Here is a 143,768-nt window from a genome sequence, read left to right as displayed (position 1 = left end):
CCGGGGGCTCTCTCGTCTGCAGAGCCCGATCCTAGGCTTTCGGCCTGTGAAATTCTGTGTTCGCGACTAGCAAAGTGCACTACCAAGAAGAAAGAAGATGAATCTAAGCTGTTCCTTGCGAATGTTCAGTCACTAAAGTCGAAGGGTGAGGTAGTGAGGGAACTTTTGCGGAGCAATAAGCCGGACCTGCTGTATATGACTGAATCGTGGCTCACTCCTGCGAATGCCGATAGTTTTATTGCATCTGTGTGTCCTCCTGGATACTCGGAGCTTCATGAGTCGCGAAGCGGACGGAGGGGGTGGGGTGGTGTCGCCTTGATCTATAAGTCGTCTCTCAACGTCCAGCGAGTTTCTGACTTACCGTTGTGCGAGTCGTTTGAGTTTCTGAATCTGTCTGTGGCCTATCGCTCTCGCCGGGTGCGAGTTTTGGTGGTCTATTGCCCTCCTGCGTCGTCTATGACTATGACTGAGTTCCACACTGTTTTGGAAACTATATCTGCTCTCCCCGGTGAGGTGATCATTGCCGGTGACTTTAATATCCACGTTGACGTCTCAACCGACAAATCTGCAACCGATTTATCGGGTTGGTAGAGATGTTTGGTTTTTCGCAACTAGTGGCGACGTCGACCCACAGCAAGAAGAAACGAGTGACGGATCAGGTACACATTCTTGATTTGGTCCTCACTAGACAACCGGGTGATTTCATCCGTCATGTGTCAGTTGGTGATTTCATCAGTGTCCATCGTCTTGTCACTTGCTCCCTGCGTGCCCGATCGCCCGGCTGGCCTACATCTACGGTACAAATTCGGCCACTAAAGTCTATCGACGCGGACGCCTTTTCTGCTGATATCCGTGAATTGCCATTACTGGTTACTCCGTCTGACTCACTTGAGGGTCTCGTACAGCCGTACAACGAAGGCCTATGCTCATTGGTGGACAAACATGCGCCTCTTCGCCCCAGAACTATCGTCCTTAGGCCGACTGTACCCTGGTGGAGCAGTGAGATCAGAAATGCAAAAAAGGCACTCAGAAAAGCTGAGCAGAGATAGAGGAAGAAAAGACTAGCCGTCTTTTACGAAACCTACATTACTCTCCTGACTGATTTCTCTTCTCTCCTCTCGCGGTTCAAGACCGACTTTTATCGTGACAAAGTTGCTGAGCTGAGGGGCAATCCGAGGAGGCTCCATCAACTAATAGATGGATCCCTGGACAACAAGAGTAGCCCTGCGATGCCCAGTTTCTCCGATTCTAAGCGACTATGCGCTGAGTTCAGCAACTTCTATGCGACTAAAGTGTCTAATATCTGAACTACTCTTGATTCTGCTGTGGGACTGCAGCCTGAGTCCGGTCCTCCCTCCACGCCATCGTCACGATACCAGTCTTTTCGTCGTTCATCTTCCTGTGCGTCTTTGAGTACGGCTGCACGCTGCCGACGCCTCTTGGCGTGGCGAGTTTCGATGGGAGCACCTACAACACCGGTACAGTGCTGCAAGATTTTACCTCACTAGTCCCTGAAGATGTGATTCGACTCGTCAAAATCTCTCCAGCTAGTTCGTGTGAACTGGACCCGCTGCCCACTCGCCTCTTGAGGAAATGCATAGCGCCACTTGCAGCGTCCATCTCCACTATTATTAACCGATCACTGTCTTCCGGATATGTATCACCTGGACTGAAGCATGCCCTGGTTAATTCCCTCCTAAAGAAGCCAGGCCTCGACAAAGAAGACATCGCTAACTACCGCCCGGTCAGTAATACACCCTTTCTCTCGAAATTAATTGAGAGAGCTGTGGCTTGGCAGCTCCTAGAGCAGACGAACAACTTTCTGCCTGAGCGTCAATTTGCATATAGGGCTAATTACTCAACCGAGACGTCTCTAATGTGCTTATTTGACGATCTTCTGCGGACGGTGGATGACGGCAATGCGACGGCGCTTCTTTTTCTTGATTTAAGCACCGCTTTCGATACGATTGGTCATCGTGTACTACTTGAGAGACTATCTGGCGGAGGAGTCCATGGTATTGCCCTAAAGTGGTTCGAGTCATATCTCTACGAGCGGACCCAGTCCGTTACCATTGGTGGTGTGCTGTCTGAACCAGTGGCGCTGGAGTGCGGAGTACCTCAAGGATCGGTGCTTGGCCCTCTTCTCTTCTTAGTCTTCACTGCTTCCCTGTCAGATGAGACACACACGGATGGCGTGACTGTTGATTAGTTTTCAGATGATACTCAAGCCAGAGCGGCGTTCTCTTTTAAGAGATCGTCTGTTAAAGCACGAGAGACACTCGCTACACCAACTCACAGTCATCGTCATTCCCCGGGATCGAATAGGTCGAACTGCCGTGGCTCATCTCTCGGTCGTCAAAATTGTAATCGACGACGTAGGAGGCAAGAGGCTTCTCAAAACGGGTTCTCATCCCAAGCTGACGCGACGGCTGCGCTCTCGACATGGGCCTCTGCGGCCGACAAATGGTTCACGACAAATCGTGTAAAGTGCAACATCGAGAAAACGGTTGTGATGTATGCGACCCCAAATGAGCAAAAGCTTGAGAGGACTAACCTTCAGGTTGGAGCATCGTCCCTCCCTCCCTCAGCGGAATGTCGGCACCTGGGCGTGACCATTGATTCCCGACTCACCCTAGCTTCACATGTTCGTGCGGTATGCAGGAGCGAGCGGTACCATCTATGGAGAATCTCAAGATTTCGTCGATCTCTTGACTTAGCGTGGACGAAGTGCCTGGTGAATTCTCTCGTTATCTCCCGCCTGGACTACGCTAACTCCCTTTTTTCCGGGTTACCTGAAAAACTGTTGGATTGTTTGCAATTGGTCCAAAACGCTGCCGCTCGTCTGATTTGTGCTGCTGGCAGGCGAGACGATCCTCGTGCTCTCCTCAAGCAGCTCTACTGGCTACCCATCCGTGAGAAAATCGTTGCTAAGATCTCTACCAAGGTGTTTCAAACCCTTAATGGATTAGCCCCTTCATACTTGGTCGATCGATTAAGTAAACGAATTCAGAGCCGCCCGGGTTTACGTCGGCGTCCAGAAGATGCCCTTGCTCTAGAAATCGCTCGTCGTGCTCGTTACGGTGATCGAGCTTTCTCGGTAGCAGGACCTAAAATTTGGAATTCTTCAACCAACATCGTGAAGTGTTCATCCTGTCTGGGTGATTTCAAGTCGCGACTCAAGACCTATCTGTTCTCGCGTGTGTACTCTGTGAATAATGCCAAATAACTGTAAATGATTTCTTTTGTTGTCTGACTGAACATCCTGCCTTGAGATTTATCTCGTCTGGCGCGACACTTGATCTAATTTGAAAGTGCGCGTAACAAATACAAAATAATAAATAATAATAAAATAAATGTTTGTCGAGATCGGTTCATTTTGTAGGTACGAAAGAACATTTATCACAACCTGGTAATTTTTTATCTCGATCTTCAATTGACTGGGGTGTAGTGGCATCAAAGTAAAAGGGTTGTGGAGTATTTGAACCAGAGCGATGTGGAAGAGTGGCATCAGAGCGGTTTGTAGGTTAACTTGTGAGTTCATATATTTTTCTTTCTGTCTCCATTAGATCATAAATTTACTATCATGTGAAAAATTGCAATGTTTAAAAAATATCTGTTCTTAGGAGTTTCTTACGAAAACGTTTTACAGGACTACATGGAGAGTTTTGTCTTTCGTTTCTAGAGCTGTTTTAAGATGTTGAACTTCACGAGATAGTTGGGAACTGTTCATTCTTTTTCAGCTAAAAGGTATTCTAAATTTTTCTGTTTTACACTCGCTTTTCCCAGCTCCGCCATCAACGCACGATTTAACTAATAAAATAAAAAAAAGAAGCAATATTACAGCCAACATGATCCGACATAAAAAAACTTAAATTATATAATACATTGATTGTGGAATCAATCTGGTTTCTCAAATCCCTCATCTGCTTTTGATCTTTAGCTAAAACATACTTTAAACATTATCTAACATATTTATTCAAACTGGCCAACTTAGCGTAGCCATGGGTTCCAGCATCTTCCGAATTGGATCAGGTGTGTGTCGAAATAAGCTCTGCATCCGATTAGACGGAGATTGCTCAGATTCGGTTTCCTTCCGTACAAGATTTCAAATAGAGTCTTGGTAGAAGTAGATGGTATGGTGCGATTCAGAACATAAAAAGCATCCAGAAATAAAACACTCCATATTTCCATGACTTAAGTAGGAGCGTTTTATTGGTTATAGCTGGTTTGTGCGTGTGTATATGGGTTCTTCGGAAAGATTCCATTCATGTTCTGTTGCCTCTCTCTACCACACTGTTTTGTTGCGGTGTGTAGCGACAACTTGTTTAATGTAAAATTCCATGTTTTTTTTAGTCTTCTTTCGGTAAGGGAAATAAAGTTAAATAGATAGCCTTCAATTTCGGACTTGCGTTTCATATGGTTGTACATTCAGAGAAATCTTGAAAGGTTGTGCAGCACTTATCTTCATTATTTGTAGGAACAGCAACAAATAATATACATCAATAATTCCACCGATTCCTGTATTTCTGATTCTTTTTTCTGGAAACAGAGATGGATCACTTTATTTTTCTAAGAATACAGCCTTCACACATAAAGTCGATCTTGCACTTTCTGTCGATTAGTTTTAGACCAATTACAGCTTGAATTTGATCTTGTCTTGCTATAGTTAAGTAGTCAAGATGAGCAAGACGACGATGAGCGAGGGAAATAAGTGAAGTGAAAGAAGATGATTGGAATCACTGCATGTGGTACGGCCATATTTGCTGTTTTGAGCTGTACGATTTCTGCTCTGGAATTCTTGGGTACTACCTTGGTAAAGTGACTTGCCAACTTTTTGACCAACAATTATCCAGTTATCTTGGGACAAGAAATCAGCTTCGTCTTCATGAAAGTCAACGTTAATGCCAAGTTCTGTGGCCACTTTAATTGAATAAAGATTTGCACCAAGACCAGGCACATACAATGCATCCCTCAGTTCGACAACTAGTTCTTCTCTATTCACGTATAAGATGATTGGTACACTGACAATTCCTACAGCATCCAATTCAGTTTTTTCAACTTCTTTTACCTTCCACGTTCCAGCAGGTATTTTCCATATAAAGTTGAGAAGATCGGTCGATTTTCAAAAAAATTATGAGTAGCTTCAGAATCAGCATACATGTTCTCAGATGGTCTGGCCAGATTACAAAGTGAAGAGAGAGTAAGAAAATGTGCCTTTCTTGTCTGAGTCTGGGTTGAAGTCTAGTGTTTGATTTTACGTGTTTCTGTGGTGTTCTTTGCATTCCTGCTTCTTCTTATCAGTGCAGTTGTACTCTTTGTGTCTCAAAGTGTCCCCAGGTCCAAGAACCAGCATCACGTCTTCAATCTGACGCTCCACTTCTGTGTTTCCCTAAAAAATTTGGTCAAACATTAAAAGCCTTCCCATGGCAGTTTGAGTGTTTATACTCATTAGGCGAATTGTGGCCGTTAAAACATGAGTTGAATAATAGAATAGTGACGATAAACAATTATGTTCAATTTTACCTTTTTCTTTTTTTAATATCCTCGTCCTCATACGTTGCAAAAGGTAGCTCTATCATTTTTAATGAGAGATTTTTTCACCCTGGACGGATAACTAGCATAAAAAGCGACATCTTTAGGATTTGGAACACCGTTACTCCTCTCGTTCAGTTTTCGCTCCTTTTCAGACAATCTAGCCAACAAGTTGACCATTGTCTTCTCAGCGTGTGGAATTCCATGCCACATTGTGTCAAAGACACCAAAACTGGATGAGAGTGTTGCAATTATGTTTGAGATGATCATGTCCAAAGGCTTTGTTTCACTGACACTTCTTAACTCTTCCGCCTTTTGACGAAATGCATTCACAAAACCTACTACTTTGTGATCTGCATAAAAGTTTATCTCAGCTTGGTCACTTATATGAACTAATTAAGGACTTGTTTTTCTGTTTTACCTGGATTCATTTTGTAGTTGTGGAACGCTCCAAGTAAAGATCTGACATTTGACGTAAAAACTTTAGAATACTCGACCAGTAGTTTTTCCCAAATCTCATGTAAGGTAGCAGATTCTTCTATTGATGTTTGGTATACTTGCTCAAAGTTGAAGTAGACCGTTTGTTGAGCATGAAGGTCTCTCTTATCCTAAGCTTCTCTTGCCACCAAGTTGTGACAACACGTGGTACAGCCAATCATAGATTCCAAAATCAAGCATCAATACAGCCTGCAGATGGAGACCACATTATTAAAACGAGGCGAAAAATTTGGCCATGAGCTTACGCTCCATGTTCACCACATGAGTTTAGTATGGTTTCATGCAATTGGGCAACTTATTCATTTCTTTTTCTTTTCTGTAGATTTTCAAGTATCTGTGATTCATCACTGTAAAAAACAGCTAAAACTTTAGCATACATGAAAATGTATGCTAGGCTATTTGCTGCCCGAAAAGTTCCCTATTCCATTTCCAAAAACAATCGGAAAGGAACATTACTGGAATACAATTCCCGGTATGTTACATGAATGTCGGGAACAACATGACTGATCATAATTTACAATTCATCATCATCAGTTGACCGTTACATCCATAGTAACAGCAATGGACAATTTTTGGTAACAATCACAAATTGTCGCCGTGAAATAAAAAAAAACTGGTGAGTCTTGATTTGCTTACTCAAAATCAATCAGTATTTAATACTTTGTTTGCTTTTGTTCCTACCAAACTTCAAGCAGTTCCTGACGCTAAATATCTCAACTTTACTTCCAGTGATTTTCGGTACAAGGGAAAAAATTGAAGGCTACTTGGTGCTGCCCGATGCTGCACAAGCTGTTAAATTTGATAGTGCTAAAGCTGCAATTCCTTTCGCTTCTGCGGCTAAAGTAGAAAATGGAATTTCAGAATACACAGGAACTCCTGGCAAGGACGGCCTTTCTGTTGCTCGAAAATAGATCTCAAGCGTCAAAAGGTGAACCGGATATTTGGCCAACAAGGTCTCCCTGGCCTTATCGAAGAAGTATGCCTTGTTGTGCCAGAAGGAGATATTGGACGTCCAACAGCAGTCAACCGTAAACATAACGAGTTTGGAGATACGGCCATCGTCGACTACGCCAGGAATGAATATTTGAGCTCTCTACTGTCTCCTTCAATTTCAGTTTTCAAGTACCTTGGTGTTCGCCCCAAAGAAATAACTACTAAGAAGGCTCCTCTTCATCCAAGTACAAAATCATTATGATGTTATCAATTAATAAACCTCATTAATTGTTTTCCATTGACAGAATAAGCATTCAACATCGCTGGTTTGAATGTTCCGTCTCAGGTATCTGCCCAGGCTGTGTCACAGGCTAACGAAGATTCCAGCTATCCACCACCTGCTTCCGTTTCGGCTTCCCAGTTCCTTGGTGCTCCTTCCAAGTAACCAACTGCTAAACAAGCTCCTTTTCATCCAGGTATGTAATCGTTCTTATTTATTTGAAAAAGTTCTTTGTTCATTAATGGGTTGATTAGCAATTGACAGATCCTTCTATCTCTACTGCTCTGAAGACTATGCTGGACATGGGATTTATCAACGAAGGTGATTGGCTAGCTAAGTTGTTGGAAGTGAAAGGAGGGGACATTGGGAAATTCGTGGAAGTCATACATTCCCCTTTCCAGCGCTAGCAACGTGAGTAAAAAAGCTGCAAAAACAAGAATCATTCAGTCAATTCTAAAGAAATCGTTGACCATTATCCTATTCACCACGTTTTATTGTAGTTTAATAACATTTCGTTCTTCGAAAGTGTGCTTAAGCAAGTCGTTGTGACAACCACTTCCGGTTGGCCTAAAGCTTTCTTCTCATCCTCGTTTGTGGTATTGGGTATCGATTTTTTGTACCCACCACTCCTTGTTCCAACAACTCACGTGTGACCTTTCTACACACCTCTGTTCTCCGTACCAGGTGAGACTCAATCAAAAAGTCACACTTGTCCTGATTATCAGTTCACTATCCTGCTTGAAGGGGTCACATGTGCCAAGATCGAATACATCATCAGGCCATAGTCACATGGGTTTTGAACAAGGTACTTACATCACTATAAACAAAAATAATTTCTTACTACTGGTTCACATTTAAATTTTACAGACATAAGTTACCTTATCTGGTTTTGTTCCAGTTTCTAGCACAATTCCTACCAGTCCTTAAACAACTTCAGCATAAGTGCATAGCGATTATTTTTAAAATTAAGGAATCTTTCAAACTCTCGTCCCTTTGGTTGATTCTTGTTGGTCATGTTTGATTCAATAAAGCGTAAAAGGCAGAGGAGGGGGAAACCGATGCAATTCATCCAATGCTCTCTTACCGCTCGATAAGAACCAATCTTTACTTGATATTGTCTTTGATATTGTATATGTGGCTCAATTTCGTATATGTATATGTGAATTGTTACTTTGCATCATAAAGTGTTCCATGTAAAAATTTTACCATCTGCTTACCTCTATCCAACCATCCAACTGAAATAAATCTAGCTTCAGCTTAGGTATGTCCACTTCTGCTAAGCAATATTAAACTATTATATGCAAGCTTATTGATTTAAACTAGGGTAAAACAGCGAACTGGGACACGGCCGGCGAAAAGGCGAATTGGGACATAAATCGACTTTTTTTTCTTAAAGTAAAATACAAAAAAATTTGAGGTTTATTGCAAAATCTAATTGATTGAATTTAAAATATAGGGGGGATACGCAGTTAAGCAAAAGGGTGTCTTATAATATTCAGAATTAAACGAGATATCGTTAATTGAAATCTCAGAATTTTGCTTACGACCAAGAAATTTGGGCTCTGTGTTGGCTGTTAGCAAAAAAAATTACGGCATAAGGAATATCTAGAGTGTAAGTGAAGAAATCACTTAAAAAATTATATCAAAAGATAGAGAATGAAAAGTTCTACAATATTGTAAAAGGTTTTGTCAGTATTTTGAATATTTATCGAAATATTTCATTACCAGGAAATACAGAAAAATGCCAATTTGGGACAGCAGACGCGAATAGGGACAACAAATTTTGAAAACAATTTTTTTTACGTTATTTTGCTAGTCTGTCGACGCAGAATTTGAAGGCGAATCGATTGATGTATAAGGTTTAGGATTTTATTTAGTCATTAAAGCATTTAATCTAATATCATAATAATGTTTCAGGGACTCAGGATCGATTCTTTCCAGGTTCAAGAAAATTGTCATTTCTACTTGTTTATTTTTTATTCCTTTAATAAAATGGCATTGAAAGCGAATAGGGTTTCAGGAATTTTCGCGAAAATTTTTGAATTTTATGTCAATATTTGAATTAGATAATGGCTTCTCTTTCTCATAGTGCCATAAATAACTTATGTCCCAAACTATAGCCCCTTATTATTTGATTGGCAATATTATTAAAGTCTTAACTTTTTTCATTACGTACACTTTCATAAAATGTTTGGGATTCACTTTAAAAAATGCAAACAGAACGAAAAACCGATAACTTTTTGAAAAAATAGTTGCAGTTTTGCTGCCATAAGGTGCTATGATGCTAATTGGGACAGTTTAAATTGAATAATGATTGAAAATCTATTTGGTTTTATGTAGAAGAAAGCACCTAAATCTATGAATACGACGGTAAATGCTTTTGCAGTTGGTTAGCTCACTATAGCATGTGGATCATTACCCAAGATTCTATATAATTTCGTGAATGGGACTATGATCCAAAATTTATTGATATTCAATGGTTTACTTTTGATGTGTCTCCTAACTCAAGTTTTGTCTTCATTCCTTGTTTTCTGAATTGACATCGATCCAGAAAAAATACCTGATAATTCTTTGAAGTTCAGAATATTATCGCTATTTATTGCTATGCTTGCACTAATGTCAACTTCTTCACTGTGAATATTGAACTTATGCAAATTGAATGTTTTTTCTATAAATCAGATAAGTGGTGTTATTTACTTTCTAGTTAACAAATTTTTTACAAAGAAATTAAATTTTTCAACATTTCAATTCAAATTATCGAAAAATTTTGATTTAAATATTATCAGCCCACATTTAAACGACAGGGTAACGAAACATATTTTCAAGCTTGTCTGTGTATAACATTCCCCCTCCAGGATACCAAAATTAACGGGACGCATTTAGCCCATAACAGCAACACGTTTTTCATTAAAAACATTGAAAAAAATACTCTTCATCGGCAAGGTAGATGTAAGGCTTGCGGTTCCTTTCCCTTAGGATACCACTGCGATCGTAATACCGAAATATTTACAGTGGTTTTGTGATTAACCAAAATTGTATAAATCAATATAATCCACATAAGTATTAGACTTCTGTTTTGTACTTTCCCCAACAGGTCAACATATTGAACGGAATTTAGTTTATATGACTCCTTGTAAAATCTCTGTCATTGGCAGTATGATTAACATGAAATATAGAATCACACTCGTAGCTTTATTTCAACAAATCAATATTTTTCATTTACCATTTTCATTATGGACTCTTATACTAAAAAAAACTACAAGCAAGTTGAATAGAACTTTTAAAAAATAAATTTTAAATATTTACAATTCTTTATTGTTTTTGGACCGAAGTACTTCCGCCTCTCAAACTTGCAACACCGCGTGTTCCACTGTTTTAGTAAATTAAAAAATTAATTATATTTTTATCGTAAAATTTTTCTTTCATTTAAGTCATAGAACATACCAGCTGAAAATACATAACCTTTTAAAATGCTGTAAAACACACACCACAAACTGTGTTGACTTTTACTTCTTTTGGAAAGGCATGTGTATGAGGCCATGGTGTATGTATTTATGAACTTCACCCGGGGACTGACAGCATGGGGCTATGTTATCAGCTTCTTCCATTTTTCGTTTCTGGTGAGCCAGATTGTTTTTCTGGATTAACACATTTTGCAACGTCAATGAAGAAGCCCACCACTGGAATTTTCTGCCCCTCTCCATTGCCCTGGCATTTTTAACATTTAATGATCTTTTCCTGAATCACTAGATTACCTTGTGTATAGGCATGAAATGTGGTCAAAAGATGAAGATGATAAAAAAGTGTACGATGCTTCCTCCACTTTTTCTACTTGCAGTGGGCATCGTATAAGTGTATCTGCCTATGCTGGCCAGTATTTCAGTGGTTTTTATTTACTTGTGTGTCGCCCAACCTGGTAAATGGGACCCAGCAATGAATTTACTGCATACACACACTACTAATTTACCAAAGCAATGCAGTTTCACAAAGATTTATAGGTATGGTATGGTATGGTAACAAATGGGTGCATAGTTGTTTACCAATTGTTTACCTGGTAACAATTGGTAGAACTGACCAGAACATTAAATTATTGTTGAAACTCAATGAATACAAGAAAATTATCGATAAATGAACCCCTACAAATGCGCGTTTTTTTAATATAAATGGACGATCGAAAAATCAAACTGCGTGTAATGAAGCCAATGTTTACTGTTTCATTCACAGTGTTTTCTGAATAAAAGTTTTTCTTTAAAAAAAAATTTTTCGAATTAAATAAAAAATTAATTCAAAATTGATTTAATTTAGCAAATTAAGTAAAACACAGAAATTTGATGATGATTTATGATTTGAATCAATCGAAACCAGTTAATCAGAGCAAAATCAGGAAATAAAATAAAAAAATGTAATGCAAATTTTTTTAACTAGTGTCAAGAGTCGCAATTTTTTGTCCGATCATTATTGAAAGTCATTCCATAATCTTGAATCCAAACAATTGACAAACTTTTAATTATTGTATGATCTCCATTCAGTACATGAAAATTTTAAACAAAAAAAAATGAAAGAAGAGCAATTAAGGGAGGCAGGAATTCGCAAAACTGAAACCAAAAAATGAAACCGGAGTGGTGAAAATAATGATTAGCCAATCAAGAAAACAAAAAAAAAATTATTATTTTGCCGTGATAAAGACCGTTATCATTCGTGAAACCGTTTTTTTTTCAGACAGGGCATTACCTGAAAAAATTATTTTAAAGGAATACTTAAAAGTTCATTTAAAACCACTTCTACATAAAGCCTACCTGAGGATGCAATTTTTCAATTAATTTAGTCAATGCCTTCTCTCCCGTATTTTGTAATTGAAATCTTAGCGACTGTGTTTCTTTTCGAGCTTTCTGAAATATAACATGGTAAACTAAATGAAGCGGTTTCCACAATATTTTGTTAGCTATAAATGACCATCAATGCTGCATCACGACGGCCTTTAGTTTTTTATTTAAAAAGTTGACATTTGGAAGATTTTTAAGAGTTTTTTTTCTTTCGGCCAAACGCTCCATCTTGGTTAAATTTTTCTTTAAGGCATCGGAAATCTTGAAACAGTTGGTCCACATGCCTTTTTTTTGTCAAACAAAGGCAGCCATTTGACCGCCAGTATTTTTTTCTTAATTCCACATTTTGCTGTTCCAACAATATTTAGAGAGATTAACAACCCCAGGGCATAATTTTTTTCAATTTCTGAATTTTTTTAAGTGGTCGTGTTAATAAATGCTCTATTTAAACCAATCAGATATTTTTGAAAGTGAAGTTTTTTTTTATGATTGCGGGGATTAGATAAGGTTTGGATCCATTCATATTTTTTTTGTTATTATAGATAGCAAACATTTGGTTTTTATTGAGGTTCTCCACTTTGAGTGTACTTTTTTTATCCCCCGTATGATGAAGAATGTTAAAAATTTCAGAATGGTGTGCTTCGAGCAGGCTTGTGAGTATCGCTAGCGCTTCCGATAGCGAATAATAATTTTTCGTGAAGAAATCGAACTATTTTCAAAAATATCCAGATCAATTAATGCCTTTCGTATTGAGTAATTTCAATTTAAAAATATGGATTTCAAAATAAGAGAAATTATTATTTTTTAAACATCGCTAGTGTTTTGAAGGAAAACAATTGGTTTTCCGTGCGAATGTGCTAGATAACACTAGGACTACATTGAAAATGCGATGTAAAAAAATTCTAAATATAAATTTCCATTTCTATTTACAACCGATTTGCCCGGAGGGTAACGCAAGTTTTTGGAGAAAATGCAAAAGCATTTTTGCCTTTACATATGAGAAGGAAAAAAGGGTGATATTTGAAATGAGAAAAAATAGAATTGAATGGCAAGGCAGTTTTAACTTTTAGTTTGTAATTTTTTCCTTATTCCATACCGAAAAAGTGAAAAACTTATTTTCTATAATAATAATAACATGATTTACATTCGCGTTCACATTTGTAAACGCTGTAAATACAGAAAAAAAATTTAAATGATGAAAATATTTGTTCTACGCTGACCTGAGCAAGAATAGAAAGAAAAATTTGGGACAAATAAAAAAGTAATGGATTTGAATTCATACTTCTTAACCAATATTTTAATAAATAAGTGTATTTATACCAGCACGATTTGCTTTGCAAAAGGAATCAATAATTTGGCAATTCCTTCGTACTGGCGTAACCGTCACCGAGACATCGTCATCGATCCTTTGATATCAGAAGGCATTCGAAGGTATGTGGTTTGGTTTTTGGTTGATTAGCGTAATCTTTATTCTCACAAACCTTGCATTTTTGTTAATAAAAATCGCCAACAATTAATTTCTCTGACTGCAACATTTGTGTGGTAATTTTTGCGGTAGTTAAAGATTCGGCTAATTGTGAAATATATCCGACCTCTTTCGTCCGTCACTTTAAGTTTGAGCATAGCCAATGGTCACAGAAATCTTTCAGTTTTAAATCAAGAAAACAAGAAGATTTTCAACAGTTTTTCATTGAATTGTGAGATTGTGCGTTTTTTTTTATTTATCGCGTATGAGTTATACAGGCTTTTCAGGGCTCACCGCGTTACAACTAATGCGATTGTTTTCTTATTCGTTCGATCGACTATTACAAAGTGAAAGGAATTAAAAACCTAAAAATGTCGAGAATTATCTCATCCCTTTTACCTTTTGTGAGGAGAGACGTAAGACCTTTTAAATCCTATACCATGTAAGGACAGATTTTCGATCCGAGTCCAAAGACTAGTTCTTATTGTTTGTTCCCGCCAAAGTTCTCTTGGGGCAGTTTCTTGGGAGCACATCAAGGAGATCCGTCGACAGTTTATCCAGCAAACATTCACCATAACTGCAACTTGGTAGACAAAGACACTTGGTGAAAATAAAATGTACCACGAGGGGAAAAAGAGAAAAACAACTGGGTCGGATGTGACTTACTCGAGATACTCCTTGATGAAATAGCGACTGCAATAAGGTCAGGACCGACGGAATTCAAAAAAATAATGACTTCTACTAACATAAAGAGAAAAAAAAGTTTCGATCACGTGATTTACCTCAAAAACGGAGAAGGGGGCTTAAAAGTCATGTGATCTTCCGGCATTAGCGGTGGTTCATCAACAACCATTGGAAATAGATCACGTGATCCGTGGAACCAATAGAGTGCATCAGCCTCAAAACTTTTTTAGTCCGCATTACTATTTCTTTTCAAACGACTTAGAGAATACAAGTCAAATTACATTGACTCGAATGGGAAAATAGGGAAAATAGCCGAAAAATTGAAATCCTAAATACAACTGCAAATGGCTTTTACTGGTAGAGAAATAGGCTTTTGTGTGTAGCTGATCCAGATTTTGAAAAAAAACAAAAATGTTGAAATCGTCCTAACAGTATTCTACGATAAAGAATATGTCGATCTCTTCTTCAAAAGAGTTTGCAATTTTGGATAGATTCCATATGGCCTGTTCTCATTTCCATTTAATGTTTCTACTGCAATACATTGATGATTAAATCAGACGATAAACTTTCACTTACTTTATTAAAGGATTTTGCAAATTGACAAGGCAACAAACAATTTTTATTACATCATCAACATGCTTAAGTTGCTGGTTTGTTATGCATGCATGAGAGGAAACAAAACTAAACTCACGTATTCACCTAATAGCTCTTTCCACATGAATGCGTAAACCTGAAATCTTTCTACTATCAATAACATCTCTCTTGCTTGAATTTACACCTGATAACACCGATGATGGACCAACTGTGCTTGACAGGGGAAGCTTTAGAATCAGTAACCGTAACCTTCCAAGGTGAACCAAAAGGTGAGCATGCTTCATTGGCTAATAAGCCATGCTTGGCGAAGTCCCATTTTAGTTTGAACTGCCTTGCTTCGAACTGGTACACACGTTTTAAAGTGTTTGTCAGTTTGCACACCATTATCTTTCAACTGAATGGATGTTGGCTGATGGCTGATGTCATTGACATTTGAGTTGGAAAAGTCTGTAAAAAAACTTCTTACAATAAAATAAATACAATAATATACAATGATAACTTACTGAAATGTTCTCTTTCATTGAGTTCTTCTAAAAAAACCGCTGGATGTTGGAGTAAGACTTATTGGTTTTTCGACTAAATTGTCTTGGCTGATGTCATCAGTGACATTTGAGTTGCAGAAGTCTATAAAAAAATTATTATTACAATAAAATAAATACAATAATACACAATAATAACTTACTGAGGTGTTCTCTTTCATTAACATCCCCTTCAATAAAAAAATGCTGGATGTTGGAATAACACTTGTTGCTTCTTCGACTAAATTGGATGTGCTGGTTGTTGCTGAAATACATGTACAACAAAATCATTATAATGACTGAATAAACCACAAATTAGATACGATAAATAATACCAAAAGATTTTAGCAATGGAAATCTGTGGGGAATGACATTTTTGTTCATCACAATTTTTTTGTGGCGTCCACTTTTGTATTCCGCCAGGTTTTTGCAATCAACTTCCATCTAATATTTTAGAAAATAATAATATAGTTATTACGTTTTACAATGATAACTTTTGTAAAAACTTACATTGAAATGGTCTTCACAAACGTATACATGACTGTTCTTAATATCAGCTGGATTACGTCCACAGGCATTAAGCGAAACACTTTTATTTTTTTCTGCAGGGGCAGGCACACTAATGAAAATCTTGTTAATTTAATCATCACTTTCGTTGGGGCACAACTTTGCTACAAATAGCTTGTTTCGTGGAAATTTCTTCGACATTTTATAATTCAGATTTCACAGACACAGCCTGACAGTGACAGTGCAATAGGAAAACCAAGCCAGAAAAAGCTGTCATAGGAAAGACAAGAGAAAAGCCAAGCTGTCAATCACGTGATCCTTTCCTATTGGTTTTAAATCGGACCACCGCTCATGCTCTAAAACCACGTGACTTTAGGCCCCTTCGAGTTTTTTGAGGAAAGTCACGTGATCGAAACTTTAAAGTTAAATAACTTCTAAAATAAATTTTTCCGAGACACACATTAAATTCGAATTTTTTTTTTCTTAATTTTAGTATAAGTCATTATTTTTTTGAATTTCATCGGTCCTAACCCTATTGGACCAGGCCCACGGGAAAGTGTTGTGATCCTCGACATGATTTTGTGAACGCCGTCCGTCGACTCAACAAATTGCTGACACTTGAAATTGTTGTCGTGTGGCATTTTCAGCCTTTTTTTTACCTAGGAATGAAACAAAAAATAACAAAAGAAAATGTGCTGAATGGATGACAGAATAGCCGAAATTTTATGCGACGTGAGACAAGTTCCGGCGAAGCAAAAAAAGACAACAAATGAAGGTGGAATGCGGAATGACTTATCTTCAATATCAAATTTTCCGATGTGACACACTAAACAAAAAAAAGAAAAAGAAAAAGGAAAACCAAAAACTTACACCTGGCCCTGCTGTGAGCCATGGTGAAGGCGGCGCTGTGCCATTGTCTTAGACGATAGAACATGAGTTGGAGCTGCCACACATTGTGCCCAGCTTGGCTAGTCTCTACGTGTAACATTTCTGAAATTGAGGATTCCGGAAAATGTTTTCCCTATAGTAATAAAAAAAAGGTTGTTGTTTATTTCTCTCTCGGTCAGCGGGATATTATTATTCAAATACCTTGTCAGCAGGAGGGCGGAGGGCCGTGTCGTGATGGTAAGGACTGGAGCCGTCCATGTCGTTGAAAACTCATTGCCACTTGCAGACATTTCGTAACATCTCCGACGCCGATTTACCTGGGTGGCTGTCCAGAATTTTGTGCTATTCTTTGCTGCTGCTGGCCGAGTCGTCACCGGTGGCCGTCGTCAATACAAACTCCTGATCCTTGAGCAGGAGCATTTGGACGACGGCGATCTGGACAGGATTACCGAGACTGGCGTCCTTGTAACTCAGCGACACCTGTGGTTCGTTGTTTACAATTTTTGGGGGATAAAAAAAGGGATGGAAGACGTTTTTTTTAGTTAGTTTTAGTTTGGTTAAGTACGTTATGGTGCTCATAACATGGGCCAGCAGCTGCGGTTTTTTGGAAGACAAATAAAAAGGATGGAAGCCCTTTCCTTCCCTTCCCTTTCCTTTACAACTAACTTCTGTCAAATGTTAACTTCGATCCTGGCCATCCGGCGAACCGATAGGCGGCATTTTTTTAATAAGGGTAGTTGGATTTTTATGGAAGATACTGTAAAGTATCATAAAAAATCCAAATGCGATTTTATATTTTAAAGCCTTTCCATATTGCAGGAAACTGTGTTTGGTTTTTGAGCCAAATTTGGCGGCTAGAAACAAAGCAAAGTTTGGGAAGAAAGAACCCCCCCCCCTCCTCAATAATAAAAAAAATATGAACGTTGTAGTAACGTAGTAACCTAATTTTTTTTTGCATTGACGCAAGTTTGTGGGTTTCAATGTAAAAGGAATTAGTTCATCAAACACAATTTTCAAAGCTTTAGAAAAATGAATTCACTAGACAATAATAATTATGGAATCAGATAAATACTTTTCTTTAATGAGCCTTTCGTCATTGATAGCTAACTCACTTTTCCATTTTTAAGGAAAGAACAGTTATTTATCGTAACGTAATACTTAAATTTGGTAATGTGATGGCGTCGTACAGGCTTTCCACATTTTCCACAATCCTTGTCGTTTGCTGGGTATTCTGATCGCGGATGGCGGGTTCTTACGCAGAATCAACAACCTTGGACAGAAGTGTGAAATTTTACTGACTTGTTGGTCTGTTCGAGTCCGGATTCTGTTGACGTTTTGCTTGTGTGTTGCTAGGGTGTCAATTTCTTGACGTGTTTTGTTTGACTGGATTCTGCCGACAGCCACCTTTCAAACAATAAGTGCCAATTGCTGAAAATCCTGTAAGGGCTTAAACAAGCATCAAGAGCTTGGAACCTGAAATTTGACAACTTTATCCTGCAATCTGGTTTCATCCGCAGCAACGCCGCTCTTTGTGTTTATTTTAAAAATAATCAAAAGGAAAGGTATGCTGATTTGGACTGTATAGGCCGACGACGGCCTGTTGTGTGGACAAACCAAGAAAGTATGACATCAGTTATCATTTTTCTTCATGAATTCTTCGTGAACAAGAAAACAAATTTACTGTAAAAGCACTGAAAAGCTTATGTGTCCTATGCGTATCGAAAATTTTTTCTGTCATTCACCGATAGACAAGGTAATTAAACTTGCTTTAACATTTAATAAACGTATATTTTATTGTTTCCTATTTCCACCATGTTTTCAATATAGATCCATTTTCAATTTCTCCAGTGCATATTTCTCGATTAACTTCAAAATCAACTTAAGTTCCTTCCAAGAATTAAAGAAACATATTTTGCTGTGCCTACACATTTTTATTGTTACATTGTGTATAAGTCTCAAGGAATGAAAAAAAACTTCGAATTTCGATTAAACCCACTCAAGTAAAGCTCATTCAATTTTTTTGAAGGCAATCAGTTTTGCCAGTTCATCTTCATTTCCAGATGCAGCTGCATCAAAATCAACAACATTTTCTTGCAATTTGTGTTCTAAAAAGTGAAAACAATATTGCTTATTATTACTCATTAATTTTAGATTTAACAGTGCATACCTGATACCTCTTAAAATGTTTATGGTTTGATGCCAAGGATAAGTATCATCTGTTGGGCTGCTTTCAAAAAAGTTCAGAATGTGGAAAAAAACAATCCATCAGCTAAATTTTTTATTCTCACAATGGTTGTGCTGGCATCTGAACAACAGTTTACCCATCTTAGCAATGTGTCCTTCTTTAGTCCCATTCCTTAACACACAAAAACAGCTTGTTGAAATTGAATGTATCAAAAGTAAACATTTCACTTATTAGCCTACTTGTTAAAATAGTGATGAATCAAATACGAAAACACGAAACGTCGCCTGGTTGATTTAAAATGAACTAATGGACTCGTTCGTGATTCGATTATCCGAATCCGACATACTTTATTACAGCTCTTTTTAAGGATCCATCAATCCGGATAGGTATATTGCCTATGATGTTCTTCTATTGACCACGTCTGATCTTAACGGATTCTGCTGCATTAACGGCTGAGTCGGACGGGTAAGTGTGGCTCAGTCTTGTGTCCGGTCTCCCCTTATCATGTCATCATTGTCGCAGGTAGAAAAATCTAAAAAAAAGCGCCAGTTCCTATCTAGGAATGAAATTTTTTGTTCTTTTGTGCTTGGAAATTTCTTCATTTGTGCTTTGATTAAATAAGTAATCCCATACTGATGTTGTGTAAATATGGATGATGAACTTCTGCTCTTTGCTTTTGACATTCACGATTGGATTGCAGACGTGGGTGACAGAAAATATGATACAAGCATTTAACTTTATCTTGTTTTTTTTTATTAACCACCTTTGAAGTTTGGACTGCCATTTGAACACATTCAACTAACGAATGATGGCTAACGAGCTGCAAGAAGAATTGATCAATAAAATGTTCCTTAGTGTAGGTAGGAACTTGACCTTCGTGCTATCATCAGTCCTTCAAAAGAACTTCATGAAGTTCTTGCATAGCAATACACTTGTTAATATATGAAATCTTTTTTCATCGTACCAGAACTTGATAAATAGCAATCTGCTACTGCAGAAAATGTTGAATGGGAAAGTACACTCACGGGCCTGCACAATGCACTGGATACTAATGTGTACGCACTTCATTTATGATTTCATTTCTGCTTTGTGCATAAATTAACCATATTCTAATATTGTTTTGTTGTTGTTTGGGTATGGGTTTGTTATAATGGTGAGGCCTCAAATACTGTGGATAGTCCGTTTCCTCATTTTTTGGAATTGATGGCTACAGAACATGGGTTGGACTCCAAGAACGCCAAGTAAGTCCCGGAGAGAAACTGGCGACGCAAGACGTGTGGCACAATTCATTCAGTGTTTACCGTTTCATTTTCAAATTCAAATTTTAACATTTGCTACCTTAAGCTTGGACTCTCTTCGTGATTAGATTGTTTTTTACTTCATCCTTTGCTGTAAGTGCCATTTCTCAATATGGAGCAATTCGTTAAAAGACGATGTAAGTGTTGTACATTACCTTGTTTTTTTTTTTTTTTTTTTTTTTTTAAATTTGTCCCTATAGTTTCCAGGTAACATTTGGTTTTTATGTGGTAGTTATAGATCGTACCCACCATAGGAATTCTATGTAAACCTGAAGCCGATGAAATAATATATTTTTTTGTGAGTAAAGGTAGCCTTAATTATCCTTAGAGACTTTTGGTAGTGAGTAAAAGATGTGATATGCCGTTTTCTAGAACAATGAAAAGGGATTTTGAAATAAAGGGGGAGGGGGGTTGCGAAAATTAGGGAATGCAACATTGCAACATTGAAATAATTGGGGAGCGAGGGAATGTCTCCTTCAAAACCATAGTAATAGACTAATTGAGCAAACCAATGACGTGCACCCAAGCCATGGCAACCTCGCGTCGGCCGAATTAGGTGAAAATTCACTTTGGACGATGTGGAGTTCTTATGGGTGACTGACTGAGATTGAGACTACTGGAATAGTCAGAATTCCTCGCGAAACCGTAACAGAGATTGAACCGTAAAATTTGGAAAAACAACCTTACGAAACGCGACGTAACGGGTAAGATGACAATGACGGGCAGGGTCAGAAAAAATTAATCAGAAACAGAAAAATTAAATCGCTGAAAGTAAAAAAAAAATTGGCAGCACCAACGACAACTTAACTAAAAGGTCGCCTAAAAGCTCCAACAAAGGAGATCGCTCGCGGGCAAATGATTCACGGGCAAGGGAAACAGAACGGGCAAGCGAATTTGCATAACGGGCCTAATTTACACAAGGCCCACTGATGACCGGCCCTGGACGGGCTAAAATTTACTAAGTTTGTCTAATAAAATAGCTAAGATACCAATGAATCAGACTGTAAAATTCGTTTGCCCATATGTTTCATTGTTATTAAGTTATTTAGCTTTAAATATGGCCGATTCCATAATAGTTCATCCAGCCGCCATCACATACACAACCAAACGCAATTTGCATGCGGTGGCGGCTGGGTGAACTATAGTGGAATCGGCTTTATTTATGTCAGCTTACGGAGTGGAGCAGTTCAACCAGAGATAAGGAGATGGCTTACTCTGTGTAAAGTCCAGCAGTCGACATTTTGCCCCCTCCCTCTCTTGAGAAGATGAATTTGACTGCGCTGCACCCTTTCGGCGAGCTCCGGAAGCATTTCCAGTAGTTCTCCCATTTCAGTATTTGAACCATACCGCCCATACCGCCAAGTAAGGCAAAGTTCCTTTTTCGGTTTTTTGAGGTGCTTGCAAGTGCATTGCAAGTCGCATGTTTGTGAAGGTTTTTCGGATTTTTGGCGGGATGTTTTATTTTGGGGGGGGGGAATTTGTAATTTACGATATTTATTGTTAATCGTATTGATTTCGCAGTTCATAATCTCTGACACAGCCACACAGCCACACAGCCCGTTATTTGTCGTTTATACGTCGTCGCTACAGTTGAAAGATGCCGACCTCGAGATCGATTTCGTCTGCTCTACTCAATCTAAATGCTCATTGCTCATGGTCGTTTCCCACCTTCTTATAGATCTCTATTGTTATAAGAAACAGCATGAACTACTCTATCTAGAGAACTGGACTCTTCCCTATCTCGCTGCGTTAAAGCCTGTCGAGTGGGTTTATTTCACGGGGAAATTTTTAAAATACATCAATCAATAGAGCTTTCAAAGGCGGATAAAATTGTGTAAATGGTTTTTAGAGAAACTTTGGAATGAAATAGATATTTAAGTTTCAATATTAGGAGAACGGGAAGAAACTAGTTTCACCAGTGCCCCCTAGCGACAAAATTAAGTGTTTCTAACAAGTCTTAAGCTAACCAAAACAAAACAAAGTGTCTACTGCTATTCTAGAAACGTTTTGAGTTCATTTAACCTGTTGCAGACGTTCAGTACAGTTATTCAAAGTACACCTATCCACATTCCACATACAGTTAAATTTGTCAATTGTTATGAATCATCATGACAAGTAAATAAATTACGCACAATTTTGAACCACACTATCGTAGATCAAAAACAAAATTACTGTGAAAATTTGATTTAAATGTATTTTGAAAGAAATGACGAATACAGTGGTTCCAAACAGCAATATTTATGTACTATTCCTGTACTTTTTTTATACGCTCATATTCAACTTTCTTTCTTCTCGACAGCTTTTGGCTCTCAGTTTAGAGTGTTTCAAATAGAGAATGGGGATAACACTGCTTCAATGAATAGTATAAGGCAGAAAATGTAACCGAAAAAAACGATATTGCAAGAGTCGCTGAAGTGCCTTTGGTTGTTTGAAATCGATCGACTCAATCTCGAATAGAACAATAAAAATGCCGCAGCCAATCAACAGCGAATCAACGACGACTCGGCTGCCTGTTTGTAACCAATAGAATAGAAATGAAGCAAAGAAGTAGGAGTAGATTCCAACTCAATTGACTCACATAATAAGAGGAGCGCATTGTAATATTCCCAGCCTTGACAACTATCCACTGGCAGTGGGTACGAATTGATGCTCCACGAATACAATCCGATTAAAATCGCGCCGCCGACCGGCATAGCTTTGATGGTCCCCGATCCGATTCTGTATAAAATTTCAAATAATTGTTTTTTTAAAAGATAAACTTTCCTCATTGAAAAATGGACAAAGTTACTTATGAGTTTTTCAGTAAGGCACCAAACAAGATGAGATAGACTCAATTCCTAATTTCCGTAAATGCCAAATCTTGCGAGTAAGTGTGAAAATCATCTGAAACGAACAGCGCCATTATCTGTCATTTTTGAAAAATTAAAAATTGAATTAGTGCAAGCGACTTTTTTTTAAATTAATTGAAATGAATCGAATACCTGAAAGATGAAAGCGAGACATCCCAGAATGACATTGATGATGGCGATTCCACACATTTCAACATAACTTTTAAAACATCAACTAATAGGGTATGTAATCACGAGTGACGGTGTCTGTCCCTATCCCATTAGTGTTTGGTAATGGGTTTGGCCGGTTTAGGGCTTCCTTGAAAGATGGAAAGTTAAAAAAAAAGGACCGAACATTTCCACCAGGAGGACCGTTTTCGGGTTTTTTTTAGACTACGTGAGTGGCATCAATTTTCATATTCGTTTGGTGATTAAGAATTGCGTAAAGGATTATGCATGTAAATGAAATTACAATTCCTGAACATCCTTGCTGTCAAATATATCTTAGGCTCTCCCGTTTGGAGTCCCGTGAATAATTTCCAAGAAGAATGTTGCAAGCTAAAACGAGAATTGTAGTCACAATCATTTCTTATTTGTTTCACGTGTGTGGGGTGGGGATAACAAATTAAAATGATGAAATGAAAAGTAATTTCGACACATTTTATTCCAATTCAAAGCAGACAGTTTATATACATACATACAGTAAGACGATTTCAGATACGGATGGAATTTTAACTCAGTTGTTTAGCTTTAATCTTTCGTGTTTCTAGATTCGTTGTTCTTGCACCACCTAGTTGTGAGGGGCGTCGTAGCTGGCGTGGCTGACGGACTTGTGGCGCTGCTCTTGAGGTTATGAACGATTTTCACTTCATTCGCTTCTGTTTCGGGAGGTGGAGACTCATCCTGGCATTTCCTTACCACCTTCACTTGTTCTGGTTGTAAAGCAGCGGTTGCGACGTCTTTTTCGGAATTGGACACTGAGGGCCCTGCTACCGGCTGTTCGAGCGGCTTGTCATTTTCTTGTTTCAACCGAGAGGCGAGCTGGCTGCCGTCACCGCAATTCTCAACTTGTATGGATTGTTATGGCGGTGGTGTTCGGGATACCTTGTCGAATTTAAGACTTTGAAAGATCGTATTAAAGTCTATATTGAGAGAATCGTACCAATTGGTCCCCAAAACTGCCTGGCAGTTGTTGGTGTCGGCAATGAGCAGTGGCAGTTTAGCGGTGACACCGTTGTACTTGGTTACTCTCGTGCGTTTGACCGTAGTCAGTTTGGGTTCACCCAATTCTTTCCACTTCGCTAATCCAGCCATGGAGCAAGTTGCTCCCGTATCCAATTTCATTCTGAAATCTTTGCCGTCCACCAAGACATTCATATAGAACGGCAGTCTTTTCCACTTGACGGCATCAGCCATCATTTCTTGCTTTTTGTTGTCATCAGTCAGAGTTAATTCAGAGGATACCATCGCAATTGTTGCCTCACTGATAAAGTTATTCCAATCGAAATCAACCAGGAATGGCAACGCTCGCCGCCCAATCAAATTCCGTGTCGTCTGACACGATCTGATTTCGTGTCCATCGTCTGACACATGGACTGGACAACGGAAATTGATTCCAGCGAAGATCATCTTGGCTAAGAATACGCCCTTTAGCGGAACAACCCCAATCGCCGATCTTCTGCCAATACCATAGACAGGCAACAACTTTGGCTTTCCTATTTCGGACCACACGGCTTTGTTGATGATTGGTTTATCACAGCCAGAATCCAGCTTTAAACTTACGTCATGGTCGTTCATTTTCATTTCGAGATAACACCTTTTTGGTTCTGTCATTTTGGAATTGCTATATTTGAGGAACTGTAGAGAATAGTAGAGAATTAATAATGTAATATGAGTAATTTTAGAGAGTTAAGGAAATTGAATCAATGCTTACCACGGGATTCGAACTCACGTCTCGATCACTATGAAAGTGTCTCGATTTATAATTAACGCTTTGTCCAACTCACCCACTCGATCACTTCTCGTTTTATATTAACAGACTATTAAATTTAAGCCCGTCCAGGGCCGGTCATCAGTGGGTCTAGTGTAAATGAGGCTTTTTATGCAAATTTCCTTTCCCGTGCGGTTTTCCCTTGCCCGTGAACCATTTCCCCACGAGCGATGTAATTGTTGGAGCTTTTAGGCGGCCTTTTGGTTAAGCCATTTTGATTCTTCTATCAGAGAGCGCTCTCCTCTCTCTCTCTCTCTCTCTCTCTCTCTCTCTCTCTCTGAAGAGAGAACAAATTGAAAAAAAGGAGAGAACAAATTAAAGAAAAAAACAAAGCGTAGCCACAGAAATGAATAATCGTACATGGAAGAAGAACTTAAATAAAAAATGGGGGGGGGGGAGGAGCAGAATAAAAGAAAATCCTTGAAAGGGGTTGACCTTGCAAGAGCGCAAAGGGGAAAGCCAACACGCAGGAGCATTTAAAAAGCTCGCGGCTAGCTGATATCCATAAGGCTTCGAAAACTGGAGTAGGAGAAGGGATGACAGTGGGGCTTCAGATATTTTGGTCAATTTTCCAAATCAACTACTTCTTTAATTTTACGGCATGTCTTCTTTTCATTTTTGCTACACCATGATTTTCGAGTTCGTCATATTTTTCCATCGTGAAAAATAAGATTCCAGAAATCTAGAAGATTCCTTGTAAATGGGCATTTTTGCCCATAACGCGTCTAATAGTTCTCTTCCAGAAATTTCACGGCTATCTTGAATTGTTCCAGAATCCAAAACAAGTCCGTAATAAAGAAAAAAATAATTGTGAAAAATTGACTCCATACGAAGCAACTCTTCCAAAAAATTGCCTTGAAAACAAAATGTTTTGGATAAGTCTGGGAGAGTGGAATCATGTGTAAGTTGGCACCGACCATTTTTCACCCTGTCCCAACCACCCATAATTTTAACTGCGTATTTAGTATTATATAACGAAATGTGTCGTAAACAACTAACTAATGCAAATGGATGTAGTAGAAAGTTGCTGGGATGGTTCATCGCCAAGTAAATATATTTCTTCTCGCGATACACATACACAATTCGGTGCAGGAGGGAAGCTATCAGTTCGTAGACACCTTGGGTGGAGCCAGTAAGAACCAAACTCTGCTTTACGTAACATCGCATCATTGCATAGTGTTGGGTCCTGCCCATCCCGTTTCCAGCATTATTGGACATTTTGAAATATGTTTTTGGGATTTGGCCCTGGCTACAAATATCACGTTACAAAAATTGTTGGGGGAATACTAGTGATGTTTCGTTATTGTGTTTTCCAAACGTTAGCGTTATCAGTTATTTAATTAGAAAATTTGACACTATAAAATCACGTGATTTGATATTAATTTTTTGAAAAACTTTTAGAAAAAAAAACTCGAATTAAAAAAGAAAAGGAAAACTAAAAAGGGTACAGTAAAATGTTGGAAGCGGGATTTTTTTAAAATATACAAACAAATTTGATATTTAGCAGCGCTGCGCTGCTTTAACAAAAAATAACGTCCAAAATAACGTCTGAAAAAGGCCAAATGTTAGCGTTATCCGTTAACTTAACGAACACTCAAAAAGGTCCTTAAACCGATTTTTCACGTTATACGTTATCGTTAACGAAACATCACTAGGGAATACTAACGAAAACTGTGTTGCAGAAGTTTTGTAACATTTCTAAACTATTAAATCACAATGTTACGATAACGACTGAGTTTAGCAACGAAGTGCATGACTGTTTCAAAGTTATCAACGGGAATAGATTTTCTATCCGCAATTCTTGTGACGGGAAAAACGTATGCTTCAACATCAGGAATGTTGTGGTATCGAATGGGTAACGCCTTCAGCTTGTAAGCCAATGTCGGTAACCCGTGTTGGTCACATAGATCGCAGGTACGGTCCTCGGCCTTTTGAAATTGGATGATCAGTTCAAAACAGCCGGTACAGACATGTTCGAAAGGCTATTTGTACGAAGCGTGAACCTCGAACGGAATGTACTCTTTTGACGAAGCGATTTCCTATATTCCTATCATGTAGTCATCTCCGACATGCAAACGGATTTTTTTTTTAAATTTCAAACAATGAGATTGACAAAAAAGAAATCAAATATCAATTGGTAGAATTGATGAGTGTTTGGAGTGGAATATGCGTGACCGAGTGATCTTTCCGTTCCTGCCACTTAAGTGACAGCAGCAATCTGAATGTCTTCCACAACTTCTGGCTGGCATAGCAAAACGTGTCATTTGGGTTCTTCAAATGGTATGGGTCACGGTAAGGACACGCATAAGCTATAGATCCCGGACAAAGGTGTAGACCTGAGGCCTTATCCTTGTTCTTTCCCACTTCTTCCACTGTTTCATTTGAGATTTGACTTTATGTCTCATCTAGTATTTCCTTCTTTATATTTTCCAGGCGAGGATCATCAAACATTTTGAGAAATAAATTTGAATCACATTCCATCCTGTAAAATTAAAAGCCGCTGTTTCTTAATTACATGTCGAAGCTACGTAGGGTCGTTAGAGGTTGCAAAAAGAAAAAAATCATTTTTCGACTGGTGGATCACCATTCGGCTGAATTTCGATGGGCCGAATTGAAAAAAGTTTGTATTTTAAAAAGGCCCCGAGAAACCGCAAATATTTTTTACAGAAAATGTTTGCGGTGACGAGGGGTCCTTTGCCGTTTCAAAAAAGAAGAATTCAATTTTTCGTCTGGTAGATGGATCAAAGTGTTTCTCCAAAGCAACACTGTGTTCGCAAAAAACGTTGAAGTTTGATTTCTTGCTAATGCGTTTCAGTCTTTTAGGTCGACGGTTTTCATGTTTACTTGTTGAAAAGCGTTTGTTTAACTCAGTAAAATAGTGCTTAAAGGCTTAATAGCCTCATAGGGAAGATTTTGTCTTTAATTTTGTGTCACTTCCTTTTTTGTTCTGTTGTCTGTGTGATAAAGAACTTTCTTGATTGCTTGCTTTCCAGGCTAATGTTTATGTTATTCATGCCATCTATGATTTTGTTTTCAACTAAGCTGTCAAATGAAGCTCTGAAATTATTGCCAGACTCTAGCTTACTTGCTTGCTTTTCATGCTATTGTTTATGTTATCAACGCCATATGTGAACGATCTGTGAGCTGTCGAATAATAATAAAAGGTCAAGACAGTATATTGGAAATTGGTTTGAATTGTATGAGTCGCACCAAGTATCGCCACTAATGTGTCAATAGTGGAAAATGGTGTTATTGACAAGAAAACTTATAGTGTCAATAGGTTCCACGCTATTTTGCTATGGTGGTATGGTGTCCTGCCAATAGAACGACGCAGGCCCTCCGACTTCTTTTTCTGATGGGGGCTGCTGTCGCCGGTAGTAAAGTATTGTAAACCCCACTCAAAATAGTTGGGGGTCTGGTATCATGGTGGGCTGGTTGGGAGTATGGCCTGGGGACTGGTGTCCGGTGGTCGCATGACCGCATTCCATTGGACTGAGAACTAATAATTAATAAAAGCTTTGGCGAAATGATAAGGTCAGTTTTCAAAATGTTTTTGGATTTTCTTTGATTGCAAAGTTAGATGCGTTTATTTGTACAAACATTATCAAACGTTCGAACCACTCATCCAGTAATCAATGGCCAACGACATAAAGCGTCAAGGTTTGCTATGCAATTCAAACAAAGAGAAGAATGGCCTATGTATAGTCTTGGCAAGTCTTCCTAGATAGAGGTAGGCTTTTGGAAAATCAATCAAAAGGATGCCTCTTGTAGAAAAATTAAGACAAAGAGAAAATATTGCATCCGTCATGACTTGAACACAAAAGAGTTTACGTAACAGTTATTTAAAATGACATTCGGAGCATTTCTCCTGTCTTGACTGCCAAAGTATAAAATCCAAGCTTTAGAAATGGTTGGGTTTACAGAATTGTTAGAATCTTCACCATGTCTCGTTCAGTAATAATTAAGAGCCTGACTTTTATACACAGTCCTTAATTTAAAAAGAAAAGAAATTTGAATTATACCTCAATTTATGTAATAATATTGTCTATTGACAGTTTGTCTCCTAGAATCTGTATTTGCCGTTTTCAGCCAGCAAGTCTATTCGCAGCAGAGACCCGACCAGAGGACCCAGAAACAGCCTCCAGAGCAAAGCTTGGAAAAATCAAAATCAACTAATCAAGTTAACTTATCCAATAACTGCGTTTATTATTATTCTGCAACCAAAGAAATTTCTTCGAACCTTTATTTTGAATTTTGACGAGATATTTCATATTCATTCACATTTCCCAGTGACCTTGACGACAATCAGTAATGTGTCGACTTCGAAATTGATGACATCCTTTTTGGTTGGATGAAACACGATGTCTATGGTTTTTTTCGTCTCCAGCTTTTAGTTCACAAAACATTTGACGTGCGCTGAATGGTTATCGCTTACAAGCAACTCGAACCTGAGACATTAAAATATTAAATATTTGAAGTTCTGTTATCAGTAACAAGCCTATAATTATACGGTTTTTGTGACTGAAGTCCAATTGGTGAATGTCAAGCATCGAAATGCATATCCATTGACGCCGGTTAAAGAAAAATTAACTTTTTGTTGGTCGACAGTGACACTGATCAAGATGGCAAAGATATTATGTAAAACAAATTTATCTAAGTCATCATACAGTCAAGTAAATACAAATACTACAATACAAACATTTTTTGAGGTACAAGGGTTTTTTGAGGCGCCCCTTCCGGTATATCCTGAGCGGCCTGAAGTAAGTCATCCTCCAACTGACTGAACTGAGGGGTCGGTATGATAGATTGTTCAGATTGTTCAAGCGGCTGAGAATAAAAACTAGAAAACTGTGTTTTAACTCTACATTTTTACACTTTACCCGTGGTACGGGCTGCTTGAGATTGCTGCATGAGCAGCTGATCCATGTTGATTCTTGTGTCCGCTTGAGCTGCTGCAGCTGCTGAAAAAAAACAGCCCAAAATGGTAAACATTGTTTTTTTTTGTTTTTTTTTGTTTTTTTTTTATTTAAGAAATAGGGGACTTAGTATCTGGGCGACGAGGGCAGTTGCAATATTTTCTAAGATACTTATTCTTGATAATAGAACAGCCGTAGTATTTTACAAAACTGACGACTAGATCCTTTAACATAATATTTATAATATTAATGTAATATTTATAATATTAATGTAATATTTAACATAATATTTAACATAATAGGGAATGCATGGAAAATACCAATCCTGTTACCTCTGCGGCAAAGGCATCCACGTTGGCGATATCAATCGTTCTTGCCTCATCTCAACAAAAATCCCAAAAACAAATTTATTTTTTCCCTGAAAAATGGAAGAAAAAGACATGACCTTACCGTTGGTGATGGATGTTGGGATTTGATGCGGGAGCAAAACGGGTAGTGATGTCGAGTACTACATGTCTTCTCTACTCGATACCCGGATTACCCGAGTGAAATCTATTACTACCCGTATAGCCGGGCGCAACTCAAGTGGATCGAGTAGATGCAAAATAATTTTAGAGTTTATTTTTGCACTATTGGTGTAAACTATTAATATTCAATTATTTTCATGTATTTTAATTTTTCATCTGTTCAGTTAAAATCCTCTTGGGTGATTTTTTTCCAATGTTCTGACGTTATTCTCCTGTGCGTACCTCCTATTCCCTTGTCATCCCTGGTTAAAGTTGTCATGTTACTCTTGAATGTTCCTTCATTACTGTCGTCTGCACTTCAAGTACTTTTCTCATTTTCTGATTTTCTCTTCAAAATTAAATGTATACCTCTATAATTAAATATATCAACGAATAGTGTGACCTAATTTTTTATATAATAGTGGGCTTTGATGAAATTTCCTGATGAAGTGTAAGTGCGTGTGATAAGGCACAGAGTAGATGATAAAGGTAAAAACAATTTTTTTTACATAACTGAAATGAATATTAATTCCATTTTTTATAGAGCACTACTCATGTGGTGTCAACTAATGGAAGCTCATTGCCAGGACTGACGCTATTACTGACGTTATTGTTCAAAAAATTATTTCATGACAAAAAAAATGCCACAAAAAAATGCCTCTAGACAGGCCATCGTGCACGGTAATCATTTGACGGAAGGCCGTTCTATGGGGCGTATTTTTTAGTGTGACTCGTTTAGATGTTCATAAGAGATTTATTTTATTTTTTTGATTTTATTCGATTTCTATAGCGCACTTTACAACTACATGATCAAATGACGCTTTAGGTAGAGTCACTCAAGAAAAGATGTTTAATTTGGGTCATTTATAACATTTACTGAACAAATAGGATTTCAATAGAGTTTTAAAATTCTTCAGCTCCGTCATTTTCTTGATGTTATCCGGCAGGTCGTTCCACAGCCTCGGACCCATTCTTGAGAATGTGCGCGAGCCATAGAGCCCAGGTTTTCTTGGTGGGACAGCTAGATCACTAGAAAACGACGATCTGAGGGTTCGTGGTGGGTTGTAACGCTTAATCAGGGATGACAAATATGGAGGGGCATATCCATGCAGACACTTAAAGGCCAAACCTAAACACTTAAAGCTGATGCGCTCGTTGACTGGCAGCCAACGCAGGGTTTTGAGATGGTTGGAAACAGGACCAAACCATTAATGACAGGATTAGACACCTTTAATGAGTAACAGAAGTAGGTTTTATTTAAACGCAATTTTCTTTATTTTATTTATTTTCTTTAATTGTTGTTTCTTCTAGTTGCCCTGGAAAGACATGTCTGTCGTAGGGGATGAACCTTTTTCAGTCATGGCGAAGGGCGTAGGAAATGGACCTGTTCAGCCAAGTTTTCCTCTGGCAGAAGACACTGGTGTAGGGAATAAACCACTCCAGTGAACTGTTTCTCAGGCAGAAGGGTCGCTAGCCTTGGAGATGATCCGTTTCAACCCAGTTCTCATCAGGAAAAAGGTTCTGGTGGAGTTGATGGATAACCCGCTCTTCAGCCTAACTCTCCCATTCCCCAGGAAGAAGGCGCTAATCGATAAGACGGATCAACTCCCTTCCGCCTAGCCCTCCGGGAGAGTAGGTCGTCACCAACCGCTAGTCACACCAAGGCAAGCTGAACTGTTGCTTTCTTGAATGTCTTCTCTTGTTTACCTTCTGGACGAAGACAAAAAATTAATTTGCCCTCGGACATTGGCAGCCAGTACCAGCCGTCTCTCCAATGATGCAGCCAACTATCTCATTCTCCTTCCTCTTATTTGTTCTCTGGGTTTTCTTTTTATTTAAATTTTTCATCTGTTCAGTTTAAATCCTTCACGGTGATTTTATTCCAGTGTTCTGACGTTATTTTCCTGTGCTTTCTCCCACCTCCCATTCCCTTGTCATTCCTGGTAAAAGTTGTCTTTGTATTTACATAGAAAATTGTCCCTCATGGATCTTTCAGTTTAGGAGCTATATGGGCATGACCAAGCTCTCTGCCTTTTTCAGGACGAAAAAAGTTTTTTATGGCAAAAATAATGTTTTGAAACTATGCGAAACTCCGTGTAAACTTGACTTCCGGGATTACTGTCATTTTCGATCAACCGTTACCCCATAGACCCAGACCTACATATATTTGATGACTCGTGAATGTTTTTTACTACTTTAACCTTTTTTTATTCCACTTCTATTTATTTTTTCCCTCGTTTCCTCGTTTCTATGGTTCTCCAATTCCACCAAACGGTTATTAGGACATTTTTAAAAGTTAAGGGAGGGATATCTTGAAATAGCAGTTCAGAAACATTGACATAATTTTTATATGAAAGGGGCAGATGGCGAAATGAAACAAATGGTGCAGTTATAAATCTGCCTTCTTTGATCATCTTAATGTGAAGATGTTTTATGTTACGATCGAAATTAGGTCTCCCCTCATTCTTTATCTATTCCATAATATGTGAATCATGTGATAATACCCTATAAAATGTGCTTTTTTGATTTGATAAAGAATATACTCAATTCTTGAGTTGCAAACAATGGTTTCGCATATTAACACATGCATATTGCTATGTAACAGACGACTAGACAGGGGGGGGACTAGACTGGACAATTTCGATACCAGAAAGAGAAGTGAGAATCTTAGATAAGTCAGCCCTTTTTTCCTCTATAACTCATGTAATTTCATGATGATTTTTTTGTCACTTATAATATTGACATTGAAAACATCCCAGTATTTTTCCCCCCAGTTCATCATCACCAAGACCCGTAACTGCTACAGACCTGTTTGGTACGTGTCCTCTTTTACCCCACTCTTCCCTACCATGGGTATGGAGAGATGGTTCCCACTCTTAATAAAGCCTTTTTCAGTGTTTTACATATTAAGTATAACGAATTTTTGGTTTAAGCAACCGTTTCTTCACAATGTGGGGTTTAAAGGCCTTGTCGCTCTTTTCTAATTATTTAGCTCTGTATTTAATTTTCAAAATTTAGCTTTTAATTATGTGTGCATCATTATCATGCGCACTAATATTGGAAATTTGAAGAATATGTGACTAGCCGTTCTGAAGATAAAAAGTAAAAACATTTTTTGACTTTTCTGATGTAAGATTTTTCAAAAAGCTTTTTGAGATAATTTCTTTTGAAATAATAATAAAAATATTAAAAAATACTAGTGAAACAGAGAATTTTATCCTCTGTCAACTGTATTTAAAGGCGTAAACAGAAAAATAAATTATAGTTGCTTTAAATATATTTTGTGTAGACTTCCTTGTTGGGGCTATTTCTGCCTTTCACCGTAGGGCTAGTTGGCTTATGGAAAATTCCATTGCTCAGAATAACTGAATTTTTGAATTGTCTCAAATTACTTATGGATATGAAAAACTAACCAAGGCAATTATATAAAAACCAACCTGAAAAAATAAATTGTTATTATTATGATTCATTTTATCAAAATCGAGGTTTCAAATCAACGATAAAGTACTTCCATTTCATTCTTTTGTCAAAACCTCAGCCAGCTATTGTTTCAAATTCACTTCTGACTTTCGGTTTTTCAGGTCATGAACTAAAATGATACCTTGAAATGAAATGAATACAAAAAATAAGTAAAAAATGTACTTAGTTCACTTGTGAATTTTAATCAGCTTACCATGAGCAACTGTGAAATACAACGATTGTGTGTGTCAAAACTTCATCTAACATCCTAGATCCTATAATTCCACAAAAAACTCCTTTTGGCCGAAGTTCCTTCCCGGTATTTAAGTAGTTTAACATATACTGAGCAGTCGATAGTCCATGCTAGATTGATAATCGGTTCATCGTGATAGAGAGTGGGATCAATAATGTTTTACCCACTTCAGAATCTGAAATCAATATCTATAGAAGCGATCAAGTATTTTTTTTTGTAATTTTTAAATTATGATTCTAATAAGTTCTATTTTCATTATTTTTATGGGAGCAAAAAGACTTGGAGCAAGATTAAAAAACAAGCGACTGTTGACGACAGCTCTTGTTTGTCAACAGATTTCGCCACCTAGTAATAATAACTCGCAAATTAAAAAAGCTTTAAAATAGCCGAAAATTTAAAAAGGAACAGAAAACTAAAAAGTAATAGTGAATGTATTCTTTAAACTAAAAGTGTTATTCTACAATTTTCTTTTTATGAACTGTTATCAGTTGAATTGTAAGTTGTTAAAAAGAAAAGATATTCATTTGATTAACGAATTTTATTGATTTAGGAAAAACATATATGTTGTATCGATTACAATACTCGAATTAACGCTTTTCAGCTTTTGCGTGTGAAACGTAGACGCTATTGATACAGTTTAAATTTTTCGGCTGTTGTTCTGCTCCATCTCAATGTTTTTTCTTGAATTTCTTTTTGCCAGTAGATCAATTTCTTGTCTGGTTTTAGCTTTTTCAAGTGTTGTTAAGTGAGACTGGGAGGGATGGGAATAATTTTCAAGTCACAACTTCTACGCACTCTCGAGATACCCGTATAGAAGGCGTCGTAGTGAATAGGTCTCGTCGGTGCTGAATTTAAATCAAGAATTATTTTTTTCATCGTTTTTCCTTGAATTTTTTCATATGTGATTGCGAAAGCTTGTTCAACTGCATGCGGGCGTGTATTGACTTTTCCGGTCAACTGATGCAGATTGCAAGGTCTTACTTTCAATTGTTTTCTCCTGTTTGCATCAGTATCGGCAGGGCTACTCTACCTAAAATAAGTGTTTCATTGTCCGCCCAAGTATTCTGATTTGCAGAAGGAACGAGAACGTTGATGGTGTATGGATTTATCTGTAGTACTACCACTTCTTCTGGTTTCGAAGTTACTATTTGCAATGTAGCTATTCGTATTTCTTCCTCATCTTCTTCTTCATCGAAGGAAATGGACTTGTACGTTACGGATGTCCCGTTGGCCAATCCTTTAGTTGGGTTGATGTTTTGAGTCAAGAATCCTGGTGCACCAGCCACAAATATCCCCCATAGTCCACGTTCTTGTTTGAATAGTAGATCAATTTCTTCTATACTCATATTGGTTGCTCTTTCTCCCGAAATGGGTAAGCGCCAAACAAGGATAGGAACACGACGCACTTTAGCAAATATGACAGCCATGTCATAGTTGAGAGAGCTTCTTAACAGTTCAGAACCCACCGTTGATGGACGTATTTCAGGTGACGTGTAGTGCATTAGGTTTCGTTGATCTACCACAGCGCAAAATAAAGATTTTGCTCCTATGGGCTGCATTTGATAGGCGTCAAAAGGATAGGCTTGATAGGCACGACAAAATTACTGTCAGTCCTCCAAACGGAAGATCCAAACAACCTAGTTATCGTTTTTTGTAAAAATGAGTAATGAATAGTTTAATTTGTGACGTTATACATTACAAAATTGTAATTGTACTAACCAGTTATTTCTTTCAGACGTTGATCATTGTGTGCTAAACCAATAGGTCCCAGCATCGAAGCCTCGTTGATAAAAAAAAAATTGCTTTCCATGAAATGTGATTCGCGCAGCAGCCAGCTTTATTCGTGACATTGGTGTCAACTTTGCGTCGGTGGTCATATCAGAAGGATTCACCCTAAATCCGAACAAAGAATGGATTGTTTGCCGTGGAGGTATATTAGCAGCTGCGGATCCAGTTGGAGCGCATACGACTATTCCGTCACCGAAAGATTCCGCCAGTTTTTGTAGGGCAATGATGGTGTGTGTTTTTCCGACTCCGTGGCCACCATACAGAAGCACTAGTTTTGGCTGCGGTTTAAGATCGCTTTTTAGTTCTTTCAAGTAATTCTCCATTTTATCCAACAGTCGTTGTTGTTGATAGTTGTAAGGGCATTTTTTTGTAATGGGATCGCGAATATGGAATGCCTTTTGACTGAATTTTTCTGCCCCTGTCGAAGATTCAGCTATATTATTTTTTTTTCAATTCCGATTGAATTTTTTTGTTAGTTTGGTAGTTTTGATCCCATGTAGAAACTTGAAGCAGGAAATTATTCTCATTATTTATGAGTTGTCTATGAAATCGGCCATAGTTTTATCATGTCGAGCCTGATCAATTAAACTGTCCTCGTCGATGACACCACATGCAGTACGGAAAGAGTCGATATCTTTCGTCGCTTGATCTTGTGCATTTCGGTCCATGAATTGAGGTGCTTCTTCTTTACTGATGCGTTGCTGAAAATCACCTGACCAGTCAGGTTCTCCGTTCATGTGTGTGCTGCTTTTGTTTCGCCAAACCGTCATAATCCTTTTATTTTTTGGGTTGATCAACAAATTCCGTGTCACATTTTGAATGAGTTTGTCTCGAGAACGTTCGAGAAATGTGGGTGCTCGTTTTCCTCCGTCACCATTGAGTTGCTTCATGAATTCCACGAGTCCTATCCAGGTAGGATCAAAGTTCGGTAGTAGGGTCTGAATATTCCACGGGAAAAATGCGGTTATAATATAGCAAGCATACTTGTCTGCTTCTTTTAACCAATTTTTAGTTTGATTGGCCGGACGTGGTCCGGGATAGCGAGGAGGTGGTCCTCCTGCAAGCACGGGCGTTTGTTGAAGCGATCGCGATCGTTGTGTGTGGGTAGTGTGAAGTGGATGTCTTTGATCTAAATCAAACGTTTCATTTCTTTTCCGACCTTTCTTATCTGACGGTGAACTGTTCTCGTAAGAAACGTTAGAAATCTTTTCATCTACTGATGATGAGTTACTTTTTCCCGATGTAGAAACTCGTTGTAAGACTACGGTGATGATTCCTGTATACTCATAGTAAGACAGGTGTTGTAGATCTCCATTCCGGAAGGCGTAGTGAGTGTGGTGAGCAATTGAAGTTGGTTTGCCATTGATCATGTAAATTGGTGCACTACTGTATCGAGGTGTTGCTGACGAATCACGGACGCTTCGTGGAATAATGGAATCTTCACAGTCTTCTAATGCAGTTCTTTTATCCTCGTTGTTATCTTCTTCAGGCAGTGTATTACTCTTTTTATCAAAATCAATTTCATTTGAATCCTCATTACTTTCCTCATCGGACGACGATTCTTTCAGTTTTTCTCCCAAGTCATTTTTTTGTTTCACATGGTTGGGGTGGGGCGATCGCTGCGCGAATGAAGCAAAAGCAATGAGTCGTCGAACTGAGAAAAGATGGCATATTGAGCAGATGAGCAGCGGCTTGAGTAGCCGATAGCTCAATTTTTCCTGAAGATTGTTGATGACTCGTTGGGGAAAATGTGTCGCAGTTCGTTGAGAAAATCCAGAATTCTCAGCTATTTACCGATGAGTCTTAACGTGTTTAGAGCATCGTTGATAACTGTCACTGAGTTGGTTAAGGCAACTGAATCTTTCGTCATATATTTCAATAAATAAAATAGTATGGATTTCGCTTGTTCAGCACCTCCTAACAAATACGCTGCCGTATTACTCGCTAGCACGGATGTGATGACATCATTAACTTCTACGATGGATCCATTTCTTGCGACGAGGGCACGTTTGATGTCTAGTTATTTCGATTCCGGCAAGCGTCGTAAACGTTCAATTAAATCTGCCGGCCAGGTTCCGTCATCGACGTCTTTACAATTGTTTGGTAATTCCCGAACAGCTGGTCGTTTAAGTTCAAAAATAATACAGCGCGTGTCCTTCGGTGGTATTGGATGCATACCGAAATCACGTTCTGCTGCTGAAAGATATGGTGGAAAATCAATTATATTGCATGCACACACGTTTCCATCAATTTCTTGCAATTGTGTGCAGCCTGTGCTTGATATTAAATTGGACGGTTTTGACAGGCGACAGCTACCAACGTCCGCGATATTTTCCGGTCGTGCCACTCCTACTCGAGGTTTTTTTTTTGGCAAGTCTTTCGATGAGAATGAACTTGAACGATATCCATTATCTGATATAATCGTTTAGATATTGCTGGTGCGAGGTAGGTTGAGTTGCGAAATAAATTTGGCGTGGAATTTTGATTTTTTCTACGCGTCCATGAGATACTCTAAGTGAGCCTCATCGGGCATCACGGCAACATGCATGCTATCTAGAACTTTAGCAACTTCATCCACTAAAAGGGATTAGGACTCACTTTCTGTAAGAGATCAGGGGTCAAAGCTGTTCCCCATATGGCGCAATGCGCATGCAGAGTTCCTCTACCTTTTACCTCGGTCACCGAAAAGGCGGCGGTGACTTTTCCAAACACTCCGTCATTTCTACTTGATAATGGTGTTGTTTCTTGTTGTTGACGATAATGGTATCCCGAGTAATTCGCTGAACAAATTTTCCATCATCAACTTGAAAATAGTCACGCTGGCGTGCGGACTTTCAGTGACCAACTTATGTATCGCCAAATGAGAGATGTAAAATAATACGTAACAATAATACGCATTTAAATTGCGTAATATGCATTTGGTTTTGCAGGGGATTTAACGTTGCTTATAGATGGGAAGGCTATTCGCAAAGTCATCGGATGATGGGTGTAATCAGGAGACACTGTTAAAAACACAGAGGGTGTGCCATAACGTTGCGTTATTTCACAAAGACTTGTCATTGCGTCATTTCTCTCCATTGGACTGAACGCGACATGTTTTCCTCTCATTTGAATATAAGAAGCGGTAGACTTTAGAATATGTAGAGCATCCTTTCCAAGAGGATTTTTCACAGCTCGTTCTGAAGTCTGATGAAATTCTGCGTTATTCACCAAGTTTTCAAATTTTTCAAAAGCCTTTGGGGTGTTTTTTACTCGCAAGCTGACTGAACACGTAGCTTCATCTCGTCAACGCTAATTCGATAAGAAAAAAAATTGACTTTCTCTTGCCATTGCACCAGTGAACTGATTCATGTAATGGCTGTACAAATCGTGAGTCAACGAATGGTTTCCTGGAACACCGAGAAGAAACAAGTGTGGAAATGCTCCAAGAATCAGTCTGTCGTTCTCAGTAAACTCGTTCAAATGAATCGTGGAGGTTTTCATTGCTGGTATTGGATTAATGACGTCGTGTATTTGCTGAAAAATTTCTGCCCGTTCGTCGTTCACTTTAGGAAGCCAATAGATTACCGCACTGTCTGTAACTAGAATGGGAGTCAAGATTGCCACTTTTGATGACGGTAATAAAGTTGTGCACTCGAGGTTTTTCACTTCGTCTGGAGAATTCTCATCAGCGCCGTTCGAAGGATGCATTCTCACACCGGCAATATCAGATCCAAGCGTTCTTTCAACATTGATGGATTGATTATCCGTTTTCCCGACCGAGGGAAGAAAAGGGAGGAAAGGAAAGTCTGGTCCCCTATTTTTTTCATTCTTTCCTTTCCTCCCTTTTTCTTCCCTCGGGCACGATTTCTTCGAAAAGCCTATTCGCATGCCACATGGGGCGAGCAAATTAAAAATCTCCTGTTCACGACACCCCTTCACACTGCAACGTGCCGCTAAGGGGTCGGCTTGACCCATACCTTTGGATCTTAATAAGGTCTATATAATCAATTTGTTGAATGGCTTAAGGAAAAAGAGGTTATATTTATATGGCATTAAAAACAGCATATGCAGGGTATTTGACTAGCCGGTTGGATATAGTGGGTTTTTGTTAAAGGGAGCACATAGTTTATCACCAATTGGTGGGTATTTATTGCAAGATAAAAAGGTCCATTTATCGGACCAAAAATATAATTTTCAGACGAACACCCTATGCCAAATTCATCACAATTTGGATGACGACCTTTAAATAAAAAGGGGAAAAAACGTACCACATACAGCATCATCTTCATCGTGGGAGTGGGACAATGAAAAATCAGCAATGGATTCAGAAATGGATACTTCTTCAATTTCATTTTCACGGTGTTTATGTGTCAAATCATGAGGTGTTTCCACTAAATAACAGAATTAATCATTTGTATTGTAGCAGTGGAGAACAAAATTTTATTATCAGATTTTACTTGACAGAGTTTCAAGTTTTTTCTAATGTTGTGGAGAACAAAGGTGTTCATAATTGTTATTAGTTTTAGCAATTTGATGCTCTTCAGCAGTTTGGTTTTCTCTACGTAATCTCTGTTTTTCTTTTAAAGAAATACGCCTTGATTTCTTTGGATGAGGAACAACAGTTTGACTATCGTATAATCCTTCCCTCAACTTCTTCTTCAAGCCTGTATGTGTATGAAAAACCAACAACAAAAATTAATTAACTTAATTTCTCCAATTAATTTGTAAGCTAACTAGAACTATTAAGCAAAAATATTAAAAAAGCATCAATTTTACCGTCGGTAACAGTATCCTGGTTACTTTCAAAACTGACTGAATCAATAATTTTCCGTTTCGCCTCTAATCTTAAACTTCTCATTTTTTATTCTCAAAGCTCAAACCCACTGATAATAACAAACTAATAAACAATGTAAGCAGACGACAGTACGTAGTACGACACACATAGGGGGGTGGGTGGAGGGCGGGTAGGCCCCCCAGTCGAAAAAAACGACACCTCCCCGTCATATCCCCCCTCCAAAAAAACCAACCCCCTTCCCAACCAACCCCCCGCAAAAAAAGAGCCCATTCCCAACCACCACCCTAAAAGAAAATCAACCCTCTTCCCACTCAACCCCCGCCACAAAAATCGACCCCTTACCCCAATCTGAACCGCAAAAACGAAAAAAAGTGGTTTAATCGACAACGCACACGATCCGCTGAACGGATCGGGATAATTTTATTGTCAAATTGTTCTTTTTATCAAGCACTTCACCTGCCCACCACGGACAGGATCCAAGGGACAATTTGCACGAAACCCGCAAATTGTTCGAAAACCCACCCTAATAACACCTAAAGGACCCTCTTGGAAGCCAAGAGGGAATAAAGAAAATTTAAATGTTTCACAGGTTAAGATTTGTGATTCACGGATGTGAAGATGACTATTTGCGTCTTGCAACGTTTCTCAACATTTCTAACAACAATTGTCCACCAAAGTTTTGGATTCCTTCCAAGATAATGTAATAAAATGGGAGATACCAGTCAAAGTTAGGTATGTATTGTTAAAAATAACATGTTTTATTCACACGATATTTACACTAAGGCAATGAGAATTTTTGGGTCGGATAAAAGAGTTGAAAATGTTTGAGATTGTAATAACATGCCAGCTGGTAGAGGCCTTGACGGATTTATGACTGGACGATCAGGAGAAAGACGAAACTGTCCAAGATGGGTCCAGTCTCCCCTATTTAAATTGGAATGTCCACTTGAAATCTACATATTTTTTAATGGGAAAAATGGAGGATGCCATCCCATTCATTAATGCTCAGAAAAATCTTGAGTTATTGAATTGGCCACAACGTCCACTACTGGGTGGATTATTCTTACATAATTTATTCATATGAAAGGCTTGGGAGAAGCATAACCTTAGATCAGTTGCCTCCTGGTTTTGAGGTTTTCATAACAAAAAGGATTGACGATAATGGAGGCCTTTTTGGTTGCTTCACCAATTTTATGCAGCAGAACTAAATCTCAACAAGATAAAATTCCCGGTCAATTAATGTATGGACACCGCACCCAATATTTTATATCTGCTGGTAAAATTATGTCGAGTTGATTAGTAACCCACCAAATACCACGTGGATTTCCCAGCCTTTTTACTTCCCTCTCACTTTAAGCCATTGAAATTTGAGTGGCAGAAAAGGGCGAATTATTGGGCAAGATAGAAACCCAACAATCAAAGTCAATGTAAAAAATGTTGCTCATCAAATGTGTAATGGTTGACGGAAAATACCTTTGAAGTATAGTCAAAATAGTTTTAAGTTTTTTATTTTGTGCCCTTCGAACCCTCAGGCTATAAGTTATCTTTACTTTGTATGAATTTAAAGATTTGTTTTAAAAGAAGATTATCAGAAGAATTACTAAGTGTGTCACGGACTTTCAAGAGGTTGAGAGCATTAATACATCAACAGTATATTGAAACGGACAAAAATTATAAAGTCTGATAAAATTACTGAGTTTTCTGGGTCTTTTTGCGTTCATGCAGAATCAAATTTAGAAAATGATCCCATTAAACGTAAAATTATTTAGCTTATCTTTTTTCACATCATTAAAATTATTTTTGAAATGAAAAATTGGACATCATGGAAATTCTAGCAGAATTTGAAAGATCACTTTCGGCAGATGAAGTTGGCATATTCGTTTCGATTTTAAACAATGAGGAAAATTTTGGGGATATCACAGGATTATATGTCAAAGGACTATCAAAGAGTATTACCAATTGTGATTGTTACTGATTTTTCCGTTGCAACGTCGGTGTTTTGCTATGTCCCCATTGTCTTGGGCTAAGGCTGTGAAGATAAAATTGTTTGTTTATGTCCAGATAGGTCCAGATAAGTTCCGAGCATTGCACCCTATTAATCCATGTCATTTAAACATGGTTCACTGATATTCAAAATATTGGTTACAATTGATAAGAAACGATAAGTTTTGCGTCACATCGCCCATAAGAGTTGCAATAATTGTTTGCTGATTTCAGAAACGTTTCAGACTTTTCGCTTCTGTGTTTAAAGGATAATTTTTTAAATCCTTTTCTTCAAATCTTTTCAAAAAAAAACCTTGACAGACATGGCCCGTAGTGTGAGTGACATAGAATACCAAGCATTGGTAGAGCTTTCGGTATGAGAGGAGGTGGATAACATCATCTGTCCGACCCAACCCACACAGTCAGACTCTGAAGAACAAGAAACATTTGGCAGCCAGGACCATTGTTATCGTTGATTCACAAGCGGAATTGTTTGAAAACTGCCTATAAATTAGTTCAGCGGACTGTTCTGGGATGGCTGAGGCCTAATGAAAAGAAAATCCAAACAGTGTTGGATATCCACTACAGGTGACGAAAGAAAAAGAAGATGTAGAGGCTAACCAGCAGACTGGATAACTTGTCCTCCCAACGATTTTAAGGTAATTTTATCACTACCTTCAATGCACCAGGGATGTTAACATTCTAAAATTTTCTGATTCCTATAGGGGCAATTGTTGAAATTTTCCTTACATGTGTATGAGGATACACTTATTCCCGTGTTTGAGAAGTTTAGTACGATCTCGGAATTCTCTCTTATGATGAATCCAAGGACCAACCTTAGCCAAGGGCATGGTTTTATAACCTTCGCGACAGTCAAAGCAGCTCAAGAAGCCGTCAAAAACGTAATGTTGCAATGATTTGGCTTTATTTTCGTCACAATTTATCAGTTAGACTTTAATGTTAGGTTTAGTGTTTGTTTCTTCGTGTTTTTTTTTGTTTTTGTTTTTTTATTTTGTTTTTTGAAGACTACTGACTGGATCGTTCTAGACTGGTTTTTTTACCTTAGTCGGACAATCTTGTTTTATAGTCAAGATTCTTTTAAATTCTTCTTTTTTTTTCTTTGAAGTCAGAAGAGAGGAAACGAGATTTAACTATTTAGTTAGTTCAGAAATTTGATTTAATGAAAAAATTAACCGTGATTGTGTAACACAGGTGAACAATTTTGAAATAAAAGACGAGCATATCTTGAATTTTAAAAAAAGTGTCCCTAATAACCTCCAGACTGTTCTTGGGCAACATTCATACGTCAAAGAAAAACATCAAAATAATAAAAGTATGCAAAAAGAATACAGGTAATACAACGCGACATAACTCCCCATTTTATCTTTCCTTCAGAAACCGTGTTTTAGTCCGCTTCTTACTTTTATACTCTTGATTTATTTATCGAAAATTTTCATCTTACCCTGATCTTACTCGATTTTTCTAGTTTTCCCGAGACTTGAATAGAGTGACCCCATTCCCTTCCCTTCAACACATGTACCTCTAGTTCGTTGTATAACCTTATATTTATTTATTTTTATTAGCTGACCTAATGGAAGTAATAATCTAATGTTCTTCGGGCGATCGGGGGTGTGAAAACAGTGGGTTTTGTTTCCTGGAATATAATTCGGCAGAGTCAGCTTGTTTAGCCAAGCGACAACTAAACACAATTTTTGGCTCCAATGCCGTCGTCAAGCGGGATCCGCAAAAGGAAGGCCCACAACAGGGAAACGCACAAACGGGAAACACACAGGAAGAAGACCCACAACAGCAAGACCCTCAAGAGGGAAACGCACAAGACGGAAACCCACAAGATTTAGTTTCACAGACGGACTTTTTGCGTGAAGTAAGTTAATATCGTTTGCAAGAAATGGATTCAGATGGTTTAACTTCTTCCTTTCGGCTGAACTGATATGAAATTTGCAAAACACCTTTTTCATCTCATGTAACGCTAAGTTTCGTTGACATATCTGTTATGCTTCTTTTATCCCCTTTAGGCTGACTTTGTGTGAGATGCGTGTGAGTTATTAGCCACAGTACCAACTTCTCTTGCATTGATTTCATTTGAGACAGCACTAGAAGTAGGCGAGGTTCCAGTGCCCCCTTTTCCTTTCGGTGTTCAAGCATGATTTCTCCCTTACCCTGCAATATTTTCGTCTTTTCAGCGGCAAGTTCAGATTTTATTTGAACTCAAACGAGTTGGTTTTCAAACCTGGAATTCAAAAATTCCAGCATTGTCTGAAGTAGACAGATCAGCCATTAACTTATTTAAATTCTGTTGGTAAACTTCTTCGGGAATGCTGAGTATCATATTGTAAGACTCCTCCCGTCTCCCGATCTGTTGCCCGAAAGGATTGACCGTGTGATCAATACTTTTAGTCGACAGGTACCAGGCCCGAGTACGAAGTCTACATACGATGCTAGCTATTACGGGTGATACAAAAATTTTTGAACTTACGGTTTGTACATGCTACAAAGAGGGGGTAATGGCGTTGAGGAGGGAGAGGTGGCGATCTAGTAGGCGGCGGCGGCTGGTACTAGACGAGGGCGAAATGGTCGGTCGTGATCCGGCGGGACGCAGCCGTGACTGGGCGAGATGGCGGTGGCGTGGCTCGACGATCCGGCGACGCGGTGTGAGACGGGATGAGACGGTGGGCGTGGCTCGAAGATCCAGGCGACGTGGTGTGAGACGGGGTGTTACGGCGCTATGTTGACGGACACGAAATACACTACACAAAACAAGTCATGTTGATGGAACTAAAAGTTTATTATCTCACTACGGGGACAATCACAAATACAGAAATAAAGGGCGACACAACCACCCGCACAGCGCGAGTATCAGAAATGGACTGGCGCATCGGCCAAAACGACCAGCTATTTATTTCAAGTTACAAGGTCGGATGTTTTTAATCACCGCCGAGAGAATAATGTTCTACGTGCTGCACAAATTTTTATCAAAGTTCATAGAAGGTCAAAATGTTGGTGTACAATGGGCTAGGTTAGCGATAAGAAAGTTCAACGGAGGGTAAGTCATAAAAAAGAGGGTGAGAAAAATTAGAGTTTGAGCGAAGCAAATAATGATACATTTTTATTCATTTAGAAATACAACTTAAATTTAATTGCAGTAGTATTGATGTTCGATCTCACGGCGTTCGTGGTCGATGGATCCTTACATAGCTTACCCCCTTGGAAGATTGCGTCCCGCAATCCTCATTCTAAGTCAGACTCGGAGATGTATTCGGCAAACGGTTCGATTCGTTTCGTTGGGTACACGAAATGGCCCTCGACGTGGTAATACTCCTCGGCGTCGGAGTCAAACTTGACGACGCTGTCGACCCAGTCCACATTCGGACCGGCATCTCCTTTTACTCGGCTTATACTGTCTTCATGGCTGCTCGGTATACGCGTCGGTCGTCTAAGATGGGGGTTTCAACGGGCGTGGAGGTATGTTCAACATCCTGCGAGACATCGTAACTGAAATGAAAAATGTCTCCGAAATCGGAAGAAATATCGGAAGCAATGGATTCCCATTCTTTTTCTTCCGGGAGGGAATCATCCGAGTTAACAGTGTCCTGGTCCTCGTCGTCCTTCTCCTGGTCGAGTTCTATGGTGGTGTCGTCTCCTCTATCTTCCATTAGCAGGGTTGGGGGCTCAAGTTCTACGGTGGTGTCATGTCCTCCGTCTTCCATCATCATCGAGGGTTGTTTGTTTTCGATCTAAATGTTTTAACAGGACATACTCGGACATGCTTCCCTATATTTAATAGGCTTTAGTTTTCAAAACAATGTCTATTGAGGTAATATCAGCTCCTTTTTTGTTTGATTCACTTTTGATGACAGAAGCCCATGCACTCTTTCGTGGGACTATGTTTCTAGGCCACATTTTAGATCGTTGTATTCAGCAAAATAATACTTTTCAAGCAAGAAAGCCAAAACTTCTCCTTGTTCAGCACATGATCTATGGATGGTTTGAACCCCAACACTTCATTTGTAAGATTAATGAAATCTTAAAATTTAATATTCCTGAAACGGAAAACAATTTTAACAACTTGAAAGTAATAATTTGAAGACCTTGCAAAAGTATATGCATTAAACTGGAATTCAACTTTTTTTTTCCAAAAATAGGGTGCTTTTGACTTCATTGGACATGGGTTGTGATCTGGGAAAGTAAAGAATATTATTTACAGACTGAATTTTCATGTCCATCTCAATGAATCCGATTTTCTTTGTGTTGATAGTGATGAGGGAGTTGGTGGCGTGGTAAAACGGACGTGGTAAAACGGTCTCCATAAGTGGTGGAGAGCTTGCAAAAAATTTAACAAAAGGGTATTTTTGTCAAACCGAGATTTGAAATAAAAAGTTGCAATCCATTTTTCAAAAGTGTACTCCAAAGTTTCTCAATTCTCTGATTATGCACTGATCTTCCAGTCAGAAATTCGTTAATGCTTCAGCCAGCTAGCATGTAATCACAAACTCATACATTTTCTCATTTTTTTATCCGGACCAAAAATTGCTCATTGCCTTAGTGTAAATATTGTGTGAATAAAACATGTTATTTTAAATAATACATTCCTAACTTAGACTTGCATTCCCAATTTTGTTTTATATCTTGGAAGGGATCCAGAACTTTGGTGACACGATTGCTGTTAGAAATGTTGAGAAACGTTTCAAGACGCAAATACCGATCCTCACATCCGTGAATCACAAAACTACACCTTACAACCACCGCCGAGTGAATTTATTTTACTATCGGGCTCGGATCCACGTGCCGAGGGATTCGAACTTGACGCTGATCGAGAAAGAGTCCGTGAGCGTAATTTTCGTATCCATGCGAAGCGTCAACATCCTAGATTCCACGGTAGAGATAGTTCGACGATTGGTTTTCCACGTTATCTGCTGAAGTGTTCCATTAGAGATCGTTGGTATTTTGAGCACGATCGTTTTGCTTCAGTATTTAACGTAGAAATCCACAATTAATGTTCTTACGGCCAGTGTGGCTATTTTTATGGACGTGATGGCCGCCTTGTTTTTTGGAAAATACAGTAAGATGAAGTAAACGATCACAGGCAGCCCTGGCAGGAGATGTGTGACAAAAAAGGCGAACCAAGTGAGTTCCGTTGCGGTGAAGTCGGTTTCTATCTGTATAATGATGATAGGCTCTGCTACGACGACGATGGTTTCTGTTACCATTTCGATGAAGACGGTTTCTACTACGATACCAAAAAAGGCCTTCGCTACGATTCTGGCGGGTTTTGTTGCGACGAAAACGGTGTGCGATTTGATTATGCCGAAGGGCCCTAAACGTACAATGATGTTCATTTAGGTGCTCTCCCACTCGAAACTGAAACGCCTCGTGTCACAAGGGCCAAGAAAACTCGAAAACGCGTGAACGTCGTAGATTTAGCGAAAGTCAAAATAGATGACACATGGCGCCTATGGCGTCATCACCCAACAGTTTGTTCAAGAAAGGAGGAAGGCGAATTAGTAGAAGCTGCGGTATCGGCTGATGAGACGATACCGACACCGTTAGTAGAAATTTAACGTTTGCCAGTTCGGAAGCTTAGCCATTGCAGACATCGAAAGCCATCTCCGATGAGATTTCAGGCCTGATCACAAACGAGATTTTGATAGAGGCCTCCAAGGCAATATCGAAAGAATTTCCGATCAATTTTATTATAGAAACGGACTTTGCGATCAAGCCACCTAAAATTGACGAATGGATCGACTAGCATGCGCAGTCTAGACCAGACAAAAGTCTCGTTAAATCAATTAATGCGACTTTACCTTTCATGATCGCTTCCTGATCATTCCGGTAAAAAGTTTTTATGTTTGTTTTTTGTAATGGTAATATGTTGGGTTTATTTTTATGTAAAAATTCGTAAACAAAGTCGCCTCCAATCTTAGTTTAGATCCCGTTTGTGTTTAATGTTATCATTTTTATTAGATTAATTAAAAATAAAGAAAAATCTAATTGATAGCACAATTTGTAAAAGAAGTTTTAATCCATATCCTCATCTCCACCAAGTCATTGAGGTGTGTTCCATAAACTTTCAAAGTAATTTCCTTTTTTTCTTCTTCGGTAATTCTTCATTGATCGCAATTCTAGCTCCATATAATTGGAATTCCCTCGATTTGGGGAATTTGTTGTGATATTTTTAATATTCTTAATTTTTCAATATTTTTCAAGTACTGTTGTATTTCTCTGATGTCACTTAGTCCCACTCTCTCACAACTCATCGGATCCTCAACAATTCCAAGTTTCATGAACTATATATGTTATTCTTTTTTCATTGGTTTAAAATCCAGATCATTAAAAATTAAGAACCATTTTCTTTCCCTTTTGACTTTAATGACGAGTGTAATATTTTTTATGATTAAAGTGAAAGTGTCTCTTTTGTTTTGTTTTTTTTTTTTTTTTTTGCATAAAGAATATTAAAGTGCAATGTCATAAAATACAGTGCAGTTAATTTGAAAAAGAAAAAAACATTGTGGAACTATTTTAACTTGAAGTTAAATATAGTATAACAGTTATGTGTGGTGAATGAAAATGATTTGATTAGATTTAATTTTGGAATTGATTTCGAGTGATTGCTGGCAATAGAAAAATATGTTCAACGTATCATCATTAAAATGAGTCGTAACTGTCAGGTTCTGTATACAGTCATGGGTGAAAGTGTCTTTAGCAGGAAAATGAATCTGTATGTTTTAGTTTTAGTTTTAAAATTGATGGAGGCTACGGTGTTTAACGTTCCCCAATGCCTTTTTCTCTTTTTCTTTCCATTCTGTTTTCCCTTCACCTAGGAAGATGATTTTCCCCTATATCTACCTAACAATCTCGACTGCCGCTGATCGCAGCGCTATCTACATTTCTGGGAAACGAACCCTCCTTTAGAGATAGGAGTCCCCCTACCTCTAAGCTATTTTACCATGGTCTCATCTTCATTTCCAGAGGCAGCTGGCTCAAACACGGAGGAAGAGATGACGGAGAGACAACGCAATGTTAAAAAACGACTCACAGCGTCACCCCTTCTAAAAAGTTGTCAGATTGAGGGAATTGTACTCCATGACCAGGGTTGCCAGTTTCATTTTCAATTCGGATGGAGTCTACATTCCAGAACAAGATTTTTCTCTGTGGATTCTGTATCACCATCAGTTATTTCATTTTTCAGATATTTTTAAGCTGGGGGATGAACAAGAATGAGGGAGGATAAAAAGGAACGATACAAACACGAGGGTGATGGAGGGTAGTATTGGATTTACAGAAAAAAGTCAGATATATTTCCCAGGAAACATTTCATATTTGTCCGAAAGGCTAGAAAAAGATACGGCAGAGAATTTGTCATCCTCAAAACACAACACGGCCGTGGATTTGAATATTTTAAGTTGGAAAAATGGTACATATTTAATGAACTCTTCCTTTAACGTATCATTTGTCACAACATCTTCGTTCAGATTTTTGACATAATAGCACTTCACGTTATCTCCCAAGTCTTTCTTCTCCTTGCCAGTCCTGAAATAAAATTCAAAATTTGATCTTTTCTTTTACACTTTACCAAAAAAGAAAAGCTCTTTTTTTAGTGTATATTCTCCGTTTTTTGGAGTAACGACATAGAGGATATAAAAATACACAATGAGATAAAATAAAATACGGTGAGTCGAAGTATTATACAAATAAAGGGAAACTATTTGAAAGTGTAAAAATGTGGGGGAACACCGAGATACAAAGTGAAACATGGGTTAGGCGGATGAAGTGTGCTCTGAATCGTCCGGACGTGCCTCGGAGAGACTCAGGGACGGAGCCGGTTCTTCCAGTGTCGGAGCTGCAGGATTGAGGGTCTGGCCACGCGTGTGAAGTCTGGCAATGCAGAGCGAACCTTTGACGGCAAGGAGGCGGGTGTCTTTCCTGGTTGAGTTCCACGTCCGTGGGCTAATGCCACTAATGCAAACTCTTTATCGGCTCAAAAAGCTTCCCCCATTGAGATTGTAAACATCTCGACGGCCACATTTTCATTTTTACGTGTTTTAATATGCCCGGCAAATGTTAGAAGAAGCTGTAAAAGATTGAAGAAAATCAAAGAAGAAGCAGAGGACTCAAAATAATTAATTTTGTTTTTCTATTTGTAGAAGAAATTTTCATCATAATCGAATTTTGTCCTTTTGGCAATTTAAAATCCTTTTTAATTAAATACCGGGAAAATTCATCAACGAGCTGAACGCATTAGGGTTGAAGCAACTTGTAGCGAAGCTTTTTCTTGGTGTCAAAGATAGCGCATATCATAGCATAGTTGTGCTGAGGGACCCAAGCCCCAACCAACCTCTTTTCTTTTCGGAAAACAAATGGACGACGATTTAGTAGCATTGAATAATCATTTCAGGCTCGTTCATATTACCACCATAAACAGACAAAGGTCCAACGAAGACATTCAAAGGTGGCCAGACAAGCGAGTTGAATTAAACAAAACCTTGGAACGCAATGGCAATGCCCCCCGTATGCGCCTTGGTCTCTTTATAATAAAACTGGATTTTTTGCACAGCACACAGTATAGAGCAGATGAGAAGAAACTCTCTAGACAGAGCTTCCCCTCATCAAACCTTGTGAATCTGATGTCAATTAAAATTTCCATACTCATAGCTCATAGCTAGGTGAATGGCTGTTGAATTAGCTGTTGAATTGGCTATTGAAGGCTTCCCTCAAAGCAGGAGTTGACACGGGTCGAGTGCCCAGCTTTGGTGAGGGCTTTGTTAAGACGATCGAGCACCGTGTCGTGTCCTGTGGTCATGCTCGGTTTTTTGTTTGGGCTGGTAACATGAAAAGCAAGGTCCATGAAAAGGAAGAAGACCAAGTCTGGACTGGTGGATTAGTTCGCATTCGTCAAAGTTGAGTGGCGTCCTGCATGAGATAAGGTGGACCATATCGGGAGACTTGGTCTCGAGAAGGAGACCATGGGCGACAGCACCTTAGTGTGGTACTGAGCAGAGATTGACGGTTTTTTGGCTTCGGATGACTGTGCGGAGGCCTCTTACTGCTTTTACAGAGCTGACGGAGACGTCATCAGCGACCAATAAGATTTTGGTGTTGTCACTGGATACGTTGATCCTTACCCTGAGTCTAGCTGAGGCACGTCTCGCCCTTGACCAGGTGTTCCTGTGCTGGCGAACATAATGTCGTAGAGACCACCAGTTTGGGAGCCATAGAGGTAGTCTGATAGTAAGGCTGTGAATGGTTCAATCTTCAGTGCATTGGAGATGTTTTTCGAAGCCTTTACCCTGGCCACCAAACGGACGGTGCTATCAAGACTGTCGAGGAGCTGGGCAGCTCTTGCTATGGTCCAAACGTCGGCATCTTCAGAGAGACGAGAGGCTCCTAGGCCGCCAACACATCGGTCGGCGTACAGGAAATCGCTGTGAACGTTGTGTGGGACGTTGGACACTAGACCGAGAAAGTCTACACAATTCTTGTCAAGGTCGTGTAGAAAAGATTTTTTGACGCGTCCAGTTGCAAGGTGATGTGAGATGGAGGGAAGAAGGTGACTGCGGAAAACTTCGAGCTTTTGCCATGGCGCAAGGTCTGAGTCAGCAACATTCACAAGGCTGTCGGGTAAAGATGAAGCATGACCGAAAAGGAGGCGAGATCCAATTGGTACCTCAAGGTACGTTTCATTGTCGCCTTTTTCATCTAGTGTCCTGATTGGCTTTCCCGAGATCCGAATGGGGGCTGACGTGTCCACTTTGCCTTTGGTGAAGGTTACAGGGGAGCAGCTAGCTGCTTCGGAATGGTCGGCCGGTGGCAGGATAAGAGCCTCAGCTGAGTGGTCGTTGTATCTTAACCAAGTAACTAGTACATGTCAATTCCACATCCAGATATTCAATTTCGTCTTTGAGTTCTCTCACCAACCTTTCGCTGTCTCTTTCAGCTAAGGAAGAAATAATTAGTCAACTGTGATAGACACAAAATACTAAAAGTTTTACAATCGAAGAATTCCTTGGTTTTTCTCTTTGGCTGTCAATTGCTGGTTGAGGTGAGATGAAGATGAGAGGCAAGATTTTTACGCATTTTTTAAAGACGATTTGCGCTTTGTTCGGCAGATGTTTTGCTTCAACTGTAAAAGTTAAATCGATCACAGTAAATCATTGTTGAAGACACAGAAAATTAAAATTACTTACTTTGGCCTGCTCGGCCACTTCTTGGGCCATCATGTTGCCCGATGTTCATTTGAACAAGTTGACACTTAGCCTCACCGTCTTTATCCGGTTAAGGTGGATATTTATTTAAAAAAATTAGCATCGCTGATCGGAATTCGGTCTTCACGGAAGTTGAAGTTACGTTGTTATTGTTCACGACAGCATACAAGATTGTGATGAATTATGAGTGGAAAAGAGAAAAAAGTAGAGATATACTAAAGATTAAAAATAAGTATATTGACACATTTTACGAATATCTTTCTTTCGATCACAAATTAAAAACACCTGGAGAACAAAAAAACTTGAAAATATTTACGAATCAATATTAGTAACTTGGTTGGCTGGCAAGCCCAAAGCCAAAACAAATTTGTAAACAGCCCCAGTTTCCTTGGATTGAACTTCAAAATAAGCAAGTTTAAATTGCCTAAAATCCAATAGTTTCACAGTATGCAAACTTGAGCTTTATTCGGTGAAATCGCTTGGAAAGCAGTGTTGCCCTAAAGTCTGGCGTGATCAAATTTTCTGTTCTCAGTGGGAAAAACTACATCAGTTTAGCGTCGTAAAACAGTTATGGCATTGTAAATAGTCAATTTTTAATGCTTAAACTGTAAAGATAAATACATTATTATAGTTGCCTTATGCTTTGAGAAACCTAATATATTTTTTTACAAAATCATGCGTGCGACTTCAAGCAGGAAAACCGTGTCCAATTAAAGTTTCGAATAGACGTTAGCAAGTGTTTAAATTACCCGGATTCAAAATTGAACCCAACGTACTATGATCAGAACATCGAAAGGAGGATCAGATGCTTAAGCAAAGTAGAAAATGGAAATAATGACTGAAAATTCACAAACTTTTAAATACTGCCATGTTGAAGATATGTTCACCGAAATTAAGAATTATTTTCTAGGGGCAACTATTGTTCAAATTTTAATTGCGTTTTTTATTTGCATTTCAATAGATTCACTGAATTTGGGCAATCTTTGAAATAGGCAATATTTTCTACTCCTCGTTGTATTCAACTGATGAGTTAACTTATCCCTGGGTGTTCACCGTTTTCACATACCCTAAATCTAGTAAAATACAACCATGATTGCAATAATTTGAAACAGTTATTGTCAGATGTATGATGAACAGGCTTACTCAAGAGATGCTATCCTTCTTTTGATCACGGAAAGTCAGTTGCCATATGGGTCCTTGACTTTAAAGTTCCACAGCACGATAGATGAACTGCCGTTCTTGATATTTCATTAGGAATCAGAGGATACAAAGTACATTTTCTACAAAATGCCTGAAAAGTGTCCGCAAAAAAATATATATTCGTAATCATGAATGAAGATCTATAGAAATTTTATTGTATATTACATGCAAAAAACCGGATTTGGGAAGCGTAAGTGACGTCTTCTTTGCGTATGAACTTCTAAGAGGAGAACACCCTTTTCCCAAAGAATAACTCCAATAGTTCCTTTGACAAGTCATATAGGGTTTGACCAAGAAGAAACTTCTGTGAACAGTGAACGTGACTGGTGGATGGAGCCATGAACTTTCATAATGATCTTAAAGGCTTACAAAGAAATGCGGATTTGGCTTTATTTCTAAAAAAACACAAATTTAGTTGAATATCAGAACCGAATCAGCCAAATAAATATCAAAATACTGATTACTGCAGTCCAGCTGAACTATATTTCTGATAAAAACATCATTTACAAGACATTGGCTGCCGGTAATGGGATTGGAGCAGGTCCTTCCTTAGAAAAGAGGAAAGTGACTAATAGCCAGAGGAAAAGTTCCAGACGAAACAAACGGTCAAGGATTTCAGATGAATTGAAAGAAGTTTTGTAAAAAACTGCCGAGAAAGTAAACCTCTAAACAAGAAAACCCCTGTTGGTTTACGTAAAATCAAAACGGGGAAAAATACCAGTGGCTTTCAGACAAGGTGGAATGAAGAACAATGACCCTCACGAGGAAATATTTTGATGGCCCTATATCTTCTTGAAAAATCTTGTTGCCTGGTGCGCACAGAAAAAAACGGAAAGTACCAGCAAATTAAATACAGGTTTTAAAACCAGGTCATTTGCTAACGTAGTGAAAATTTGCGGCCCAACCACACACTCAATTTTTTTTTTCAAAAGGTAATGACGAAAGCACAATGTTACTAGGCTAACATAGATGGACAATTCAACCTAAAGACAGAAAAGAAGAATAACATCAATATGTAACAGTATTCAAGACGTCGTTGGCTTTTGATGGTTTCGCAGACCCCAGTACCAATCCAGTTCTCAACCGGGATTAAGTAGATCATCGCGAGGATGCAGACCAAGAGTCCAAGACCCGATCGTGACATCGCTGAAAAAATCACTCTTTTGTTCAGGTAGTATAATTTAGAGATTAATAATTTGATATGTACTATCATACTTATCATTTGCTTATTCTTATACTTTGTATTTCTTGTACGGGACGGAAAATAGGGTTAGGTGGGTCAATTAGAGCTTCAAAAAAGAGCATTGCTTGCTATATAACATGTATGGTACAACATGTATGGTTTACATTGCAAACCATATGAAAAACATTGTTAATTACATCTTGAAACTACTTTGCTTTATCAGATGTTTGTTATTGTCTTGAATTCTGAGTGTGTGACTTGACGGCAATTTAATTACTAATATGCCTTCTTTTATCTCAATTCTCGGCCCCGAAAACAAGTTAGAATGAAAAAAGTTTGCTTTGAAAAAGCTAGATCTTTCTACAGGATAATTTTGAACCCATGCTGGTTTTGGTGACGAACAACTTTCAGCGTTGGTTGATTACTAGTTTACGAACTTCACATTTGACTTATTCGTGTCCCAATTTATTTTTATAGTTTCAACAGCAAGGGGCATAGAACTTTACCATGGACTTCATGTTCACAACACAGTTGCTGTGCACAGTTGCAGTTGCGGGGCTGTGCAAATGCTGATAGACTACAACCGTTAGAAAAACTCCATGCAGATAAGATACAGTACACAGTACATCAATTTTTTGAAATTCAACTTATTGCCACACCTTGCTGGAGAGAAACTCTACATACATTATTTTTTTCACGTCCACACTTCCAATTTCTGAGCGTGACTTCATTGATTCCAAAAACATAAATGTCATGGTTAAGTGGCCAAAAAAATCAGGAGACCTTATGCCTCTAGATAATTAAGGTGTGGTGTGAGATATTAGAGAGACTCCATCAGGGTAAAAATTTGTGTTCAACTGTGAGGATTTATGGTCTGCTGTTTGTAAATGCGGGTGATGTGGTTGAAGAAGGGTTCCTTTTCAACATCATTCAGTCACTCCCTAAACGATTGAATTCAATTGTGGAAACTGATGGAGAATGGGTCATAGTTCGACCCTGTACTTTCATTGTGGACAATAAACTGAATGTAGGTAAAAATTAAAAAATATCTTCTAAGTACTTTTATTTCCATGATTTAGTTAAAACAATACAGCGTGTATTTTAATAGCGGGTGTGACTGCCTTTGGCTATTAGAACTGCTTGACATATTTTATTAATCGAAAATTTTTTTCCTGGGAATATTTTGAGGAATGTCATTTCAGGTTTTACAACGTTCCTCTAAATGCAATCTAACCTTGGGTGCATGTATTTATATGCACCAAGATTGAAGTGTAACGAAAATATGTGAAATCAAGATGATCGGTGACATGGAATTATATGCATTGGTCAGGTTGCATAAATCCGACTTAAAAGACTTTCCAGCCAACTCCACTATGGAACCCCACCGAATTTAACGGTAGGCGTTAAGAACTCTTTATGGAATTTTTCACCGGGTCCTCTATACGAACGAACATTCTTCTTTTTGTCCCAAAGTGTTCAAACTTTGATTCGTCCGTAAACAATACTTTTCTTCACTTTTCCTTTGACCATCTGACATATTTCTTTGCAAAGGTAATTTTGTTTATGTTTGTCTTCGTAATAACGGTTTGGTTTACGGTCAAACACCCTCCCGAAAAGGTGTCAGGAATGTAAAGCTCTATTTACCACCGAAGACACAGGAAATTTTCTTCCCATATTAAACTCCTCTGTGATAACTTTTAGAGGTTTTCGCCTATCACGAAGGACGCATAACTTCATATAGCAGTGGAGGGTGTCAGTTCCTACGCAAACTTTCACATTTATTAGAATTATTGAATCGTTTGATGATGTCCTGCATTGTTGATGCACAGAGAACTTTAACTTTCGTAAGATATAATTTGAGATCTTTCTACGACAGAAGGATCCTTTGGTTTTCCGCGAGTAATTTCAAAGTTTTGACGACAAAAAAGAATACTGTTTACTGAATATAGTAATCGTCCAACTGTTATTATCACCAACAACGTTTGCGCGTCAATAATTACGGCTTGAGTTTTGCAAGAGAATCAGTCAGTTGCCATGACATCAGAGTTTCTCTAAGCAGCAAGAAAATTTTCCTATTTTTAAAGATGTTACCATCGCCAAAAGGTCTTCAATGTGCGTAAATCGTTTGCATTATTGAAAGCTCAGCAACATGCGTCACCCGACTTATATGTTCTTCATGCACGATCTTTGCTGCTATGCAAACAACAGTGTCGAAAAAAAAGTCTGGTTTGGCGAGGAAAAAATCCCATCTGGGTCGATTCCCTCGTATTTCACTGACGAATAATGACCTGCATAATCAAAACGACATAAGGATAAGAGCGTTATTTGGTACTACGAAGATCAACGAGTCAGATTAGACGGATCGTTGGATGAATATCATACAATCCGCTTGTGCGGTTATTTTCTCCCGACACCCTCTTTATATCTACTATCAGAAGCGCACGCATCAGCATGTTTCCACACCAAAAAGCCACAAAAAAAGGGCGTGCAGATACCATATGCCATTTCCGGGTTTCACCCAGCGATTCCGCAAAAACTAAATTCGTACATTAAGAATTTATTGGCCTGTTTGCTGTTCACATTGTCTCTTAACAACTCGGGAAGGGGACTTTATGCACATTCCACTTAAAACGAAACTAAAAATAGCAACGTCATTAGTTTACATCAAATTTTTCCAGCTGTTACCCCACTACATTGTCGCTTTTTCTTTTTTTACCGACCAATTTCGTCCCTAGACGAGTGTTCTCGACGGAATTCACAAATTGGGTAATCGGAGATAACAACAGAAGGAAAAAACATCAAGCGTCGATAACATAAACGTACATATAACATAACAATATTATAATAACATTAAGGAGAACGGGATGTCCGGATTCCTAGCAGTTTTTTTAATGTACCACCTCTTAGAGGTTTCTTAATGTATCGATAAAATCATCCTTCAGATGACGATGTTGAAGTAATTGCCACAACTATGTAATTTGGTCTAGTGACTTCGGTGTCATTTTCTTCTCAGGATTCGCTGTCTAATACATTCAATGTACGGAGAGCATTTACTGCAGGTTCTGTTGTATAGAAAAGGGTTGGTTTATTTATTGTAAAAAAAAACTTTTGAAAGTGCTTTTGCAACTGCTATGTTAACGTTATCTACTTAATGTGGATGGGCGTGACAGTTCAGTATTCAGCTAGATATCTTTTTTTCTAAATAGTCGTTCAATACACTGAAAAATTCAATCTGTTGTACGTGCACTGCCATATGGTCAATAAGATTGGATGATTCAACATCAATTAGACATTTTTCGCACTACACAAAATATCTTGACAATTGAATTAACGTTTCAATACCTACCACTTGAAGTAGGGGTTTCTTTTGGATTGCATTTCCATGTAAGGTTTTAATTGCTTTAAAACTACAAACCAACCATTAAACTGCGTCAAAGTAAGAAAGGGAAATAATATCTTTGTCCGTACTGCCTTGAGTTGTAACTCTCACGTATCAAGTCAAGCTAATGAAGCTGTCGGCTTGAGCTTCACATCTCCAAATTTCTTAGCAAGAACTGTGAACACTTCAGCCAGTAAACAGTTCAGCCTCAAATTCACCAACTGTTGAAAATGGAAGAAAATGAATTAAAAAATATTTGATGACTTCTTACTGAGATTATCTCACCTTTCGGCATCAGTAATTGGTCACCTGGGACTCTAAGTGGATGAAGCAGCGTTCCTGAAACGTTGGAAACAGAAGTCGGAAAGTCGAAGGACGAGATAAGAGAAAAAGGTGAGTCGGAGGACGATAAGTGAAGAGAGCAGTCAAGTTTAGGTGAGCGGACAAAGAAAGAGGTCAAATTAATTCAATCAAAGACCATTTTTTACTTCCCATTTTTCATTCCCATTCATTCTATGCCAGTATTCACCAGGCTTGATGTATGTTTTTCGCGGGACTACCAATCTTAAGTGTTTTCCGTCCCAGTAGGGAGTATTCTCGCTTAGGCCTGGTTTTCCATCCATATGACTTGGTCCATTCATACGTTATGTCCCTTGACGACTCATCTACATTACTGAATAGGTTAAAACCTCAACTTTCAAAAGCATCAGTTCTTTTTAATTGGATTTTAAGTGATTCAAATTTTTTTATTGGTCCATTTAAGTTGGTGGATGACAGTGAAGATGGCTTTACAACATTCGTCATTCGAGTGATTAGAAAAACTGGATAGCAACATAAAAATTCAAGAAATCAAATGGCCATACAATCCAGCCATCTTTTTTAGTTTCTGTCTGTATAGAAACATAGAGCAACGATTGGATTTCCACGCATCCAGTGACGAGATCTGCAGAGTTGTTGGACATGATTGAGATGGTGTAAAAATTGTGGGTTACCGTAGCGAAAAATTGGAAGTCGAAGAAATGGACAAAGTACTAGAATCAGGATCTAAACTAATTTTTAAAAGTCAACTGCAATTTTCAATATAATTTCGCTTCAAGGTGAAGTTCATTTCTGAGATTTAATATTTTTGATAAGTAATACAAATCTTTGACAAATTTAGAAATGAAAATTGTAAAGTTGAGTTAAACAACAAACAAATCGACCAAAACAAATTGAAACAAACATTAAAATGAAATGAGAAGAAAAATACGCATAAAGTTTAAATGTAAAATCATTCGTGTCAATTACTGGCGTTTCTACAATTTCTACAAGAAAATGTTGAATTGAAGAGTGTCTTAGTTTGTTACTATTTGCAGAAACAGAGTCATTCCATTGATCCTTCAAATATTTGTGCAACTTCCGATACAACCTACGATCCAAAAAGTACCTCCACCAGAAAGTGGGTATTTCGGTCCGGATGAGTGGGAGATCGCTTGTTAAAATGGTCCTAATCTAGAATCAAATTTTTCCGTTATCATTGTTTCCCCAATTTTCTTTTTCTTTTTTAAAACATGTATTAAGCTGACTGTACCAAATGTTATTCTTAGAAACTCATCGGATAATTGGTGAAATTCGAACCAATACTCCTGTATGCAAAAAAACCTGTAGGCCTACAGAATCCCAACGGTAAAATTTACAACCGTACAAAACCTTTCGGGTTACTCATGCCGTTCCGTAGAAAAGTCGTGGAAACAGATTCAGCCCTTTAGAAGTTGACGAGGAATTTATTCTGTTTCATTAAAAAAATTAAAAACACTAATAACACCAAAAACTGTAATCACAAAATTTTTCCCTACCGCCACACCAACCGATTTGCCTAAGCCACAGGAGCTTTTTAAACTTTCTCTAGTTATTCGTTTCATTCTTTTCTCTAACAATGATATTTCCTTAAATTTCAGAATTAATTGGATATCCTTGAATTTTAGGATTTTTGATACTTCTTATGGTAACATTCAGTTAATCTTAGTTTATTTTTGGAAGAAAGTGATGAAAATAGATGATGATGGAATGGAGATATTTTTATAATTTAATTTCATGTGACTGAATATAAAATAATTGTAGATAAGGTACTTATGCTTTAGGCGTATTTTTTTGAACTGTCCACATTAGCTTGCTGGCTTGATTGCTAGATTAGATTGCTTGCTTGATTGCTTGCTTCCAGAGATCTTGCTTTCAGCTCAGAAGTTTTACAGTAATTTAGTAGATTGATCTTCTTTGAAAGAAGTTTCTTCTTGCTCCAACCTCCAAGTCAGTTCAAACATCGTGTCATTGGTGTGTACTAAAAAACAATGGGGAAGTATCTTCGATTTTGAGGACAAAAATCGAGACTCAAGGGTTTCGGAGCTGTATCAACTTATATCATTAACTTAAATCAAGCTTTATCTCAAACTCATATCAAGCTTATTATCAACCGGTTGCGATGACGTCGTCCAGACGGTAAATGCTCTTGAGGTTTTTTTATCTATTGGAGCTGAAGATTTGGTCGATCTCTTCCAGTGTTTAGCCTTTTGTCTCCGGCAGGAGGAAGTAGACAAAGATGGCGCTCAGCAGGGTGCACCCGGTGTAGAAGAAGAAAGTCCCGTCTTTGCCCATCACCTTCAGCATGTTTGGGAAAAGAAGACGGCCACAAATGTGCAAAACAGCTGGAAGGAGGAGCTAATGGCTCCCAGCAAGACCCGGTATTCCGTTGGGAACATTTCTATTTGGAACATTTCTATCGGTATTGTGAAATCTCTACTGGAAACATCGAAATAATAATCATCGACAAAGAACACCATAGCATGGATCCTAATGGTCAAGTCATAACAAGTGATATTTTCGTTAGTTTTTTTTTCTTGGCCGAATTCAACCATGTGACACAAGTACAGTACCTACCGAAAGTCTTTGGAAGCCCGAGAGGACCTTATGCAAAAACGCTGTTTTTTCAGTCCTCTAAGTGCTACAGTTTTCAACCAAATTCTTTCAAATTTTGTATGTACATAGGTAGAGGTAGTAAAAACACCTCTAATATTTCAGATTTTAATTTTAATTTTCCGAAGTACTTTTGACCCGTTGTAAAAGTCTTTGGAAAGCCTAGGGGACCTTATGCAAATTAGGCCACTTTTGCCTTTTTTTGCAGTTGAACGGCTAGGGCTAGCGAAACGCGACTTTTTTTTAATTGACCTGTGTTAGCTTTATTTAAGGTATGATTTTTAATTTGTTTATTTATTGATTGATATTATCTAAGTTGAATTTTAAGTTGAAAAACGAAAAAGTAGAATTCCCCTTTTTTTCAAAGAAAAAACAAAGGGATGGGTGCGGAAAAAAAGGGAATTCTACTTTTTCGTTTTTTAATTTTTAGTTATTTTGACATAGAACTTATAGCTTTCATCATGTTGAGTGCAATAGTTTTGATTATGTTTCTTATTTAGATTTTGTGTATCACTGAAAGATAATCAGCATTGTGTTTGTCCTTCCAGGAGGAAAATGAATTGATGGTTAATAAAAGGTTGGAGAAAATGACAACAAATTATATTAAGGGTGTTATGGTTATTATTATTTTTTGACGACTTCTAGGTTTGATTTTGCTTCAGACTTTGCATTTAGCCAAAACCATCAACACAGTAAAAGAAGTTCTTTATTTGTTAACCCGTTGGCTGCTACTCCTTCAATCTCCATCCTTGGAATGTGCCCATCTTATTTTAAGGTATTTCTTGTTGACGTTACAATCATGCATGAAATTTTATAATTTTAAGTCACCTTTATTCTCGTTTCAGGGTAATCCTACTGCAATATTCAATGGACTGAATCCATTGGTGGAAACCGACGAGAGATAAGTTACGACTGACTGTCGGGCCATCCTTCCGTCGCCTCGAGACATGGGGGTAGTTGTGCTTGCTCTAGCTACGCGTCTAGCGTAATTCAACTACCCCACCAACGGCTTGTCAACTCTCCCCTAGCTGACTCCTACTACCCTTGCTCTCATCTCAACACAGCACGGGATTTTGACCTTGTAATGGTTTGGCTGTTTGTGATTTGCGACGGCGGTATCTCGAGGACGACGATGATGTGAGTATTGGGCTTTTTTTTAATTATTGTTTGCTATTTCAATTCAGTTGAATGTCGATGAGCTAGATGCAAGAATTTTTTCATTTTAGACATTTCCTCTTTTTTACCCTAGAAGGAACACATAGGGCCTTAGATCGTTTTTATGCTGTCAGAAGCACCAGCTTTAGATACTTTATTTTGCATCTTTTTGTACTCATTTATGGCAGTTACTTCAGTAAAGTGCACTTTACACGTACTTCAGTAAGCCTTAACAGAACTGACCCGGATTTTTAAAGTCCTATAGAATAAAAACTATTAGAATTATCTCATCAGCAACAAAATATTTGAAACGTATCTTTTTTAATATCACTAAATTTTCAATGAAAAAAAAAATTAAAAAAAAAAATTAAAAAATTAAAAAAAATTTGTTTTAGAAAAGCTTTTTGGCAAATAAAAATTGAAACACTAACCTGACATACGGACACTTAGCCCATTTTCCATCAACACGGGTTTGAGGCTGATTGAACAAATTAAAATAATTAGCAGTAATCACTAAAAAAAATCGTCAAATTGAAATTATAGCTTGATTAAGTATGTCAAAAGTTGAATTTGAAGACAAGCTCTTGCTCCTTCGGGCTTTGAAAAACTTCCCTCTAAGCTGATTAGACCTAGAGGGAAGGCTAGGCTTAGACTTAGGGTTACTGGGTCCTTCTGTAATCGTTTCGTGCTTTGTAGTCTCCCTCTTCATTCTCACCGCATCCGCTTAATCGTATTGCTAGCACTGGGAAATGACTCCAACAATTCACAATGTGAATTTTCCACACTTGATACTAAGCGAGGGCTCCTCTTTTTCAGAGGCAGTGATGACATCACCCACTGATTAATTCCACCATATTTTATTGCATTCATAATAACTTTCCAGGCGCGCAAACCACTGCACCATGTGAGTTCAGTATAAAGTACATATTTTAACATAAACTTTTATTGCAACATTCTATGATTAAGTTGTATCTAATAACCATCAAGGAATAATTTGATCATTCAACTTTTAAATTTATAATGTTTTTTATAACTAATAATGTTATATTCAACGGGGGGAAAACTAAGCCTAAGTTCTGAAAACATCCAATAGATGTGTTACACGGCTTTTGCAAAAAGTTATCACTTTTTCTGCTATTCATTATTATTGATGTATGCATAAGGGTTAGACAGCATGTGATATGAGATAAGCGGACATTTCATTCTATAGAAGAGAGTCGGGATAGTTGGCGGTTTTTAAGCTTTTGAGCCCCCGTTTCTTTATTTTTCAATATTTTTTATTCCCGCTGGGCTCAAAAAAAGAGGAAAAATAGCTATCAAAGGCGTGTTACTTTATGAAAAATCTCTTTGTTGAAAACCCAAAGCGCTTTTAAAATTAAGGGGGGTATCACGAGTCGCGGGGCAAATTACTCGTTTAAGCGTGGTAGAATGGCCTATGTTATTCAACGATCGCAATCAACGTCCACGTAGTGACCGGGACGCCTCTCGCTCTCGTTCCCGCTCGTGACGGTCACGAACTCGCTCGTTCAATAACGTAGTTGTTCATCAAACACTGTTGCTGCTGTTGGTAATTCTTTTCATATTTCTCTATCTAAATCTCGTCAGGTTCGTAAATGGTTATTGCAAGGCTTGCCGCCCAACGAAGCCAAGGCTTTACGTGTCTACATCAAACGATACTTTGATGGAACATTTGATTTAATATGCCCTAAACTGCCAAGCTAAACTGCCAAGAAACAAGAATTTGCCAAAATTGAAAGACTATCAGGAAACAATGTTGAAATCCATTCAGTACCCAATGCTAGACTCAATGCACCGAATGCTTCATGCCTGGAACCAGAAGAGGACTGACGACCCGTTGTTGAACAGTTTAGAGTCTTCCCCCCCTGTTTGTTGGACTCTTCTTTTGCCAATGTTTAAAAAAGGTGACGTAAATTTAATTCGCCAAGTGGCCACTTAAAATCGTTATTGAAAGACCCTCTCTTCTCGCAAGTTTGAGCCTTTGTTTTGGCTCTAAACTCATTGACGTCATGGTGAAAGAAATGGATGACGACGCCAAGTTGGCAAAGATCGGACGCAATGGTGGTCCCTCTTCCAGCCGTTCCAGCAGAGTCGTGACAATTTTAATTGGCGCAATGGCGACCGCAATCAAAACTCGTACGACGGCCCTACAAAATGGTGGTTTCAACAACAGAGGAAAAGGCAGAAAGAACAACAAAGGACACCAACAAGGGAAAGAACAACAAGGGACATCAACAAGGGAAAGAACAAAAAAACATCTCCTTTCTTCAAGCAGCCGGTTCAGGGTGCCAAAACAGGTATGTTGATTCTTTTTCCGCTTTCTCTTCCACGGTTTTCCCGTTTGGACTAAGGTTGACGGTCGTTTAAACAATTTTGCAAACGCGTGGCTTTCCCTTTCTGATGATCAATGGATCTTATCTACAGTAATTCATGGCTATGGCATTGAACTTATCGAGCCCCCTGTCCAGCATTCAATTCCATCAGGTTGTATTATGTCTATAGAGATGGAAACCATTTACAATCAGTAAGGTAAAACCTTACTGGCAAATGGGGCAATTAGACCTGTTATCTCTACTTCTAATTATGGTTTCATATCTAATATGTTTCTTATTCCTAAGAAAACGGGCGGATGGCGGCCTATCAATTTAAAACGTTTGAAACCATGAAAAGATACTCGGTTACAAGTCCAGTGATGTGCAACTATTAATTTAATTTATTCAATTCATTTGTTTAAAAAACGACTCACAGCGTCACCCCCTTCTAAAAGGTTACCAGAGTGAGGAAATTGTACTCCATGACCAGGGGTGCCAGTTGGGAGAAAGAAAATAGGCAGGGGGACAAAAGACTTCTGTTTTGAAGTCGGTTGTCATGACATTTTGTTTTTATAGTTGTCTGCTGCTTTTTTCATTTCATCAATTTGAAATGAGGCAGTCTGGAATGCTAAAAAGGGCGATTCCTATTTTCACCAAGTTTTATTGTTCTTGGTCTGGAAAGTAAATATGCTTTTTTTGCCTGCAGCCTTTTTCTAAAAACAAACCCTCAAATTTATCTGATCAGTCACTAGCTGTTGTTTTCAGACAGTTTTTGACAGAAAAATCGCTGTCCTAGTTTCTACGCAGGATTATGTACCAGAAGAGAAAGGGTATTAAAAATAGGGATAAGGTGATTAAAAAATTCTGAAAAAATAGAAAATGTAGTTCCTAATTTAGTAAAACCCCCAAACCAAACTTGGAAATGATAACTTCAATACTGAGAAAGATTTCTTATAGGGAATGAATTTCAACTTTTAGATAGGATCTAAATGTAGTTGGGGCGATCAAGTAATAAAGCATATCACATAGGCCAATTGTTTTGTCCCAAATGGTCCCCATATACCCTCCTCTACTATATTGTAAATTATGTCTAAACTAACATACTTAAAAATAAATATTTGGTGAGTAATTTAGGCGAATTACTGTCTTATGTTTTGGTGTGAGCAGTTTTTTCTACTCGTCAAACTTGGGGCGAAATGGCACAGTTGTGCCCAAAATGGCCGTAATTAGTTTGAAAAAAATTGCGATTGCGATTTTTCCCGTGTTTTCCTATTTCTTGAAAATCTCAGGAAATAACCACGCGATTTTCATGAAATTCAATACAATTAATGAACACACTTTGAAAAATATAAATTAGAAAAATTAAATATTTAAAATCATTTTTAATGTTTTTCTTTCCTCTGTCTAACATAGTTCAGTGTTCAAGATGGGTCCGGTCTCCCCTAAGGCTAAAAATTATCAACTTTGGCCGAGAATCGTTTGGAAAGCCTACTTCGTTAGTTCATAGTTAATTTTTGAATTTTTGAATTAAATGCAATTTTGTAAACAAACAAATTTTAAAGAGGAATAAATTGCAATTGTCTATTTCAGACAAAGAGCACATATTAATTTTAATTCAGTACCATGTTACCTGATTCTTGAGGTCTTAGCTTCGATGCTTCTGAAATTATTTTGAATTTATTTGTTATTTCTTCTCGACATTGGGAGTTTGCCTTAACCATTAATCTTGTATATCTTTCTCGGGGCATTAAAAGATAAAATGCAGACATTAAACAGAAGATCAACATAAATTACACTAATAGTAAACTGACATAGAATTTGGCTCAGCCCCTTCTGATCGATGGCGATCTTGTGATCGCTACTAGTTGTTGCTTTCGTTGCCTTCTTTCGGGAAAGCTCAAGAAAAGAGCGTCTGTATTTGTTCTCCAACAACATCAAGATGTCCTTTTTTTCCGGATAAACTGTCTTAACCTCATTAAAGGTACTATTCGGAACCGGAAACAATCCCTGTAAATAAAAATAGCTGGTTCATGATGAACTGTACATAGTAGAGAAAATTGAAATATTAACATAACTAAATCAATGTAGTTATTGTAGTTATTGATGGCGCACGAAAAGCTTACACTAAAGGGCCGCGTAGTGAAGGCCATTCGAGTGCGGAGTGAAGAGAAAGAAGGTGTTACCGTTTCCGTCTTGTGTATTTGGCGCAGTTGGTCTCCCCCACCTACGATTGCTAATCACTGTGTTCTACTTTTTCGTGAATGTAGTGAACTCTGCGTTTCCCTGTGTTTCCTCCTTCAGTTTTCGCCTTTCGCCCATGCGGCCCGTGCATGCCGCCATCTTGTCTTGACGATCGAATCCCACTCCTGATGGTGCAGGAGGCTACTCTTTCGGAGGCTTCATAAATGTGCCGGTCCTCTTACTGTTAGTTTTGCGGCACTCGAGCGTGCTTTGAATTCTCACGATTTATCGACCTTTTTTTGTGTTGTGAATCCGACCAACGCAATTGGTCCCTGGGCGCCACCATCTTGGTTTTACAGCCACTTGGTGCGACGCGTGTTATCAGTGTCTTATTCAGCAGGGCACTATTGGTTCCGTATTTCCACGGAGTCCTCTTTCGACCCACAGGTGGCGCAACACATGGTGCAAATTCGTCGCTTTGCCTTTCCTATCTTCTACAAGTCGCCAAAACTTTTGTGTGACGCAATTTCACTGAACATTGCGGCCGGCGGGTCATTGTTCATTTCGTTTCTTCACCCATTATCACCCGAGCTCGTCTGCGAGCCACGATCTCAATGGCTTCACCGACTAGGGTATCTTTTTGAAAATACACGGAACCTATCCTATCTGCGATTTAAAAAATACACATTTATCCTATCATTTGCAATTTTTTATAAAGATCAAAGATAAGTAGTTGCTGGGTGTGCACCCAGCAACTACTTATTGCCACGCTTGGTCAGTAGTTACCAAAAGTAGTTTGCAGAGTTTGAGTTTTTGCGAAGCCGTAAACTAAAGATCAAGTACGGCCGTAAATTCTAACATTAATTAGTAACATTAAGTTACAAACCTGCAATGTTCTCCAATAAATTCAAAAATAAAGTATTTTATCTTATCTTTTACTTATCTTTAGAAATTTATCACGAAAAATTATCTTTATCTTATCTGATCTTATCTTTATATATTTTTTAAATTTTGTCAATATATTATCTTTATCTATCTCCGCAGTAGCGAAAAAAGTGTTATATCATCAGATAACCCCAAATCAAAAGGCTGGAACCCAGATTGACACCTTGGAAGCTCAATTACTGGCCATTTTGGGTCAACTTCAAACATTGATCACGGCGGCCGGTGGCGGCGCTGGTGGAGGTGCAGACGGTGGTGGTGGCGCAGGTGGATGCGTTGCTATTCCAGTAAAACCTAAACGACGGCGGCTGCATGTATTTAATAGGGTCTTTCCTTTACTTTGAGATTTGATAAAATACTCTTTTACCGTTTGTACCATCCTTTCCACTAATCCATTGGAGCGAGGGTATTCAGGGCTGGAGGTTGTAGAACGAATATTTAAAGCGTTGCAGAACTGACGAAACTCCGCGGAATCAAATTTTTTCCCGTTATCCGACACAAGTTGCTCCGGGACACCAAAATCAATGAAGAAACGCTTGAGTTCAGTAATCACTGACGCACTAGTGATAGTTTTCTGAGGCACTGCACAAGGCCATTTGCTGAAGTAATCTACGACCAACAAATAATGAACTCCACGAATTTCGTATAAATCAGCGGCAACTTTCTGAAATGGATATTCCGGAATCGTAACCGGATATGATGGCTGTGCTGGATTTTAATGCCTATGTTCCTGACATTTATCACACCCTTCCACCAGATTTTTCACTTGATCCATGTAACGAGGCCAGTATACCGTTAAATTGGCTCTTTCGATGCACATGGAGATGCCTAAATGGCCGTCATGAATTTGTCTAAGAACATCAGACTGTAGGGATGCAGGAACTACAATTTGTTCGCCTTTGAGTATCAAGCCGTTGCACTCACTGAGGTCATGTCTGTGTTGCCAAAACAACTTGGTTGCCGCATTGCAATTCTTTCGATGTTCAGGCCACCCGTTTGGAACAAATGACAGGACCGCTTGCAGTGTTGGATCTGCTAACGTTGCTGCAATAAATTTTTCCTGAGAAGTCGGAGCTAAGACCACTGATAAGGCCAACAAGTTCACACTTTCGTAGCTAAAATGCGAATCTTCCACAAATTGTCGATTATTTTTAGCACGGCTTAGAGCATCAGCAATGTGTAAATCTTTTCCTGGCTTGTAAACGAGCTGAATCTCATATGTTTGCAACAACAATCTCATCCGCTGAATTCGTGGGCTGCATAATGCAATTGCCTTATTAAGGATGCCCAAAAGAGGCTTATGATCCGTTTCCACAACCACTTTTTGTCCTAACACGTACTGATGAAAACGCTGTAGACCGATTAGCACCGAAGTAGCTCTTTCTCAATTTGAGCATATCTTTGTTGTGTGTCTGTCAACGTTCGCAACGCAAACTCAATGGGCTGTCCACCATGTAATAGAACTGTTCCAACTCCCACCGGTGATGCGTCTACCGACACGAGTACTGGAAGTGTTGAATCAAACAAGCGCAAAAGTGGTAATGCTGATGTGGTCTCTTTCACTTTGGTAAAAATTTGGTCCGAGTTTGCATCCCACTGCCACTCAACATCAGATTTCAACAACACTCGCTATGGTGCCACTGTTTCAGAAAAACTACGACAACATTTTGCTAGATAATTCACCATGCCGAGAAATCGTTGAATGTCCTGTTGGCTCTCAGGACGTGGAAACGACACAATTGCTAATATTTTTCCGGATTATGCTTCAGAGTTTGACCACCAATATCGTGTCCAATATATTTCAATTCCGGCTGAAGAAACTTGCACTTGCTCTTATTGAGTCTCAAGTTCACTTTTACACAACGCTGAAACAAAGCTTCTAATCGCGAGTTATATTCCTCGATGGTATCTCCCCACACAAAGAAGTCATCAAAGTAGACTTCAACGCCAGGTAAATCGCCAAACAGATCGACCGTCACCTGCTGATAAGCCTCAAGGCTTGACGATAATCCAAACGGCAACCGTAAGAACTTGTATCGGCCAAACGGTGTAGCCATTGTTGTGAGAGAAGTAGACTGGTCGGCTAAGAGAACTTGCAGAAACCCCGAAGTGGCATCCAAGGTGGAGAAATACTTCGCTTTTCCGATTCTGGAAACTATTTTCTGGGCCGATGGGACTTGATAATGTTGCCGCTTGATTGCTCCATTTAGATCCGCTGGATCAAAACAGATTCTGATGTCACCGTTAGACTTCCGTGCCACTACCATAGGACTTACCCAATCAGTCGGGTCGCTGACTTTCACAATTAAGCCCAATTGTTCCATTTCACTCAACTTCTCTAAGACTGGATCACTAGGCTTGAACGGAATCCTCCGAGCTAGGCGCACCACAGGAACTGCTGACTGTTGAAGTTTAATGCGATGCTCCATTAGAAGTCTGCCGATCCCTTTGAATACCGATTCATATTTGGCCAGTGAAGGAGAAACCGACACTTCTTGATGAGGAACTATTTCACTTTTCACTGTTGGAGTTTGCAATGAGTCAACTAATTTAACTACATTGAGAGCTTTACAGGAGGGCAACCCCAACACGGGAACATCCACGTCTTCAGCCAAACACAACCAATCTTAAATTGGCAACTGTTATAAACCACGTCAAGTTGTTGCTGTCCAACACGCGCACTGGTTGTCTATTGTATGCCGTAACTCTTGGGCCTGGTGTCAACTGTTTAAGTTTAACCACTTTGTCAAAAATGTTCCGAGGCAATACATTACACTGTGCTCCTGTGTCTACCTTAAAGTCTACTGGGACGCCATCTATGGACACAGTTACAAACCATGAGTAATCCTTTTTCGAATTACTAATTGATGATATAATAAATTCTCGAACGGTTACCTCTGATTCAGTTTGTAGCGAATCGCAATTTTTTTACTGAAGAGTCTGCTGCTGCAGACTTTTCTTCGCCGAGTTGTCGAATCGTTTTGCCGTGACGTGATATGACTGCTGCTGGGAAGATTGCTCACAGACTTGGGCAAAATGATTGATTCTTCCGCACTTTACACAAGACTTGCCATATGCAGGGCATTTTCCACGAGAGTGCTGACCTCCACAGAAACGGCAAGAGGTGATATAGCCACCATCCTTGGGGTTTTGGATCTTCTGCGAACTTGATGTAAGCCTATTTGCATTTAACAAATTGACTATTATCTGTGTTTGGCTAGCTTCCGCACCCGACTGCATCTGAACTGCATGTTTCCGCGCTGGTTCACGAGCTCGGCAAATCTTAACAGTCTTCTTCAAATATAGGGTTGACTGAGACAGCAATTGTTCACGAGTGCCGTTATCGATGATGCCAACAACAATCTGATCCCTCAACAACGAGTCACTTTGAGTATCGTAGTTGCACGAACGGCTCATCAACTGCTTGTCTACGCGTAACAAACTTAAATCTTTCGAAAGTTTCACTTTTTTGTGGTCGAAAATGACCGTCAAATTCGCGCAACACTGGCAGTATTTTCAATTTGTCAACTTGATCGGCGAATACAAATGAGTCGTAGATTCTTGCGCCTTCGATCCCCAAACACGTGATCAGCACGCTGACTTGAACCATTTCGTCTTCCTTGTCTTTTTTGGTAGCCTTAAAAACCAATTAAATTGATTCTTCCACAAGTCCCACTGCGATGCTGGATCACTATCTTCAAAATAAAAAGCCGATGGGGGTCGGATTCCAAAGTCTGCCATGATTGCTGTGATATTTGTGGATTTACTTCTGACACCATGTAGTAATGGAGGCTCTACCAATAAGACGCCGGTTTAAGACTACTGTATTGCGCTTCGTCTTTCTCTCTCTAGCTACCAGTGAGCCACCTAGTGAGGCAACGTTACAACAGAAGGTAACCCTTTCCATGGGTTGTCCACGAGCTTGATTAACACCTATGACAATGAAAAAAAAATAATGGTGAGGTAAAAAGGTGAAGAAAAAAACTTAACAGACCTGACAAAGCATCAGCAGGTTGGAAACCTCTTCTCAGAATCAAGTATTTGGCCACTAAAAAATTAGAATGGTTAATGCCATTAGTACAATGTAAATCCACAAGTTTTCCACGTGACTAAGGACTGTGTAGAAATTGTCCATTAGTTTGAAGAATCTGCATTAAATACCAAAAGTCTTACTGAAATAAATTTTAATGTTTGTATAATTAGTCTGTTTCTACTTGTCGACTGAACCCTCATTCGGAATTCCTTGTCCTACGCATAAAACCTTTGTATACTTGACATTTATATCAGCAAAGACTTTGGGATCATAATATCTGCTTGTGGCACTTAGATCAATTACAATGCCAACATTTGGCAACTTATCCAGTAGGCTTTTTGGTGTAAACCATTGCTGAATATCCACATTGTTATTGCAGAATAAAACCCGTAATGAAAAGAGGAATGAGATTTCAAGAAAAATACAAATAATATTTTGTTGTCAAACCTCTTTCAAAGGAGTTTTACACCCGACAATTGGTAATCCCAATATAGGTTCTCCATTAAAAGTATAGTTTAGCCACCTTCATAAAAATGCAATTAGAAATTACGGAATCTAAAAATCAAAAGTAATGCGAAATTGCAATAAACCTGTCCAGGATTAGGATAAATTGGTAAGTAATTTTTGGTCCAATCACTTTGGGTGCGTAGAGCTTTTCCTTTTCCTGAATGTATATATCAAAAACCCTAATTTGCATCCTTCTTAAGATCTCGAAATCTAAAAAAAAAACATACCTCGACCAACAGCCAACTTTGCAGTATCAGAGGTGCCAGATTTAAAGTTTTTTGCCTGTGATGGCTAAATATTAGGTAAGCCTTCAGTGTTTGACAAGTCACAATTAGCCTTATTATAATAACTCATCACGATGTCACGGGAACTAGACGGGATTGCCTGGGCCGAGTTGTTGACTGAATCAAATTCTGCGAAAGTTTTTGCAACATCACGTGGGCTGGAAATTCAAACAGATAAATTGAAATAATGTCGTATTCTAAAAATATAAAGAAACTTAAATATTTCTGCAAATTTAAATTCCTTCAAATTCTGCGGGGCAGAAATGTAAAGACGCCAACTGACCTCGAATCTCTTTGATCTGCGAAAAACCATCTTGCAATGTAGTTTCAAGTCTAGTTGTTGAAGAACAGCGTCCATGTCCCTCTCCTGTTGCTTAGTGGCGTCCATGCGGAGTTCAAAATCCAGAAAAACAAAAAAAAACCACGCATGTTCAAGGCACACGTGTTTTTTATCCGAGAGCAAAACAACGCTAAAAATTTTGGTTCGATCAACGTGGTAGTTCTTAGTCGTTGGAGCGTCACTAGACATAACAACAATATCTGGAACAAAAATTATCATCCCTAAGTACTAGGAAAAATATTCTAAGTTCTAACTTCCAACTAAGGACTTCATTATATAAACTAAAAAATCAAAATCATATAGAAACTATCACTTTTTTTCTACGCAAATCAATAAGATTCAGAACATGTTTTCCAATATAAACCAAAGAAACCAATTTCTATCTGGTGTATTAATGGGAGGTACTATATAGTTACTAAATTAATGGTAGCCTATCGCTAATCGGCTATCGGTGTGTCGCTGTGATTTCTATGAGTTTGATTGAAAAATAGCAAAAAAAAGCAGGCTTTAAGAAATCAGTTTCATCTCGATAGAGTTTGAGTAACCATTCAAGAAGATTATCGTCGGATTTGAAACGACTAATAAGACTCAAAGCTTTGGTTCGGCATTTAAAAAATTCGTTTTCATCGGAAGTGATCGTTTTCAGCGTGGAATCGATTAAGTCCAATTTTCGAAGAACCTCAATCCGCACTTCGCCTAACGGATGATTTAGTAGCTCATACGTCGGTTGAATTTCTGCCAGACATTGCAAGAGCTGTTAGCTTTTGACAGGAAAGTGGATAAAAAGGTTCACTGTGAAATATCGGATTGCGACACTGAAGTTCACTTAGACACGTCTGCAATACAATGTCCTTGATAGAGGAATCCAAAAAAATACCAGAATCCAGAAGAAATTTGAGAATTTCAGAACTTTCGTAACGGATGAGATGGCAACAGCTGCTTAGCAAACCAACAATCTTTTCAGTGCCATCATTTAAAGATTGAAACACATTATGTGCTTCAACCCACTGGTGCACGTCTTTCACAAAATAATGAATCTGCATCAATACAAAAATAAATAAATAAATAAGAGGAATGCAATGTACAAACGTACCCAGCATCCTTTTTCCCAAATTGGGCAGTCTTATGCATGACATTTACCTATAGCAGAGTCCCGTGCAGTGCATTATGATAAGTGCATGTTGGAATCGAATCCAAGAATTCCGACAAAAAAGAAGCTAAGGTGGTGGGCGTCAACAAAGGCGTAAGAGCTTGTGCAGCTAGTTGCCTTGTTTTTAGAACGGGCGAAGATCCACAGGCGTGAACTAGGGAAATGAATGGCTCCAACTGAAATGCTGAATAAGAAAATTCGCAAGTTGAGGGATGGAGTCTTCCCAGTAACTTCAGCATTGGAAACAATGAAGGATGAAGATGAATTCCATCATTTTCTATATCAGTGACACACGAGCCAAGTCGCTCGAGTAAGAATAGAAATAGTGATGGATACAGCTGAAATAAAACGCGACCTGTCAAACTGTTTTTTAGTTTTTAGTTAGTTTTTTTAGTTATTTTTCGGATTTTGGGACTCCAAAAATGCGCGTCATCAGGGCGCTGAACAGCAGTGTAGACTAATTACGTTCCTTTCATGGAAGAATAAATTGTTTGATTTTGAAGAAAAAAAACGCATTAAAAATCTTACCGGCCAATCTGGAGCCTCAAAACCAGTTATTGATAAAATTAATCCTCCCGCAACATAAGGTGCAATCACTTGATTGAGGCAAGAATCTCGGTAGAGGTTGCGTAGAACATTTAGTGCATGAATCCGACATTCGGTTTTTTTCTATTGGAAGCTATCTCCAGCAGAGACTTTATTGTCATTGCGAACAATTTTCCATTTCCTATTTCTACCTCTGGTGAAAGAATGGCCTAAATAGAATAAGAGAATTAAACAGATTAACAGGAAACAATCCATGAACTCGTGTGCTACACACGTACTATCCTGAGTGTTTCGTTTGAAATCGAAACTTTTGCATTGTTACAATAATTTAAATTCTTTGAATAAGGCTTAACTTTTCCTTAAGCCTCACAAAATACTATAGCTAGTTCACGGAATAAGCATTTACCTGAAAAACAAACGGAAGGCAGCCAAACGTCGGGTAGCACACAACTTGGCAGCAGAATCGTTATCTTTGAAATCACGAACAATAATCATTAGCCAGACTGCAGGAAGTATATGAAACTCCGGCCGGGAACTCCTACACAAAACATATATTCAAAATTGAAACGATTCTTATAATTATGTCTAAAATTATTACTTCGAAAGGGGGTAAGAGAGCTTACAAAAATTTTCCTACATTTCTCGTAAACCCCTTTTTTTCTTGTAAAATGTAGTAGCGAAAACATATGTTTTCTGTTCTTGCTTCAATTGAACGTTGAAGTGAATCAAATTGGTGTCATCGTCGATCAGTTATTGATGAGAATGTTATAGCATTCCTTCACCATTGTTTAGAGTTCAACTACATCGTTGTGAGGATTTGTTAGAGGACAGAATGATATACGTTTTCTGTGACACGTCTAAATATGATGAATTGGTCACGTCCGTCTGTTGGTAAAAAAAAGCGTCCTCGACGTCCAAGAAACCAGAGCTCTTAACTACAAGCTGCACGAAGTGGACATTTACAGCGCATCTTGGAGTGAGTTAAACAATTCAAAATTATTTCATTTTCTTTTTATTGAATTATTCTATTTCCAATTCAGGGCCCCCGGATGATGGTAAACACATTGGAGAGCCGGGAAAGTTGTCCGAAGTTCACTTAGATTTAGCGGCACGTTATGTTCTCTTACTGATGGAAACGTTGTCCTCAATAGGGAAACTGCCACTTAGTGACTGCTCTTCTGTGACGTAAAAATACGATTGCCGAGACGGTAATGATAAACAAATTGAGAAATTATGAAATAATTAATTATTTTTTGTTTGTTTTTTTAAATTACTTTTTACAGGCTCTGACGAATTGTGGTTCAACCGCAAAGAAGTGGTTCAGGACTACCTTCCGGCGCCATTAAGTCGCATCCGGGAATCGGTCGTTCAGAGCGTCCTGGTGTCCAAAGCTGTCGTCTACCAATTCGAGCACGTCATGAATTTGACGACGGAAGCACTTAAAATGTGTACCAGCGTAAAGAGCCAGCAAGAGATGAACCTAAGGAAAAATCTGGATCGAGAAAAGATTCTCAACATCAACATTCCGTCGTACCAACAAATGGTAGCCAATCTGAACGAGACCGCGATGAAAGATACGGCGATGATGGATCGGGCCGAAGACGATATGCGTCGCGCTCTGAAGAAATACCAACAGGCTGGCAAATGATTGGCATGGATTTCTTCTAGAGTGTGGCCAACATGGCGACTTCGTTCTCTACAGGATTGGGAAGGATTGCCACTCTCCTTTATAAGTGACATCAAAAAGACCGTTTCTACGCCAAGTGAAGGAACAAACCAGAGTCGTGTTCCAGCAATAAATCTACTTCCGGCGCCCAAGTTTTTTTCTTGTTTTACCTTTATCGCACATGTTCTTCAAACCTATAGTGTGTATCCCAGCGTGAACTTATACATAATAAAATTACTAACGATTGGCATTCAGTTATTTTTATTGAATAGAATTCTTAAGAAAAAGAATGATTGTCTGCTCGTTATTTTAGACAAACTTCGTTCGCTCGTCATATTTTAGATCAGTTATAATGAAGATGTTCTCGTAATTCTCTTCGCCTTGGCTACATCGCTTATGGATCGAAAAACACCATTAACATGGGCGAAATGGAACATGAGGTAAATAGGCCTGCTGGAAAAGCTGATCAGCATTCCTTGTACCAGTAGTGGGGAACTCACGACGACGCCACGCCTCCCGCTCTTGTCGCGGTCGTGAGTTACCAGTTTACCACCTATCTTCCACTTCCATCAACTCTAGAAGCTTTTAAATTTAATTTATCAAAATCCGATATAATTTTCCTAAGCGACTTCGACCGATGACCAAGTTTTGATACTCGGTCCTTTGGCATGGCAGCACGGGTCGCTAACCATAAGGCTACCGTTGACATGAATGTGTTAAGGGAAAGCACGAACTGTATGGTAGCTCCCCACAAACATTAATTTATGTTTGCAACATGTGACCGCATGATATTTCAGTGACTGATGCTATTAAAATTTTAAATTTTCAAAATTTCAATTTATATCGAATTTTTTTTTTACTTGGCTGAGATTCGAACCTCGGTCCTTCGACATATCAGCCCGGGATGCTGACCATTAGACCACCGGTGATATGGAAGCCAAGGGGGAAACATGGGATGGTATAGTATGGCCCAGGTATACCCCCCTTCACTGTACCCTCTCCCATGGGTACGCGCCCCCCCCCCCGCTCGACCCCCTTTCTGGCCGGCTTGGGCTGCGCGTCAGCTCCGTAAAACTCAAAACTTTGAACGCGTTTTACGGGCACTTCCGCTCATTTGCACACCCTAAACCCTATATTAAAAATGATCAGCGTAAAAAGATCTATAACCCTGCGTTAATCGTTTTTCGATATCAGAAAACCTGTCTTGGTAGGGAAGAGCCAAAAGCAAAAGTTACGAGAACGTCCTGAACAAGATCAGTAAAAAACAGAAAGGCAGAATTAAAAAAAATGAAAAGGCAGAATTAATGAAACTGACTGAATGATTTTTTTTCTTTTCATTCTGCGTACGACCCGTTAGCCCTACGGGTTCTCTGGATTATTTCATAAATCACTTTAATTGAAGGAAAATGACTTGATTTGATTTGGGATACTAGTTGTTTTTGCGCCGCGATTTCTTTTCAATGGGACTGAAGTTAATAAAAAAAAATTATGAAACATTATCGTTCTAATAATTTCAGTGTTTTATACCAATTTTCTTTGTGATGTCCGTAACGCCTTATAGGAACGAAGTTGTTGCATGTCTTGCACACAAGTCCTTCTTCTTCCGATGAGGCTGCCTCACTTGCTAGACTCTCTCCAATAGGTACCAGAGCTATGAGCTTCCCTGACATTCTCTACAAAAAAAGCAATTTAGTTCGAAACAGTCGAAATTAGAAAAAAATCATAGTCTAATTGGGTCAGCATATAAGAAATCTCACCCGAATTTCTTGACCGGAGGAAATGGAATAGCCTTTGATTGCCAGTCTGTTGGAGGTCCCCGGTCCCTATTTGAACTGACATAGTAAGCTTGGACTTCACTAAGTCTAGCCCTCGCAAATATTGCGCGCACGTCAGCGCTGGATGCAGAGACAGGGAAGCGGACATCGTACTGATAGCCCAACTCACTGCTTTCAACCGTTTGTTTTCGGTTGAATTGGGCATCTCAAGCACATCTTTAAGTGAAAATAGAAACAGATCATTGATGGTGACATCTTGGTTGTCTGTGTGAATGAAGAAAAACGATTACAAAAACAATTTAAAAAATTCAGCCAGGAGATTGTGATTTTCTACCCGGTTCTACCTTTAGGTTCTTGTTTCATTTTTCCAAAAGAAAACTTCTTTCTAAGCTCATCTCCCACATTGGTTGATTTGGAGTGTGAGCTTCGACGTTGCTTCCTTTTCCGACGATGTGACGATGGGCCATCTTCGCTACCTTCGCTGCCATCACTGCTGCTTGTTGTGCTGTAGAGCGTTGGGCGGTCTCGATCGTGTTGTCTTCCTTTATTCTTCTTTAGTTTTCGTGTTTTTTCTTTTGAAAATCACTGTCCGTAGATGACAATGACGGAGTACGGCTTCCTAGACAAGTGGAATAACACGACTCGTGAATGTGGATAACAAGACGTTTATAAATGTAAAATTACTTTTTCTTTAATTAGTTTTTTTACTTGTTGATGGTTGTGTTTCCACGATCACTGCTGAAGCCGCATTTTAGAGTGGAATAGTTACGGAAGAAGCATCTTCAAAGGCCTTCAGTGCTGTCATAGATGGATCGATCATCACACGAGTGCTTCTCGATAAATATAAGAGATAGTCATCCGGATGATATCCATTGGATCATTATCTTCCACCCAAAAGGTTTTTCGCCAAATCAACCCCGGAGAATAAAAAGAAGAAGAAAAAGTTAGGGCGATTGTTCCGGTTATTATTCGGGCGCATACGTCGGGATTGGAATGGCACATGAACAAACGTCGAGGTTCGATCGGACCCGCACATTTATCGGCTGGTTCCCGGAAACGTACTACATTACATTCGAACGGTTTCGACATGTTCAGCCAAGCGCATCTGCAACTGAGACGTTGGAAAAATATAGTCGAACGCCAACATTTGAATGCTCTTCTCACGAAAAGAACTTGGTGGAGAGTCCAATCACTTCACATCTCACTTTTGGGACCAACGATGTGAAATCTGGTGATTTTTAAATTCAAGTTCCAGGGGTTAAGTCTTCCCGCCCACTCGAACAATGTCCTAAATAGCACAGCAAATGTGATTTTTAACATTGAGTATAGCGATAAGGTTGACAGTCTGCGTAGAGCGGGTTGGGATTGATGACTCCAGTATTATCAGGGTCGCCCACAGCTCCAATAAATCGGTGTGATCTTTTTAACCACTTAGCAAATTGAAAAGTAATTTCGTTGGCCGCCCACACGCGGAAAGAGCGGCGGCCAAACGGATAGACAATAAGTGTATAGCAGCACAATAAGGCTCGATAGAATTCCCATGACCGAAAATAACGATACTTTTTCCGCATTTCGCGCTAATAAATATCTGTGCTGTCTACTTGGAATCTTTGTGTTGGCGATTCCGGACTATTGAGTTTTCAGTTGTATTGGTGCCCTTTTACAGAGTGGAATCATTTGGCATCGAATCAAACGTTATCGTAAACCATTTTTAATCTTCTGGAAGCAATTGCTTTGCTTCCTGTGAATTATTTTGTTAAATAGAATAATGCCTAGCTGTAAAATTGATGGAATTATGAAATGACACAACTATAGGAAGACTGTTTTTCATTTTATAACGGACAACAATTTTGTTTATTTCTCATTTCCTCACAGCACACACACCTCGGCAAACACACACACGACAGTATATAGTTTCACCGAAAGAGTTCTAAATTCCACGAGGAAAATCAACAGTATATAGTGAAATGACGTCATGATAATAATTGATAAACGACCGTTTTCATTTTCATAGTAACAGGAAGAGAGAAAAGGGAGCTGTATAGGAGAGACAGAGAATCGAAAAAAAAAGAGTTAACCGAAGATATCAACTGTATATCAAGACATTTTGTTCCTCGCAATTTTTATATTTTGAATCAGAATAATTCGCTTCTATCGATTTCGGTGGGGAGCTCATTTTCAAATTTCCCGCCCAAATTCAAAAACAACCGAAAACTAAAATAAAAGTTTTAGTTGTTTTCGCGATCCAACAAATGTGTTCGCGACGCTTATTTCCAGCAAGTTTGGCAACGTCATTAAGACAAAGCCCTAATTTTACCCCTATGTTCCCGTCCTCCTTTTCTCTATTTTGTCATATATTGTTTCAATCTTTAAGCTGTCATGGTGTCGATCGGGCTGGCTGGCAGCCAGCTCTTTGGTCACTTTTCGACTCTTTTCGTCGGTGTATACAACCGAAATCCGTGTTAACTTTCCTAAAACTTCTCTTTCTTGTCGAGATGGCTGGCAACCATCTCTCCCAACCCCCCGTACATTCGTCAGTGTGCATAACTGAATCTCTCTTTTACTTGTGGCAAACCAGAATACAAATCGTTTTGTGTGTGTTCCTTTCGTTGTTGTTCCTTCGTTGTTGAGGACATGCGAACTCTTTTGCCGTGCATTTCTCTACAGAGATCCACTTGTTGCTGCAAGTCAGCAATTTCTAAAAGTTGATTGTTGCAAGCTTCGTCCTTTTTCGCGATTATTTCTTTTACGGATCTCCACTCGGCAACCAATCGGAGGAATTCCACGTCGGAATTGAGATTGTTGGGAAGTTCAATTTCAGTGATATGCCTGCATAATGGACATGGAATCCATCCAAAGGCAGCATTATGCAACTTCTATAAGAGAAACGTGATCGACATTTAGAAATTATGAAATACGCATAATAATAAACAATGAATAAAAAAATAAAAAAAAGAATACCGTGGCGCATCTCCCACAAACGCGATGACCGCAATGCAAAAATTTCGGAACTACATCGGGACTGAATGCCAAGCAAATTGGGAAGAAAAAATTTACTTCGATATCCATATTTTCATGCCGTTTCTTGTTCTCAGCCTTTATGAATGGGTTCTTGTCAACCCTTTTTTAGGCTTTCCATGTAACCATAGGTAATTGTGGGATGGGAAATGCGGATTCAATTGAATACGCCACCAAATAAAGAAAAGTGAGCCAAATTATGTTACTCTTCCTAATCTATTGCCTAACATTCCAGACATTATTTTAACGTTTCTCCATCTGTGAAATCAGTAGGATTTGGAAAACGCCCTTCTTGTTTTATTGTATTGGAGGGTGGGTGGGGGCGTTATATGTTATGTTATTAAACCTATATTTAACCTTATGTTTCTATCGGATGCCCTGTTTAATTTCCTCTTTAGTTTGGACTTATTGTTGAAGCAGTGATCATGGAGTTTTTTAGGGAAACCGTTGGGAACTTCATAGGTACAAAGTTATTTGCTTTTATCGATATTTATATTTCATTATTTTTATAGATCAGGGTTACACATTATCAGAAATAGCGGAAGAAATGCGTATTACTGTTCGATCCCTCAAGTATAAAATGTCCCAGTGCGGTGTTTCAGTCCGGTCGCGATATAGTTTGATCTCAACTGAAGATCTGGAATCTATTGTTAGACAAATATGCACGGAAAATGAACAACTTTCAGGCTTCAGTAAAAAGTAGATTAGGGTATTATGGGTTAAAAGTGCAGCGTACAAGAGTTCGAGCCGCTATAGCAGCGACTGTTGGGCAAATTATTCAACCCAGGAGAATTAGGCGCCAAGTTTATTATGTACGAGCTCCATTGGCCGTTATACATCTAGACGGGAATCATAAACTAATCCGGTAAGAAATGTAAATTGCTTATTTTAAAAAATTATCTGATTTCAATCATGTGTGTTGAAAGATAGAGATTCATCATACACGGAGCTGTGGATGGCTACTCGCGGCTTATATTCTTCATGACGGTATCAGACTACAACAGATCCCAAACTGTGCTGGATGGTTTTCTCACTGGAGTGAGAAAATATGGTCTACCATTTCGTGTGCGGTAACATCAATATAATATTTATTTTATATAATGAGCCCTACATAATATGGTTATCAATACAGTACTGATTTGGTGGAGAAAATGTGAAAGTGGCCCAATTTATGTTGACGCATCGCGGACTCAACCGAGGAAGTATCATGACAGGACGTTCGGTACACAATCAGAGGATTGAACGGTTGTGGGTGGATGTCTATAATGGGCTTGTTCACATTTTCCAATCCCTGTTTTTGTGAGTATTTTGCGTTACAGACGATTGGAACGTAAACACTTATTGGATCCTAACAGCGAAGAGGATCTGTTCTGTCTCCATCACATATTCCTTCCTGTAAGTCAACATATTTAGATGAGTTTGTAGGAAGTTGGAATAGACACGGTTTAAGGACCGTAACTGGAAATCTACCGCCGTCTAGATTGTTCATCCGAGGGTTGAGTCGTTTGCGTTTAAGGGCCGAACAAAGAAATCGCCAATACACCGAGCTGGACCAGGTTTGTTTTCCTCTTCAGGTCTTGTTTATTGAAGGCTCTACTTTTATTTACTTCAGGATATTGATTATATTGGAGACATGCCAGATGTCTTCGATATAGGAGAAGGTGATTTGAAACAGCTAAATGTTCCCCCTATCGAAGTGAATCTTCACAGAAACATTAAACGCAGACTGAAGCGGAAGTATGGCACGATCCTGTGCCGACTAAAAATTGCGAAAAGGAAGTATGTAAAGATGCGAAGAGAATTACGAGAACATCTTCATTATAACTGATCTAAAAGATGACAAGCGAACGAAGTTTGTCTAAAATAACGAGCAGACAATCATTCTTTTTCTTAAGAATTCTATTCAATAAAAATAACTGAATGACAATCGTTAGTAATTTTATTATGTATAAAATCACACTGGGATACACACTATAGGTTTGAAGAACATGTGCGATAAAGGTAAAACAAGAAAAAAACTTGGGCGCCGGAAGTAGAATTATTGCTGGAACACGACTCTGGTTTGTTCCTTCACTTGGCGTAGAAACGGTCTTTTTGATGTCACTTATAAAGGAGAGTGGCAATCCTTCCCAATCCTGTAATGAACGAAGTCGCCATATTGGCCACACTCTGGAAGAAATCCATGCCAATCATTTGCCAGCCTGTTGGTATTTCTTCAGAGCGCGACGCATATCGTCTTCGGCCCGATCCATCATCGCCGTATCTTTCATCGCGGTCTCGTTCAGATTGGCTACCATTTGTTGTTACGACGGAATGTTGATGTTGAGAATCTTTTCTCGATCCAGATTTTTCCTTAGGTTCATCTCTTGCTGGCTCTTTACGCTGGTACAGATTTTAAGTGCTTCCGTCGTCAAATTCATGATGTGCTTGAATTGGTAGACGACAGCTTTGGACACCAGGACGCTCTGAACGGCCGATTCCCGGATGCGACTTAATGGCGCCGGAAGGTAGTCCTGAACCACTTCTTTGCGGTTGCACCACAATTCGTCAGAGCCTGTAAAAAGTAATTTAAAAAAACAAACAAAAAATAATTAATTATTCCATAATTTCTCAATTTGTTTATCATTACCGTCTCTGCAATTGTATTTTTACGTCACAGAAGAGCAGTCACTAAGTGGCAGTTTCCCTATTGAGGACAACGTTTCCATCAGTAAGGGAACATAACGTGCCGCTAAATCTAAGTGAACTTCTGACAACTTTCCTGGCTCTCCAATGTGTTTACCATCATCCAGGGGCCCTGAATTGGAAATAGAATAATTCAATAAAAAGAGAATGAAAAAATTTTGAATTGTTTAACTCACTCCAAGATGTGCTGTAAATGTCCACTTCGTGCAGCTTGTAGTTAAGAGCTCTGGTTTCTTGGACGTCGAGGACGCGTTTCTTTGCCAACAGACAGACGCCACCGACACGAGCGTTGACAGTGACTCCGACACCGCAGAAATTGTTGTTTGCTTCGGCCACGATGATGGAAGCGCTAAGCGCTTTTGGTTCCCAAATCAACGCTGATATTCGGATCCTATTGGGAAAAAAGAATAATTTCTAATTAAATTAGCACTTTTTTAATTCGATGATTATCATACTCACATAATTACCTCTGATTTCTTGATTGGACGGATTGACGTTGTCATCAAGAATGGCGATGGCTACACCCCGACCGGTTAGCCCTTTTCACCAAACAGGTGTCACGTTCAAATGATGAGTGACTCCAGCGTTCTTTCCGTGCTGTTTTTCAATTCAAATTTTTCAATTCAAATAATTCATTACAACTAATATAATTTTGGTAATTATCATACCAAGTTCTACTGGAGTGGGTACTGAGGATCGTTTGTTTATGGCTGGTCCATTCCCTGCTTGATGGCAGTAATCCATTCCCAGATCCACAATGACATGGTCAGTCCATGGGAATTTGTATTGGGGTCTTCTTAAAAGAACCCAGAATGATACAGGTGCTCACATTCATGTCACATTCACCTGTCAATAAATGTCATTAGGTAATTAAGCTTTAACTGATGTATTGGGACTAATTGCAATTGCCGAAAAACAACAACCAGCACTTGCAAGATTGTAAAATTTTGAAAACTAACCATTCAAGTTTAAGTCATGGACTATTGAGTTGGAATTTCTCGATTGGGATCTGGTTCTTTGTAGTATGTAGCCCTCCGTGTTTCCGTTTACTCTTGAACTTTTAACTTGCCATCCACCAATGGAGGACTCATTTCTAATGGTACGAAATCAAAGTGATAAACTATTTTCGGAAAGTTCTGGAAGGTAACAGAAGCAGATTATCAACTTATTAATTCTTTTTTAACCAAATCATATAACAAAGACTTACCTCTTGTGAGAGTTTTCAGGGTTAATCAGGATTTAACGTAGATAAGTCCTTTATATAATTCCAATAAATATTACCTATTAAATAGGTAAAAGAACCACAATCAATTTGTGAGTTGAGCCCTCGGATTGTCAACAATGCAATTCGTCTGAATCACTATTGCAAATCAATTGTTAAGCTAACTATTGGATTGCAATCGATAGCTTAGAATTCCTCCCATAAGGAGGCGTAGAAATGAAAATTTCCGGACCGCTCGCTTGTTATAGTCTCCGCCTAGGCCCTGCCCCCCTCCGTCTTAGCTCGACACCTGAGCCCCCTTGCGGCTCATGTCGGCCCTACTTCTCTCCGGCCATGGGCCAGTCAGTCTTGCCTTAGTGTTCTGCCTGTACAGTACTCCCATCGCGTCGTTCAATACAGCTTGGTTAACTCGGAACTCAGTTTGTTCTTCGATCCTCGTAAGATCTTAACACCGCTAGAAGGCGGGGGCGATAGAGCACTAAATTTTGAGCATTTATTTTTGGAGAGCTCTAAATTAATGCTAACTGTGGAGCAGTTAATTTTTTTTTCCTACGGCGTTCCATAGGTATGAGAGTTTTTGACTATATGGATAAATGGCAGTAGTCTAAAATGGTTAATGTTCTTACAATAGAACTTCTTTATAGACAACATTTAAAGTAAACACTATTTTCTTTTCTTCTTCAGTGGCTGTCGGATGATTTCTGAGAAGCTTGCCTTGCTTCCCAGACTCAGCAATCTCGACTCGGACTCTTTTTTGGGAGGGAATACAAAAAATATTAGGATTATTGAACATTTCATGAAACTATTAATTTTAAAAATGTATAAGAAATGAAAATAAACCGTCTTTCGATGTAGCTCTGGAGATGGCCACATACAGCTGGCCATGACTGAAGACGGGTTCTGGAAGCAATATTCCGACCCGATCAAACGTTTGGCCCTCTGACTTTGTGATTGTTCCGGATCCCGCGCTACCCCAATAGCTAGCAGAGGCTTCATTTTCCCCTCCTCATCACGCAAGATGCGGGATCGGAGGCGAGGGAAGAAAGTCGAAATGGCGACAAAAGAATTCCCGGCTTTTTAGTGTCCTTTGAGTATTCCTGCCTAATGTACAGTCGCTATCGTTCTCGTCTTAGTGTCTGTCTTGATTGTCCGTCTTTCGTCAACGTGCAAATCGTCTTCATTTTCTATGTGCCGTTGAAGTGAATGTCTCTAACTTAAAGGTAACATTTAAATACAGTCGGGTAAAGCTCAAGCCTAAATTTTCAGTTTAATTCGCATACGTAACAATATGGTGCATCGACCGGGAAGTCATGAATCCCGTCGAGTTGATCTGAGTATCAGGGCCCAGTAACAATCGTATCTGACTGTATCGTCCACATCGTTCATGCCACACTACGAACAATTAGTGCCGGCATCGTTTTCTCGTGAACTGAATCCAGTCAAGTGTTTAAATTAAGTCGAAACTTAATCGGTCGTTTATTTCGTCTCCATGTGCTCGACTTTATGTACCTGTGAGTAATAGACGCCCTAAGCACCTGATTGTCGTAAAAAACTATTCATGCTCGTTCGTTCAATTACTGTGCCATTTAAACGAGTGTAAGTAGCGTGTCCCGTAAAATCGTGTCAAATAACGTGTGACAACCAAACGAAAGTCCCGCGTGGCAGCCAACGTGTCTTAAATAATTTGTGCAACTGTGCGTGAATTACGTCCGTAAGTGGACCATCGTTACCCCAAAATGGCCACACCATTTCCCCTCGAAACGATTGAGGAAGAGCTCGAAGAGGACGTACCAGAAGAGTGGCAGACGACAGCAGATCCAGCCGTCATCTGGCATCGTCGTATCACCGCGAAATCGGCCCACACGAAGTCACTCAACAAGGCGCTCCTCGCCATCCAAGCCGGGGAAGACGTGGAAAAGGTTAAATTGCTCCTAGCCATAATGGTACGTGAATACGAAGCTCTCAAGGAAATTCACGTACGCTATATCGAACTAGCAAAGCTCAACCAAGAAGACGGAGATAAAGAATTCAAATGGGCGAACGAGGTCACCGAAAAACAGAGAAAGGCTCTCGAAGATGTTCAGAAATACCTCAACCTGCATCTACCCAAGCCCGAAGGCTCCGTCCGTAGCAGCGCCTCAAGCAGATCGTCAACACGTGAAAAACTGCAGGAAGCAGAGCGACTGCAGAAAGAGACCGAGCTGAAAATTCAACAACAGAGAGCGGAAGCCACGGAACGAGCCGCAGAGGAGGAACGCATGCAGCAGCTCGAAACCGCCAGAAAGGCGGAAGAAATCCGTATCGAGGCAGCTCGTCAGGATCGGCAGCTGCAGATGGAGCTGGAAAAGCAACGCCTTGCTAGCGACCTATTGCGTCAACAGCTGGCCGACGAAAACGCCGTAGACGGCGACGAAACGGGAAAGACCGCAGATCAAGGATCATTCAGCATTTGGGACGATTTTCCTCCCGCCCCGCAAATTCCTGGCGGGCCGACACCGACCAGCAGGTCGCTGTCCGGCAAAAACGGGCCGGCTTGGCCTCAGCAGAGGTCCAGCACGCCGCTCCCACCGCTCAATGTGAACACGCCACCTTTCGTGCCAAATACGTTTTATAGTCAAGCTCGAAGGAAACAAGATGGTTTCGGTGCAGCAGTCCCGCAAACCTTCCAGTCGGCGTTGCCACAAATTCCAACTAGTGGCCAAACATTCAAGCAGTCGTCTTCGTTCCAGCAGCAGCCATCTTCGTTTCAGCAGCAGTCGTTCCAGCAGCAGCCATCTTCGTTCCAGCAGCAGCCGTCTTCGTTCCAGCAGCAACCATCTTCGTTCCAGCAGCAGCCGTCTTTGTTCCAGCAACAGCCATCTTCGTTCCAGCAGCAGCCATCTTCTTTCCAGCAGCAGCCGTTCACGTCCCAGACGAATGTCGCGCCTCAACCGGCCGTGTATGTCCCAGACGCGTGGATCTTCACCGTCGATCGACACGACTCGCCGCCGACATCTCGTCCGTCATCTAGACCACCGAAAGCTGAGCCGCCGAAATTTGATGGAAATCCGAGGAACTGGCCGATGTTTATTCAGTCGTTCAAGGTACAAATCCATGACACCTGCTTCAGCGACGCGGAGCGCCAACACCACCTCCGCACGAGCCTAACTACTGAGATCCAGAATAATCTCGGTGAAGCGCTGCTCAATCCCGGGCTCTACCCATTTGCTCTGACGGAGCTGCATCGAAAGTTCGGAAACCCGAGAATCGTTTCGACCGCCTGCTCCTCCGCGCTCTTAAAACTTCCCTCCTTCAAAGACAGTGATTACGAGTCTCTAAAATCGTTCTCGTCGACGCTTCATTCAGTTGTAGCAACCTTGCAGTTAGGTGGCTATGGACTCGAACTTCACAGCAGCACCACTCTGGCCCAATTAGTCGGAAAACTCCCGCCGATTCTACGCAGCAAGTGGGCCGAAGTGAGCTACCGAATTCAAGGTCGTTTGCCGACGATACTCGACCTGGATGGCTGGCTCGATGACGTCGCGATGGCGGAATATTTCGTCCGTGTTGGCGTCAACCCCGCCGCCCAGTTTCCAGCCAGCAATCACCCAAAACCGAACAACGACAAGCAGAGAAAACCGATCGCAACACCAATGGTATTTTCCACCACGGTAAAAATAGCGTCATGCCCGCATTGTGCTGGCGCCCATCGACTTCATCTCTGCGACAAATTCAAAGCCTTAAATGCAAATCAACGAATAGAAGTGGTAAAAGAAAAAAGATGTTGTTACCGCTGTCTAGACGACCGCCATCTTAGTTCCGAGTGTTCAAAGGAAAGTGAGTGCGGAATTGAAGAATGCAAGCGTCTTCATCACCCTCTCCTCCATGGCGCCCCGAGGATGTACCCGAAGACGCCGCGACCAAGCACGACGCCATCTCTCTCCCCAACAAATCCATTTAACGGCTCCGTATCCTTCAGTTACGAAGACGAAACAACCTTGCTGCCCATCGTTCAATTACGTGTTGAAGCAAACGGAAGGTCTTGGATCGGATATGGATTGCTGGATCCCGGAAGTCAAGTCTCCATGATCACGAACGCGCTGGCAGACGAGCTGGGATTGAAAGGCGAAAAAATAGCAACGAGAATCGGAACGTACCACGGCCGCGACCCACTTGCAAACGCGACAAAGGTATCATTCAAAATCTCGTCCATCGACAAAGACAGCTCATTCGAAATCCCAACCTGCTACTCCGTGCCTGTGTTAAAAATCAGAAACGAAGTCGTTGATGTGAAAAAATTGGTGAAAGACTGGCCGCATTTATCTGGATTGAAGGCCCCGCCCCAAATGCCAGTCGACGTTAATGTGCTGATTGGATCGTGTGATATGGCGCCGCAAGAAGTTCTTGAAATTAAGAAGGATCCGCTGAACGAGCGAGCCCCGCGCGGTCTACGTACAGCATTCGGTTGGTGCATTGCCGGCCCGATTTCATCCGTCGCCAACACACAGCTGAAATGCAACTCTCTCTCATTGACTCCGTCAGCAGACGAAGATCTTGCCAACGCAATCAACCGCTTTTTACTCCTCGAGACCTACGAAGCAAAGGCAGATGCGAAGGCGCCAGTTGGCAAAGAAGAGTTGCGAGCCATCAAGATATTGAACGAGACGACCAGATTCCTGGGCGACCGGTATGAATCGGGACTTCTCTGGAAAAATGAAGACCCGAATCTCCCCGACAACAGTGAGTCCGTTTTGGCCCGTTTCTTCAAACTGGAGCGGCGGCTCATCGCAGACGAGAATTTGTGCAAGCGATATTCCGCCGCAATCAACGAGTACATCAGTCTTGGCCACGCGAGAAAACTTTCAGCTGAGGAGGCGAAGATACGACCAGCTGGTCGTACTTGGTTTATCCCCCACCACCCGGTGATAAATCCGAAAAAACCGGAGAAGTGCCGCCCAGTTTTTGATGCATCCGCGTTCTACAAAGGAGCATCGCTGAATTCTGTATTGCTGAAAGGCCCGGATTTGCTGACCAATTTGATTGGTGTATTGCTCCGTTTTCGACAACATCTGGTGGCGCTGAGCGCCGATATCGTCAAAATGTTTCACCAGGTAAAGGTCCGACCACAAGACGGGCCGGCACTTCGGTTTTATTACCGTAATCCAGGTGCGCAAGAGCCCCCTTCCGTGTATCAAATGGACGTCCAACCGTTTAGAGCGATTTGTTCACCAACAATCTGCGCCCATGTCCTTCGCCAAGCTGCTGAAGACGGTGGAGATGACGGGCCCGAAGTCACAAAACAAATCGTCGATCATTTCTACGTGGACAACTGGTTGACATCATTCCCGACCGCTGATGAAGCGTTGCAGTATGCAAAAAAGGTGACCAACGTGCTGCGGAGAGGTGGATTTGAGCTCGCTCAATGGGGATCTTCAAGCTCGACAGTTTTAATGTCGCTTCCGGGCCAGCCCGTGTCATCCATCGACTTGGCTCTACAAGGTTTGCCGGTCGAACGTACTCTTGGTTTATCGCTGGATTACGGCAGCGACTCATTTGTGATCAGTGCCTGCATCAAAACGGACGGTGCGACAAAAAGGGAGATTCTACGAGAAACGGCAAGTGTCTACGATCCATTTGGTTTCCTGTCGCCCGTTGTGCTCCACGCAAAACTCATCCTGCAAGCTGTATGCAGAAAATCCGTCAGCTGGGACGAGCCATTGGATCCAACAACGGTGGAAGAATGGAGAAAGTGGGCTACTTCTCTTTCAGATCTGAATCCACTTTTTATTCCGCGCTGTTTCAACCCGGAGTCGGCGCGATCAAGAGGAGTTGGACTCCATGTATTTGCGGATGCTTCCGAGTCCGCGTTTGGGGCCATCGCGTATCTCCGCTTCGATCATCCGGAAGGAGTTAAGATGGCCTTCATCATGGCAAAAACAAGAGTGGCGCCGGTCAAATACGTCTCGATTCCGCGTCTCGAATTATGCGCCGCCCTTCTAGCCGCCCGTCTCGCAGCATCCATCAAGGTCGAAATCCGCCAAAAAATCGACCAAATAACTTTCTGGTCGGATTCGACCACTGTCCTAAGATGGATTAATTCCTCCCACTACCGTTTTCATATTTATGTTGGAAACAGAATCGGAGAGATCCTGGAACTCTCCGACGCTCATCAATGGCGCTACGTCCCTACCGCCCAAAATCCAGCCGACGATGTCAGCCGTGGTATCGCAGCCGCTGAATTTTCAACCAATCATCGATTCTACAAAGGACCGTCCTTCCTCTATAACCCACCCGAGAGCTGGCCGTCCTTCCCGGATTTGAAAAATGGAATCAACGAGGCGGATGATCCTGAAATCCGCTGTACGAGATGGGTCGGCGCAACGCTCCGAGTACACGATGCCATCGACGATCTGACCATCAACACGTCTCGTTATCCGTTCCTGATTGGCGTCGTCGGATTCGTCAAGCGATTTATCAGCAACGCCCGAAAAGACAAATCTCACCGCAAATTCGACAAATTATCAGAGACGGAGATTGTCCTTGCCGAATCTGAATTATTCCGGCGCGCTCAACACTCTGCCTTCCCCGACGACTTCGAAAATTTAAAGGACGGAAAAGGATTGGAGGCGAGTTCCAGCCTCATCACTTTATCGCCCTTCATTGACCAGATCGGAGTTCTACGCGTAGGCGGTAGGATAGAAAATGCGCCAGTGCCGCCCGAAACCCGCCACCCAATTATTCTTCCGGCCCACGCCAGAGTAACGGAGCTGCTGATCTACAGTCAACATCTCGAGTTCGCCCACTCTACCCCGGAAAGAACTTTCCATGAAGTTCGCAAACTGTACTGGATCCAAGGCGGAAGAAAAACGGTGAGAAGAATTCTCAACAAGTGCTTCAAATGCAAGCGACTCAACGCCAAAGCCTTGTGCCCGATGATGTCTGCTCTTCCCGGTTACCGCCTGAAGCCTTTCTACCCCGCCTTCACACACACCGGAGTGGATTTTTTCGGCCCGTTCAATGTCATCATTTTTCGCCGCAAGGTTAAACGCTGGGTCTGTTTGTTCACGTGCATGTCTTCCAGGGCCGTACATTTGGAAATGGCTTATGCGCTCGACACCTCATCATTCATCAACTGCATCAGCCGCTTCGAAGACCGACGCACGACCCCCACGCATTATCACAGTGATAACGGCACCAACTTTGTCGGAGCCGTTCGTGAGTTTTCGGAGTGTCTCCAGCGGATGGATCAGCTAGCTGTACTCGACGGAGTGAAAAGAAGAAACGTGACCTGGAGCTTCAACCCCCCCGCAGCGCCACACTTCGGTGGAGCCTGGGAACGGCTCGTCCAGTCGTCAAAACGCGCTCTTCAATTCATCTTAAACGAGCAAACGCTGACGGACGACATTCTTTCAACTGCGCTCGTCCAAGTGGAAAAGCTCCTGAACGGCCGTCCTCTCACTTATGTGAGCGTCAATCCGGCGGATCCCGAACCAATCACGCCGAATCATCTTCTTCTCGGCCATGAAAACCCCTACATTCCATTCGACCTTTTCGACGCCAGCGATATGACGACCAAACGCAAATATCGTACCGCCCAGTACCTCACCGATTGTTTTTGGAGACGCTGGATGAGGGAATATTTGCCCGGCCTTGCTGAACGAAAAAAGTGGCTGTACGGTCAAAAAAACCTCAACATCGGCGACATCGTTATCGTCATTGAGCCCGATACACCCCGTGGGAAATGGCCCATCGCTCGAGTTGTCGAGGTCTTCACCGGTCCAGACGGAGTCGTCAGATCTGCAATCGTCCGCCTCCGGTCGTCCACCAACACCACCGAACTACACCGTCCAGCTGTGAAGCTCTGCCTGCTGGAGTCGTGGGATACGGAGGATGCGTCCGCTTTCGAACGCAGGGCCGGCGATGTTCCGGATCCCGCGCTACCCCAATAGCTAGCAGAGGCTTCATTTTCCCCTCCTCATCACGCAAGATGCGGGATCGGAGGCGAGGGAAGAAAGTCGAAATGGCGACAAAAGAATTCCCGGCTTTTTAGTGTCCTTTGAGTATTCCTGCCTAATGTACAGTCGCTATCGTTCTCGTCTTAGTGTCTGTCTTGATTGTCCGTCTTTCGTCAACGTGCAAATCGTCTTCATTTTCTATGTGCCGTTGAAGTGAATGTCTCTAACTTAAAGGTAACATTTAAATACAGTCGGGTAAAGCTCAAGCCTAAATTTTCAGTTTAATTCGCATACGTAACAGTGATGGTTATCGCAAACGCCAACAAAACGAGAAACTGGAGCCTCTTGAGGATGACGGGAAGATCCGAATCAGTTGGGGACATCATCATCCGCGGGATGTAGACGATGTGCCCCTGTTTTTTCCAGCAACAATTTCTGCAACGATCAGATTTTCTCTGAGCACCCTGATGATGAGACGGGTTCCATTGCAAAGTCCCTGACGCGAATCGATATTCTTAAGAAGAATGATGACGGCTCCCACTTTCATTTTCAACAAATGGGTGGGAATTTCGGAGACGTCGAAGGAGTTGAGAACTTTGGTTGGGTAATTTGAAATTTCTTCAGGGTCGTCAGAGTCGATGGTATCGATGCTTCTGTACTCATGAAGCGTACCGGGCATGTCTTTGATGATCTGATTGTTGATTCGTAAGCAATCACCGTTCTTTGGACAAAGAATAGCGCGACTGCATATTTGTTGAGTTACGACGGGATCTAACAGCTGGATCGCCAAAGACGTGCTCGACTAAACTCCGGTTATAATTGAAAAATTCTTTAGGAATTTCATTTATATCGGGGATGTTCAGTTTTGGATACGTCGGTAGAACCCCGTTTCCAAACTGAATGAGCCAATCGGCGTAGTCTTGACTGCCGGCCACGGTACGCATATTTTGAGTCAGACGAAGTTGGTGAAACTGAGGCCAAGTGTCGTTGTTTCGGATAGTGACTTCCAGCACTGTCACCCTGTTTCCGTGTTGGACGACCGATAAACATTGACGAAAATGGCCACGAAGAAGGAGCACTTTACCATCGTGAGTAAGGTTGTTCTTGTGCATTTTTTGGAAGAGGAAATTGAAAGCACTATGATAAGGGTGTGATTTGTTATCATGGTGGCTTCGTCAGAAATGATGAGAACTGCACTTCTTATCAAATGGGAGAGGAAGCTACCATCTTCGATTTTCTATCTGGTCGCTTCAGTAATTGGAGGGTAAATCTTGAATTGGGAATAATACGTTGTGCCGTCAATCAACAACGTAGAAGCGATGCCGGTAGACGCGACGGCGATCACTGTCTTTTCTTGTCCCTGCAGTACGGTGATGAGAGTGTTGTACAGGAACGTCTTCCCCGTTCCTTCAGGGCCATCCAAGAAAAACTAATGCGGAATTTCATTTTCAGTATCGTTGATGACAGCCATGACTTGATCGAAGGCAGCCCGTTTACCTTCGTTCAACTGACTAACCATCAATTCACCCAATCTTCTCTTCTCTCTCACAGTAATTTCAGCATTTTCTTCGAATTGAGCCACGATAAGACGATGAATAAGCTGAAAATCAGGCAATTAGAGATTTTCCATCGTTTGATTGTTGAGAAGTAGCTTGTCTTGAATAAATTTCAAGTCAAGTTTTTTGCTTTTTCGGCGTCGTGACCATTGCGAATAAAATCTTCCCTTAGCTGAGGTAAAGATCGTTCAAAGAGATAAAGAGCATCCGTAGGATTGCAAAACAAACAAATGTCAACAAAAAGCTGTCGCAATCGTTCTGGAATTTCAAAGGCGGCCGCATCGTCCATTGTCCTCTCCCAAACGCTGTCATCTTCCAACAAATTTAAGGCAGCGGCGGCTGCTTTAAACGTCGGTGAAACAACACCGTTGACTGTTCGAAGATTTTCAAAACTGGTCGGTCCTTTGACGTTAATGAGGAGCAAGCGCAGGCAGAATCGCTCAATTTGACGGACGCCCACCGTGTACAATCGGACAATGATTTTGAGATTTTGAACTCGTCGCTTCCAGTAATTACGGCCACAAACCTTGACGAAAGCAAAATGGTTGAAAATCTCTCGGTAGAAATACTGCCTCGCTTCTTCATTATCCCGGTTCAAGATGAAAAAAGCAGTTAAAGTCGTTTCTTTCAAAGCGGCGTTGGCGACTGCTTGTTCCTCGTTGCCCGGTTGGAAAAAGTCGGACTGTTGCAATTAAAGATGTACGGCAAGTCGGGAGATGACATGGGAACGATTGCTGAGGGCAAAATTATTGATTCTCCAGGCGGCTTCTGGTGCGCTGACGTAACGCGTGTCCAAAAAAGTAGATTTTTCGTCCCACACGAATTTCGGCTCATCTTCATCAAGTTGCTGATGCGTTCCCTTTTTCGTCTCAATGTTTCCGTTGTCATTCATGGCCTTTGTAAACGTGCTTAAAGATATATTTGACACTGGTGAGTGAACCGCAGGATTCGAGGTTTATGTGACAGTCATATTTCAGCAGCAACCAAGGGTTATAAGGCACAACCCATCTGTTTTCTACTTCATAGACGACATTCCCTCTTTTCAACGGATGTTAACTCCAGTGTCTCTTCTTCTATAAGTCGGATAGCCGTTGTCGTTGATGATGGTTCCTGCGATGAAATCTTTCGGAATCTTTTTGGTGCACCCTTCAACATCCATGCAAGAAGACTTTTTGTTGATGGCTCCACACGGGCCGTGGATCATGTGAGCCATAACAGCGGCGTAAAGTATTGGATAGAGGGACTTGTCGGGAATTTCCGCACTTATGGTCTTGTCCATATCTTCTGGAGATAAAGGGGCATCTGTCTTATCGATCCAGATCAGCATCTGGCAATGAGGAAGACCGAGTTTTTGAAATTCCATGACTTCGATATGAGCTGTGGCGAAACCCAAAATTGCTTTTTCTCAATGTCGTCGACCAACTCTTTTTTCTTCAAGTGGAAGACTCGTGCGACCATATCGGGACGATCAGAAGCTGTCTGATAGTTCGTAATATTTGCCGTAATTTCTCTCCACTTGAAATTGCAAGTAAACGTTAAAAAAAAGTTGGTTTTCCAAATTTGGCAACAATTGCCATCGCGTCTTGGTAATTTTGCTTCGTGACTCGAGGACTGCCAATGAAGGACGAAGGGAGAATGTAGATCGAGCCAACTTCCACATTTTCTCTCTCCGCTCGATTGTTGATATAATCCATCAGACCGATGTACTGCAAACAGGCAGCTCTGCCTGGTGTTCTCGGAGGTATTTGATGCGATTCCCCTTGGTCTTGACGTAAGAATCGACAAAATATTGCTGAGTGAGGGCACTACCGGCCAAAACGATATTGAAATCACCGCGGACTGACATGACCGAACTGTAGAACTCGGCTTGCGTCACTCTTGAGCGTGGGCCTCTGTTCCTGTTCGAATGTTGATCATCGTTATCGTCTGCTTCAGCTGGTTCCGGTTCTACATTTCGCTCATTTTCAATCTCAGAATTGCCATCTGCTGCGGCGAATTCTTCACGAATTAACACTCTGGGGTTGGGCCACAGGGATCAATCTGCTCCTCTTCATCCTCTTCAACAATCATTGCCATTGCTGCTGCTTCATCTCTTTCCCTCCGACTGGTGGTGTTATAATTCATGTGAGCATGCCAACCATCTTCCCCGTTGGGGAATATAGCAGAGGATAACACATCGGATCACACATGGGCTTTTGTGTGTCAATCTCGATGAATCGTCTGCCTTTGACGGGAATATAGAGATGGCCACGAATACCTCTGTTTGATGGTGGAGCTCCATCAGAGCTTTTGAATACTACTGCTATCTCGTGGACCGTCGGGCAGTTGTAGCGCCGCTGGTCGACATCTCTTCTATCACAAGTGATGATCATGACGACAGTGTAGTGAGGAAGATTTGCGGCCTGGCGTTGAACGTATTCTTCTTCAAGAACTTGGCGCATCATCTTGTAAACCAAGGCGAACGGATTCTTCTCTCGAAGCATAGCGTCCAATTCTTCCATCAATATTCTACAACAACCCGACATTGCCTGGATATTTGCCCTATAATCAGTGACCGGCGCCGAGTCCAAAAAATACAGATCTGTATATCTGGGATTTGGAGTTGGACCAAGCTGAGTGATTTGATGGTAAATCTGTCCATGAACTCGATAGCAGTAGGAGCCTCGGTTTGGTGGTGGAGAAATATTGGCTCCAAGCGAAGCAAAAGCGTGAGCACTGTTGTAGTTTCGAATTTGCTTCATAAAATTGCTTGGACTTTGGATGCTGATTTTGCAAGAGACTGGCCAAGGGTTGCGGACATGGCTTTGGTGGTGGAATAATCACTTTTCCCTTTCCGCAGCATCGCTATCCAACTTTTTATCTTTTGGCATCTCTTTTTCAAAGTGTTTGGCGTCACACTCAGCACAAATCTTAGTCAAATCTCTAATGTCAAGCAAATGAACTCGATCCTCTACAACAATGTCTTTGCAAGTTATCCGATGCGTTCGCGGATTTCCAGCACGGATGCGATCAAGGTGCATCTCCCGAAGAAAAGCTTCTACTCTGGGAGCTGGGCGCCAAAAAAATGGCAATGGTTTAGAAGAAGGTTTGATGCTAAAATATGGTTAGGGGGGGGGGGGGGGTATGACACACACGAAAAGCCACGTCTGTCGACTGGCGGCCGGGCGGTTCAAGCGTGACGCGATCCCGAAGTCGGCGGGAAAGGTAAAAAAATACACTTTGTTTAGCAAGCCCAAATTTTCACTAGGAAGCAAGCTAACATTATGTTGATCAATAATCCCGCAAGACAGACGTCGAATTGCGGGACTATAATATCAACAGACCATCTTAAAAATTAAAAAAAAGGTAAATTTTTACACTTTGTTTAGAAAATACAATTTTTACATTAAAAAATAGATCAACATTTCATTTATAATAATCCCGGTAGACAGACGTCGATATCTGAGCCCTTGGGGGCAACAGACGTCGGTGTGTAACGGTTTTTCACGAACTTTCACTTGTTATTTGATACCGGCAACGCTGTTTCGGATACCGGCAATGCTGTATCCAAGGCGCTTATTTTTAAATAACTGGCGTTTCTTGGGGAAGATAATGACTAGGAATTCATTTAAACTGGTTATTTAACACTTATAAATCAATTTAGTAATTGGATTATATGTTTTATTAATAATTAGCTGCTAAGGCAGCATACAGACGATATGGTGGCAGCTTTTTTAACGTCCAACGACGGACCGATCCTCTATCCTCACTCCGTCGACCGAAATGATCTCCCATTTTTGTTTTCTCTCTCGTCACACGCGTACACACGAGAATTTCGAAAAAGAATTTTTCCCTCAGTCCGGCATCGCCAATTCCCGTCAGTTTGGCATCGCCAGAGTGTCTCTTGTAAATAGTCAATTTATCATCATATCCCAAACGAAACAATTATTTAACTTAATCATCCCTCATTTATTTCTCGCTCTCTTTATCTACTCTGTGTGTGTGTGTGTAGCTGTGGCTGTGTCAGCAAGTGTAAGTGTGATTGTGTGTCGAGTGAATTTCCATAATCAATTGCTGTCGTGGGTTCTAGGGTTCTAAAGCGACTAGGTTCTGAGGTTTACGTTTGCAGTTTATTTTTCTTTCACGCCGGAATTTTTGGTTTGTGTTCTGAACGGCGGAAGCGAAGAAAGACAAAAGGCCAGCTGATGCCGTGGAACAGATGCGCATTGGTCAGGGAGGACAGTTGGGATGCTGCTGCCCCATGCAACAACCCTCATTCTTAAGTTCTGGCGGTTGCTGGACTTGTCTAGCCCCACATCCGGCAACATCCAAGAGACGACGACTAACATAGCTTCAACGACTATAGCTGTACTTCAACGACGACATCAGGAGCTATAGCAGGAGCAGCTATAGCTGTGTGAACCTGCTCATTGTGTGAGCTCTTCTTTATTTTTCCAGCTCGTCGCGTCGAGAGTTTGGCTGCTGCTGGCCAGCGGGACAGAACGAAATGACGTGTCGTTCGGCTTCCTATATGCTCCGCGGCCGTCTTCTCTCTCTCAACTCACGACTATAGTACTTGTATATCTCTCAGGACTGTCAAACGTGAGACTGGCTCCTTCCTTCTGCTGATGTAAGGAGCGCTCCATTTATAGACACAAGATCCTTACGACACCCAAATCCAGGGCTCCGTTTGAGATGCTTCTTCTTATATTTATTTGATTATATAAGTTGGCCCGTCTGCTGTTTTCGCAAGTGTGTAGCTACTACGGTGTACAATAAGGCCAGCCAGCCAAGAATAATATTACATTTATCTGGAGCGGAATGGATAATAGCATCAAACAATTCAGCACATAGCCCATCCGATGCTGCTGCAGATGGACCTTGAATAAGAAATAAGTGAAAGGTAATATAACGGCCGTCCAGCTGATATTTATTCGGAGAGAAAGTTACGGCCCGGCTACATTTTTTGAATCTATTCATCATCACAATATAATCCTCGACTTTCGGCTGTGTGGCCGCTCACGTAGCCTTGTATACACGCCCAGCAGCACCACACAGACATAGAAGCGACTGGCATCAGCGCAACTCGACAAGACCACAGGGACTGCGCTGCTGGCCAAATATCTATACAGTACAAGAAGGACCCAAAAGGCCAGCCAAAATACCTTCCACCGCCACCAGCATCGAGCCTTTACTAAATGTTTACATTATGTTGACTGATGCTGGACTGGCTATACAAAAGTTTAGAGTTGACGGTCGTGATCACTTATATATTTGCACTTTGTTATATAATACTAGAGACTTGAGCCCCGGTAAAATGCATCCAGGACATGACGGACAAGTGCTGAATTGCCCAGTCATTTAAATTATTTGGCTGATTGGATTTGGAGCTTAATAGAAAATAGGACATAATGAAAATATAACGACTATAGCTAGACGCTATAGCTCCTGATGTAGTCCTCCTCCTCTTTCCTATTTTGCGAGCTTTGAGAATTCAGACAGACGGCCAAAATGAGCTCGGCCATAATATTACAGTAACATAGCAGAGAACCGGTCGGGATATATACTGAAAAGGAAAAAAAAAAAGAGGTTTCCCTTATAATCTTTAGATATTTATCCCCAGCGACTATGTGGACGTCGCGTATTTTTCCTTTTTTTCAATGAAGATGGTCGTTGTTGTTGCTGCCATTATGTAGACGTACTGGAGAACTTAGACTAGGAATCTGAGCGGCAGCAACTTTCACCAGCATCAGTCACGACGACGATGGCGATCAATTTTTTATTTCCCGCGTATTGAAATAGGGACGTCATTGTGAATTTGTGAGGGTCGACTGGTACTGTCACTAATTATGTATCGATAAGATTCTCTCCCCATAAAAAGAATTTATAATAAAGATCAGATCATTTCGGTCGACGGAGTGAGGATAGAGGATCGGTCCGTCGTTGGACGTTAAAAAAGCTGCCACCATATCGTCTGTATGCTGCCTTAGCAGCTAATTATTAATAAAACATATAATCCAATTACTAAATTGATTTATAAGTGTTAAATAACCAGTTTAAATGAATTCCTAGTCATTATCTTCCCCAAGAAACGCCAGTTATTTAAAAATAAGCGCCTTGGATACAGCATTGCCGGTATCCGAAACAGCGTTGCCGGTATCAAATAACAAGTGAAAGTTCGTGAAAAACCGTTACACACCGACGTCTGTTGCCCCCAAGGGCTCAGATATCGACGTCTGTCTACCGGGATTATTATAAATGAAATGTTGATCTATTTTTTAATGTAAAAATTGTATTTTCTAAACAAAGTGTAAAAATTTACCTTTTTTTTAATTTTTAAGATGGTCTGTTGATATTATAGTCCCGCAATTCGACGTCTGTCTTGCGGGATTATTGATCAACATAATGTTAGCTTGCTTCCTAGTGAAAATTTGGGCTTGCTAAACAAAGTGTATTTTTTTACCTTTCCCGCCGACTTCGGGATCGCGTCACGCTTGAACCGCCCGGCCGCCAGTCGACAGACGTGGCTTTTCGTGTGTGTCATACCCCCCCCTAACCATATTTTAGCATCAAACCTTCTTCTAAACCATTGCCATTTTTTTGGCGCCCAGCTCCCAGACTATCTTCTCTTCTCTTCGTTTTAGACCGAAACAATACAAAGAAGTTTTCTCTTCTCTAAGACTGAAACAATACAAAGAAGTTTAACGTTTTTAATTAATAATTACACATTGAACATGGTTACTAAATTTTATTTGGGCTTTTGGCCCTTTTAGTATTAAACAAAACAGTAGTAAACGTGTTAGACAAATATAACTTATTAATCAAAATTTTAGGATTTCACATCCATGGCTCCCAACCCGAGAACATTCGGCATAAGCATGCAGGATCTGTAGACTGCTCAATCAAACACTCAACCTGGATTTAAATAGATTCATTAGGTTATATTGTATGCAAGAACTGAAAAACTCCAAACCTGCTGGTCCGAGGAAAGTCCCTGTTTTGGCATGTTTACTCGAAGGCCTTTTGTATTTTCAATTTTTCTTTTATTGACAACGGAATCCGATTTGGTTTCAACAGCAGTAGGGCAATCAGTTCCTTGAACTACAGAAACTACCAGAGGTAAAAGCTTTCGTCCTTCCGTCGTTGAGAAAATTTTGTTCTTTTCCAGATCATCACAGGTGATTTTAGATGGGTGAAACCCATTCAACAAATTTTCTGTTCTAAGAAGAAATTCTACCGGTGCCCATACTGCTGAATTATTTTCCAATTTTTTGGTTTGAGAACGCTTGGCCATTGTTTCAGCATGTTTTAACCAGTCAAGAGTCGGTTCGGTAACAAAAACAGATAATGCCGCCATAATCGAACCCGATTCTTCCTTGGCAACACGTAAAGTGTGAATCATACTTTCACGAATGCAACCATTGAGGCCAAGACCTGGTATTAAGAACTGGAACTGTGTTGTCAATCGACACGGTACGACTTCTGGCACAGGAAGTTGGTTTGTGCCCATACCGAAAGCCATGCCATAATCAATACTGATTACATCACCTTTAAACAATTATGGTTTTAAAAAATAACGATACAAGTTTTCCACGATGTATACATACCGGTTCTTGTGGAGACAAGGAAATTTGAAAGGTGACGATCCCCCACCCCCAGAGTCCACAGAGCTGAACACAGGGTACCGTGTGACGCTGCTAATCGATTTCGCAGATAAAAATAAGCTTCTGGTGATTGGCAAAGTTTCTTCAAAGCACCTCTGAGACCATAACGATAACTGCGATGAGCCAATTTGAAGTAGTTGTCCATTAACTTGTCTTGCGGAGTGTTCATTACATAGTTTACACTTTCTGATCGCCATATGTTATAGATTGGGTCTTCTTTAATGCTGAATGAAATGCAAATCAATTTTATTTCTAAGCTATTTCATTCGATTGGTAAATTATTTATATGTTTTATACGCTATTGAAGAAGAACGATACTCCAAATCCGTTTCCAAGAAGGCTTTCAAAGTTAGGGTGTCTGTTAACCACTGAAATATTCCACAGGAATTAGTAATGGGAATCACCTGCTCATTAAAAGGATTGTTTCAGATTGGTTAAGAAATCATATATTGATAGAAATTATACCTGAAAAGTTCGAATGCGCAGACTTCGTTTTTTACTCTCAACATCCCTCATAAGGACAACGTCAATTGCATTAAGTAATTGAATGATTCTCTCATCTTGTCTCACATCCTCCCCATGTTTCACAAGGACTGGATATTCTACCGCGCCATTCACTAAAATGTCAGTAATATATACATAGCTGGAATGTAGAAGCTTACAAAATTAAAATTGTGTTTCATCTTACAAACCTACGAATGTCAATCGCGCAGGAAATTGTTTCGAGTTTAAATATTCAATTTTATCTCTAAATGCTTCCACCTTGAGAGTGTTTCCTTTAAATCCGGGAAGCTCTAATAACCCGTTTGAGAAGCTGCCTCCTGGGCGATAATTAGCCAACCAAGGGGAATAGTCTTTAAGGCTTCTAAGACCAGAAAAAGTTTGCTTTTTAAACGAGTGCAATAAGTTGCTAAGTTCACTGAGTCGTCCAGTCTTAAAAGCCTCCTGAAATTTTGACGTGTACATCACACTAAACGAATGATGAACATGGCCGTGTGATGAAGTCGCTGTTGGCGGGGACAAGTTCAAATACATGGAATTAAAGAGCTCAAAGTCTTTCATCCTAGTTTCTGCGGTCAAAAATATAGATTATTTAACTGGAAGCCATTTCTTGTATAACCACATAGTACAAAGAATACCTGAATTTAATAAATCATGAGCTGCTCTTTCTGGAGGTTTCAGATAGTCAATACTTTTCAAAAACATTTTCCATGTTGAATATTCAGCCGTCAACTTTGCTTCGAGTTTGCGAGTTTCATACATGTTCAGCACTTCCTGACTATAAGTGGACCGAGTGATGCCAAAAGGTAGTTTTACGTGGACAGGATATCGCTCTGATATGTCTAGAAGTAATTTTGCAATTGCCGACGACAAAGCGAAATATGAGACAAGTTGATTAACCCAAGGCAGGAACATGGAAGTTGGGACGTTTGAGCGCGAACTCTGGAATACATCCGCAGCTGAACTGTTGTCTTTAACGGCTAAGATGACTAGGGGAAATAGAGCCTGGCCATCAACTGATCCATAGCGCATAGAAGCAAGAACTGATCGTGTAAATCCAATGTTATAATCTTCATCTGTAAAAAGAAAAACATTTGTTCTCGTTAAACTGTAACTAAAAATATTCGATTATTTTAAATTATGAGAGAAAATATACAATACCCGACATTGTGGTTTTCCATTTGTAAAAATATTTAGCCAAATTTAGATAGGCTTCTGACATGTTAGCTGCAACACATTCAATTTCAGCGAGTTTTGTCTGGCGTTCAGCATGTTGCAACCCTTCCCTAATGATTTCTTTAGGTTGAACATTCCACAACTCTGTCAGTTTAGCCTGATTGGTAATCAAATCCTGAGGCTGCATGTTGTTTACTACTTGAAATACTTGAGCACATAGAAATGCTTCAAATCTTTCAAGGTCGAGTTTCCATAAAACTAAATAATAATGTGCTTTGCTTATTTTCATTACAGTTTACCATTTTTAACAATAATTTAGATTTTAAGCAATAATTACCTTCTTCCGAGGAACTGCTAGTCGTAGTTACAGCGACACGGTTGATGGTTTCCTTTGCAGAGATTAATCCGCATAATTTAGTCAATTCAATGTCGGATCTCAACGCTTCCATGGCCAGAACTTTGCTCTGCATCAAATAACGAAGAGACATCATTGCTGAATCGTGGAGATCAACAGCTCCATCAACAAGTTTTCGAGCTAGTCCAACGTTCTTCTGTTCTATGGCAATCGAAGCCAGTTGTAGACGCAGTGAATTAACCGATGCCACATTACTTTTCGTCTTGTCACACTTAGTAAAAAAGGTTCTCAGAGCCAAGATAGAATCCCAGACGACGACGTTGTCACCCGTATGTGGAAGACTCAGATTTTTCGGGATATCAGACTGATGTAAGAACGTTTCAATCTCAGTGATGATGCAGACGTGTTGGAGGAGGTTTTGTCGGCCGCCAAAATTCAAGGCAGACAGCTGACAGTAACGAGAAATGAATTCATCTGTGGCCTTAGAAATGCAGGTTATGGCCCGATCTCTATTTCCATTCCGCAAAGCCAATGCAGCCAAGTCGGTTAAAAGCATGGGATCAACGGAAGGCAGATGAACGCTGTCTAGTTCTTTGATTTTGTGGCCGGCGGGAAAGTTTTTTAAGGAATTTCGAACGCGGGATCGGATATTCCATGGCTCCGTTTTCGGTTTGAGGCGACTAATCTCGTCCCACCTGCCGAGTTCCTCGAGACATTTGAATCCATATTCGCGACAAAACATAATCTCAGGTGAGGGTGATACATCACCTAATGTTTGACTGTAGGGAAACAACGAACTTTAGAATACTAATTCATTTACAAAAAAAAAAAAAAAAAACCTAAAATCAATAAGCAAAATTATACCTATAATACTGAAAGGCTTTGTTCCAGTCATTCTTTGATTCACTTTCAATGGCTTTCTTAGTTGAATTGTTGCAGCCAGTTAGATAGGTCACTACGGCCCTCACGTTGTCCACATCTTGGATATCTCCGTACAAGTCCGCTACATGGAACCAGCTACTGCTTTCGTGTTCCACCTTCTCAAGTCTAGGTTTCTTACTTTGTTCTAAATGGATGAGTACTATAGTCAAGACTGGGCCGATCCGATAACAAAACAATACTGAAATTGTACTTACCTAAAACTAAGCAATCAGGCAAACAGGACTCTATGACCAAAATGCCCAACGATTGCAGGTGACTTGCTTTAATTGATTGAGCTAACTTTTCAATATCTGTAGCAACATCAACCGAGTTGGTCCAAAAATATTCCATGATGGCAGCTAACAAGTTGGAGTTGCTGCTGCGCGGCTGGTGACGCTCCACGATCGACTCGAGAGCGGTGTTCAGTTGTAATGCGAATTCACTATCATCCCCTTGAATTTCCTTTATTTGTTTCCGAAAAGCGGAAAGAAGATGGCAAAACAAGGCTTTAGCCAATGCAGCATCATTTAGAGCCACTGCGCATAGCGGTGCGATTAGCGAAGATGGCGGTATTTGAATATCAGGTAGTTCGCCTATACGATACTTGCGATAAAGCGTAGGTGGACTAGAAGTAGAAGTTTCTCGCTGTGGAAAAAAACAATAAAAGTATGAAGCTGTGTGGTACAGAATGGTATACTATAAAAACACAAAAAAGATCCCATTACGTACCTTGCTTTTCGACCGATTTTCATAGCTCAATTTAACGGGTGGCGGGCCTGTTGCAGTGAATCTTTTCCACGATTTTAACGGACTTTTAAAAGTTTCGTTCACAGGGTTTGGCAATGATGTTTTCTTCCCCTCCATTTGAGACGTAACAGAAGGTTTTGCTGATTGTGTTTCAGCCATCAGCCAATTGGCAGGTGAGGGAGTAGGGAGAAAGGTAGCGCGGCTTGATACGCTTTGTGTTGCGCGAAGAAATCCAGGCTAAAGCAGAAACGGAAAATAATGTGATTACATTCGGAGAAGCAATAATACACAAATACATTCGATTGTTATTGAATTTACTTGAATTGATCCGTAAGAGAAACTACGCCCGAAATTATTCCACGAAGGCCGCTGGGAGAGAGATTGTGAACTTAGAGAAGCCAGATCCAATAGCTGGAACGGGATATCGTCCAAAGGTTGATCGAAGATAGATTCTCTATATATATGACTATGAGTAGTACGCTCGAGGAGAAAATGCAAACTGTACGGCAAGAAATAATCTTCTGATCCAGGAGAATAAAAATCCGTCACATAAACTAGGAGGCGATCCATGGTTGAATTAGGAAGTTTCTCAGCAAGAAAGTTTTGCATGTTGACGGCGAGTTCCTTATTTTCATCGGTGCAAGCGCGTAAAATCGCTTGGGCAAATTCAGGGTCACGAGGGTCACTTAAATCAAACGCTTTTTTGAAGACTTCGTAGAGACGTGAACGACACTGGACATTTTCGTGACGCGACAACCGAATCAGCGTTGGCCACAGCGGTTTCCATTCATTAATTTCAAGGCGAGGGATAAGATCTTTCACCAGCGATAGGACAGGACACAATTCAGCAGAGTTAGACCCTTTCAAAACGGATTCGATTGTTTTAAACCCTATTTCTTTCCAAGGGTCTTCCATGTAATGCCATGATATGGCCAAGATTTCTAGACAATTGGCCTAACATAAAGGAAAGTTAGAAAATTAGAATATGGCGATGTTAAAAATTGTTTTCCTACCCTGAGGGTTCCATAAATACTTCCGAATAGTGCGAGGTTGATGCCAGCGAATTGGGAGAGGACAGGACGGTATCGAATAGCCACCTCAAACAAAAGATCGACAAAAACATCATCTTTGTTCTTGTTGTGCCACATTTGAAGTGCTTCGCAAACAAGTTTTTCAAAATCTTTGTCGGTCTCTCGAGAAAGAATGGATCCGCAGAGGGCAGCGCAAGACCGACTCAAATCCCGCTTTTCATCAAGTTTCAAAACGTTTGCCAAGCGTTGTTTGAAACGGGAATTTTGTTCATGATTCTTTGGAAAAAATCCATGCACAACAATAACATCCAAAATTTGCAAACCCAATTTTGCCTTTTTTTTGTCGGACGACAGCAATTCTTCCACAATTTCATATGGAATGCTTAGGGAGATTTTGTCCCACACGCAAAAAATAGCTGCAAGCATTTCCTATGTAAAGTTTTCTGTCAAAATGTGATCTTTTCTGACGTAAAAATATAACTTACCATATTATCTCGTAATATTTCTGAATTTGCATTATACATGTTTTTCAGGATGAATTGTAGTACATTTGAAGCCGCTTGAGCGAACTCTACATCGTCAACAGAGGGTGGTTTATCTTTCGACCACTCGAGCATGACGTCAAGACCTTCACGGAATAGACTGTTGAGTGGTTCACCGCCAATCTTCCGTAAAAATGCAATTAGTAACGATTTGTACCTTAAAGGGGAAACAATATGTTTTACCACAATTATAATAACTAGAAACAGGATTTTTGTACCAGAATTTCGCGTATGGCTGGAATATAGATTTCAAATTTATGACAAGTCGAACGATGAATAGAACGACGTTTGTATGAGCAGATGGATTAAGTAAAGTTTCTCGCAAACTATTCATCCATTCCGGTTCAGAGTCAGCTAGAACAGTTTGTTTGGCATAAAATTTTTCTAGAAAATTTACGAGTAAACCCATGCAGGGATGTTTGTTTAGGTCATCTAATGTGAGATACATTAAGGATGAAGATGCTTCTTCCTAAAAAAAGTTGAAGGAAATTAAATATTAGAATCGTAAAGCAAAGTAGAGCCAATTATTATTTACATTTGTTGATGACAATACCGATGCATTTCGACTATCATCATAGCTCCCAAAATCCGTCGATAAAGACGCCTGGTTGAAATCAAATCGATACACATCCTCACTGAGGCTTGATCCGAAAAGAAATTGAGATGGAATGTATCCTAACGTTTTCAAATGTAATGTTCTTGTTAGTTAGTGATATTTTGGAGATGGAAAATATTTTACCTTTATTTGGCCGATTTTCAGCTGAAACGGCAGGAATGTAAACAAGGAATCTTTTACGATGACGCTCCACTTCGACCGTCAGGTTGTATTTTTTAATTGTACCAACCACGGCATTCCAAATTGCCATTTTCTGACTCATTGGTTTAAAAATCAATCGATACACACGTACTTCGTCTAATGATGGGGTTATCAATGCAATTGCTAGCATTAGTTTGAAAGCAAATCTCTCCAAATTCTCAAACGTTTCCACTTCATTATTATTCCCTGGGACAACGATTTTTTGAATATTTAATACAAATTGCATTAAACATTTGATAAGACCCTTGCTGTCGCCTGATGGCTGTTGTGCTTTTTTCAAGGCACAGAAATTGGCGTTTAGGTGGTTAGAAAGTCGTTGATAGTCGACACGAACGAGAGCAACCGCAAGAAGTGCACACAAAGCTGATTTTTGAATGAACAATTCGGCTCCAGTGCCCTTGTTGTCATACATTTGGAGGACATCCGGTAGTAAACCATTCAGATGATCTTCGACAACTGAAATCGGAAGCGCCGTCAATAGTGGCACGTAAAGCATTTCTATCTCATCAATTCTAGTCTTGGGATTAATCGCCCGCATTTTAGCATGCTGATAGAGTTTGGTCAATGCTTGGTTCAATGAATGTCCGCAGGTACTTTTTGCCCAATCTTCGTTTTGCACCGATTCCATGAACGCCGGAACACAAGAGTGGCGAGGCTCTAACGCAAACACATCGACGAGAAAGTGGAAAACTACCGGGACTCGTATTATCCCGATCATCCGGTTAACGATGGAATAGTAAGTGGTCTTGTCTGAATTTTTATCCAATCCTGTGGTCTTGCTGGGAAAATTATGCGTAAAAAAATTTTGCAATGAGGAAGTTAGACTTTTTTCTTCAGACTCGGAGCAATCGGTGATAAAAATATTTAGCAACTGCACCAGTTCACTCGCAAAATTGACGTCAGTACTGGGGTTCCAACAACTGATGATCCAGCGCTTAACATCGCTATTCCGACCAACTACATCAATGTCAATGATTGCAATACAGTTAACAATCGACTGAAGATGACATTTTTGGCGGTAATCTTCTGCATGTCGCTCTAACACACTCCAGGAATGCAACACATTTTGAACGATCCACTTTTTCTTCGAGAGATCCTGGGATTGATGGGCTACTTGTAGAAGTTCCAAAAGTAAAGTCCACTGTTGAGGGTCGCCGTTGCCTATTTGGGGGAGAAACGGCTGCATACTTTGAAGTTGACGGACAACGACTGGAAGCACCGATTTTCCAAGTTTCGTACAAAGATACTGTCCATACGTAACAGCAGAGTTCGGAATATTTGCAGAATTTCTGAATTCATTGACTAGAATTTCAATGTTGAGTCCCAGTAAGAGTGCCAATTCCATCAGCATCGAGGATGACTTCAATCGGACGGAAAAAGAGTCGGATCCCGTATTAATTTGACTTCTGTTTAGCAATGCTTCGTCATTGTTAACGATGTTGTCGACGGCCATTTTCAAAAGAGCAGTCGGAGATTTGCAGTAGGAAACGTTAGCACCCATGCACCCGCTGGTGGCGATTAGGACAAACCCTCGAACAATATCCAAACTATGTCTTTCAGCAAAATCAAAACGATCCAGTTGAAATTCAGTTAAAACGGAAAGGATGGCTTCATTATGTTGGCTCAACAACGGAAAGAGTTGAGTCTCCAAACATGTGTAGAGTTGTTGTCTTGATGCTGCAGTATGAACAGAGAATCCCAATCTCGACGGGAAGAGGGAGGCACGGACCAATGTTTTGACATGAAGAAACCTGCAGTTCTGTGACTTTGGTAAATATTCAGTTAGAAAACCTATCCACGCCATGAAGCTTTCGGGGATCCTGCCATCATTTAATGGAACTTCCGTATCAGAGGATTTTTCTTCAAGTTTTCTCTCGAGGTTTCCGACGAAGACTTCAAGTTGCATTAAACTGTTGGCGTCGGTATCGCATTTGCTCGTTTCGATAACATCAAGCCGAAGTAGGATGCGGTATACATCAAGACGAGCTGAGAATGGGAACTTGCAAGGAAGGAGATTTTCTAATGGCCGTCTAGACAGGAATTGTGTTACCACTTCGGTAAGCGATTGAGGACGAGCTAGAATTTCACACAGTTCTACGCAGATGTGCCGACAATGCTGCTGCGATCCAAAAATGTGTTCCAACAAAATTTCAAGAAGCTCAGATAGGGTTCCTTGGATCATGAATGGGGCAACTCGTCGTCGAGCATCAGGTTTTTCAAAGAGACTTCTGTTTAAGATCACCGTTCGCATTAGGTTGTAGAGGACCTTTTTTGATTCATGTACAGTTCCCAATGAAGACGCGTCTTGTTCCGCGAGCGACAGACAAAGGACAAAATGAGTCAAAAGATCCAATGTGTAGATGGATGTAAGCGGTTCATATTCCCGCATAACGCGATAGAGCTTGTTTACTACGATTGCTGCACCTAACCTGTGATGCGGCGATGGATGGGTAGCTGAAGCGCGCAGTTTCTGGAAGATAAAATCTGGTACGGCAGGGTCTTCCCAAAGAATTTCATCGCTGCTTTGTTTGACAGTCCATTTCAGGAATTCTAACAAACAATCGCAAGCAAGATCACGCACTAAAGATGTGTCAAGGCCGCTGCAAGCAGATTCCATTAACTGCTCCAACAAAGCAACTGTTTCGGCTCCCAAAACAGTTCGACGTCCGTTCGACTTGTTTTGACAGAAAGTTGGACGGGAAAACCAATGCACTAACTGAAATCAAATGCGAATTCTGTCAGAAAACAAAATTTTGATAAAAAAAAAATTACAGTACTTGGAATAGAAGACTATGGAAGAGTTGACGGATGACTTCATCAGAATCTACGGCCAAGTGCAATATCACTGGAAATGATTTTGAATACAAAGGAGTAAGTGGATAATGCAGTTGAATTTCTTCGGTACGACGTGAGATTGTTCCAGTTAAGAATAGGATTGATGCGTGAAGGAACTCGCAAGCCGCCATTCGTGTTTCCGACTCACCTAATTGATCAGGATATAAAACAGGTTAAAACAAAATTGTAAACATGGAATAGAAAATAAAATTATGTTTTCTTATTTTACTCGTATGCTGTACTAGATGCAGTATACGTGGAAGAAACGCATCTAGTTGAATGACGGGCTTCATATCGGACAGCGGAAGTCCGAATTCTAAGTGGCCACTGATTTGCCATCCAGTAGCTGAATGAGCAATTACGTGGTCTTCGTTTTGATGAACCAAACGGCTGCATTTAGGTCCCATACGGCCAAGTAATTTTACAATCCTACGCTGAATGTTTGCCCAAGCTTCTCGATCCTATGAAAAGAATATATCGTACCAAAGAGGAAGAAAATTCCTAAACTTATTTCATGAATACAATAGTAGGCGTTGCGTTTGCTTTGGATCGATTTAATCGTTTTCCGCTAATAAAGGGCACTTCCTTGGTAAATTTTTCCACACTACTCAAATAAGGTTCGAGAAAAGGTAGAATTTCCTCCATTATGGGATCGATGCAGGAAAAGGATAATGCTGTTTGCCAATGTTCTAATGCGTTCAACGGCCATTCAGCCATAGGCGGATATGTCAGACCAATCTTTAAGGCTGAAGCTAAAGCACCGGTGACTGAACTACTGAGCGAGGTCACCAACCACGCAGGACTTGATAAAACAGCCTACAACAATTTTTCAAATAAATGAAAGAAAACAATCAAAAATAAAAATTTAGCTTTTACCTGAACGGCAGAGACAAGGACATCATCTGAAAGTTGCGCTAGACGATTAATTAGGCTAGACATGTACAATTCATAGGTGGGGTGATGAATAACGGGTAAATCTTGCCCTATAATAGACAACACCAATGCCAAAACACGGTACAGTCCCGGAACTAATGGAAATTTCGTTGACAATTCAACAACTTCTCTGCCGAATGGAATAAGCTAATAAAATTAATAAAAAAAACACAACAATAAATAATAATAATTAATAAAGTAAGATGAAAAATAATAATTGATTTCACTAGCACTTACCAAATCTTGCAATCTTTTCCTTGGTTCAATAATCTTCAATAAATCCTCGAGTAAATCAGCAAGGTTGTGGAATAGTTGCCAATCTGCAGGATTTCGTGGACTACTTTCAGCTTTAATCAAGAAATAAAACTTTAATTGTAATGAATGAACGTAAACGTAGTAACAAATACTTTTTTCTCCGTCTACCGTTGAATCTTCCATCTCATTTACTGAGAAATTTAGACGGCTGATTATTGTGGAAATGGCAGTAACCAACTGCCCATCTAGTACTTCAGAAACTCGAACACGGTCCTCCAGACTAAATGGAAGATCCGTCTGGCACGAGAAATTCATAATTGTAATCCAAAGAGAGGCATACTTCTTTATACTGTCAGAATCAAGTTCTGGTCGGGTAGAACGAATTAAACTTTGAATCACTAGAACAAAAAAAAAAGATACATACAAATATATATAACAGTAGCCTATTAGTATTTAATAACATACCAACTTCCCTCACAAAAGCAGAAAAATTAATAGGGTTCTGTACAGCAGCATGAACACCAACTAAAAACACGGCAACTGATCGACCACATCTATTTCGTTCAGCTTCAGGAGTCAGTTGTTGTTCGATTTAAACGTGTTGATTAAATATGTTAGAAAAAAGGAATATTTCAATTTAGTACCTATATCCAAATAGCGCGAGAAAAGATGGACAAACATTTTCTGTAGCTGCTGTGTTCTTTCAATTCCTACGGGGGTAGCATAGCGCATGAGAACAAGTCCAAGGGATTCAAGGCAAATAGGAAAAAGATCCAAGCTCTTTGAAGTATCCTCCCTGCAGAATTTATTAAATTGTTAGTTTTAAGATGGAATTTTAATTGATCAAAAGGCCTGCATACTGGATACAAATAAACGATGTCTTATTGAGTAGATACTCAAAAATGTGTGATACATTCTTTCCAGAAACCAAGAAGCTACACTCGCCCAAGGCTTTAAGGCCAACACATTTGAGCTGGAGGGAAGCCTGATCAGATTCCAAAATCTCTATCACATTCTTCATGAAAAACTAAGAAGATAAATTTTAAACAGAAGAAAATATACATTAATACACATGAAAATGAAAACCTCGAGTATTGATGATTTGTGTGTAGCATCTGATTCAATCTTCAAAATTTTTACGCTTTCGTCAATAAACTTCCCAAGTGCTTTCAGACCACTTTCAAGAATATCTGTTTTTTCGCGCAAAGCATAAGATTTCAAGTTATCGAACCAGGATTTGTATTGCTTTAGCAGCAAGTTATTGAAGAGAGATGCGTGTTCTTCCAGCATGTTCAATGCGGCTGTGCATAAAAAACAAAAACAAAAAATAAATAGTTCAGGCAAAATAATGAAAAACCAAATGTTAATATAACCACCTTTTTTGGTATGAACTCTCTTATCGACCAGTAAAAATTTCGTGAGAAGCATCAATAAGTAACTATGAATTTTTTCCCTACATTTTTGGTCAACGATTGAATTAAATGAATGGAGAAATCCTGTAAGAGCTTCAATACAGCCTGCTACACGTTTATCTTTGAAATCATGCTGCCTTTTCACCTTTAAAGAAAGAAAAAGAAAAATTATTTGATTTTACAGAACGTAATTATTTACGTTAATGTTTAGTTACCTCCTTTTCAAGTTCATAAAGGAGTTGGTTAATGATGCGACTGGCCTTTTCCTTCAGTGTACTAGGAAAGTACTGGGCCAGTCTGCCTAGGAGTACTAGGAAATTCATTTTCGCTAAAGTAAAACATAAATATTATAAATAACCATAGAAATACATATCTATGCATACACAGTAATAATACAATCTGCATAACAAACAGGGTAATTATACAATAGTCTTTTTAATTAATCACCTTTGCTTGAACTATCATCAGAAGATGTAGCCATTTTTTCAAAAAGCATATTAGAAAGGGCTGGCAAATTCAGTTCTTCTAATATTTCTGTTGGTGAAGTTTGAGCAGTAATAACAACTTGGCAAAGAACAAAATAACAAGCTCCTCGTATCTTAGAATTTTTGGAGTTCATGTACATCAATGCTAAATTCTTAAGGTAAATGAAAGTTATACTATTAGGTTTTTACACATAGCTAGGTAATATTAATTATTTTCCATACTTTAATAACCACTAAATGGTTGCTCATGGATTCTCCAAATTTTTCCAGTAAATCACCCAAAATTGACAGGGCACAATTTATTATTTCTGCAAAGTTGTCATCCTTTTGAGAATCTCTGAACTTGGACAACAAGGAAATTAATCCAATTTCTTTGTTTAGTAAAGCCGAGACAACAGAATCTTTAGAAAAAATACAATGTAAATGAATTGATTAACATGTTTTTGATGGGACCAATATTTGAAACCTACTGTCTTTGGTTTTGGATACAACATCTTTAATATCCTTGATTTGCTCCAGCATATCGCTGCACGTTCCAGAATGCATCTGAAATAGATAACCTTCCAATACGCTGTCCATTTTATATTCCTCGATGTTACCGACAACCGGACACTTTTAAAAGGCCAACTTCTTCTCGATTATTCGCAATTTTTACGACTTTAAAACTTTAATCATACATATTTAAATGTTAAGACAAGTTTTCAATTGTAGTGGTTCTTCAAAATTTTGCGATCAACGTTAACTCACGTAGGTTATAGGCCTAAGTGATGTTTTCATCCCTCCCGGGTTATGATGATTCGGCTGCTAGAATTGTGCTTTTGCGTAGGCATATTTGCCATGACTGATAGTTAGGCGTAATACATATTTGTAAAATATTCGCTATCATGGTTTTAAAATATCATTACGTTACTTTAAAAATATTTAAAAAAATTATTACCAACTCATTCCTCAAATGGGTATAAGGATTCAACTTTTTTGGAAATGAATAAATGTAGGCTATTTTCTGAAAACAAAAAAAAATCCAATGTATGATTATAATGCGAATAAAAATCAAGAAAAAATAATAATAATAAAAAATCTAAATTATTTTCCCTTCAGAAGATCCCGTTCTAGCTGACAGGCTAGGCTAGTCACCAAGTTACCTATGGTGTTTGGTGAATGGTGATTGCCTGATTGGTGGATGGTGGTTGCCTTGGCCTTCTCGATGGTAGTATTATTTGTTGAAATCTGGCACAGGCTTCCGCCATTAAAGACTCGTGTCCGGTGTGCAGTGCTTGTTTTTCATCATGGCTCGACGAAAAGAAAATGATCGAGCTCAGCAAAATAACGATGACTCGGATTCTAACCCAAACGATGAATTAGAAGACGAGCCCAACTTCGATGATCCGGAAGGTTATGAGGACGATATTTCTGAAGAAGGTACCGTTTGTAACTTACCTTTTGCCATATGGCTTTCCTGAGCATGCCGGCATTGAATCTTGCTAACTGTCAATGTAGATCTTATAGGTGACCTCATCAGGCAGCGTCCGAAAGAAACCGACGGAGTCGAATCAATTGTTGTTATTGACGGTGTTCCTCAGGTTGGTACTGAGAGGATAGAAAAACTTCAAAATGTCCTGAGAAAACTATTCCAAAAGTTTGGAAAAATAACTAATGAATATTATCCTCTTAATGCTGATGGATCAACTAAAGGGTAATTTATTAGTTTTTTTTTTAACTTTTGTGTCAGCCCAATTTTAACATAATATACTTTTGAAGCCATGTTTTCATAGAGTACTCAAATGCCAATGAAGCATTGGAAGTTCTTAAAGGAACTAATGGTTACAAGTTCGACAAAAATCACACCTTCACTGTGAACTTACTTACTGACTTCGAAAAATATAATGACATTCTTGATAAGTGGGAAAATCCAATTCCTCAGCCGTTTAAGGAGCAAGGATGCCTTCAATACTATCTTCTTGATCAAGACGCTTGTGACCAATTCTCAGTTGTGTATGAGCAGGGAGACAAAGTTGCTGTTTATTTGAACACTCAACCTGAACCCTCTCTGCTGGAAGAAAGACCTGTGAGTCACTTCACCTTTATTATTATTATTATTTTTTTTTTTCATATTAAAATTTTATCTGACCAATAATTATCTTCACAGAGATGGACTGAGACTCTAGTGCGGTGGTCACCTCTTGGCACCTATCTAGCCACTTTCCATGCAAAGGGTATAGCTCTTTGGGGTGGTGAAAAGTTTCAACAAATTGTGCGCTTCAGTCATCCAGGAGTGCAATTCATTGACTTCTCACCATGTGAGAAGTATTTAGTATCTTTTAGTCCACTGGCTGATTCAAGAGCAACTGATGAACCACAAGCCATCATCATTTGGGACGTGTTGAGCGGTCTTAAGCGACGAGCTTTTAATGCCGATAAATCTCAAGCCCTGCCCATTTTTAAGTGGTCGCATGATGACAAGTATTTCGCTAGGATGGGAATCGACATGCTTTCTGTTTATGAAACCCCATCATTTGGCCTTTTAGACAAGAAGTCGATCAAAGTAACGTACACGATTTACAAAATCTTCTAATAACCATTTCCTAACATGCACTCTTACATTTTGATAGGTTCAAGGAATTCGAGATTTTGCCTGGAGCCCAACAGACAATACGATTGCTTATTGGGTCGGAGAGGAGAAAGATACTCCTGCTCGCGTCACACTTCTTGAGTTGCCAAGTCGCAATGAAGTGCGAGTCAAAAATTTGTTTAGCGTTGCCGACTGTAAAATGTATTGGCAAAAATCAGGTGACTATTTGTGTGTGAAAGTCGACCGCTATGCCAAATTAAGGAAAGATAAGTCCGATATCAAATACAGGTAATGAGATGCCACTCCTTCAATTAATAGATATAAAAGCTAATTTTCCCCCCTTTGATAGCGGTATCTACTACAATTTGGAAGTTTTCCACATGCGAGAAAAACAAATTCCAGTCGACTCGGTAGAAATCAAGGAAACCATTCAAGCTTTTGCGTGGGAGCCAGTTGGTACTAAGTTTGCCGTCATCCACGGTGAGCCACCGAGTACTTCTGTTTCTTTCTTCGAAGTTAAAACTGGACAAACGCCTACGATGGTTAAAAAATACGAACGTAAACCTTGCAACCAGTTGTACTGGGCCCCTTCTGGTAAGAAAACATTAAATTTAATGTTAAAATTCTAAAATCCTTACTATACTTTATCGAACAGGCCAGTTCATTGTGTTAGCCGGCCTACGTGCCATGTCTGGCACATTGGAATTTGTCGACACCCATGATTTTACCGTCATGAATACGGGCGAACACTTCATGGCTACTGATGTGGAGTGGGATCCAACCGGTCGGTATGTCGCAACTGCTGTTTCCTGGTGGGGTCACAAGGTAACAAAAATCAAGCAATGTATTCATTTTTGACAATGTTTGATCTCTTGTACTTTGACAGGTCGATAATGCCTACTGGTTGTGGTCCTTCCAAGGACGCATTCTCAAACGCGTAGCACTAGACAAATTCTGTCAGCTGCAATGGAGACCTCGACCACCTTCATTACTTCCAGCCCAACAAATAAAGGACATTAAGAAGTCTTTGAAGAAATTTAGTGCCCAATTCGAAGTGAAGGATCGATTGAAAATGACTAAAGCTTCCAAAGTAAATATTTTTTGAATGTGTAATTTTTGGCGAAAGTATTTTCTAAAAATCTGACATTTTCAAACTTCACCCAGGAATTGGTAGAAAAACGCCGCAAACTGATGCAAGAATATGAAGACTTGCGTAAGCAGAAGCAAGAGGACTATGACGCTCAACGTCGCCGTCGTATCGAATTGCGCAACAGTAAGTTCTTAAACCTAGTTAATAAGTAAGCTTATCAGGATTTAACTCACAAATGAATTCACAGACGTGGATACGGATGAAACTGAAGGCCGTGGAGGGGAATTAGAAGAGGAGACAGTCGAGTTTTTCATTAAAGAGGAGACGACATTCATCGACGAGTAATTGCCAAGACTGTAAACAATCACCACATCTTGAGGCGTGCTGCTTATTCAGTGAAAGGCAGCACATCTCGAGGTTTTTGTCAGATATTAATATCCGACAAATCCAACATCAGAAAATGAAGACAAATATAATTGTGTGTCTCATCGATTGGTTATGGCTGTTTGCGTCTCTCTTTGGTTTCAACTATCATGTACCCTTTAGATTATCAAAAATACATTTTGATTGCCTCGTCGCAACTGAAGTTGAACGAGAAGTAAAAAGGAATATATTGTACATGTTTCTGTTTGGGAAAAATTTACCGTTAACATTCGTTGATCAATAAGTCTGCAAATTTTTCTATAATGTTAGTCTTAAACTCTTAACAGAGATATACTCTTTCTTATAGTGCCCGAGGGTACTGTAATCGAAACATGGAGTTCGATCATTTTGACAGCAGAGTAATGAAAGACTGGAAGTACTTAAATTTTCCATGGCTTGAATTAGTTAGCATTTCGGAATTTATGGGTTATAGTGGGAAATGGAATTGAAGTCTGAAGGAAATGACGGATTTATAGAATGTTGGAAACTGGAATGGATTGGAAAATTGGAAAAACAAAAATATTATTTTTACTACTACATTTTTTTCTGGTGCGTGCGGCAACGTTGTCTCACATTATGACACGAAGTTGGGTGTGAAGTGGTGTGAAGAAGAAGGCGAAGTTTTCATTTCGATCAGTTTTGTCAGACATGGTAATGGTAAAATCTATTGCACTCCGGAGTCCGGAGCGCTCTAGTGTCAAAAGTGGCTATTGCACTCCGGAGTCCGGAGTCCTCTAGCGTCAAAAGTGGCTATTGCACTCCGGAAAGGAAATATGTAGTACTTTCATTTGGCGACCGATGGCATTCTGTTTCTGTGTTTTGAAATTTGAATGGTTTAGATTTGAATTATTTGGAAATTCAAATAAAATGTATTTATAACAATCAAATATATTTGAATCTCACTAATAAATAAAAATAGTCAGTGTATAGAAGGAACTTTTATTTCGTTATCGTTAACTTAGCTAGAGTACAATGTCCAACATTGAATCAGCTTAAAATTCAAATTGTTAATATAGTTAAGTGTCTTGCAGCAGGAATAAAGTAGAATTTATAAACATTTCAATTCAGGGTGATATTTCTTGTTAACCATTTCAATGTCTTGCTCTATATGCTCAGTGTTATTATTTATATTATATCATTATATTCAAAGTAAGGATTTAAACAGGTTGTTAAACACGCTATAAACGCACGACATAGTGAGTCACCCTCTGTCACCCCCTTACTTGCCCGAAGGTCGAGCCGGAGTTCTCAGAACGGGGCTTCGAGGGGTTCTTTGTGACCTTTAAACGAATTGACCAGCAACTAACTATTTCTGCTGATTGATTCACACGTAACGTGTGATTCAGCTCTATTACACAGAGGCCATTATATTCAAAGTATAAATTTAGGTTTTTAAACACGCAATTAACACACGACATAGTGAGTCACTCTCTGTCGCCCCCTTACTTGCCTGAAGGTCGAGCCGGAGTTCTCAGAACGGGGCTTCGAGGGGTTCTTTGTGACCTTTAAACGCATTGACCAGCAACTCACTATTTCTGCTGATTGACACGTAACGTGTGATTCAGCTGATTTCACGCTATAAACCATGCAATGCCCGTGTCTCTTATTACAATAAACTAACAGCTAAACACGTCTTTCATATCTTGAAACAAAACGATACAAAACTAAGTTAACATGCAGATGCATTTTACTTTATTATAGTGAGAATATCAAAAGACATTTTAACTGAATTGTGAGTGCGAAAAATACTTGGTATCTTCGTGTTCAGTTTCACTCGGTGCTTTGTCATCACATGAATGAACTGACAATGAAAAAATAATTGATATAAGAGGGGAAAGAATTGGCACATGGTGCGGCGTCAATCAAAGATCCTTTAAGAGCGGAATATGGAAGCGCCTTGTCCTTTGATGATGGGTTGCTTTGGGTTCCAACGCCGCGGAGATAATCATAAACAAAGTTCAATATACTGAAACCTGAGCAAATAGAGCAAGAAGTTGGAATGGTTATCAAGAAATACACCCTGAGTTGATATGTTTATCAATTCTAATTGATTCATGTTGCAAGACACTTAACTATATTTGCAATTTGAATAAAAGGGACTGATTCAATGGTGGACTCTAGCTAAGTTAACAATACTAACCAAGTTCCATCTTTTATACTGGCTATTTGTGTTTATTAGTGAAAATAAAATATATTTGATTGTTATTATAATTACATTGCAAATTTATTTCTTACCTTTAATTGAATATTTAATGAATTCAAAACCATTGTAAAGTCTAAACACAGAATCAGTCGTTATTTGCAATTCGTCGCCATAAATTTCCGGAGTGCAATAGCCACTTTTGACGCTAGAGGACTCCGGACTCCGGAGTGCAATAGCCACTTTTGACACTAGAGCGCTCCGGACCCCGGAGTGCAATAGGCGTGACCCATGGTAATATAAGGTTTAGCAGAACACTTGCTTCTGATATCACAGTTAATAACTCGTTACAACAAAATGGTATCCAGATTTTATATTTTTCTTTGCGAAGAATTGACGATTTAATTCTTTTCTGACACAGATGCAATTCATGCTTCTATTTAGCCGTCAAGGAAAGCTTCGCCTACAGAAATGGTATTCGGCCCAGCCTGACAAAGCAAAGAAAAAGATTACTAGAGATCTTGTTGCTACTATTTTAACCCGAAAACCGAAGATGTGCAGCTTTCTTGAGTGGAGAGAGTTGAAAATTGTCTACAAACGGTAAGAGAAATTGTTCTATTCTCATCTGTTTGCTTAAAATTAGTTTGTACATCATTTTATTAACTGATCTCTACTTCAAACTACATATAATGTATACATACAATTGTAGATCATTGCTGTAAAATGTATCAAGAGTGAAAGGTTGCAGCAGAGCATATTGAATTACTCTTCTTTAACTTTATTATCGCACCTAATTATAAATTTGTTGTTCAAACTTAATTACAGGTATGCTAGTCTATACTTTTGCTGTGCTATAGAGCAATCTGATAATGAATTACTCACCCTAGAAATCATTCATCGCTATGTTGAATTGCTTGATAAATATTTCGGAAGTGTAAGTAATATTTTTTTATGTGATAGAAAGTGGTGGTGCTATCAGTAAGTAATTATGTTACCTTAGGTCTGTGAGTTGGACATCATCTTCAATTTTGAAAAAGCCTACTTCATGTTGGATGAGCTGATGCTGGGTGGAGAAGTGCAGGAGACCTCAAAAAAGAATGTTCTGAAGGCAATAGCTGCCCAGGATTTATTGCAAGAGGTTAGTAACGACGCGAACCCTGTCGCTTTATAATAAGGCATTTGGTCTCAACAACCAATTTTTTTTTTGTTCCTAAGTAGTATTTAAGAATCTCAATGCCGTATCTCAGTGGAAGTAGGAGTAAAAGTGCACCAAATTTTGCATATAGTCATGTATCAGGGATTAGTCATGAAGTAATTTAGTTTTAAGGGAGCTCTAACTCTTCCATATGTATAATTTTATTGTGATTTGTGTGTTCCTAAGGATGAGGCAGTGGAGGGCGCACTCAGAGAAATTGGTCTGATATAGATGAACAAAAAGTGCCTTGAGAAAACCCTTGTTGATAACACACAATTTTATCATTGAAAGAAAAGGAAGAATCCTTGTTATTTTTTACGATAAAAATAATTATAAAAATGTTTATTGTGTACACATACCACTATGTAGGAGTGTAAAAACCAATACACGTCACACTGTTTTTGTTAAACAATGAACGTATATTTTAGTTCCTTGCCTTTGTCTTTTTTTTTTTCGTAGGAAGAAACTCCACAAGGATTTTTTGAAGACCACGGACTCGGCTAAAGACTTAAAAAAAAATCCAATCTTCACCCTGTAATGAGATACGAGCTCTGCGATCACCCATTCCCATCCAAAAGATTGCAGCTATCCATGTCGTCGAGCAACAACTTTCCTCCATTAAACTAATAAAGCTCATTTGTCAGAAACGCCATTTATGTCATTTTGTAAAATCTTGTTTGTTCTAACAAATTGAAGTATCTAATAACCTTTGTTAGATTTTCTAAACAGAGCCAAGCAACTTAACATTCCATTGCGTTCGATTTTCTGTCTATATATTTGTTTGCTTGCGCTAGCATACTACTCAATACACATAGATAGCCAATCAGTAGGCCTACTCATTAAAGACAATTAACTTCTGACCCGAATGAATCTAACAAAATGTGTATTTATATTTAACTTTTTACACCCCAGTGCCACGAAAGTCATTACGATCGCGTGTAATAATCTTCATAATCCATGTAAGGATTTTTCGGTAACTCTCGTTGTTTCGTTGGTGGTTGAGGAGTTGACATATAATAGGGCTCTTCAGAAATTTGTGTGCTTAGTAGTTTATCGTTGCTTTTGGAAACCTTTGGGATAGATTCTTGGCACAATTTCACGGAAGAGATTTTATGTTCTTCAAATGTCCATTTACCGCAGAGGGTCGCTCCTGAACTCCAACTAAATAGCAACCCTAGGGCCAGAAATATGGCAGGCCATAAACAGAGCGACTGAAATCCTGGAAAATTTTGAATATTAAAGAAATTTGATTTAGTAATGAGTTAACGGAGGTATCTAATTATGTGGATTATTTGCAATCAAATTATGCTCAAAATTCAACAATCTTATTAAAGTAAGCATTGCAGTAAATCTAATATAAATCTTGGAAAAATAATGAAGTGTGAAACAATTGGAGAAAATCTTATACCCATATTTTTTGCAGTTCTGAAAAACACAAACAATGATTTGGATCGTGATGTAAATAATGATTTGAACTGTAGGTAATCGTCCACAAATATTAAGCCAAACGAAAAAAGTTTAAGATAAAAATGACGATTTATGAAATAATAGAGTTTGGAGTGCATGTACAGCAACCTGTTACACTAACCAAGATAGAAGATACTGGTCAGTGGTATCTTTGACACCATACTACATCACTATCACCTGTGCGCTTCGGTAAATATCCGCGGGCATTTAATTGGAAGGGAAGGGATAAAACATACGCAATTTTGAGCTCCTTTAGTTAACCACGCGAACGCTTTTGAATGAGCTTTCCGGATTTGGCCCACAAGTTAATGCATCATCACGATTCGCCACTTTCGAAAATCAATGCTTGTGGTATATAGGTTTAAAGAATTTTAATAATATTATTATTTATTGGTACAAATGAACAGTCTTGTTCTTATACTGTGGCAAGCAGCGCATATTGAATGATAATGAAATACTGAAGTTACACGGACTGTCACCCTACACCCTTAAGTGAAATATAAACTCAAAGAAGATGGAACATGCCGTATTCACAACATATCGCTTTTCTTCCATGTATTTTAAGTTTTATGCTAATTACAATATGGTGTATAAGGGTTTCGATATGACTTTAAAATAGCATGATTATTTATCCTAAAACAATTATTTTGCCACACAAATCTGACAATTTATTATTAGGTGGGAGGACATATTCTATACTATTAGAGCGCTTTGGGTCAACCTCTTCTAGGTTATTATTACTGAGCTGTAAACTTTCACAGTTCCAGATGGCCAATCTCTTACTTTTTCCATGTTTAGCCAAAAAGTATATGTTTTCTTTCTTCACTTGACTTAGTAGATCACAATTAGCGGACAAGTCCGAAATCCGATATAAATCTTCGCCGAGAATTTCTCTTTTGCAACAAAATTCTGTGTGCAAATTCAGGTTATTCTCAAATTCAAAGAAAACCCCAACTAACAATGCCCAGTGTGCTTTGTGGCCTTTCTTAAGGCATGGGGCATGGTTACAATCAGCATCATATCTATAAAAACAATTGAAAAATGTTAACCATAGTTAGGCTGCATGAATAAATGTCAAATCCTACGGAACAAGCAGTAATTTGCCTGATATAAAATATCTAAGTAACAGTTGAATATTACTGAAACCGTTATTTAGCAATACAGAATTGATATTCATTTGATTTGCAAGTGCACAAACTGCAGATGAGCTGAATAGTTCACCCTTTTTGGTAATCCCCATTTGCTTAGCCTGTTGAAATATAGAATCTGTGTCAACTTTAATTCCACAAGATTGAGCAGCCATAGCTAAAGCTACTAGCCCACACCTAAGAATAAAATATTTAATTTTTAGTTAGAAAAAAGATTACACTATGTAGTTGTTAGGTGGAGCTGTAGCTGTAGGTGGATTCCCTGAAAACAAAACAGCAAAATATTTATTTTAATAAAAATAAATATTTACAATGTTGGCCTCCTTGCCTTTGACTGATACTTACATTTAAGCTTGAGTCGACCCCACAAATGCTTTAAAAAGAGGCATAGGCATATCCCTGATTTAAATATTGACTAAACGACGAGCATCAACAAAAGGCCGAAAGTGCCTTGCAAAAATGGCAACTCCTTCTTCAACACAATGTTTTCAACCTCAGCTGCAAATCCATCTTCATCAACAGCCACCCGTTTCGGCTCCCCTAAATAAAAAAAACACATAAAAATTTAAATATTTGACTTACAAATCCCCCTCGCCTGGGATAACATTTGGTTGGTGTACACCTTGGGGCACAATCTTGCTAATATATCTCCTCCCGGGACACCAGTTGGTGGGTGTCCCGGGACACCCGATGTTTGGGTGTTGGACCGCACTTTTAGAGGTCCCCCTCGCCTGGGACACCAGTAAGTTGGTTCAGTAGTTGGGGTTTGGGCACTGACGTTTGGACGGAGGCTGCACAAACAAGTTGCACAGAAGGAGGTTTCCCTTCCAACAAATCTTTAATCTCACTCATCAGCGTCACTTGCTGCATGAGCAGCTGCTCCAAGTTGTTAGGTGGAGCTGTAGCTGTAGGTGGATTCTCTGAAAAAAACAGCAAAATATTTATTTTAATAAAAATAAATAGTTACAATGTTGGCTAGGTAAGATGGCCACCTGTTGCGAGTAATAAGTGTTATGAAACTGAATTCCTCTTTCGTAAAGTTGTTCTGACAATTTCAAATGGGCGACCAGGTTGGCATCCACTTTAGAAGTTTTGCTCGTTGCCTCAACCGAACAAACTGAAATGAAAAACAGTTTTATTTGTTTATCAAAACCTCGAAACTTATTAATAACATACCGTTAGTAACAGTTAGAGAACATCAGAACATCTCTTTGTTTTTTTGGGATTCTCCAAGATGTGGCAATTTCATCAACAATAATTCTTTTTTTGGCAAGTTCTTGCACAACGATCGTCTTAGACATACCGTATTGGAAACCGCCATGATCATGACGATCACGAGAAGCATGGCCATGATGCAAATCCATTGCGTATTTGGCCAAAGAAAATTGTGTCCCACAACTGTATTTGAACAAAAAAAAAAAATTAATAATAAGAAAGTAAAATATTGTTTTAAAATTATAACCCTTCATCTTCTGACATGTAGCCAAGTCTAATCAGTCTCTAGTGCACCAATTTGGCACACATATTTCTCCCTTCCAAGATGTCATAGATTCCGATATTCACATCAAGTTCAGGCAAACCTGGAAATAGAAAAAAATTAAATCACGTTTTTCGGCAGGAAAGGTTTTTAATAAATTAATTACCTGCTATGGTAATCGACACACGATGAGAATAGGTTTCTTCATCGCGTGTCGATGTGTACTGTAGTGACACTTTTAGGTGGCGGCAGAAAAAGCGAAAAATTAGCTCCCTGACATTTTCAATTCCTCCACCAGTGCGCGGTTGCAGCACTGGTGGAGGAGCAGGAATAACTACTGGTTCAGGAACTGGTATTGGTGCAGCAGTGGCTGGCTGGATTGCTTGTTGAGGCACATGAATAACTTCTCGTTCAGGAACTGGTAGTGGTGCAGTAGTGGCTTGCTTGATTCCTTGTTGGACAGCTAGATTTCCGGGGGAAGGATTTCTCTCCCTCGGCCTAGCACCGCCAAAATCTGTAGCTGTGGCCGATGCATTGTCAACCACACCGAAAAACAAATCTTCTTGAGTCGTCACTCACTTTGGATTTTTCTTAAACTTGTGGCAACCTTTCCATCTGCACTTGTACCAGCGAAATTGGCAGGATATCTACCATTTTGAAGTTGTCCAATATCTAACACCAACCAACTGCTTTCGATGACAAGTTTCCATCTCTGTACTGGAACATTTGTGAAATCTTGTAGGATACATGGAATGCCATATGGAGGCTGGAAAAAAGCGAATCAAAGAAGATAATGGTGCAATAATGTTGTCGCGCCTAACCAACTCTATGGACCCGTAGTCAACTAATAAAATCTTGACTACGGGTCCAACTTCTTGGACTATCTTGACACGATAGTAATGATCTAAGTAAAATGACAATTGTTAATTAACAATAAAAATCTTACGCTAAGAGGTTTTTTTAACTTACCATCACTAGCTTTATACATGACTCCGTAATAGGCCAGCAGCCTTTGTTCTTTTGTCTGATACAATTTTGGTGGCTTTTCTAGTTTAGAATAAGCGTCGTTTAGCTCATCTCCCATCCCCTGAAGAGCATCAGGAAGTGGTTCTTCTCTGCCGATAGTTAGAAATTGCCCGAAGAATTTACCAGGATTATACGCCTCAGAAACAAAAAGGATCTGCCTTTCAAATAGATCTAATCTTGGTAGCTGAAAAAATATAATTATAAAAAAATTACAAATTAACATAATGGAATTTAATTTTGACAAAAAATACTTCATTTGTAAACACTTGGACGGGCACGAACACGGTCACGGTCACGGGCTCGGGCAATGGGACGGCCACCGCAGCCTCACAACTTCTCAAGCTGCTGGGCAAGTCGAGAAGTTGTTGGAACAATATATTGGATGGGAAGCCTTCTTTCGGAACTTCAAACAGTTTTCTGCAAAGAGGACATGGAAACTAAAAATTTTTTTATAAAATTTGAATTGAAAATGTTTAATTATTTTATTTAATACCTTCACATTGCCATTATCATTTGACATTTGGATGCATTGCAAAAGGCATAACCTGCAAAATGTATGGTTGCATGGCAGCAGTCTTGGGCAATTAAACTGCTCATAACACACGCTGCATGTCAGCACTTCATCCAAGTATTCATTCATCTCTTTTTTTTTTAAGAGTTAACGAAAGATTCAATCAAATTAAAATTCAAATCAAAGTAAAGGATTGAATAATAAAAAAAAAATAAACAAGAATTATTTAATCCACACAATGAAATAATTTACAAAAAACTTAGCCATCTATAAATAACTTATAATTAATTATACGAGGACTGCAACCACCTACGTCGTCACTGCGGTTAGTCCCGAAATCCAGACCAACAAAAGCACCGATAAGTAGTGGAGCCGGAGATGGACGACGGAGACGGACGACGGAGACGGACGACGACGGACGACGGAGACGGACGACGACGGACGACGACGAATGGAGATGGACGAGCAACACGGCCTATTGTAAAAGACATTTAAAAAAATATATAAATTTCACGACCATAATGAAGTTAACCAACGAAGGCGAATTAAGTACGGAATGGGGCTGGTGAGAATGGGATCACATTCAAGTTCGCATATTGTTTCTTTTCTTTCTTGGCAATTAACGTCTTTCTTATTTGTTATCTCTCGTTTTTTAACGCTCCGAGAGACTCGGTCACACAACCACGCGCACTAAAACACATAAAAATAGATTACAACAAACAAAATAACAACAACATTGAAGTCGTTTCGCAAATCAAACATAAAAGTGAAAATGTGTTTTCTCTATTCATTGTTTTTTTCTTTTCATTTCTACTCTAGCCAACAACAACAGAAAAAAGATCAAGTTCGTTCATATTTTGTCGTGAGACTCTCTTTGTTCAATTTTCCCTCCTCAACTCTTTGAGACCGCAAAAGATGTTGTGTACAGCGACAACAACATGGCCTACACATGTGGTAATGACGTGCTTCATCTTCTCACCCAAAAGGAGATAGAGAGAAGAAAAAAAGGAAAGAAGCAATCGGAAAATAATGATAAAAAAATAAAAATTCCCCACAGTGTGTGTGACTAGTTGCTATGACTAGTTGCACAGCAACTAGTCGGATGTAAAACAAGAAAGAGAGAGAGAACCCGGAAGAATGTGAATAATAAAAAGAGAATCGAGGACATTACTCGAATAACAAAAAAAAAACAGAAACAAAATTCGAGTGCGGCATTGAATGTGAGGGGGCTGGCTAGGAAGAGGAGCAGATGACGAGAGAGAATTGTGTTTCACATCGATAGATAATCGACATCTGTCAACATTTTGACGCGTTCGGCGTGATAGAACAACTCCCGTAAGAGTGAGAGTAGAGAACACGACACTGTTGTCAGAGTGAGAGGAGTCAGTCAGAGATATCTCCTTCTAAATCGCCAGAATTCTGGATGCCCTTCACGTTATAGAAATGGCAAATTCAAGATCCTCCTCCTCTCTCCCTCCCCTCTCTCTCCCTTGACTCACTCACGAGAGAGACGAAAAAATAAAAAAAAACTAAATTCAAGTTAGATCGAGCCAAGCTCCACTTTCATCTTGTTGAAAGTGAAGGACAGACACGCAATACGTGAATAAGTACATGCATGTTTGTGTGCGTAAAACCGCGAAATTTCTCAAAAGAACGAACGGCAAAAAAGAAAAAGACAAATGATTGCACAAGAGTGAGGGAAGGAGGGGGGGATGCAGGCCGGGAATCCATCATCCGTTGGCAACTTGGTAGAACGGGATAAAACCGGGAGAGAGGAGGGTGGTGTTGGTGGTGGTGGCAATTCCAACTATCGACCACGTCATCTTCACTTAGCCGGTTTTCACAATATCACAACTGGAGTGTGGAGGGGGGTAGGAAAACCAACCTGCTGGTGAAGAAGACTCTAGTTATTGTTGATTCGCCAATGGATGACGGAAGTCAGATGGACGAGCGTCGGATGGACGGGCGTCGGATGGCCGAACGCCAAACACTTGAGTCTCTGCTTGCGTCGCTATTGCCTCAGCGGGTGGATCAAAATGGGCGATTCCGGGTAGTCAGTCAGTTTGGCGGCTACTGTCGATCGGAAATGGGAGAGATAAATGGAAAAACAAAACATTGTTATTGAGTGTGTGTGTGTCAAACACAGGGAAACCCCCAAAAATATCCAACGTTCAAGTTGGAAGAAAATTTGAAAGAAAAAAAAGAAGAAGAAAGTCGATCAAGTGTCCCGACGAAGCACAATTTTCAATCATCTCGTCAAAAGACGATTCACAAGGGTGTGCAGTCTGTCGGTTCATTCCCCCCATCCCCCAGTTTAGATAGAGTTCCATCAGTAAATCACTTTGCGACGCTTCCACCCAATATAAAGAAAAAAACTCGTGATTGTTTCAGACTCCGCCGATGGATGGATTTCACGGACGGCCAATCCAATCTCAATATTCCGCGAATCAGTTGACAGTGGACACAATTCTAGACATAAACCAAAAAATGGTTGTTTTAGTAGAAACGTCTTTCATGTTTTATTGATGATGGGTAATCTTTCACTACATTCACTACACTACATACACGCCTAGAAGTAAAAAAAAGTGGTAAAAAAGTGGATTTGCTGAGCACAACCTGTGGCTGTAACACGTGTGTAAACTTGTTTAGATTGCTTGCTGTATATAACGTTAGAATTTCAAAGAAAAACAAAGAACTTGCTGAATATCCCGCTTTTCGAATTCTCTCAAAAATTCCAATTAATGGATTTTGATACGTTTCTCCTTTATTGATGTTCATAGTGATATCTTTAAAAAAATCTACTGCAAACTTCTTTGTTGTTTTGTCTATACTTTTATTGATGGCGGATGAATATATTCTATAAAACCACATTCCTGCCACAAGATACAAGGTTACGCCTTTTCGAAACATTTTCGATACGTTCATAATGTTATATCCCTGCCTGGCCTGTTTAGTCATCCATCGGATTTCCAATTATTGCCCTCTAATCTAAGTGAGAAAGGTTGGTCTCGAAAGTGTCACAATATGACATCTATAGGATTTTCCAATAACATATTTTGGGGACATACGCATTTTAAGTACCAAATTATGTCCGATTCATTATCCAAAGGACATCCTAATTGATAATTCATGAGAAAAAGACAGTTGGCCCAAAATTTGCGAATATGGAATGCCCATAGAAAATCAGTTTTTTATCCTTCTTTCGTTTTTTCATCATCTTGACGTGACCAAATTGGGATGTTCGGACATCCAAAGAATACCCCAAAAGAGTTTTTGCAAAAGTAATGACTATGTATATAAAGAACCCATCGCAATAATTGGCTTACTTTTTTCACTCACATATATTTTTTTATTGTTCAATGTTGCACCCCTCTCCCTGCACCCCTCTCTCACCCCATTATTTTAACCAGCTATCTCTGTTCTACACAACAGTAGAATTCACCTTGCTCTCGCTCCAGCAGCTTGCTGGTTTCAAGCGTTTTTTTATCTCTCAGGCATTCTTTACAGGTGCATCAAATAATAACATTATGATACGACTTTTCTTCAATTAATCAGACAATAAACAGCCGTTTTCCAAATTCAATTTTTCTATGTTTCATCAGTTTCACCTGTGGTTTTTTCTTCAGCCCTAATAAATTCGATGGCTCAAAAGTTTTCTTTTTGTGGGAACATCGAGCTGTAAAAAATTAATTACGACCAATTATAAATATGAGAATTGTTTTATTACTTACAGTTATTTTCTTAAAATGGAAGCACTGAGCTGTAACAAAATTACAAAGATCAATTATAGTCAAGATTTGTTTTACTTGGTTAAAGAGTAGACGTGCCGTTTCTTCTAAAATTCGGGTTTTCATTTTTTTATGTTCAATGGAATCGATAGTGATTTGTTAATGAGTTAAACAGAATAAGAGTTGCAAGAGTGTTCATATTGCAATATATTTTGTGAAAAAAATATGTGGCAAATATGCTACAAATCTGTAAATTCGGTCCGGGATTTGGTGGGATGAAAGAAGCAGTAAAAATTTTTGTTTTCTTTGGCCAAGTGAATCGTGGGATAATTAAGATTCATCGTATGAATGGGAAACGGTGTTCGTCGACTTTCATTACCATGCACTAAACTAAAACACAAAACAAACAGGAATTGCTTAACAAGTGCGATTTGCATTTAGCAAACTAAAAGTGCATTTTCTCTTGATTTTATTGTTACAGAGATCCCACAAACGAAAACATGTTGTCCTTTTTCGTCAATAGACATTTCCCAGATAACAGGTCTCCTTTAGATTGGCCAATAATCTTTTAACTGCTCTCCGAACCGCTGGTTGCGGATTTGAACAGTACTTCGCTACTTGGCCAACGAAATGTGTGATTTCCTGGCGTGTAGCATTTGTAAGATACAAAAGGGCTTCAACTACTGATTTTTTATGGGACTTTCGTTATATAGTTCCATAGCCTCTCCCTCTCGCTAGTTGGAAACATTATGACGCATTGAGACGGGAGTTTGGGTCAGTGGTCGTTAGGACTTCTCATTTTATGTTTCTTGAGTAGAGTTAGAATGATGTATCTTTACGAAATGAAGATTTGATTATTTTGTCTTTCACGTTCCATGTAACGGTGAGAAACTGGGTAGGTGGAATGTTGCGAATTTCGAATTCACTTGCCATGTTGTCCACAATAGGTAGTGAAACCTCGTCTCCTTAAAAAACGAATATAGACACTTTATCCATCAACGGCTGGAATTCTGCTGCTTCCAGTTTTCCATTATGGGTTTTGTTCCATAAAATTGGTGGTTGTTTAGTACTGAGGAGCCCTTTTGAGAAGTACGGCATCACCCTATATTCGCTAGCCGCGATTGACATAAATATACGAAAAAACTCGGTTCTGGAACTTTGGAAAATGTGTCTTCAAAATCAATGCCAGGTCGTTTAGCGCAGCAAAAAGGTATCAGACGTCATTTAAAGCGAGATGGTACTTCTCCTTGCCAAGGTTTATAATTCCCAATTAATTTTTGTCAAATTAGGACGTAGCTAGCCGGCAGTTCTGAAGGAAAGACAAGTTCCCAAGACTTTTTATCTATTTGGCATCTATATTCTTCAGTCGCAGCGACAGTGTTGACTGTTTTCTCAGGGGTTGATGTTGATGCTGCTAAGGCTAGGAACTTGCCGTAAGGTTATCCGGATCTAGTTCGATTGAAATAATCGAGTATTCCGTAGCAACCAGGCCAGAGGTTCCTTTTGCAACTCATTTTCAGTAACACCGCCATGATTTTTTACACCGCCATGTCTTTTACTTTCCAGATCAACGAATCAAAAATGCTCTTCAAGGGTGAAGCTGCCAAATTTCAACGTCTCATAAGGACCCGAAAAAAGGAAACGTGGGAAAGTTTCTGCACAAACGATATGAACAACGATCATCAAACATCACTCCAATACCCAGTGAGAAAAGATAATCGAAGCAGCAGCAGTCTAAAATAATCGCAGCTCTCTGTAAGTGGACGGAAACATCATGAATTTTTCGGTCCACATTGCTAAAGCTTTCGCCTGCCACTTTCTTAAACCCGCTATACCCTCCTCCGACTGCCATACATCCCTAATTTAAAAAACGACGTTATTCTTTCTCATCCCATATGCCATACTCGTCCAATCACAATGTCGAAGCTAGAGTCCCGCCATCTCCACCCAAACCTACAAATTCCACCGGAATCGACCAATTATCATCTTCACTAATTCTTGCTACCCACCCATGTTATGATCATTTTCTTCTGAAGATGCTTAAAGTTTCCCTCTCAAACGGTTGGTTCCCTTCATCCTGGAAAATCGCTAAAATTACCATAATTCAGAAACCGAACAAATCCAACTATGAGCTACTTGAAAACTATCGTCCAATCAGCGTGCTCCTTTCTTTCTCAAAAATCTTTTAACGTATCATCCTCTCTAGACTGAAATGGATCGCTACTGAAGCAAATTGGTTCAACCAAGGGCAACACGGTTTCAGAGAAGTTTGCTCCACCGAAACAGCCGCTAACAATTTGGTTCATCACATCGAGACCCACTTTTCGAAAAAAGAATTTACTGCAAGCGCTTTTGTCGACATAAAGGCAGCGTTCGACTCAGCATGGCACCCTGCAATAATAGCCGCACTCATAAAATGAAGTGCCCGCTATACCTTCTTCGCATCATCGGAGACTATCTTGCTAATGGGAAAGCTCAGATCGACATCGAGGGCCGTGAAACAGACATTTACTCTGGTCGCCCCCAAGGTGATGGAATCCTCTCAGCGTTTCTTTGGATTACTCTAATTGATGATGTCTTCTACATCCTTCTTTTTTTTCTACATCGTTTTTATATCTGCCTACGCCAATGATTTAAATATCGCCTGCAGCCACTCTGATCCAACCACGGCCACATCCAGACTAAATATCGCATGCAGTGCAGTCATAGACTTGCTTTTCTCCATAAAATTTCTGATCAATTCCCCTAAAATCATCTTTATGATTTTCAATTTTCATCGGAGCAATCGTCTGATCCCAGATAATCTCTCTTTAACTATACAAGGAACAACCATCTTCCCTTCCACCAGCACTACCTTTCTCGGCTTTCTTATTGACAATCTTCTCAGTTGGAAAAGGCACATTGAGCTAAAATGTACCTCTGCAACTCGCTTATTCTACTCAATGCGCCACTGCTTATCCCTCACCTGGGGCGTAAATCGTGTCCGATTACAAATCCTTTACAAACTTATAGTTGAACCCACCATTCTATATGGCTGCTCAATATGGGCTAAAAGAGCAACTTTGAAATCTACCAAAAAAATCCTAAGTAGTGCGCAAAGAAGATATGCAATTCAAATGCTACGCGCCTTTCGCACATCTCAAAATGAATCCTTGCTAATGATGTCAGGAATCATGCCACTTGATTACAGAGTCTTAGAGCTCACCACCATCAAATATCTTGAATTTAAGGACAAAAAAGTTCTCCAAATCAGCCTCTATAATAGCTGTCAATGCTATTTCTGCAACTAAGCTGGACATCCCTTACGACCGAGCTAAATGTATCCGACTTCCAGAGATACTTCCTTGGAACAGAAACCATCCGTAGGAAATTCAATCGGCTTCCTCGACAACACTCACCTCTGCCGATCCTTCGACAACCGGAATCTTCACAGTCACAGATGGCTCCATACGCAAAAATGGGGCTGGATTTTCTTCCCTTATCTGCTCGCCACAATAAAATCTTTCAAGCAGAAGGCCTTGCAACCCTTGCCGCCCTAGACTGGATTGTCTCAACACGCCCACTTCCCTCTCAAAACTACAAAATCTCTTCCGACTCCAAATCCGCACTTGCTGCTTCTACTCCATCCGCTTCCACTAAATCCTCCCAACCATTCTCTTCTATAGTAAAAATCTTGGCTACACACTGCACAAATATATTTTTTTTATCCCGAGCCACTCTGGCCACCCTGGGAATGATATGGCAGACGCTATTGCTAAAAGTGCCACCCAAAGCTGGTCCTCTCATCACCCATCCCTGCCGATGACAAAATCATATGCAAAAGATGTGATTCTCAACTACATCAACACTCTATGGAGAGATGAGTGGAAGTCCATGAAAGCTGGAAAGTATGTGCGGGCCTTTGTTCCCAACAGCAGCCAGTGCAATAATTCTCAACACCAATTCCCTTTCCTACCAGACTAATCAACTCCTTACTGGCCACTGTCGTTTAAACGGCTATCGCTTCAAACATGTTTCTTCGCCGCTTTGCTCTTGTCTTTCCGAAGAGGAAACGGTTAAACACTTTGTACTCAGATGCCCCAATTTTTCCATACATCGTGAGCCTCTTATCCGCGCAGTCCTCCAACTAAAGCTTACTTGGCCCCCTCAACTCTAAGTCTTCACCCAATCCAAATGTCTTCTTCAAGCCCGCCAAAATTTTTTCACGATAAAAACTCAGCGCCTAAAATAAGCTATGACGAATGCACGATTTGATACTCCGTTTCACTCCTCTCACATGTATCCTATCTAATTTTGTTTTTCTTTTGTTTTACTCCAAATATGACCATCACTGTACCCTAGTCTACTCTCTATGCCGTAATATTCTTTTCTTTTTTTTTGTTTTCTTTTTCTTTTTCCCATCGGAATACAATAAAGAGGAAACCATCATTATTGATAAGTGATAACGCCTCTGCAACTAACAAATAAAAAAAATATATATAGAGTATTTTATACTTATCCTACACTATCACAATAAAATTATTGCAATGAATAAATCTGTACATAGTTACTAACTGCTAAAAAAGGAATTTTTATAATTACATTTACATTTACATTTTTCTTTAAATTTGCAATCAAAAATTTCACAACAGACCAGGGTGTGACAAAGCGGAATTAGTGAAGCATCAGTAGTAGATGTAGTATTAGGATAAGTGATCCGATTTTCCCCTTTTCTCTTTCCCCCAAAATTTCATATCACTATAATGTCCGTTTTGGGACGGCCAAACTCTATCGACATTTGGAGATACTACGGCGCGACATTTCTTCTAAATCCATTAAGTAAAAGTTGATTGACCATTTTGGTTGTGATATTCATATTTTTAGTAACGATGGATTGATGACCTTATTTGTTTACAGCAACTTCAAATCAGAAAAAAATTAATTGTCGTCAGCCGAAGAAGAAAAAATTTGAATAATTTGTGCTGCAGCAAAACTAATCAATTAGAATTAAAAAATTATTGTTTCTAAACTTGAAATTGAACTTTCAAGTTTAGAAAACTCTGGCCTGTGTGCTTGTATATAACTAAATATTTTCTTGAAAATAATTACTGCGAAAAGTAATCAATTTAAAATTCCATCATTTGCTCAATCAATAATGAATTTTGCGTATCCGAAGAAAATTATAGCACCATTACAAGTAATCATATCTATTTTTAAAAATTTTTTAAATTATTTAAATTTCATCCTACAACAAATTGTTCTTGCAGTATTACTACATGCTTCAAGAACTTAAATTTAGATACTCTTTAAAGCCATGGATTTTGTTCATCATGCAACGAAGTACTTACATTTGAAAGTCGGCTGCCGTAACTTCGTTCACTAAACTGAACATCGCGCAAGATTAATAATATAATATAAGTTTAATATATTCCCGATAACACTGATCATCATTTGTGCACTTTACATGGAAAGGGCACTTTCCAAGGATGGCTACTATCGCTACGATAACCTTATGTTCTAAGAAAGCTTAAGAAAGCAAGCAAAACAATACAGTTTCACGAAGAAAAGTAACTTTTAAAAGTTACGCTTATCTTAACCTTATGAAAATTACACTCTTCTGTAATAGGAAAATTAGTCTAGTGTAACTATTTTGCCCATTCAGTAGAAATATTGCTTACACCACATCACTAAATAAATAAAAAATGTTTTAAGGGGGCTGGGTTGTTGTCTTTGGTGTCAAGGTGTTACAAGGGGGCGGTAAAAAAACTCGACAATTTTCGTTACCTAATTAAAAAACGGCTCCATATCAACCTACAAAAAAAAATTTTAGTATTTGGTATTTGATTCATTAGAAAATTAAACAACACTTACCTTGTTCATGCCCAAGCTAATTTTAGAATATTTTTTTATTAAACGCAATCGGATAAGAAAATTGTTAAAGTTTTCAGAATTCCCACAAATATCAGAGAAAAATTTAAAAAATGGTTTCGCTCTCTAAACATATACACGTTCTGATTTGCATCTTTGATTACGAACGATTTTGTAACTTTTTTCCTTATTTTGTAAATTAAAATGCATTTTAGCAGATTCAAAATAATTGTTTTTCTTATTTTAATTTTACCTTAATCGGTTAGTCCTTAGTCTGCATCCATTGATAGCTAGCTAATTTATCCAAAACAATGTTTTGAAATTTTAATGTCAACCTTGGGAAATTTTTGAAATATCAAACGGAGCATTACACGGTAGCATTGGTAATATTCTTTGTTGCAGTTTCATTCTTGAGGATCCAATTTTACTTTACTTGTTGTATTTTAGAATTGAAAATTACTTAGCAGTTAATTAATTCCAATGGGACTATTATGACTATTGGGCGGAAAACCCAATTCTAGTAGCACTGTTGAATCAGGGCGGGCCCGTAACTGGAGCCGACGTCTGCGTTTATTATGGGAAAGCAACGCCATCTAGTAAAGTTACTTACATCTTGTCATGAGGATATATTCAATGTTACATGACAACTACGCATATGAACGTAGCAACGTTGTTAACCGTGTTTTTGGCGAGAAAAATTTGGCGGGAAAAATTTTGCAAAAATTGCTTCTAATCAACTGTTTCCACAATCACCTCTTCGATCACTCACCATTTCGTAAGTTAAATTTTCAGTTTTTCAAATTTGTTAATGTTTATCTAAATTTTAAACCTTTTTAGTTTTAGAAAATGCCACCAATTCATTTAACCACAATTTCCGACGAAATAGAAGAAGCAATTTCTCAAGATGTAATAAAGCCAATGACCAGTTGTCGGCCACAACCGGCCGCCGCTACTCCTGGAGCACCTCAAGTCGATGCCGCTGCTGCTGCTATAGTGCTACATCTGCCACAACCGGCTGCCGCTACTCCTGGAGCACCTCAAGTCGGTGCCGCTGCTGCTGCTATAGCGCCCCCTCTTCTCCGTCGCGGGCGGCCACAACCGGCTGCTGCTCCTCCTGGACCACCACCTCAAGTCGGGCGGAGTGTGCCCATTGCCGCTGCCGCTGCTATGGAGCCACGTATTGTCGGTCGGAGTCGGCCAGTACCGATTCCCACTCCTCCTGGACCACCTCAAGTCGGGCGGAGTATGCCCATTTCCGCTGCCGCTGTTATGGAGCCACGTCTTGTCGGTCGGAGTCGGCCAGTACCGATTCCCGTTCCTCCTGGACCACCTCAAGTCGGGCGAAGTATGCCCATTGCCGCTGCCGCTGCAATGGAGCCACGTCTTGTCGGTTTGAGTCGGCCAGTACCGATTCCCGCTCCTCCTGGACCACCTCAAGTCGGGCGGAGTATGCCCATTGCCGCTGCCGCTGCTATGGAGCCACGTCTTGTCGGTCGGAGTCGGCCAAAACCGGCTACCGCTCCTCCTGGAGCACCTCAAGTCGGTGCCGCTGCCGCTGCAATGGAGCCACGTCTTGTCGGTCGCGGTCGGCCACAACCGGCTGCCACTCCTCCTGGAGCACCTTTAAGTTGGTCAACTTGGGCCTAGATTATCATGTCATATGCAGGTCCAATATGACATGTTTAACTTCTTGACGCAACAAGTTGGGACATCGGCAATTGTATTCATTAGTGTGGCAACGGAAAAAGGGATATCGAACAACAGTTTCCGTTTCGGTCAGTAACTTTTATATTTTATATTATTCGTGTTATTTATTGTTTATTTCTCATTTTTTCAGGTGATCCCTTTGTGGCCCGATACTTATCCAATGATAATTAAGTTGATGACAACAAAAGGGAAGCTGCGACTATTTTCATGAATCACCTGATTGATTTAGGAGTGGTGACCCTAAACGGACGTAGAGGCCCAGATTTCCAGGCTTATGTCGACAGACTGGATGCTGGGAGATGGGGGCACTACACTCTGCATAATGCACGTTGTCTAGTGGAACGGCATCTAGGCGCTAGAAATTTTGTTTTCTCTCAAACAGGAGAAGAGGGAAGATACAATTGCAGCCTGCAGTATCCCCGTTATCGAAAAGGTAATAGGATTTTAAAAATAAAAAAAAAATTCTAAGTTTTTTTTTATTTCTTTAGATAGAATTCACGTAGACAAAACTGAAACAAAAAAACGTGATGCACGGAACTTGGCTTTTTTTGAATTTGCCAAGCAACTTTACGCTGCTGGAATAATTCCAGCAGCTCGTAATTAATTTATTTTTTTTTCTAAAAATTTGAAATGTTTGAAAAACCAGAGCTATAGAGCCAATAAAGCCAAACACTTAAACAGCGCTGTTTAAGGATGATCCTCACGTGCACTGGACATCTTACGGGACTGTTTTCTTCTGCCTTGTGTGGATGGGTTACAAGTTTGGGCCCAGGATGTTCTTTTACTGCATGAAAAAGGCCACTGAGTGGCACGACAAGAAAAAGAAGAAACCGCAGTCTGAACAAAGTGTATTGGAATTGGTAGATCAGGTTGACAGGCAGACCCTGTTGGCGGATCAGGTTGCATCGTAAGTTCTTCAAAACAGTCATTCAACATTATGTTTTATTAACATTTTCCTGTTTTATATATGAAAATTCTGATATCTTTGAACCAAAAGTTGGATGCGCTAGCTGCATCCCAGGGAACAAAGAGTAATCAAGATTGAACATTCATTTTTTTTACATCCATTGAGTGGTTTACTATTTGCCAATACAAAAATTTCCACTCTCTTGTTTCTTTTCTTCTTTTTTATTGGTTCAAGCAGCTTCATTGCTTTCAAGTTTTTTTTTCATCCTGGGATAAGACGTACAGAATTTTATTTTTAAAAATTTTAAAATCTTTCTTTTCTCGTGCAGGTAACATGAAGGCTTCGAAACATCTGCATGATGAGGAAGGGGCACGTGATCACAGTTCTTCGGACGAAGCTGGTGGGCCAGCAACTGGTGTACGCTGTAACCACTGTTTCTGCGTAAAACCAAGTAAAACCAAGGTTCCTTGGTTTTACTCGTGAAGCCGAAGCTCAAATTGTCAAATCAATCGATTGGTTGATGAAGACTATTGGATATGAGAAGTTTATTCTCATCGGCCTAAAGCAATATTAATTCCGTAATACAATTAGATAGTACTGTAATAATTATATTTCACTGTATAGCATGGGAGGATTTCTTTCGTCGGCTTATGCTCTAGAGCATCCCGATCGGGTTATCCACCTTGTATTGGCAGATACCTGGGGGTTTCCGGATCCTGCTGCTCCACCTGGGAACGATGCAGCACAACTCACAACACCTCTCTGGTGGAAACTTCTCCATCTACTCCACCGTATGGCTAATCCACTGTTTCTTCTCCGAGCGGCTGGACCCTTAGGTTTGTTCACATAATGTGTGTATCCAGCTCATGTTTATCTTACTTGTATTCAATTTTGAATCTACTAAACAGGGCTCACAATGATGAGAAAATGTGGAAGCTATTTATACCGAAAATTTTAGGTAGCGGTGGAAAACCCCGTTGAAACAATTTTCCAGTATCTTTTCCAGTGAAATGCACTTATCCCAACGTAAGAACGTTTAAAACAATATTAATTTCGTTACTATTGGCTAAAAAGTTTTCTTTTTCTTCCATATTTCAATTTAAGTGGAGAATCGGCCTTCCATTCCATGGTTAGTAATTCGTGTTTTCATTAATATTTATTTTCTAAATAAATAAATAATTTTATGAATAATTTTCGATGCATAGATGGTCAATTCGGACTTCGCACGATTTCCCATGGTCGACCGTATCATGGAATTTCCACCACATATTCCAATTACGTTTATCTACGGAGTGAATTCTTGGATTGATGGGCAGTCGGGCCGGATTATCAAGGAGCGAAGAAATGGATCTACAGTCAATCTCAATGTAAGCGGCTGTTTTTCTGTGTTCAGTTGGATTTTTAAATAAAGAGGTCTTCATTTAGGTTCTTCATGGCGCCGGGCACCATGTGTATTCAGATCGATCTGCTGAATTCAATGACATTGTTATGTCAGCGTGCGTACGTAAAACCAAGGAACCCTCGGCCATCAGCCAATAGCTAATGGCTAGCTCCCAGCTATCAGAAGGGGATGAATTTTATCACCAAATTGCAAAATGGGGCCTGTACATGGCTGAAGGGGTTTTTGGATTGGCAACTGTTGCGGTAGCCAAATTACCCTTATGTATTTTTATTTTTTATTCGTCGTCCCACTTATCCCTAGCCCCAATTTTAATATTTTAAACTATAAGTTAAAAAAAGTTTTCGTAAAGGAGAAAGGACAAAGTAATCTACTTCATCGCTAGATTCAGAAAAATGAGCGACCTAAAAACCAGTATGATATCTGGTTTGGAATACGTAAAAAATGCACGAACATGAAAGAGAACCTCTCTGAATGCCAGTGCTAGACGGAATAAAGTTTCTTCCTTCGCCTTTAGTGGCCCTCTACCGGACATTTCTACGCGTCACTTAACACAAACAATGTAAGCACACATGTCAGAGTTGCCAGATTAATTCAAAGAGACTCTTCACATCGTATTTTCTCGACATTTCAATGATAATTCTAGACGAATTAGCTTTTAAAAGCTAAGTAGAATAAAAATTCTTAAATAAGTTAGCTTGAGACCAAAAATTAATGTAAAAATTGTGGACAATATAGTATGAGTCCCCTAAAGGGGCAATCGAGATTAAATCACATTTACTGCATACTGAAGATATACAACCACAGGTTGGGAACATACAAAACCATTAGATTATGAAGTTGAATTGGAACCCAGAACGATTAACTTTCTGATGGAATTTTTGTAGAGTTATTGTTTATTCACACAATAAGAGAATCTATTACTGCCGAGCGGGAGCATCGCTAGCCTCGGTCGTCTGCGATTCACCTAAGTTGTGTACGAATGCTCTTCAATCCTCATATGAGTAGGTCAGCAATAACCAGAATGAAGGAATCAGTAAACATCTTGCAAGTCTTATCGTAATTTTAATAATTGTTTAAATTTTACAATTTCAAATATTTGTTTTCATAGGATTATAATTATAACTGTTTATCAGCATATATGTAACAATGGTGGCTTTAACAGCTGATTAACATAAGGACAATCACTACCTATTTAAAACCTGGGAAATGTGGCAAGAACGGTTTGCCATATCATCCAACAACGAAAACAGATATTAATCAGCGAAAACCTACAAACCATATTACCCCGCCATTAATATCTTCCATCAAGGGCCGCTCCCTTGGTTTACAGCAATAGGGTACACGCACGTAAAATTAAATTTTTTTATCTATCTAGCCTAAAGTAATTTTTCACGGGGATAATTTTTTCGAGAGGTTTGTTACCTCGAAAAAATTTATTTCGCGAGATATTTAAGTGCAACGTTGTATTAGGCTCCTCCTTCCCAAATTTGGCTGTTCAGCCATCTTTGGTGGGAGGAGCCTAATTAAGGCCCCAAACAATGCAGACGAACAGCTGTTGAGTCAGTTTTAGCTGTTCTTTTCATAATCGATCCGGTATTTCAACCGGATAAATGGGGATCATAATCTGGTTTCTGGTGTCGGATTACGGGCCCGGGTGGGCAGGGACAGAAACCAATTGGAGCTGTACAATCTGATCAGTTGTAGTTTTCAGGGCTGCTGACAATTCAAAATATTTCAACTTACCAGTCGTTGGTGCTGCCATGTGGAAAACGTGTCATGTCGTCGTGGTCAACTACGTACATTGGATAGTCCTTTGTTTCCTCCATTTTCTAAAAAGGCATCCTATGGAAAAATGGGGATATATATTTACTAACCAATCAGTGCAGTGTGCATGAATTCCGGATCGTTACTCAAGTCATGGTGACCAGCTTTTTCTAGTTTTTGCTTAAGTTCAAAACATGTTCTATTGATGTAGTTCGTAATTCTTGGTGAAGAAGATAAATTGACATGATGTTCAATGTCTCAGCCTTTAACCACCTTTGTTTGTAAAACCCATTGCAAGCATGGTCTCTAGGACATCCTTCTCAGCGCCGGGGCCTCCATTAAGACCACATTTGCCTGATTTGCCGGGTTGTTCGGTAGCACCTTAAATACAAAATGATTTTTTCAGCTCAAACATTACAGTGATAATGCAAAACTAAAAGGGGGAGTTTCAGGGAAAATTCATTCACCTGGGAAACCAGTCCATCTTTGTTTGGGGCTCCTGGTCCATCGGAGAATCCATCCTTGCCGGGGCCACCGTGTTGTCCAACAGGGTCGGCAACCCCCAGATTTTCTACTGGGGTCACCAGGTTGGTCATCTATGCCAGGTTTTTTGTACATCAATAGTGTCCTTGCAAAATGTGACGATGTATCCACCAACTTCCTTATTTTTATAGCGAACATCACCATACGAGAATTCAATTTCTTTTTCCACATGAACAGGCAATAATACTGCAAAAAAAAACAATTACACAAT

The 143,768-nt window shown here is 39.6% G+C and overlaps 9 protein-coding genes and 2 long non-coding RNA genes across 15 annotated transcripts; 4 read left to right on the top strand and 7 right to left on the bottom strand.

Annotated features, from left to right (window-relative positions):
- Positions 1–39,952: 39,952 nt before the first annotated feature.
- On the bottom strand, positions 39,953–40,847 carry LOC124204970. The gene is made up of 3 exons (XR_006879171.1): positions 40,704–40,847; positions 40,385–40,591; positions 39,953–40,318 (listed from the first exon to the last, which is right to left on the bottom strand). It is a non-coding gene; the product is annotated as an uncharacterized LOC124204970 (long non-coding RNA).
- Positions 40,848–68,446: 27,599 nt separating this feature from the next.
- Positions 68,447–69,484, bottom strand: LOC124203507 (uncharacterized protein K02A2.6-like). Its single transcript, XM_046600182.1, has 2 exons — positions 69,038–69,484; positions 68,447–68,908 (listed from the first exon to the last, which is right to left on the bottom strand). The coding sequence occupies exons 1-2, from the start codon at positions 69,482–69,484 to the stop codon at positions 68,447–68,449; spliced, it is 909 nt and encodes a 302-aa protein (XP_046456138.1).
- Positions 69,485–84,862: 15,378 nt separating this feature from the next.
- LOC124204968 lies at positions 84,863–85,536 on the bottom strand. Its single transcript, XR_006879170.1, has 3 exons — positions 85,456–85,536; positions 85,208–85,384; positions 84,863–85,094 (listed from the first exon to the last, which is right to left on the bottom strand). It is a non-coding gene; the product is annotated as an uncharacterized LOC124204968 (long non-coding RNA).
- A 1,670-nt stretch (positions 85,537–87,206) lies between these two features.
- On the top strand, positions 87,207–93,649 carry LOC124203506. The gene has a single exon (XM_046600181.1). It carries the CDS (start codon positions 87,207–87,209, stop codon positions 93,396–93,398), a length of 6,192 nt encoding a protein of 2,063 aa, XP_046456137.1. The 3' UTR covers positions 93,399–93,649.
- Positions 93,650–93,789: 140 nt separating this feature from the next.
- On the bottom strand, positions 93,790–94,516 carry LOC124203505. The gene is made up of 2 exons (XM_046600180.1): positions 94,181–94,516; positions 93,790–94,125 (listed from the first exon to the last, which is right to left on the bottom strand). Exons 1-2 carry the CDS (start codon positions 94,514–94,516, stop codon positions 93,790–93,792), a joined length of 672 nt encoding a protein of 223 aa, XP_046456136.1.
- Positions 94,517–95,072: 556 nt separating this feature from the next.
- On the bottom strand, positions 95,073–95,852 carry LOC124203504. The gene is made up of 2 exons (XM_046600179.1): positions 95,742–95,852; positions 95,073–95,642 (listed from the first exon to the last, which is right to left on the bottom strand). Exons 1-2 carry the CDS (start codon positions 95,850–95,852, stop codon positions 95,073–95,075), a joined length of 681 nt encoding a protein of 226 aa, XP_046456135.1.
- A 5,820-nt stretch (positions 95,853–101,672) lies between these two features.
- LOC124204964 (DNA-dependent protein kinase catalytic subunit-like) lies at positions 101,673–115,664 on the bottom strand. 3 transcript variants are annotated; one of them, XM_046602225.1, is made up of 35 exons: positions 115,551–115,664; positions 115,361–115,492; positions 115,084–115,278; positions 114,836–115,014; positions 114,576–114,765; positions 114,344–114,456; positions 114,093–114,273; positions 113,803–114,017; positions 113,577–113,743; positions 113,361–113,512; positions 113,182–113,283; positions 112,869–113,114; positions 112,699–112,808; positions 112,405–112,608; positions 112,051–112,344; positions 111,758–111,989; positions 111,471–111,676; positions 108,616–111,409; positions 108,412–108,551; positions 108,095–108,345; positions 107,820–108,033; positions 107,317–107,763; positions 106,622–107,257; positions 106,286–106,540; positions 105,772–106,201; positions 105,500–105,701; positions 104,618–105,414; positions 104,266–104,538; positions 103,743–104,180; positions 103,296–103,673; positions 103,069–103,220; positions 102,901–103,007; positions 102,547–102,827; positions 101,913–102,487; positions 101,673–101,854 (listed from the first exon to the last, which is right to left on the bottom strand). In XM_046602225.1, exons 3-35 carry the CDS (start codon positions 115,190–115,192, stop codon positions 101,777–101,779), a joined length of 11,148 nt encoding a protein of 3,715 aa, XP_046458181.1. In that variant the 5' UTR covers positions 115,193–115,278; positions 115,361–115,492; positions 115,551–115,664; the 3' UTR covers positions 101,673–101,776. The 3 variants fall into 3 exon arrangements, with proteins under 3 accessions (XP_046458181.1, XP_046458178.1, XP_046458180.1); XM_046602222.1 differs by having other exon boundaries at positions 115,084–115,492; XM_046602224.1 differs by having other exon boundaries at positions 115,084–115,492; positions 115,555–115,600.
- Positions 115,665–115,774: 110 nt separating this feature from the next.
- Positions 115,775–118,881, top strand: LOC124204965 (eukaryotic translation initiation factor 3 subunit B-like). Its single transcript, XM_046602226.1, has 10 exons — positions 115,775–116,032; positions 116,111–116,306; positions 116,372–116,678; positions 116,760–117,155; positions 117,223–117,470; positions 117,532–117,776; positions 117,838–118,007; positions 118,069–118,272; positions 118,347–118,455; positions 118,520–118,881. The coding sequence occupies exons 1-10, from the start codon at positions 115,900–115,902 to the stop codon at positions 118,615–118,617; spliced, it is 2,106 nt and encodes a 701-aa protein (XP_046458182.1). The 5' UTR covers positions 115,775–115,899; the 3' UTR covers positions 118,618–118,881.
- A 373-nt stretch (positions 118,882–119,254) lies between these two features.
- On the top strand, positions 119,255–122,856 carry LOC124204966 (AP-1 complex subunit sigma-2-like). Of its 3 annotated transcripts, none has more exons than XM_046602228.1 (6): positions 119,255–119,346; positions 121,130–121,195; positions 121,257–121,435; positions 121,661–121,769; positions 121,836–121,973; positions 122,217–122,442. In XM_046602228.1, exons 2-6 carry the CDS (start codon positions 121,193–121,195, stop codon positions 122,259–122,261), a joined length of 474 nt encoding a protein of 157 aa, XP_046458184.1. In that variant the 5' UTR covers positions 119,255–119,346; positions 121,130–121,192; the 3' UTR covers positions 122,262–122,442. The 3 variants fall into 3 exon arrangements, with proteins under 3 accessions (XP_046458184.1, XP_046458183.1, XP_046458185.1); XM_046602227.1 differs by lacking the exon at positions 122,217–122,442 and adding an exon at positions 122,490–122,856 and having other exon boundaries at positions 119,256–119,346; XM_046602229.1 differs by lacking the exons at positions 121,130–121,195; positions 122,217–122,442 and adding an exon at positions 122,490–122,856 and having other exon boundaries at positions 119,266–119,346.
- Positions 122,857–122,896: 40 nt separating this feature from the next.
- Positions 122,897–124,871, bottom strand: LOC124204967 (UPF0692 protein C19orf54 homolog). Its single transcript, XM_046602230.1, has 3 exons — positions 124,583–124,871; positions 123,439–124,519; positions 122,897–123,249 (listed from the first exon to the last, which is right to left on the bottom strand). The coding sequence occupies exons 1-2, from the start codon at positions 124,798–124,800 to the stop codon at positions 124,126–124,128; spliced, it is 612 nt and encodes a 203-aa protein (XP_046458186.1). The 5' UTR covers positions 124,801–124,871; the 3' UTR covers positions 122,897–123,249; positions 123,439–124,125.
- Positions 124,872–138,080: 13,209 nt separating this feature from the next.
- On the top strand, positions 138,081–138,881 carry LOC124203503 (basic proline-rich protein-like). The gene has a single exon (XM_046600178.1). The coding sequence runs from the start codon at positions 138,081–138,083 to the stop codon at positions 138,879–138,881; it is 801 nt and encodes a 266-aa protein (XP_046456134.1).
- Positions 138,882–143,768: the final 4,887 nt, after the last annotated feature.

This window comes from Daphnia pulex, chromosome 10 (genome assembly GCF_021134715.1).
Source record: "Daphnia pulex isolate KAP4 chromosome 10, ASM2113471v1".
In the NCBI taxonomy this organism is placed as follows: Eukaryota; Metazoa; Arthropoda; class Branchiopoda; order Diplostraca; family Daphniidae; genus Daphnia; species Daphnia pulex.
Note: the sequence above shows the minus strand (reverse complement) of the source record. Positions and strands in the feature narration are given on the sequence as shown.

Coding starts and splice junctions, on each gene's coding strand:
- LOC124203503 (XM_046600178.1), top strand. CDS start 138,081: ATGCCACCAATTCATTTAACCACAATTTCCGACGAAATAGAAGAAGCA.
- LOC124204964 (XM_046602222.1), bottom strand. CDS start 115,192: ATGGACAGCGTATTGGAAGGTTATCTATTTCAGATGCATTCTGGAACG. Junction 113,284..113,360: donor CTCGCGCTATTTGGATATAG/GTACTAAATTGA, acceptor TGACTCCTGAAG/CTGAACGAAATAGATGTGGT. Junction 105,702..105,771: donor GCCTGATTGCTTAGTTTTAG/GTAAGTACAATT, acceptor TCATCCATTTAG/AACAAAGTAAGAAACCTAGA.
- LOC124204966 (XM_046602227.1), top strand. Junction 121,436..121,660: donor TTGAAAATTGTCTACAAACG/GTAAGAGAAATT, acceptor ACTTAATTACAG/GTATGCTAGTCTATACTTTT. Junction 121,974..122,489: donor CCCAGGATTTATTGCAAGAG/GTTAGTAACGAC, acceptor TTTTTTTCGTAG/GAAGAAACTCCACAAGGATT.
- LOC124203504 (XM_046600179.1), bottom strand. CDS start 95,852: ATGAATGACAACGGAAACATTGAGACGAAAAAGGGAACGCATCAGCAA. Junction 95,643..95,741: donor CTTTTTTGGACACGCGTTAC/GTCAGCGCACCA, acceptor TAATTGCAACAG/TCCGACTTTTTCCAACCGGG.
- LOC124203506 (XM_046600181.1), top strand. CDS start 87,207: ATGGCCACACCATTTCCCCTCGAAACGATTGAGGAAGAGCTCGAAGAG.
- LOC124203505 (XM_046600180.1), bottom strand. CDS start 94,516: ATGCACAAGAACAACCTTACTCACGATGGTAAAGTGCTCCTTCTTCGT. Junction 94,126..94,180: donor ACGTCTTTGGCGATCCAGCT/GTTAGATCCCGT, acceptor CTTTGTCCAAAG/AACGGTGATTGCTTACGAAT.
- LOC124204965 (XM_046602226.1), top strand. CDS start 115,900: ATGGCTCGACGAAAAGAAAATGATCGAGCTCAGCAAAATAACGATGAC. Junction 117,471..117,531: donor AAGTCCGATATCAAATACAG/GTAATGAGATGC, acceptor CCCCTTTGATAG/CGGTATCTACTACAATTTGG. Junction 118,456..118,519: donor TCGTATCGAATTGCGCAACA/GTAAGTTCTTAA, acceptor ATGAATTCACAG/ACGTGGATACGGATGAAACT.
- LOC124203507 (XM_046600182.1), bottom strand. CDS start 69,484: ATGAGATTGTTGTTGCAAACATATGAGATTCAGCTCGTTTACAAGCCA. Junction 68,909..69,037: donor TCGAAAGAGCCAATTTAACG/GTATACTGGCCT, acceptor TATCCATTTCAG/AAAGTTGCCGCTGATTTATA.
- LOC124204967 (XM_046602230.1), bottom strand. CDS start 124,800: ATGGCTGCTCAATCTTGTGGAATTAAAGTTGACACAGATTCTATATTT. Junction 124,520..124,582: donor GGCAAATTACTGCTTGTTCC/GTAGGATTTGAC, acceptor TTGTTTTTATAG/ATATGATGCTGATTGTAACC.